General features: G+C 39.0%; 1 protein-coding gene, 1 long non-coding RNA gene and 1 pseudogene across 2 annotated transcripts; 1 reads left to right on the forward strand and 2 right to left on the reverse strand.

Annotated features, from left to right (window-relative positions):
- Positions 1 to 3,657: 3,657 nt before the first annotated feature.
- LOC140694538 (uncharacterized) lies at positions 3,658 to 5,827 on the reverse strand. Its single transcript, XR_012070147.1, has 4 exons — positions 5,686 to 5,827; positions 5,480 to 5,582; positions 4,347 to 4,964; positions 3,658 to 4,243 (listed from the first exon to the last, which is right to left on the reverse strand). It is a non-coding gene; the product is annotated as an uncharacterized lncRNA (long non-coding RNA).
- A 1,541-nt stretch (positions 5,828 to 7,368) lies between these two features.
- LOC116278521 (intermembrane lipid transfer protein VPS13C-like) lies at positions 7,369 to 68,798 on the forward strand. The gene is given in 38 exon segments (XM_072957646.1): positions 7,369 to 7,500; positions 9,886 to 10,055; positions 11,254 to 11,498; positions 12,658 to 12,887; positions 14,227 to 14,319; positions 17,051 to 17,416; positions 17,787 to 17,873; positions 19,161 to 19,316; positions 19,486 to 19,750; positions 20,383 to 20,543; positions 21,622 to 21,743; positions 22,225 to 22,519; positions 23,767 to 24,156; positions 25,658 to 25,762; positions 26,500 to 26,664; positions 28,292 to 28,420; positions 28,701 to 28,834; positions 30,271 to 30,397; positions 34,198 to 34,252; positions 34,255 to 34,411; positions 40,480 to 40,621; positions 41,687 to 41,827; positions 42,619 to 42,700; positions 42,823 to 42,892; positions 43,537 to 43,648; positions 43,759 to 43,872; positions 45,776 to 45,915; positions 47,520 to 47,601; positions 48,583 to 48,696; positions 49,500 to 49,575; positions 49,970 to 50,133; positions 51,379 to 51,424; positions 53,510 to 53,633; positions 54,148 to 54,262; positions 59,256 to 59,344; positions 64,822 to 64,945; positions 66,454 to 66,537; positions 66,849 to 68,798. Coding segments are annotated over 38 exon segments (5,505 nt in total). The 3' UTR covers positions 66,951 to 68,798.
- LOC140694331 (large ribosomal subunit protein eL33 pseudogene) lies at positions 52,934 to 53,257 on the reverse strand (annotated as a pseudogene).
- Positions 68,799 to 144,179: the final 75,381 nt, after the last annotated feature.

The raw sequence follows: 144,179 nt of genomic DNA on the forward strand, positions 1-144,179 counted from the left end.
TAAATGTAGTAATTCTCTCCATTTATGCATGTCTTTGGAAAATTCTCTCAGCCATGTTTGTAGTTTTTAGGGTGGAGGATTTGCACATCTTTTATTAATTTTATTCCTAGGCATTTGATGATTTTATAAATGATATTTTTTATTGTGATACTACATATAATATAAAATATACCATTTTAACCATTTTTGAATGTATTGTTCAGTGGCATTAAGTACATCCACGTTGTTGTACAACCATCACTGCTCTCCAGCTCCAGAACTTTTTTATCATCCTACTCTGGAACTCTGTATCCATTAAATAATAGCTCTCCATTCCCTTGCTTAGCCCTGGAAACTACCATTCTACATTCTATCTGTATGATTTGACTGTTCTAGGCACCTCATATACATGGACTCATACAATATTTGTCCTTCTGCTTCATTTCACTTAGCACAGTGCCTTTAACACCTGTCCATGTTGTAGCATGTGTCATAATTTCATTCCTTTCTCAGACTGTGTAATAATGTTCTACTATATATAATACCAGATTTTGCTTATCCAGTCATGTATAAATGGACATTATTTTCATCTTTTGTTTATTATGAATAATGCTGCCATGAAGATTGGTGTACAGATACTTGTTCAAGTCTCTATTTCCAATCCTTTTGTTTACATATGAGAGGTGGAATTACTGAATCATATGGTAATCCTGTGTTTAATTTTTTGAGGATATAAATGATATTTTAAAATTTTATATTTCAAGTGTTTGTTGTTAGTCTTTAAAAGTAAAATGAATTTTGGGGTGTTGACTTTATACCCTGTGATACTGTTAAATTCACTCACTAGTCCTAACATTTTATAGATTCTTTTGGATTTTCTACAGAGACAGTCATCATCTTTGAATGAAACAGTTTAACTTCATCTTTGATAATATTAATGCCTTTTATTCTTTTTGCCTTATTTCATTAGCTCAGACCTCCAGTGCCATATTGAATAGAAATGGTGAGAGTGGATATCCTTGTTAAATTCTCAGCCTTGGGGGAAGGAATGTTATATTTCACTACTAAATGTTACCTTACCTGTAGAATTTTTTTAAAGCTACCTTTGTCTGATTGAGAGAATACCCTAATATTTCTAGTTTTCTAAGGAGTTTTAAAAATACATGAATGGATATTAAATTCAGTAAATTGTTAGTGGTTTTTGATTATCTGAATATAATAATTGAATGTTATTTGTTCAACAAATATTTATTATCTGCTAGCCAGTATACAGAAGTAAACAAAATGTACAAAATCACTACCCTCTTGGAGCTTATGTTAAAATATAGAGAGACAAGTATAAACAACAACAAAAAATAGATACTATATATTGTACTAGAAGGTGGTAGTTGCTGTAAGGAAAACAATTAAACAAGGAAAGGGGATGGGGTGTCATGGTTAGAGGGAGCAGTTGCAATTTTAAAATAGAGTAGTCAGAGAAGGACGTACTGAGTGAGTATTTGAGCTGAAGGTGGTGAGTGAGGAAGTCCTGCAGATAGCCTGGAAAGGTCTGGATGATATCTGGGGAAAAGGGTGTTCTTGTCAAGGGGAACAGTAAATGCAGAGTGTAAAGGCAGAACTCCACTTTGTGTGTTTGGGGGCAGCAAGAAAGGTGGTGTGGCTGGAGGGGAGCAAGTGGTGGGTGACAAAACAGTGCTGGGAGTAACAGTAGCAGTAATGGAAGTAACGCTAGTGATAACAGAGCCGGATACCCATTGTCTAACAGCTGCCTTCTGCCAGACACTGTCCTAAGTTCATGAAACAGTAGCAGCAAGAGATGAGGTCAGAGAAGTATGTGAGATACATGTGTCAAGTCACTCTTGTTGGCCAGAGTAAGAACTTGGGATTCTGAATGATGTGGAGCCACTTTTAGGTTTTGAGCAGATAAATGTTGATCTAACTTAAGCATTAGTAGAGGTGCTGAGGCTGCTGTGCTGAGTAGACGAGGGTTGAACCAGCAAGGCCAGTGAGGAAGCTGTTGTGATAATCTGCACAGTCCCTTGTGGGTTGGAGGTGGTGAGCAGGTGTTGGAATCTGGATCTGGTTTAAGGAGAGAATGGGCAAGATTCTCTGTTGGATTGGAAGTGGATGAAGGAGAAGGAACATGCAAAAATGACTCTGAGGTTTTGGCTGAGGGGCTAGATGTGGAGTTTGAGGTGGAGTGGAGTAGGTTTATCTGAGTGGGGTGAGAACTAGATTTTGACACGGTAAATCTATTCTTTTGCTAAATTTTCAACTATGCTATGAGAAGGAACCATGGAAAGTTAGAAAAATAGGTTAAAAGTAATGGTGTTTAAATTCAGCACTCTTGAAAAGAAGTCTTTAGATGGATCATTTCTTTAGGAATCCAGGTTTGACCTTAGGATATTGGCTGCAACTCCCCCCCCCCCCCGTGTTTCCTATGGCAGCTGCTTACTATTCTAATATTAAGTTTATAACTTGCATATTCAGAGATCTGAATTTCACAAACAAGTATCCTTTAAAAGGGTTTGGAGATTGATACAAGGCTGTCAATGTTTTATTTTTCGAACTCCTTTTTTACTAAAAGTTTTATTTGATCTTAACCTCATGTCATGAAAGGAAGGTTTTTTGTTTTTTTTTCCCCCACCAAAAACTAAAACACAACAATGAAAGGACAAAGTGTCATATAGCCGTTTAACTTTTGTGACTTCTCTTCAACCATATACGTTCAAAAGTACACACTTTAAAGAGTGTGGGACAGTCTGTCGGCTGTTCTGTTTCCACTTACTGAGCATGTACTCTGGACTGATGAAGGCATGGAAGGTGCGAATCTTCCCTTCTCCTAGCAGGTCTGGGTGTACAGTGAATCTTCTGTTTCCCTGAGTCTGCAGTCCCATGTCCCTCAGCTATGTGTCATTCAGGTCTTTAAGAGGTTTGTTTTTGAAAACATCATGACACGTAAAGGAAGCCCAATTATTTCATCAGATACACTCAACCATAGGATTAGCAATCTATTCCATGCTGTGGGAAAATTAGGCTGTGATTGGCTTGGACTTCATTTTTGTACCTTCATAAGAAATTCTGAAGGATAATTTTGGCTGTATTCAATTTTTCCAATAAGGAATCACTTTGCTCCATCTTAACATATTGTTCCACTGTGGTCTCAGAACAAAGGGTAACCCTTTACATAGACTATTTTAGCCTATGGATAAATGCGTTTTGTTGCCCTTATTTTTCTTATTTTGTTGTAGATGGGTCAAAATTTCATTACAGATATTCCTCAATTCTCAGACCTGCAACTGAAAATCAGTAATTCAAGGAAGTGGGTTAGTTTTCATGAATGAAAACACTTGGGATCTTGATGGAGAGAGTTATTTCCTAACCCAAAGTCACAGATAGTGGAAGTATCGTCTCCAACCTCCCTGCTGTTCTTCAGAAGTAGAATGGAAACCTCTGATGTGTCAGGGCCGGGCCCAGAGCCAGGCACATAGTGGGGGGGAAACAAATGTTAATTCCTTTCTCCAGCTTTATCATCCTTCCCATCTTTATCCCATTTCTAAATGCCAGAGTTGGGATTTGTAGCCCTGACTAGATCAAGAGATCTCAGATGGTAGAGACAGCTGAGTCTTAAGATAAAGCTGAGGTCTTTTTGAGATATCATAGTGGAGGACAGGCAAATTCAATTTCTGGAAGGTGAATTGAGCCGATGTCCTGAGGCATAAAGGCAAAAGGCACGAAAAGTATAAGTGACGGGTGGTTGTTGATATTAGACAACAACTGGCTATCAGGAAACTGTAGGCCCTGCCTGAAGGCTGTAGAGAACAAACCATGGGTTGAACTGATAAACAAGCTGTGAGAAATGTCACATAGCTGGCTGAATGAGATGCCTACTTAATGTGTCCAGCATGGACGGCTGGATAGCCAGTGACGGGTAAGATCCTCAGAGGAGGACAACCTAAGACAGGCACAGCCGGCTGGGCAAGAGATGGCCTACCCAATGTGTCCAGCGTGGACGGCTGGATAGCCAATGACGGGTAAGATCCTCAGAGGAGGACAACCTAAGACAGGCACAGCCGGCTGGGCAAGAGATGGCCTACCCAATGTGTCCAGCATGGACGGCTGGATAGCCAGTGACGGGTAAGATCCTCAGAGGAGGACAACCTAAGACAGGCACAGCCGGCTGGACCGGAGATGGCCTACCCAATGTGTCCAGCATGGACGGCTGGATAGCCAATGACGGGTAAGATCCTCAGAGGAGGACAACCTAAGACAGGCACAGCTGGCTGGGCAAGAGATGGCCTACTCAATGTGTCCAGCATGGACGGCTGGATAGCCAGTGACGGGTAAGATCCTCAGAGGAGGACAACCTAAGACAGGCACAGCCGGCTGGGCAAGAGATGGCCTACTCAATGTGTCCAGCGTGGACGGCTGGATAGCCAGTGACGGGTAAGATCCTCAGAGGAGGACAACCTAAGACAGGCACAGCCGGCTGGGCAAGAGATGGCCTACCCAATGTGTCCAGCGTGGACGGCTGGATAGCCAATGACGGGTAAGATCCTCAGAGGAGGACAACCTAAGACAGGCACAGCCGGCTGGACCGGAGATGGCCTACCCAATGTGTCCAGCATGGACGGCTGGATAGCCAATGACGGGTAAGATCCTCAGAGGAGGACAACCTAAGACAGGCACAGCCGGCTGGGCAAGAGATGGCCTACTCAATGTGTCCAGCATGGACGGCTGGATAGCCAGTGATGGGTAAGATCCTCAGAGGAGGACAACCTAAGACAGGCACAGCCGGCTGGGCAAGAGATGGCCTACCCAATGTGTCCAGCGTGGACGGCTGGATAGCCAATGACGGGTAAGATCCTCAGAGGAGGACAACCTAAGACAGGCACAGCCGGCTGGGCAAGAGATGGCCTACCCAATGTGTCCAGCATGGATGGCTGGATAGCCAGTGACGGGTAAGATCCTCAGAGGAGGACAACCTAAGACAGGCACAGCCGGCTGGACTGGAGATGGCCTGCCCAATGTGTCCAGCATAGACGGCTGGATAGCCAGTGACGGGTAAGATCCTCAGAGGAGGACAACCTAAGACAGGCACAGCCGGCTGGGCAAGAGATGGCCTACTCAATGTGTCCAGCATGGACGGCTGGATAGCCAGTGATGGGTAAGATCCTCAGAGGAGGACAACCTAAGACAGGCACAGCCGGCTGGGCAAGAGATGGCCTACCCAATGTGTCCAGCATAGACGTCTGGATAGCCAGTGACGGGTAAGATCCTCAGAGGAGGACAACCTAAGACAGGCACAGCCGGCTGGACTGGAGATGGCCTGCCCAATGTGTCCAGCATAGACGGCTGGATAGCCAGTGACGGGTAAGATCCTCAGAGGAGGACAACCTAAGACAGGCACAGCCGGCTGGGCAAGAGATGGCCTACTCAATGTGTCCAGCATGGACGGCTGGATAGCCAGTGATGGGTAAGATCCTCAGAGGAGGACAACCTAAGACAGGCACAGCCGGCTGGGCAAGAGATGGCCTACCCAATGTGTCCAGCGTGGACGGCTGGATAGCCAATGACGGGTAAGATCCTCAGAGGAGGACAACCTAAGACAGGCACAGCCGGCTGGGCAAGAGATGGCCTACCCAATGTGTCCAGCATGGATGGCTGGATAGCCAGTGACGGGTAAGATCCTCAGAGGATGACAACCTAAGACAGGCACAGCCGGCTGGACTGGAGATGGCCTACCCAATGTGTCCAGCATGGACGGCTGGATAGCCAGTGACGGGTAAGATCCTCAGAGGAGGACAACCTAAGACAGGCACAGCTGGCTGGAGAAAAGATGGCCTACTCAGTGTGTGCAGTGTGGACTTGGAATTGGAGAGAGAAGGCATCACTCGGTCCTTGAGGCTGTATGAAGTGGCCTTATAAGCTAAGTGAATGAATGACAAAGGAGAGAGAGAGAGAAAGAGAAAAAGAAGGAGGGATGGAAGTGAGGGGAAGGAGGAAGATGTGCTTAACTCATGAGTCTGAAGTCTGAGGTGGCTTGAGTGTTCAAAGCGGGCCACATTAACTTGGGCATTTAGGACAACAAGACAGAAATCACACCACAGGGCAGAGGCTGGCTTGGTGGGCAGTGACGGGCAGCCATACCTTTCTGTGTTGGTATTAAATGCTCCCTTACGATTGGCTTCTCTGTTGGAGGGGGGAGACCCAGCGAACAAGTGCTATTCCTCCTTTGCTGCTCCCTCCCCGCGGGACCAGTCCTGCACTGTTTTGCTTTTTCTTCTTTCTTTTTTCCTTTTCTCCTACCAGGTTTTTGGCATCTTTGTCTTTCGAAGAGGGCGATGTTCTGTCGGAGTTCGACAGGTGCTCTGATTGGCTCAACGGGTCCATAGATGTGAGTTTTAGTGTATCTGTGGGAGAGGGTGAGCTACAAGCGTCCTTCTGCTCCACCATCTTGCTTCTCAGGTGGCTGACTCCTGTGCCTCCTGTTAGTCAGTTACTGGTGGAGGTCACCCTCTTGGCCCCAGGACAGGTTGTAATGAATGTAACCTGGAATGTAAATTATTTTCAGGAAAAGTGAGGGAAAAACCCCAGAGTCTTCCGACTTGGAGAAGCCTTTATGTGGCGGAAGTTCTGCAGTGTTTGCTCTTCCAGTAACTTGTAAGGATAGATTTCCTATAAATGATCGTAGAATCAGTCTTCAAAAGAGATTATAGAATCATTTTGTAAGAGTGATTGAAAGCAATATCTATTCTTTGTCTAAAAAGTTTCTGCCTAAAGATGAGGGAAAAGTCTAAATTACTTCTCAAAGTCTCTTCACCTCAGAATCCCAGAGACCCTGTGTCCCACATTGTATTTGCACTCTCTTTGACTCTGCTTTTAATTTCTATTCTGTTCTGCTTGTAAAGGTAATGGATTGGGTGATAAAGGTAATTTTTTAATTACCTAATTAAGTTACTTAATTAGTGAGGAGTGCATTACACTAGCAGACAGTCTTTTACTGACTAGCTGTCTGTTCTAGGACAAAGTATTTTACTTTTCTGTTGCTCTGATTTCATAATCTCTTGAGAATGGCTTGTAACCAGTTAAGTGACATGCTTTGATAATTATAAACTATAACAAAGTAGTCTTGCTCTGGAAGGGCTTTTAAAAAAACGTTGTCTTGATACTCTTTACAAGGCCCTCTCTTTTTTTTCAATGTAGATAGTTGTTCTGTCACTTTGGTCTGTACTAAATATCAATGGAATACATTGCCATTTTTGTTAATTGCCTTGTAGTGACTTAAAGAATTCTAGGAAGTATGATATAAATTTAGAATAATAAGTTATTATACTGTTTTTTAAAACGTATAAAATTATATACCTACTTAAAAGCTTTTCAATTTTCATGTTTATATTTGAACCATCAGAACAAGATTTGCCAGACTCAAAGCTTTCTTTGGATCAGGATGTCACTCTCCAGTTTGACTTTCACTTTGAATCTCTTTCCATTGTCCTTTATAACAATGATATCACCCAGGTATGTAATTAATTTCTGTATCTAGGAATAAGTCCTTAGTTCTTGATATTCAACTTCAGAATATTGTCATTTTTTGATGTGACTATTCATTTAAAACTCGATATGAATATTATATTCTGTTTGGCCTGCAGTATTACATTGGTCTTGTTTTCTGTCCTCACTTTGTTAGTGTTTCTAATCTTACTAGGCTAAGGGAAAGTTTTTACTTCTTTCCAAGTAATATCAGCACTAACACACTTAGACCTATCTTTATGAGAAGAATTTTATATATGAATAATTAATTACATGTGCAGTTCTTTAATATAGCTAGATATATATGCATATTTAACTGTTTAAGGAAAGTAATTCAGTAGTGGCATTGGAACCTTTGAATTTTAAAATTTATAATTATCCATGATATACAAACATTAATTGTGTTTCTACTGAGTAAATTTTGTATGTAGTAGTTACATATTAAGGGTACTGATTAGTGAATTTAAGAACCAAGGTCTAGTGCCATAATGATTTGAACCACATAATATGTCAATGATGTTTTTAGAAAGCAGTCTTTTTATTATATAGATAGTGTCCTTTAATAAATCATTTTGATTATATCAGTTAATGTTATATCATAATAACTTATAATACACATGTCATATAATACCCATAATATGCACTGATTATGGTATTATATCTGTTTTTAATGTCCATTTGTATGTTATCTTACATTTCATATTGTTTTGTAAAAGTTACACAGTATTCATCCATTGTTACTGTTGAGCCTTGGACTAGAATCTGTCGCTTGTACAATGGATTGCCTTAATTTCTAATGTTTAATGTTAATGAAGAGATCAGAAAATGACCTAATGGAGAATGAACAGTTAACTGTTTTCTTTGCTTCGCTTAAGATGCTGTCATTCTCCTGGTTCCACAGCCTTAGATCTCAGCGTCTTCTTTTACTTCTTCTTTGTTGACCTTCTTCATTCATTCAGACACCGAGTACTGTCAGTTTTTTCTTTGAGTGAACATTTGTTCTTTCCTGGCAATAATCATTGCTGCTTTATTTGAAACGTCTTGGCTCACACTTACAGCACTGCAGTGGCATCCTTGTTAGGTGCACGTTTTCCTTTCATCCGTCCTAGATACTGGCACAAATTCAGTTTCCTCAGTCAGTCTCATGTAGCCATTTACAACTTCTCATTCTACTTAGACAACCTTCAGTGTTATGTGAATTTTAATTAATTAAAAAAAAACCATTCAGTGGCTCCAAGTTGTCTACTTCAGTAACCATACCACAAACACTGTTACATTGTGATCAGTAGATGTGTCACTGGTCATTGCTGTGAATAGTTACAGATCTCGATTTTGTGAGTTATTTATTTACACTTTTATAAATTAAAGGCATTCCAAGTTTTCCAATAATAAATTCATTCTGACCCACTTACATCCAGTGTATTCTTTTGAGTGAGAGAAGATACGGAGTTACAACCAGTGTACTAAGAATTACCCATCACCAGTACTGCTTATATCAATGCCCTGGTCTGTAGTGAGCAATTATGACTAATCATCTTTTACTTCCCTGAAGATTTATATATCTTTTTTAAGTTGGTTGGTTGGGTTTTGTTCTTTTAATACCTGGGAATACCTAAACAATTTGGAGCTATGTGTTATGGTGGAATAAAGACTGAGGTGTTTTTTCCAATACAAAAAGTTTTAATCTTTTAGTTTAGGATTTGAGACTTTGATTAGGCCTCCATATTTCTTTCTAGAACTCATTCCCTACCTTTCTTTTATTGGAATATTTTGGAATATTTAAGCCTAAGATGCCAACGTGTACCTTGTGCCCTGAGAGCATCTTGAATTGTTTGCTCATGTCTTTTCCCCGTTTGGAGTGTCTTTTAACTCCTCTTCGACTGTCTGATTCCACTCAGTGTCTGAGGCTCAGTTAGTTCTCACCTTCTTGATGTTCCCTGTAATGTATTTCTATTTTGCTTTCTCAGTTAGGTTATAAGCTCACTGAGATCACCTACCTTGCCTTATCCTTTCTTATAAGGCCCATGCTTCCTATCACATTGCTTTTTATAGAAGAACTCATTAAATATTTATAGGTTAGAATGATTGATTGCCAATTTCCTGATTATTTGTATTTGCATTGAATTGTAAATCAGAAATTTTTATATGTTAACTATTGTCAAGTATCCACACACACTCTTACGTATTTATTTGTATGTACTTACACAATCACAAACATGTGTATTACTCTTTCCACTTTTGTGTTTTAACACCCATACTTTAAAAATTTGTGGTATGGATTTGCTTTTGATTTCTGAGTTAAGAAATAGGTTTAGAAGCAATTACATAGCACTTGAAGATAATTGATTCTTTTGCTTGTAAAATACACCACAGGAGTCCAAACTTTCATTTCATAATGACAGTTTCCAGCTTGGCGAACTCAGGCTGCACCTTATGGCCTCTGGAGGGAAGATGTTTAAGGATGGCTCAATGAATGTCAACCTTAAGCTTAAGACATGCACCCTTGATGATCTCAGGGAAGGAATTGAGAGAGCAACATCAAGGTTTGTCATCTCTGAACTTGCTGTACATTATGTAAGGCTGGCGTTGCACCTGGCATGGCTGCCAGGCATTGATCGCTGGGCTTGAGATTGTCTGAAGGGGTCTCATGATCATCCTTTCTGGGATCCTGTTCCTTGGGGTTATCAGAAGAGGTCTTTGGTCATATTTCAGTTTGAAGTGCATCATGAAGTATTGCTGTTTCACATTCTGTTGCTTTAAAGTTTGAATTAAAGGGAAGTTTAGTAATAAAATCCTGTCTTAAAAGTGGAAACTAAGAAAATACAAGAATTTTAATAATTAAATCCGCATGGTATGGTTCATTGGTAATATATTTTTCTAAATTGTTCCCAGTAAGCAGAATCTTTTTTCAAAAACCCTTAAAGTTTAATATTTTTCTTTGTCTTATTTATTTTGTCTATATATTTTAAAACAATTCTGTGAAATTTTTTTAAAACTTTCAGTAGAAATGGAATCCCTAATTTTCATGTTATCAACCCATTTTTGAAAGATTAATTTATATCACCTTACTATCAAGTGAGAAATAGAGAAATATGCAACTTCAATAGCCTAATTATATTTTTATTCCTTTCTCACATAATGAGATGCATAATATTTTTGTCCTTGATGTTTTTTGGAGAAAAAGTATGTTGTTACCTAAAGTTGGATTCCATTGAATGTATGCTGGGTATTTCTGAGCCCTTTGTTTTTCTAAGAAGTGAGTAAATGAGGACAGAGTGCTTTCATGCAACCAGCTTTTCTCTTTTGCAAATTGCATGTCCTGGGGTAGCCTTCACCGCTCAATTGTATAGGATGATCTTTGGAGATAAATTCCTTCAGGGATGTTTTATTTTGTAAAATAATGTAAAGAGATTGTCTTTTAAATTTTTGGGGGCTCATTTTGCTAATTGCCAAACTTCCTTTCAGCAGTCATTGATTTGTTTCTCTATATGAAATATTCTGTAATTGCTTATTAACATGAACTTTGCTGTGGAGATTATGGGACCATATTTTGGTTGCTGATTAGCTATTAAACTAATACTGGAGTATTAAGCTAATACTCCACTTAATACTGATCTGTTTTCTGTTCAGATTGGAAGCTGAAAGGTGAAAGAAGAATTATTAAGATGTATAGGAAATTTTTCATCTTTTTAATTGTTTTAGCAGGAATAACATAATGGATGTATATTTATTTTTTTTTAGAATGATTGATAAGAAGAATGGCCAAGATAACAGCTCTATGATTGACATAAATTACAAACAAGGGAAAAATGGAAGTCATATTGATGCTGTTCTTGACAAGCTGTATGTCTGTGCCAGTGTGGAGTTTCTGATGACTGTGGCAGATTTCTTTATCAAAGCTGTACCTCAGAGTCCAGAAAATCTGGCCAAAGAATCACAGATTCCAGTACGACAGACTGTCATGCCAAAAATCAAGATGGAGAAAGGTTAGCAGAATTTATCTGTTGTAGATGACAACTTGTCATGTATTTTAACAGAAATTACACACAGGAAAAAAAAAGAATTGGATAATTTAAGAATATAAAGTTACTCTTTTGAATTTAAATGTATTCAGTAGAATAACTTTAGTAAGGATAGATTTTTAAGAGAGAGGTGGAGTATATATATTGAATCAGGGCCAAGAAACCTCTGCTCTGGTTCCAGCTCTGCCACTAACATTTCTTTACTCATCCAGAAATAGAGGGAGTTAATAATCTGAGCCTGTGGTTGGCAGCCTGTTTTATAGAAAGGGAGTCTTATTCAAAGAAAATACTTGGAAGAATTATAGCATATTGAAGAGCAATTAAACAGATAAAAGCAGAAGGCGAGGGTATTGGAGGACCCAACGTGACAGCCCTGGACATCACCTCAGACTCTTCCAAGTCAGGAGAGGGGTTGCAGATGTCTGGTCTCCATGTATGCTGATGCCACTCCTTGACCCGTAAACCATTTATTCCAGTATTGCCGAATAGACCAATGATTTTCTCTGTTAAATTATAATTGTCTAAGGTCAGGCATTTTTCTCTCTAATGTGCAACTCAGCAAGATTGGAAAACTGCTGTTTACTGGGAAGGTCAGAATTTTATTTTTTCCTTTTACCTTTCTTAAACTGTGATCATGTGATATCTCTGTATTCATATATACATTTAATGTATTTATACTATAGATTGTACAACACGGAGTATATACTTCAGGATGAAATCAAAATAAACAAACAATATTGGTCTGTCTAGTTTATCAGGATCTCCTACCCTCCTCCTGATATTCCCCTCTCATTTCCCCTTCCTTGCTCCTGCAACGTGATGTAATATTCAGATATATATATACATGCACATTGATTCTGACAAAAAGAACTTCAAAACAAGATTATTTTTGTTAGGTCAAAGTGGGAATGATCCTCTTACAACAGGGATCAGATTGCACATAACCAGCATTTGTTAATAACCAGTTATCATTCATATTAACCAGTCAGTTATTAATATTGTTAATTTTACTGTATCCATAATAGGATATTAGATGCAACTTAGCAAATTATAGATAACATGTACACAAGTGACAAGGTTTACTTTACTAGAATGTTTATGGTTCCTATATTTGTTTCTTCAGATGACTCTGTAAGACCAAATATGACTTTAAAGGCCAAGATCACAGATCCAGAAGTGGTATTTGTTGCCAGTCTGACAAAGGCTGATGCTCCTGCTCTGACAGCCTCCTTCCAGTGTAACCTCTCTCTGTCAGCATCCCAACTCGAACAGAAGATGGAAGCCTCTGTGAGAGACCTTAAAGTACTTGCTTGCCCTTTTCTCAGAGAAAAGAGAGGAAAGAACATTACCACAGTAAGAATTACCTTATATCCTGAGCTTGGATTGAAGGATGGCAGAAATGGTTGATTCATAGAATCGAGAATGTGAGAGCTCTGTAGGACTTCAGAGTATTTACTCCAGCTTGAGATTTTATGGAAAAGGATGTTGAATTGCAAAGATGTTAACTGATTTAGCCATGTCTGCTAGTGACAAAACTGTGTACTACCTCCAAACTCATTCTCATTATACCATCTTTCGCCGAACACTATTTGAATTTTAGTACAATACCACATTCCTCTTCAGCTGTTGCTTTTGCTCCCTACAGTACATCCAATGAATGAATGAATGAATGAAAAAATTCATTTGGAGTCATGTGACTGAAAGAGATTGTTTTGCTATATTACAAGTTAACTTCAATTATACTTTCACATTATTGTTGAAAAATATGATTTTAATTACCATACCGATTTTTAATGTTAAATTGGTAATTTTATGTTTAAGAGCATCATTATTTAATGTGACTCTTTTGCAGTGTTATTTTAAATAAAAAGAAATTTGTGGACAGAGTGACTTGCATAAGGAAATGCAGTGCTAAGCTTAGTTTATACTTTATCATGAAACATTCTTTATTGGGATCATCTTCTTTTGACATGTCAGCAGAAAGCTTATGCTAATCATTCTATTTAAAGCACATCCTAATTTTTTTAAAACTGAAAAGTTGTGCAGTACTAATACCCGCATTCAAGAGCGAGGTTACTTTATTTATTTCTTTGATGATATTTAAGTATATAGGCTTTATGGTTTTAATAAATCAAATTTGAAGATTTGAAATTTATTCTGATAAGGACCTTTGAGGAAATTGAAGACTGACATGTTGTTAATCATCTGGAAACTATTCATTTACCTACTTTACTATATAGTCTATTTTTAAAAGGTGTTAACAGAACTATTTGTTTAACAGTTTCGAGTGATTTAGTGATCATAAAAATTATAATGAAATGCCAGTTCCATTTCCTCATTTACCTTTTTGTAAGTGTAAGATCTTACCATAGTCTTTAGCTCATATCTTTTATAGATATCTTAAAGGTGTATTTTACACAGGGCATCATTTAAAAGTAATTTTATTTAGCAAAAGGAAACATTTTAAGCTTCTAATAGTAAATGTGCATCATTACTTAAGAACTTGGCCTAGAGGAATTGATCAGAACTGCTTAAAGTCCTTTAACAGTGGTCATAGACTTAGAGTTTGAAGGAGCCCTCACAAGAGAGTCTCTTATAATTTAATTTGCCTTTTTGATTTTAGTAATAGGTTATAGTTAAAGATCTCAAATTAAGTAAGACATGTTCATAAGTAAATTTTATTTGTTTCTAGATCTTACAGCCCTGTTCTTTATTTATGAAAAAATGTGCATGGACTTCAGGAAAAGAAAATATAGATATTAATGTTGAAGAAGTTATAATTAAGGTTAGTGCCTATCGTATTATTTGGGTGAAAATTATTATTTTTCCTATCTTTTGATGTCTGTCATATCTATAGCATTATGCTACTCACATATTTAGTAATGAATAAATACCTCTAACATTAAGAAACATTCTCATTAATGCAAATGTTTGTTTCTGTTTTCTTTGAAAGAGTGCAGTTGACCCTTGAACGATGTGGGGATTAGGAGTGCGTTTAACTTTGTAGTGAGCCCTCAGAATACTCGGTTCCTCAGTGTCTGCATTTCTCCGTATCTGAGGATCTGCATTTGTGGATCCAAACAACTGCAGATCTTGTAGTACCATTGTATTTACTATTGGAAGAAATCCATACATGAGTGGATCCCTGCAGTTCAAACCCATGTTGTTCAAGGGTGATCTGTACTTTTAAATGTACACAAATGATCAGGATAGCTTTTATCTATTATATTTGCATGTGTGTTGGAGTTTGGGTTTGGAGGGGAGAGCAGACATGAAATGGGAAGGAAGGATGGGAAAATAAGGTTGCTGTTATTTTATTTGCAATAATGTATTTTTAGGTTTTTATTTGAGATAAGATTTGGTTGAATTAATAATTATGTGATTAAATGTTTTACTTGGTTTATAAAATATTTATAATAATAGATATATGCTAGAAATAAATTATTAGGATTTTTTTTTCTGTTACATTTGAAGTATTGAAAAAAACAGTCAGTTCTTCAGTGGCATTCATAGTTTTTAAATATGATCTCATGGCCAATACAGATACAGAATACTTTCCAAAGTCTATTTCTCTCTCTGTCCAAAGGGCACAAAATTGAGGTGATTGAAAGCAATTCTGATAACAGCTTTATTATATAGGTGAATAACCAGTAGTGATGAAATGAAGGCTCGAAATAATGTCATTTGAATTACCATGTAAATAACAGCTTAGGTTTCTCTCAATATTTTAAATAGTAGATAGTCTTAGATTGCATTTTAACAGATTTGCTTTTCTAAAGACTTAAAGTGGTAAATGGGGGGAAGAACTTGAATTTGTATGCACTTTATCTGAGACATGGGTTAAGGTGCTGAGATTGTTCTGTTTCGTTATATGTCACTTTAGTCATTCAACAAACATTTTCTGAGCTTTTGCTGTGTGTAAAAAATGTCCTGTACATTAGGGATACATGTTCCCTGCATTCAAAAAACTTAATGACATATGTGAGAGATAGAAATGTGTCAACTGATTACAGCTTTCAGTGCTAGAGGCATGCACAAGGCGCTGCTGGGAGCACAGGCAGGAGCCTCCTGCTCAGACTAGGACATCAGAGAAAGCTGTAAGGAAGTGGGGCTTCTTGAACTGAGTTTTGAAAATCTGAGGGAGGTTAAATGGAGAAAGAGGGGAAGGGTTATCCAAGCAGAACTGACAACATGCCCAAAGGCAAAGGTTTGAAAAATCCTTTAAGAACTTGAGAGGGTGATCCCTTATGGCTGGAGAGAATGGCGTGGTGGAGTTGTAGGATTCAGAACACTAATTATAGGTGACATTAATAAGGCAAGGAGAAAAAGGATTCAGTTAAGTTTGGGAAGCAGTGCATGCTGGATCCTTCTTTTGGTGATGTAATCGTGTCATTTTAGCATACTAAACGAGGAAGGGTTGTGAGAAGTGAACAATAAAGGAATCCACTTAACTTATTTAACCCAGTATTGCTCAAACTTTGGAAAACCATGGGTAACTAACTGATTGGACATCAGGTCACAAAAAGTTTTGAGTCCTAAGCTGAATAGAGTTTGAATCTTATCCTGAAGGTATGGGAAGTTGTTGAGGATTTTAAGCATAGGAATGACACGCTCAGATTTGAATTTTAGAAAATCATGTGGAGGGTGGGCTGATACAGTGTTGACCAGACATAGAAGAAATCTTTACTGCTGTAGAACTAAGGCACGATGATTGGAATGAAGAAGTGAGCAAAGATAGTATCCAGAGATAATAGGAGGTAGAATTTGCAAATCAGGGTGAAAGGGGGTCCGTGGTGATTCTCAGGTTTCCTGTTTCAGTGAGAAAAATGAAAACCATGTTTGTATATCTTTTTTTACATTTTTTATAAATTTTTTATTGAAGTATTGTTTGTTTGCAATGTTGTGTTAATTTCTGGTGTACAGCAGAGTGGTTCAGTTATACATATGTATATATTCTCTTCATATTCTTTTTCATTATAGGCTATTACAAGGTATTGAATATAATTCCCTGTGCTGTATGTAGTAGGACTTCGCTTTTTATCTATTTTATTTTTTTACTTTTTGTTTTTATTAAAGTGTAGTCAGTTTACAATCTTGTATCAGTTTCTGGTGTACAGCATAATGTTTTAGTCATACATACATACATATATACCGTGTGTGTTATCTTGATGAGGATCACACACTTAGTTTAATGTAGCTGGGTGAAAAATGTAAAATTCAATTACACTTCTACATTCTTCTATTCACGTAACACTGTTTTACTCTGAATTGATTAACTTTAGATTTTGACAGTTGACACATTAGTTACTTAATTCTAGATAACCTGGGCAGAGGTCACTGTTATGAGGTTAGTTGACTTGACACATGATTTTGTGTGTTCTTCTCTTTTGTTTTCCTTAGTTATGAATTTAATGTAATTAAAATTTTAATTAGTTACTTAAAAATTTTTGTAGTATGTATTAATTCTTCTCATCTGGGAAAGAATTCTAAAAATTTTCCTGCTTTCTTTTTTGAAGATTTCACCCATAATTCTTAATACTGTGATGACAATAATGGCTGCTATGTCTCCAAAGGCAAAAGAAGATGAATCCAAAGATGTGTCTAAGGAAACAGAAAATCTCTGGGGCATCAAATCCATTAGTGATTATAACTCTTGGTTTCTTGGTGTTGACATGGCAACAGAAATAACAGAGAATTTCAGAGACATTGAAACTCCATCGATAGAGGAAAATTGTGCTGTTGTTGTGAAGTCAGTTCAAGTTACCTTAGAATGTGGCCTTGGGCATCGAACTGTACCTTTATTATTGGCGGAGTCTAAGTTTTCAGGAACTATTAAGAATTGGACTTCCCTGATGGCTGCTGCTGCTGACATGACACTAGAGGTATGACCACATCATTTAGTACTTGCAGCGGCTCCTTCTCAAAAGTACAATTGAAAAATTGAGAAGTGAGCTTTTTTTGGTTGTATGAACATAGCAAGTATATATAAGAATAGATAGTACATTCTAACAGAATTTGTTGTTATGTAGTATTATTTATTTGGTCATTTTTTAAGGTTCTTTTGCTAAATAATTTGTTTATGGCAGTAAAGTAAGAGAGTAAAAGAATATGCACCCTCTTTACATATATTCTTTGTGTCAAAAGTGTGCTGTTAAATTGTTATTGACATGCAACAACTGCTTAATATTTTCCATGTAGAAATATGTAATTAAATTTGAAAGACTCTCTTATTATAACTCTGTGCCTTTCCAGGTTCATTATTACAATGAGACCCATGCTGTCTGGGAGCCACTGATTGAAAGAGTGGAGGGGAAAAGACCATGGAATTTAAAGCTTGCTGTAAGGAAATCATAAAATATTATTATGTAGGCTGACATTAAGCACATTCATTTATATATTTTCTCTAGTTCAGAGATTCTCAGGATGTGGTCCAGGATCTTTGAGGCCCTTTCAGAGGATCATGGGATCAAAATTATTTTCAGGATAATATTCAGACGTTATCTATCATTTTCATTCTCATTCTCTCATAAGCATACGAAGGCGTTTTCCAGAGACTGTGTCATTTTGCAGTGGAATGAATACAGAAGCAGCAATGAGAGTGCCCCTCTCTTCTCTGAAGGCAGCCACTAAAGAGATTTGTAAATGCTCCTCTCCTCACTGTGTATTTTTAACACTTACTTCTCTTCAAAATATTGTTTTAACATGTAATTACTGTTTTTAAGTGAATATTTAAAATGTTCTCAGTTTAGTTTCTCATAGATACATACTGATAGATATAACCCACGTAAATGAAGCTCTTTGGAATACTCAATCATTTTGAGACATCAAAAAATTCAAGAATTTTTGAATTGAATTCTCTGTGCTATCTCCTTATGGTACTGCAGAATCCTAGAAACCAAAGCACGTCTCTCTAGATTAACAGGAACATAAGTATTATACCCTTTACAAGTTGTAACAGCACACCTGTCTAGGGCAGCCTGACTCAGGTGTGAGAGAGACACTGAAGCTGACTCAGCAGATTCTTATATTAAAGATGAGCAGTCATTTAACCTGTGTCCCAATTTCCTCTCAGTAAAGTGGGGGTGATACTTCTGACCTACCTCTCTGTGGAACGGGCAGGCTAATAAAGAATATTTTATAAGGCTTTTGAAATGCTATTAGAACAAAAGCTAGGATGGAATCTGATGGCTGGCTGAAAGCTTGTATTACTTATTTATCGGTGTTACTGGTAAAAGTAAAAGGAATTGCAGATGTTATTTCCAGCGAGGATCAGTGTAGACTTCAGGGTCATCTTAGCGTGCTCATCAACACATGATGACCGTGAGTCAAGTGACACTGGGAAAGTAGCTTTCTCTGGGGAGCGCCCAGGAGATAAATGTGTTAGCTCACTTGGAGTGGTTTCATGGCACAGTTCTGAACATTTCCCTAGTGTTGATTACACACCAAAAGAAAGAATGCTGATCTGTACTAATTTAAGGTGAAGCACTGCATATTTTTGAAAATGAGACTTTTGAGGAGTCTTAATATAAAATGACTAGGTTAAGAACATTTAACTCTACTGAGAGTATTTTAATTTTATTGTTAATTGGCCAATAAGTTACATTTATTTTGTGTTTATCCCCGTAGGTAAAGAACAATCCAGTCCAGGATAAAAGTTTGATGCCAGGAGATGATTTTATTGTAATTCCTGAGCCACAAACAGAAGTTGGTATTTCTTCAGGAGACACAATGAATATAACAGTATCCAAAAGTTCTCTTACTGTTTTCAACAATTTAGCAAAGGTATGTTTGCTTCTTTCTTTCAGTATTTCAAACAGAATTTTGAATTGAGATGTGTGGATTTTTTTTTGTCCTGAAAATTAGTTTCTAAATAAAGTGTAGTCACAGTGTAATTTTTGAAAAAAATTTGAGCTCTGCAAAAATGTTATTGTGATGTTGTGTTCCTTTTCAGGGTTTTTCACAGGGCGCTGCTTCTACTTTTGACTACTCTTTAAAAGACAGGGCGCCTTTTACAGTAACAAATTCTGTAGGTGTTCCCATTAAGGTACAGCCCCATCATAATCTCAGAGTGATGGGCTCCCCTGAGAAAAGTGGTGTTTGTGATCTTGATGCTGGTCAGAGTTTGGAACTGGAGTATGCCAGCATGGAACCTTCACATCAAGGGAAACTGTCCATACTGAGCCGTCAAGAAAGCTCCCTCTTCACTCTGACCTTTGGTATGCTGCTTTATTTTTAAAGGCACCTTTGGAATTGCTGGTGTCGGCTTATTTCTGATAAAAGTGTGGAAAAATATTTTCCTCCAGATACCTTGAGAGACAACATTTCTAAAGGCTTGAAAGAAATAGTTGATAAACTTTTGTCACCTGTTTTCTTCCTCTAAACTTGAGAAAATTTAACTTGATTAATTTAAGAATTACTTTAGAAAACCAGATTATTTCTTTGTACTTAAATAGTACAGTATTTAGTATGCTTCAGAAAGGATGGGAGCTCAAAGAGAAGAGAAAATAACTGTATTTACAAGTCCTAAAATGTTGGCAGTAATTATCACCATCTCAGAAAAGGGCTTTTTTTTTTTTTTTTTTTTGCTATACAGTTGAGAAGATGAGGAACAAGGTGGATTTCGTTTGTTTTAATACATTTAAAACCCCAAGAGAAATTGTCTTGGTTAAAAAACTTTACAATAATAGTTTCTTTTCTTTGTTAGTTCCTGTGTCTTAGAAAAACGTTTTGTGTGGTCGTCATTTCTAGTCATGAGGCAGAACACTCTGGTATTTTGAGGTACTGCTGGTGATTGTATCTTATAAAAGTATAAGTAAGTTAATATTTGGAATGCTTCTCACTTACTTAGCACCACATGGATATACAGAAGTTGCAAAAGTCCCCGTTGCCAGACCTGGACGGCGGTTGTATAATGTATACAATCCCAGTGCCAGTCATTTTGACTCACTCGTGGTACAAATTGATGCAGCTGAAGGGAATAAAGTAATTACCCTTCGTTCTCCTCTGCAGGTAATGCATAAAGGTGAATTGTGCCCTGTTAGTATATCAAGAAATAGTAAATCATTTGGCTGAATATAGGAATATAGTAAAATTTTATTAGGTCAATGCTGATTATTCAGAAATAAATAATAGATTGAACTGACTGCTCTTTCCTGTATTACAACATACTTTTGTAATATTCTTCATCTTAAGTCGCTGATAAAACACGCTTTGTTTTGTTTTTTTGGGTTTTTTAAATTGAAGTATATTTGGTTTACAGTGTGATAAAACACTCCCATTTTGTTGTCTCCTAGGTTTAAAATTAATGGGAATTTTTGTCTATTCCTTTAAAGATTCAGAACTAAAGAGTATTATAATACTAGCTGGCTGTCAAATAGGATAACACTCCATCTCTTTGTATTGTATTTTTCAAGTATGTGTGAAGGAATATTGGAATGATCTCCCCAGAGGAGGGGAAAAAAAACTTGAGCTTGTTAATCTGTGTAAATATTTTTTTCTACCTTTAAGGCATTGTCCATTTTTCTTTTTTCTGTGCATCATTTTAGATTTCAGTATATGGTCAGCAAAAGAACATTTCTTCCTACCTGTAACATCAGATGAAAATGAAAAGATTTCCAACTTTGACCATTGTTGTCTCATAGTTTGCTATTACACTGTAGTCAAGAAAAGAGAGTTGCACTATATTTATTTACCTCATATTTCCTTTGCTGTCCTTTTCTGTCTAGTCACATGGTACACTGAATCAAGGTTGTAATGAAGATAGTAGTATGGCTGAAATCCTCAAAAATTAATACACATTTGAAAAATAATATAATTAACAATAAATTTCAGTATGTAATATACAAAGCATGTGAATATCCTAATAATTTTCAACTGTCACTTAAACAGTTTCAAGTTTCATATATATTTAGATAGGTAGGTAGATAGATAGCACTTAAATATCTTAACATTTTTCAGCTACCATAAAAATATCTTCCCCTATTGGAGTTGAAAATGTTTAGATTCAAAAGTAATTGTGTGCAACTCACGTTTTTCTTCTGAACTTCTACATCTTTTAAAACAACTTGTATGTCTTTTTATCCAACAGATTAAAAACCATTTCTCTATTTCATTCATCATCTATAAGTATGTTAAGAATGTCAAGCTGTTGGAGCGCATTGGAGTAGCCAGGCCTGAAGAGGAGTTCCACGTCCCTTTAGATTCATATAGGTGGGTACTTCCTTGAATGTACTAAGCTATAGAAGGGTCATAATATATATATTTTAATTCTGTAATTTAAGGGTCCATATTCTAGGAAGAAATAATCTCATGTTCTTAATTATCTGAAGATCTGAAAAAGCCATTTGTAAGACGTAAAGGAATACATTCATATTACTGAGTTTACCAGAATGAAAATTTCTTGTTGTATATTTGATGTTTTGGAATTTTTTGAGACTCATTTTTACTCAATTGCTTTGTATTTGAAATGACTTTTTTTTTTTTTGGTCATTTTTTACAGAGTGTTTTTTTCCCAGAAGGTTCCTACATGAGTTAGCTATGTTTCTTAACCTTTCTTGACCTTGTTTTTCTCACCTATAAAAATAGGAATAATAGTACCTAACTTGTAGAGTTATCAAGAAGATTTAATGAGATTCTTTTTCTTAAGTTCTCAATAAAAACTTCCCCCCCCTTCTGTTTTCTTCTTCTGTAGATGTCAGTTGTTTATTCAGCCAGCTGGTATCTTGGAGAATCAGTACAAAGAATCCACCACCTACATTTCCTGGAAGGAAGAACTTCATAAGAGCAAGGAAGTCAGATGTGTGCTGCAGTGTCCATCAACAGAAGTCAACTTTTTACCTCTCATAGTCAATACAGTTGCTCTGCCTGATGAATTAAGCTATATTTGCACACATGGGGAGGACTGGGATCCAGCTTACATCATTCATCTTTATCCCACTGTTACTTTGTGGAATTTTCTCCCATACGCTCTAACATATTTACTTGAGGTATGTTATTTGACTTTTATTATTGCATGGAGTGAATTCTAAGGGTTTTTTTTTTAGGGTATTTTTAGTTGAGGTCAGGGTTTTACATCACATAATGGTAATGCTTTAATAATATTAATAATAGCAAGAACTAGTATAGCATCTACTCTGTGCCAGCCACTGTTTTGTGTGCTTTGCATATATTAACACATTTAATCCTTTCAGTAACCTCCTGAAGATGAGGAAACTAAGTCATAGAGGGGCTGACAGCCCGAGATCCCAGTAGATTGTAGAGCTGGGATTTGAACCTAAGCAATTTGACCCCTTATTCTCCACCACTGAACTCTGCTGCATCTGCTATAAATTCATACTTATAACAATCTCTTTATTGACTAAGTAAAATTCTATTAGCCAAAGTATGGGAAAAACCAGTGAGAAAATATTTCATCTGAATTTATTATAAAGTTAATTTAAAAATTTTTATTTTAAAGTGATGATTTTTTGGTTCAAGTTTCTTTGGACTTAAAAATAATTACTATCTGTCTTAAATATTAGGGAACATTTTCTAGTCATGAAGTCTGATAAACACCTTTAAATTTCTACATGCTGCAACATTTCAGAATACAAAAATCTGAAAAGTGCTTGGAACCTATGTTAGTTTTTTTTTTTTTTAATCTGATGATAAGCCGTCCCTGAGTTGTGGAGAATAAAGTTAGTTAGATGAACTAAGTAGTATTTATACAAGAGAAGCTTTCAGTAAGGAAGCTTGATTTATTATGCTGCTGTTACTCATTTTTAAGATGGTTCCACCTCAGGTAGCTTGTCAGAATAGTTTGATATCACTTTCCTTATTCTGTTTATATGAGAACCACTAGGCATGGTTTGTGAGTAGAGGAAGAAGCTGAAGCCCAGATAGTTAAGTGGTTTGTTCAAGGATGTAGCTCTCGGTGGAAAACAGCTAGTGTCCCTGAATCCAGCCTTTGATTCTTGGCAGAGGTCCGACTTTTTCTCAGAACTTACAGCCATTGGCCTGCTAGTGGCCAAAAGACAGTTTCTGCCTTTGGCTATGATACAGTGTTTTCCTTTTAGTCCTTAGTAAATGATGGGCATTTATACTATGTCAACATGGTGGTACTATGAACAGTTGTCAGTTAATCTGAATCTGGTAAGTTATTATTGTATGTATAAAGTATGGAAGTTACAAGTTACTGCAAAGGTTTTTTTTTTTAATTAGTAAGCAGATTGAGTTTTTGTCTGTTTGTTTTTAGGGAACAGCAGAAACCCATGAGCTAGCAGAAGGCAGTGCTGCCGATGTTCTGCATTCAAGAATCAGTGGGGAAATAATGGAACTGTTTCTGGTGAAATATCAGGGCAAAAACTGGCGTGGATGTTTCCGCATACATGATACACTTCCTGAATTCTTTCTTGTGTGTTTTTCTTCTGATTCCGCTGAAGCGCTGACCGTCGACCTGTCAGTGCATGTCAAGCGCGTTGGCAGCCAGATGGAGCTGTCCGTCTTTAGTCCTTACTGGCTCATCAACAAGACTTCTCGGGTGCTCCAGTACCGTTCAGAAGATATTCATGTCAAACATCCAGCTGATTTTAGGGATATTATTTTATTCTCCTTCAAGAAGAAGAACATTTTTAGTAAAAATAAGGTGTGTTTTTGTCGATGCAACAAATTACTTATTTATTATTTACCTAATGCCATACTTACCTGTTTGCTAGGTGCCATTGGTATGAATTAGGTCCAAGAGGACTTTTAAGGAGTGTGTCATCGAGTGGGTGTCAGGAACTAAAAACAGTAGCTTCCCGAGGCCGAGTTACCCTTTCCTCCAGGGCCCCTAGAATTACTGCTCTCCTTGAAGTAGTGTCAAGGAGAAAGCTTGATTTTATGTAGTTTACCAGTGATGAAGCAACATTTCAAAAGACAGAGCAGCTGAATTTGGTTTAACTGAGCCTTCCTGTGTGTGAAGCACAGAGACAGGCCTTTGAGAGAGAAACCTAGTGCCTAAGGCCTGATCGTTGGTTCTCTGGTCCCTTCTTTCCTTTCAGACTCCTGTCTCGGAATGGTTAACCACACACTTTCCCAAGTACTTACTTCTAGGCCTCTGTGTAGCTGCGCTCTCTGCCTCCTTCTCTGTGTTTTCCCTGTGTGCCTCATGTTCTCTGGTTGTCTGCTCTTCATCCTCTGTCATTCTGCTCTTTCCTGACACATGTGAAGGATTGTCTGACCAGCAAAAATGGGGCTAGAGATCACATCCATGTTCTCTCAGAGCAGTGCTTCTCAAATTTCAGGGTGCATTAGAATCACCTAGAGGGCTCTGAAAACACATTGCCGGGTTGTGCCACCATAGTTGATGCAGTAGGTCTGGGAAGGGTCTGAGAATCTGCACTTCTCACAGATTGCCAGGTGATGCCAACGATGCTGGTCCCGAGACCACTCTTTGAGGACCCCGTCCGAGAGTGTTGCTGAATGCTTGGTATTGTAATTACCTGTTTATGTGTCTGACCTCTGGTTGGCCTCAGGTTTTTTAGAATCTAGTTGGGTACAAGGAGGTTAATACAGGAGCACAGTTAAATCTCTTCTGTAAAACTTATTTAATCCCATAGGTAGATATAAACTTTTTGATAGCATTTTATACTTCTTATATGGGTGTTATCACATTGAGTCTTGCATAAGTTTTAGTATTTATTTCCTGTCTCTCTGTTTAATCGGAAGCTCGTTGGAGACAGGAACTGTGTCTTCCATTCTGCTTATCACAACACTTTTCATCTGCTGTTTGCTGAATACTGTTAAAAGCACAAATTCTCTATGTGCTGAAACTTTAAGAATTTGTTAGCTCTCTATCAAAAGTCTAACACTGGAAAATATCATTTTATGTTATAATTCCTGTTTAACTAACAGAGGATCTCATTGGTAAACGTCTTTGAATTCACTGTTCTCTTTGCAGAGGTGAATAGGAAGGTCGGAGCTCTGCTTTTATTATATTGGCCCTTAGAGTTTCTGTGGTTGTTACCCATTTGCAATACGACTTTGATTGTTTTCCTGTATCTCATGTACTCAATAAATTTCTAATGGTCTAGCAACTTTCCATCAAATAAAATGAATGTAGTGTTTTAGATTTCTTATGTGATGGTTTGTGTTCTCTGGTGTAGGTACAATTAAAAATTTCAACAAGTTCCTGGTCCAGTTGTTTTTCATTGGATACGGTGGGAAATTATGGGTGTGTGAAGTGTCCTGCCAACAACATGGAATACCTGGTAAGATTTTGCTTGCTTGTTTACCATTGACTTCATTCTCTTTTTCTTCAGTTCAGTAAAGGAGCTGGACCCCAAGGGGTACAGAGATGTGAATTTTGAGTGTTATGTGGAGGACTGTTACGTCTCTCCTCAAATTTCTGTGGCCACTAGTATCAAAGCAAAACCTAAATTTGTCAAAGCTTAAGACAGTGAGTGGCAAGTAAGCAACTTGGTAAATATTCAGAATATACTAGAATCCTCACTCCATACCACTCCCTGCCAAATGTTTCTTAAATTTGACTGAAAATTTGAATAATCGGACGTTAGTTGACTTATTTTATTACAACTTTGAAATTTTTATTTTATTTTTATTGACAGCAGAGATAATAAATTAGCAACACTTGAGCTTCTAAATTAATTGTAAAATAATTTATTTTGGAATGTTAAAAATAACAAATTTTTAAAAATGAAATCTGTTATTGCAAGTCATCATTAGTTAAATAACTGATTGATATTTCTTGAATTGATTTCTGATGGAACCAAACTATGGAACCAAAATTTTTCTTCTTAGTGAGAAGATAATCAGTCATGGACCATGTCTTATAGTAGTTACTTTATTTAAGAAATCTTACTTTAAAATACTGTGAGAAGTCTTTGTGTGAATGGGGTGTGTGTGTGTGTGTGTGTGTGTGTGTGTATTTTAAAGGAGCTGTATAAAGTACTGGGAAATGGTAAGCCTGTTTGTTTCTTTTCCACAGGTTGGTGTTAGCATCAAAATGAGCAGTTTTAATCTTACACGAATAGTTACTTTGACTCCCTTTTATACAATTGAGAACAAGTCATCATTGGAACTGGAAGTTGGTGAAATTGCATCAGACGGCTCAATGCCAACTAATAAGTGGAACTATATTGCTTCTTCAGAGGTAAAATTTTCCTTTCATATAACTGGCTTCTAGAATGTATAAATAAAGACAGACATGTAAATAACAATTACATATATCTCTTTGTCATACTTACTTTGTTACCATATTTGTGTTTTAAAATATAATAGCCAGCTTTAAAACTTTTCTTTCATACTGTAAACATATATTAAAAAAAGAAGGAAATTGTTGATATTATTTACCACTAACCAGTCTAGACTGTTAACACTCATTCTCTAGTTCTTCCTGTATGTATAAACATGGACATGGACTGTAAAAAGTATATAAAGATAATGCACTATGTATTGTCTCAATAGTCAAGATAATGTCTTTGTATTTAAGAAGCTTCTAATCTTGTTGGAGGGTGTAAGACTCATACACATTAGTACATGGAGAAGAAGATAGTATATGGTAAGTTATAGGTGGTTATGGAATCTCTGAATAGATGAGCTGGAAGTTTCCTTGAAAATTTCCAAGAATTCAGGCCCTTCACTTTACAGAGAAGAAAACTGAATCTCATACTGTTCAAAAGTCAGTTAAGTCTTTGCAGCTTGGTATCATTGTGGTGGTCTAGATCAAAAGGGAAAGTTTCATGGTAGAGCTGGCATTTGAACTAAACTTTGCAGACTCAGTAAGATGTAAGGTGAAGACAATGAGGAAAAATTGGGGAGAGGACAGGTGCAAAGACAGGCATTAGCACTTGAATTTGCCCGCGTTTTCAACCAAACCATCTGACTTAAGGATAGAACCATTCTTCTGTACATCTCAAAAAAAAAAGATTCTAAAATTATTTTTAAAAATACTTAGCAGAAAGCTCAAGAGGAGGGATTCCAGTTACAATACAAAGAGCTCTAAGAGGCGTGGGCTTCCCAAGGCACTTGGAATGATCTCCACAGACTTGGCAACAAATGCTCCTTATCTTTTTATCTGTGATGTGAGTTTGACAGCAGTAGTATAGAATAGATAGAATAAATAGAATTTACCCCGTATTCTCTAGCAGACGGGACTTCTGTTTTAGGAACTAAAATCTCAGTTTTACAGATAAGAAAACCAAGGCTTTAAAAGGTGTATGATTTGATCAAGGCCAAACAGGTAGGAGGATAGTGTCAGGACTACAGCAATGTCCTCTGCCTTCAGTTGTCTTTCTGGCTTATCTAGAATGAGATACTCTGTGAAAGAATTCATAGTGCATTAAGGAATTAAAATGAGATACACATAAAAGAAAATGTTATTAAGATAATAATTTTTAAATATTCAAGATATTTGAGACATTTTAATAGCACTTGTTTCTCATATTGTAATTATTTCATAAGTTAGTAAAGACTAATGTATCTATTCTTCTTTGGTTTCATAAACAATTATTAGATTGTCAAAAATCTTGGATGTGGAGGGACTATTTTAAGAAACTTAGTAATAATTGAATCGTGATCAGATTTAGAATTGAAAATTTTATTAGCCACTGTCTCATTTATACCCTAGTATTGTTTTTGTTTTTGTTTTTGTTTTGACTGAACTGCAGTCAGTTACAATGTGTCAATTTCTGGTGTACGGCACAATATCCAGTCATGCGTTTACATACATATATTTGCATAGTATTAAGACTGATTGATATTAACTTCTATATTTTCAGTACCTCCCATTTTGGCCTGAGAAATTTTCGGGCAAACTTTGTGTGAGAGTGGTGGGCTATGAAGGATCCTCCAGGCCATTCTTTTACAACCAGCAGGATAATGGCACTTTATTAAGCTTAGAAGATCTGGTAAGTTTTCATGTTTTAGAATAAAATGTCTTTGATTTTTAAAGTTTGCTTTAAAATATTTTATTAAAACATGCTGTAAAACATACTGATAATTATTTGAAGGAGTTGGATGTCAATATATAATGCCATACATACATTTGTAAGAGATCAGAGCCAGTGTGAATTTCAGTAAGAACTTAAGAAAACAAATGTTTTTAATCTATACAACTGATTGAAATTCCAGATGTAACGTGTGCAGTTTAAACCAATACTTCAACATACTTTTTTTTTTCTACGATAGAATGGGGGTATCTTGGTGGATGTAGATATTGCTCAGCATTCAACTATCATAAGCTTTTCTGATTACCATGAGGGATGTGCACCTGCCCTAATAATAAACCACACACCATGGGACGTCCTCACATACAAACAGAGGTATGGAAAAAAAGGGCTCCTGGAAAATCGGACTTGCTTTTACGGGTCCACAGTGCCTTCTAGGAAATACGTGGAGCTAGATGTGTTTCATATTCCACATGTTTTCAGATTTTAGAAAGGTAATAGGGAACACATGCTATTTATTACTAAAACCCCCAGCAGGTTTTGAGTCAGTCTTTAACCAAACATGTTAATATTTCTGCAGCAAATCTTTGCATATTCATAACAAGTGGAATAAATAAAACTTAATAGTTTCATGTCTGCTCAGATCAAGTTTTGTTGCCAAATGACTTCTGACACCAAACTTAGAGAAGAATATTTGGACTTCTGGAGCTTGTTCAATTTCTGAATTGTGTATAAGGAATTGTGAACCTCTTTAAGCATTATCATTCTTTTGTAAGCTGGTGATGCTCAGTGAACCTCTCCCTATAAATCCATATCTAGATTTTTTTGAGGGAGTAGTAGTAGAAGAAGATTAAGTAAGAGAGCAGAAGATTAAAGAAAATTAAAGTAAGTAAATAGTGTTGAATGTATAGTACAGGTTAATAGAGATTTTGTTCTTGCCTTGCTATCATTTGGCTTGGACGATGCCATTAAATAATGATATAACAGATAGCTTTAAATCCTTAAAATATATGATATGTGTTTGCAAAGAATTATTATCATAAATCTGCAAGGCATTATTTTATACATTTATATGTATAAATAATCATAGAAATAAATATATATATTAAAAATAATGCTTTGCAGATTTACCTATTCTTCACTCTCATGGCTTGAATCTGCTGAGAGATTTAAAAGCATAGATTGGGATTAAAACCTAACTGAGTTATTTTTTATTTTATTGTAGTTATCTGGAAAGTTTTTTGTATTTTTGAAACCAGTACTTGTTAAACTTAAGGATCAATATGAAGATCTCTTGGAAATCTTGTTAAAATGCAGATTCGCATTTAGCAGGTTTTAGCTGGGGCCCCCAATTTTGCCCTTTCTAGCAAGCCTAGAATGCTACAATGGTATGGACCCATTTTTCTTCTCTCCGAGACTCATATTTCTTATGCATTGCATTTGATCAAAAGTCTTAAATTTAAGCTCCAAGTGAAGTTCTTCAGCTACTAAAAAATTTACTATTCACAGCCTTTTCTGTGGGTGATCTCTGATGTACCACTCACTTCACCTTAATGAATTCCATTAGTGTGATCTTGTCTGGATCAGTTCAGGGTATACCTTCAGAAAGGGCAGTATTCTTGTCCCTAAAGCTTCAAAATCATTAGCTTATTGGACATTTTAGGTTACTTATTTTTAGACAGAGTTGTGTTTTGTTAGCAAAGGCAGTTCTATAAGATGTTTGTTTCAATCCCCTCCTCAGTAAGCCACAGGTCCTGTAGGATTCTCGAGGCCAGGGTATTTTAATCTTCCCTCTGTTGCTTGTGTTTCAGGGGGTCGCAGGAAGAAATGGTACTGCTGCCAAGACAGGTTTGACTCTTTGCCTGGGCAGATCCTACTGGTACCAGAAAACTTACATGGACTTACGCAGCAAATACTGGGAAACATGATCTGTTAAAGGTATCATTTGATGTGAACGAGTATTATGCTATGAGGTACCTCATAGCAAAGGGAGTAGACACGTTAGCTTCACAAAGTCATCTCCGTCCTTACTGAACTAAAAAGTGGAAGTAAAATTTCAAAATAAGTTGCTTTTGGGCTTTAGATTGCAGATAGTCCATACCAATATTTTCTCCTAAGAGAAAAATAATTTTCAGTTAAAATAATTTATTTACAATTTAAACAGTAGGCCTGCTTCATCTTTCCCAAGTAAATACCAGTAAAGTGCTTCTTTATTTCCTTTTATTTAAAAGGAAGGAATTTTAAGACTAAGTGAAAAAAAACTTCATGTACATACCACTGCTGGCTGTGAGGTTTTTAGACATGATTTCGCTGTTAAGGCCATGTGTTTTGTTAATTAAAGGAGTCTGACAGTATGCAAATTACCCCATATAAGAAATTTAAGGAAATATTTATTGGAACAATGTTTAGATAGCTGAATTAACTAAATATGTTATTTCTTAGAGTCTTAGACTTCGGAAAGGGCTTAAGAATCCGTCTGCCAGCCTCCCTCTAGTACAGGCATTGCCACTCCGTGAGTGGTAGGTCATCTGGTTTCTGTAGGAATATATCCTGTCATGAAACTATCATGAGAAATTCATACTGTGTCATATTCCATTGTCTGATAATGCCAGTTGTTAAATAGAGCTTTCTTGACTCCTTTCAAATGGTAATTGGCCAACAGTGACTGAACTATCCTCTCCTGTTTCCCTCTGAAATACCCATAAGAGAGACAGACTTACCCACTTTTGAAAAATCAGACTGATAGTTACGGGATTCTTGAAGTGATTTTCACATGGCAGTTTGATGGAGCTCTGTTGCCTGCTTGTGCTTTACTTTTTACAGCAGAAAAGCTCTCAGGGTTTTTAAGTGTTAGATAGAAGCTGAAATTCCCCAATACTCTTAGCCCTCTGGCTCAGAGATACAGTGGCTCTACCAGGGGTCTGTCTGTGCTGACGGTACTTTCGTTCCACTCACATGTAATGCTCCCCAGCAACCACAGCTCCCAGACGGTAGTGTCCAGGCCCTGGAGGGAGAGTGGGGAGACGTGGGAATGGCATCCTGCAGGAGATGGTCAAAGTCTGCATAATGAGGCAGAGTCAGAAAGAACCTGATACTAGTGTATGCACGGGATTGTGGCTTTAAAAGTTTATCTTCTGATTGGTGTTAAGAGAACCAGGCAGTAAGAAGAGTAGATAATCACCCCTCAGTCAGCCGGTAACCTGCCAGATGATGAAACCGAGCTAGAAGCCAACCAGTTGTCCATTTCTTGTCCGCTGGGTTGATCTGAGCAGGGAGTTCTGCTCAGGCCCAGGTGGACATGAGAAGGGCTTTCAAAGAAAATGCATATAGTATTGGAAAACACTTTTCTCAGTAAGTGTGAATAAAGAGGAAGAAAATCATGGGTTTTATGAAAAAAATACTTCCACAGAAAAGTGTAGCATTTCCCTAAATATTCAGACGATGATTATGCTTCTGAAAACTTTTTTACTGCAGGAGGACCAGAGAAAATTTTCAGAATGTATGCCTGGGATCCTCAGCTAAGTTTTAAAGATACGACAACTATGAAATAGAAAAAAGCATGGTGAAATAAAAGACAAAGACAACAAAATAAAGTGAAAGGGGAGCAGGGAAACAATATGTTCTGAATATACTATATTGGCACCATTTAATCCTGAATTTTAATTAAGGAAGTGTAGATCAAAGATTATGTTTTTTTTTAAAGATACCACCTAGTAGAACTAAAATCAATGACAAAAGAATTCTAAAACAATTGAGAAAATGAAAGTAAAGAAAAATTTGCCCTTTATAATAAAAGAAGGAAACCTAAAGAAGTCTGTAGTAAGTGGCAAATGGCTTTCATTGAGTATATATCATGTGTTAATGCTTGTCATATTATTATCACTAAGTCTTATGATTGGAACTTGGAACCGCTGGTTAGAATTTGAAACCAGGTCTGTCTGACTTCGCAATCCATGAACTTTTCCCAGCAAACCATGCTTCTCATCAATTATGTCAGTAAATGAAATGGTTTAAATTTTCCTATTGAAAGACCACATTCAAACTCTTAATTTTTCCCTCCTTCCCACCCCAGTTTCCCCTTTGGTAGCTGTAAGTTTGTTTTCTGTGTCTTTGAGTCTAATTCTGTTTTGTAAGTAAGTTCATTTGTATTATTTTTTTAGATTCCACATATAAGTGATAAGTTAGGAGTTTGGGATTAACACGCACACTACTGTATATAAAATAGGTAAACAACAGTGACCTACTGTACAGCACAGGGAACTATATTCAGTATCTTATAATAACCAATAATGGAAAAGAATCTGAAAAAGAATATACATATTACATATATTATATATTATATACTATATATGTTTATAAATAAATATACTATGTATATTTTTGTATACATAATATATGTAAACTGAACCACTTTGCTGTACACTGGAAACTAACAAACATTGTAAATTAAGTATAATTCAATTAAAAAATGGATGGTTTTACAAAAAGACCACATTCAGATGAAGCTAAAAAATAGTTTCTAACCATATGCTACTTACAGGAGATCTGTTTTAACTGAATTAACACAGAAAGTTAAAAGCATGAGGAGATAGTAAAGATATAACAGGCAAACGAAAGAAATGTTGATGATTTAAATTTCTGAACAGCTGTAACTCAAGACAAAAGTCATTAAATAGAATATGATAATGTGACAGAGAAGACACGATAGCCATAAACCTTCATGGAATGAATAATACTGCATCAAAATGTAAAACTTAAGATGCTGGAAGTCAACTGAAACATGGATTGCGTTAGGATATTTTAAGGTACCTCATTTAATATTTAACAGATCAAATAGATGAAAAACAAATAGGATTAGAGAGTATTTGAATAATAAGTAAGACTGAACAAAGATACATATTAAATTTTGTAGTTTACAAAACATTTTCTTAATAGGTGTCTCCGAAACATTTCCGAAGTTTGATCACATTAGGGTAAAAAAAGTTAGGCAATCTACTTTGACATGTGCTAAAAGCAATAGGTAAATTTTAAACAACAGAAATCAACTAGTCCTATGCTCTTGGTCACATCCTTTATTAATTTGTTTTTTGTTTTTGTTTTTGTTTTACAAGAAAGCATGAGATGAAAGGCACATAATAGTTGTACTGCTTGTTGAACTGTTTTTATATTTATGTTAAATCTAGAATGAAGAAGAATCATTATTTAAATCTCTGAAAACTCTCACCAAATCAAGCCTCATATTTTTAAGTGCTATTTGAGACTGCCAGCCAAGAAGGCTCTTCTTACTGAAACTTAGTAAAAATTGATCATCACAGGTTTGACTGTTTAACAGTGTGATTTATATAGGTATTTGCAATGTTGTAAATTATTAAAACATAAAAATAAAGTAGGTTAGTTTTACCTGAGGTTACTTTTCCAGTAAACTTCTAAACCATTCTGTTGTCCATCTGGGAAGCAAGTAAGCGTCTGATGACTTTGGTGCCTTCGAAGGATACTCTTGTTCCTGCTAAGTGCCCTCCGAGCACTAACCGGGTAACTCAAACTACAGTTTAAAAATTATTAAGCTCTGTTAATCTTTGTTGTTTGAAAAAAAAATGGTGCATATATTTCAAAACAGATTATAACTTGGTGTCATTTTGATAGTTTCCTGTAGCCATGCTTTCTCAGTTACTGTAGTTCAGCTTGACCTGATAAAAACTAACTGTTTGTGGTGTTAACATTGTCTCTCTTTTCCCCAGGATGAATGTGGGCAGTTTCCGTATGATGCCAACATCCAGATACACTGGGTATCATTCTGTTTTTCACTGATGACGTGGCCTTGGTCTCCAGAGCACTGCAGGCGGAGGAAGCGGAGCAAGCCCGTCATGAAGTAACGCTGTCTCTGCATAGCCTTGGGCTTTCGCTGGTGAACAATGAGGACAAGCAGGAAGTCGCATATGTCGGGATAACCAGGTACGGAAGAAGGAAGATGAAGCATCAGAGCTCTTTGAAAGGCACTGAGTGCGTTGTATCAGGTCTAATGAGAGTAAACAAATACCTGTTCTCAATTTGATGTACTTCACGTTCTTTCAACAAAACTTACCAAACACCTGTTTTCATTGCTAGTTGAAAAGTCCCTTAGAAAGATGCTAAGGTAATGGCTTTGCCCTTGCAGTACTCATCAGTTGGTGGGGAAGAAGGACGTGTGTTTCTTTCTTTGTTGTCTATATGTATGTCTAAAAATGAATTATAGAAATGCCAAGAAATGTTGCAAAGAAGTAGATACACATGCAGTGGAAATACAGAAGTAGAAACAACTGACTCGTTTTGCGCTGTAGAGGCTAGAGAAACTGGTGTGGGTCGGGGGAGCCAACAGTGATGGGCCACATAAATTGAAGAAAGCATTCATAATGGAGGCAGCATTTGACATGGGTACATAGTCTTTAATGGGTGTGTTGTTTAGAACTTTTTAATAGTGATGGGACCAGTTATTTTCTCTGGTTCTGCTTATACCTACCTAAGAAAAACATTTGAATTGATCTCTTTTGGTTTTCTCGGTCACACTACCTTTGATAAAAGATTCATTCTTTTTTGGAGGCCGTAGGGGAGAATGGCTACAACCAGCTATAACCAGCATAGGATCTGTCAATAATCATGTGTTTAGTGAGGTATAAACTTAAGTAAATAGAGAGGTCATGTATGTGATGTTCTTTGCACAGCACCGGACAGATTAAGGGTTCAGTAAATGGTATTAAACATACCATTAATATAAATTAATATATTTATGTATTTATGAGTAATATATTCTCTCAGCTGTACGTTTCATTATTGTAGGATATTTTTAACTAAATATGAAAATCTCTTATAAGCCATATAAATCCAACTTTCTCCACTCTCTTGTTCTTTGATGTAACTTATTTTAGTGTTGTATACGGTATTATATTTTGTTAGATTGGCCTTTATTTGTAAGGACATTTTCATCTAAAAGAACTTGATTGCCTTTTGCTGACACACTGCAAATTCAGTACACATTTAGTAAGGATGTGTACTGAGGAAAATAAATCGTCCCAGTTTCCCCTGTTTTTAACATCTTGAAATAATGTACATTTGTTACTATCGATGAGCTAATGTTGATACATTGTTTTCTACAGTGTACTGTGGCTATGATGTTTGTGTTTGCTCTTTGTGCTATGAATTCTGTGGATTCTGACAAATGTATAATAACATGTATCCGCCATTGCAGGATCCTATAGTATAGCTTCACTTCTCTAAAAATCACCCATGCTCCACTTATTCATCCCTCCCTCCCTCCCTCCCCTTGAACGCCTGAAAACCACCCATCTTTCTGCCGTCTCCAAACTTTTGCTTTTTCCAAAATACCTAACATTGGAATTGTACATAGAGCCTTTTCTAATTGGCTTCTTTCACTTAGTAGTGTCCTTTTAAGGTTACTGATGTCTTTTTGTGGCTTGATAACTGATTTTTTTAATCACTGAATAATATTGCATGTGTAGATGTACCACAATTTATTTATCCAGTCACCTGTTAAAGGACATCTTAGTTGTTTCCAAGTTCGAGTAGTTATGAATAAAGCTGCTATAAACAGTCATGTGCAGGTTTTTGGTGTAGACTAAGTTTTCACCACATTTGGGTAAATATCAGCAAACATGATTACTGGATCATACAGCAAGAGTAAGTTTAGTTTTGTGAGAAACTGGTAATCCTACCAGGAAAGCGTGAGACTTTCTTTTGCTCCACATCCTTGTCAGCACTTGGTGCTGTCTGTGTCTGGAGTTTGGCTGTTACAATGGGTGTGTAGTTATACCTCGTTTTAAGGGCAGTTACCTAGTTACGTATGATGCTGAGCCTCTTTTCATATGCTTACTTGTCATTTGAATATCTTCTTTAGTGAGGTACAGATCTTTAGCCCAATTTCAGATTTTCTGTTTTCTTATTGTTGAGTTTTAAGAGTTCTTTGTGTATTTGGGGTATCAGTCTTTTATCCGATGTATGTTTTGCAAATGTTTTCTCCAGCCCGTGCCTTGTCTTTTTATTCTTTTAACAGTGTCTTTCACAGCAGAAACCTTCCATTTCAGTGAAGTCCCACATCAGTGTTTTCTTTCATGGATTGTGTTCTGGTGTTATACCTTAAAAGTCATTGCCAAACCCAAAGTCTCTTAGATTTTCTCCTAAGTAATCTCCCAGTAATTTTGTAGTTCTGTGTTGGATCTTTAGGCAATCCATTCTGAGTTATTTTTTTGTGAAATATGTAAGTTCTTTGTCTAGATTCATTTTTTCGCATATGAATGTCCAGGTGTTCTTGTCACCATTTGGTGAAAAGGCTGATCTTTCTCCATTGAATTGCCTTTGCTCCTTTTCAAAAATCAGTTGACTGTATTTGTGTCAATTTCTGGGCTCTCAGTTCTGTTCTCTTGATCTGTTTGTCTTTTCTTTCATTAATGCCACACTGTCTTGATTCTCTAGTTTTATAGTAATCTTGAAGTTACGTAGTGTCAGTCCAGGTAGTGTCAGTCCTTCATCTTTTTCTTCTTCCATATTGTGTTGGCTATCTTGAGTCTTTTGCTTTTCCATATAAATTTTAGAATCATTTTGTCAACATCCACAAAATAATTAGCTGGGATTTTGATTGGGATTGCATTGAATCTATAGATTGACTTAGGAAGAACCAATATCTTGACAATATTGTGTCACATCCACATACATGGGTATTTTAATTTATTTATTAGATTTTTGGTCTCTTTTATCAAACTTACAGTTTTCCTCAGGTATCTAAGTATTTCATTTCTTTGGTACTAATGTAAATGTTATTGTGTTTTTAATTTCAAATTCTAATTGTTTGTTGTTGGTATATAAGAAAGTAATTGACTTTTTTATATTAACCTTGTGTCTTGAAACTTATTAGTTGCAGTTTTTTGGTTGATTCTTTGGGATTTCCTACATAGACAGACATGTCATCTGAGAGCAAAAACATCCATTCGTTATATCTTCTCAGTCTGTGTACCTTTTATTTTATTCTCTTGTCTTATTACATTATCTAGAATTTCCTGCACAGTGTTGAATAGGAGTGGTGAGAGTGGACCTTTTTGTTTTATTCATTTTTTTAAACATTTTTTATTGATTTATAGTCATTTTACAATGTTATGTCAAATTCCAGTGTTCAGCACAATTTTTCAGTTATACATGAACATATGTATTTGTTTTATTCATGATCTTAGTGAGAAAAATATTTAGTTTCTCGCCACTGAGTCTTGTAATAACTGTAGGCTTTTTGTAGGTGTTCTTTATCAGGTTGAAGAAGTTCCCCTCTCTTCCTAGTTTGCTGAAGTTTTTATCATGAATTGCTATTGAATTTTTATAACTTATAGTAGGTATTTTATTCATTACCTTCATAGACTGTTGTCCCTTAAACACGTTATGTAGTGAGGACATTGTTAACACTATCGTTGACTAATATCAACAAGCTATGTAAATTAAAACATTACGGAGTTAGATTTTATCATTATGCAAACATTCCCTAGTCAGGGATCAGTAAAGTCTGGCCTCAGAGCCAAATCTGGTCTGCTGCCTGTTTTCTATAGCCCTTGATTTAAGGGTATCTTTTTTTTTTTTTTTTTTTACATTTTTAAGTGTTTGAAAAATTTAAAAGAAAAATAGTATTTTGTAACACATGAAAAAGTATATGAAATTCAAAGTTTATTGACCATAAGCAAAATTTTGTTAGAAAACAGCCTTGCTTATTCTTTTGCATGTTTGTGGCTGCTTTTGAAGTGCTGCTCAGTGCACAGCAAGCGACAGTGACATAGTCGTAACTCTAGTGTTTGGTTGCCACACCTGTAGCTATACTGCAACTTTTATTTATTTTTTATTACTGATGCACACTCATCATGTCAAAATAAGAAAAGTGGACTTTGAATGATGTCATGACACTGTGCTGTAGTAAAAGAATACAGTAGATTGACATTTCCAACCTAAGCACTTACCAGAATATATCCAGCTCACAGGAAAGCAATGGCCAGAAAAATTAGAAAATTTAAGACAAAATGTCTAATCGCAGCAGAATTTCTTCACAAGATAAAAAGCCAAAAATGGAGCTGCAACCTAAGTTAGTTTCTGAGTGACTCATTTGTTAGCCACGCAAAGAAAGCCTTTTTACCTAGGGTGAGTTCATTGAATCATGTCTAATTGTAGCAGCTAAAGAAATGTGTCCAGAGAAAATAAACTTAGGACCATTAGCCTTTTGGTGAGAACAGTTGCTTGAAGAATTGAGAACATTCAGAGCAACATCAATAGTTAATGAAAAAAGAAGGCAAATAGTTCTGGGCGGTTTTCCTTGGCTCTTGATGAGTGAACAGATGTTACCATCTCCACTCAGTTGTGTATTTGAGAAACCAGTGCTGCGTTTGAAAGTGAATGAAGAATTAGCCTCTGTGAATAGTCGACACAGAACAACTACAGGTGAGACTATTTTCAAACACGTTGAAGAAGTAATTATTCAGTACATGAAACAGAATCTTCTAAGATATGTTACAACTAATGATGGGGAAAATACGCCTGAAGCAGAAAAAGGCATAGTTGGACAAATTCACAGAATGTAGTGTTGAAAGCCTATAGTTTCATTATGTTGTTTGTCAGCAGGTACTGTGTAGAAAGTTTGCATCAGTTATGTGTTATCAAACCAGTGGTGTTCAGTAAGGAACTTCATTCACTCTTATGGATTTAACCATCATTAGTTCAGTGAATTTTTGTCAGGAATGGAAGCTGAATGTCTTGACTTAACACAGAGCAATTTGACTGTGTAACAGTGATATACATTGTACTCTTTTGAGTTCCAGGCCAAGGTTAAATTTTTTCTAAATGACAGGAATCACCCTCAGCCACTATTATTGAAGACTGAATGGCTTTGGAAATTAGCTTTTGCTGCAGCATTGATATTGAATTCAACCTAAAAGCAGAAGGCAACATAGCAAAGTCATTTTGATGACAACCAACAATGCAAATACAAAGAAAAGCTCCACATTTTAAGATTCATTTAACTGTTAATGGAAGAGCTTCAGTTTAACTTTCAGTTGGAAGTGATTGATCTGTAATACTTTCAGATGATAAAAGGCAACTATCAAGAGAAGAATCTAATAGAGTAGGAAACAGAATTTAGAATTAGATTTAGAATTTTCTCATATAGAATAGAATTTTACAAATACATTACAGGTGATACGTATACTTAATTAAATACTATTCTTTGATTGATAGCAGTGTTTGACAGTAGCTGTCTGTGTAAAAGGATGTTTTTAAAGGTGTTTATTACAGATCAGCATTAACAAATGAACATTGCAATCAATTTTAATAATGAGGAACACTGACTTTGAGCCCTAATTTGGTGAAAAGTTGTCACCCCACAGAAGAACTGTGAAAAACATTTTTTGTGTGACTATGAATGGCGACGAATGTTAACTATTATTGTGATCATTTTACAATGTATGCAGATATCAAACCATTATGTTATACATCTGAAAGTAAATAATGTTATATGTCAGTTATACCACTGAAGGAAAGAAAGAAAGAGAGAGGAGAAGAAGGAAGGAAGGAAGGATGGAAGGAAAGGAATTTTTCTCATTAATAGACTTCATGTTTCTAAAAATTGTACCCAGTTGTTATTTTTACATTTTGATAGGAAATTGGTGCAAGTGTTTTTTCTCTCTTGTTATTTGAGTGGCTACATAATAGCTTTCATTTTGTCTCAACCCACAAAGCCTAAAATATTTGCTACATATGGCCCCTTACGAAAAAATTTTGCTATTAGTCCCTTAGTTTATTGATGTCATCCTGTGATAGAAAACCACGCTCTCCTGCCTCTTTTCCATATGCACTTTTATAACACAGATATATTTTGGTGTTTAAAAAAATCTCATATACATGTGATTTTCATAGGAGGTTGACAGTGGCGATAATTTGGAGTTTAATGACAATTCCACAACCAAAATATGTGTTTAATTTAATTAATTTCCTTTGTGAATTATTTTTAGTTCTGGTGTTGTTTGGGAGATGAAATCAAAATGGAAATGGAAGCCTTTTAGTCAAAAGCAGATAATTTTATTGGAAAAGTCCTATCAGAAATACCAAGAATCAAGAGACCATGGCTGGATTAAACTAGATGATAATTTTGAGGTATACCAAAATTCTTTTGTTTTGTTTCTTATATGTGTATTTTGTTGTTGCTAGTGGTAGTAAGTAGAATTTTACTATCCAAGTAAAAATGTATATGTAGAAACTAATTTATTAGTAGAATTGGCATGACTAATAACGTTGATTAGTACATTTTTAATTAAGGTATATTGTTGTTAAATTATATATTATGAAACATTAATTAAATATGTTTCTCATCTGTGTTTTTAGAAGTCCCTCTATTTACAAAGCAGATAGTTTCATGGAATTTGTTTTTAGGAAGATTGTGGAGAAATTAAGATTGCTTATTGAAACTTTTCCTCCTCTTATATTTTGAATGATACCAAAATATATTGCTAAATGAGGGCTGTGCAATACTGTTTATCTCAGTGATGAAAACTCTAAAGAAAACCTGCTTGATTAAATTCATTAAATGTGAATGATTGTTGGACCTGAGTAAGTGTCCACAAATAAAGGGGCAGTCTACACAGGTTCCTAAACTGCTGAAACTGGGAGTCATTTTTCCTCCAAGAAAACCGCAGAAGCTTGACCGCAGGTTCAGTCATACAGTTTGGGTTTCTCGTCTTTGCTGTCTGATGGTTGAGTTTGCATTGTCACCAGATATGCTCCCCACCGCCACCCTCATCCTTATAAATGTTGGTTGTGTGCAAATGAAAAAAAAAAGAAAACACTATACAATTAGTGTCAGACATAAATAAGCTATTAACTATTCGTTGTTTAGCTTGTTAAAACAAAGTTTGAGGATTATCTAGAATTACCCATTATTACTGAGGTTTTTTAAAAAATATAAAGCATGACTTACCTTCTTTAAGAATAGTTTATGTTATTGAAATGTTCTTCAGTTGTTTTCTTGTTTTCCTCATAACTTTGGTAGAAAAGTGATGATTCTGCTTCAGATATCTCAACTGTAGATCATTTTAAGGTAGATCTTCTGGTGAGACCCAGAGATTAAGACATTCTTCCTTTCAGTTTGTGAGTTAATGGATATTTTAAATGGGCTCCATTGCCATAACCAGTTCATCACGGATACATACGCTTTTTCCTCAGGTGAATTTTGGTAAAGACCCAATGGAAATGCGCCTCCCTGCTCGGTGCCCTATAAAAAGAGATTTTTTATCAGGAATTCAGGTGGAATTTAAGCAATCTCCTCACCAAAGAAGTTTAAGGGCCAGGCTGTATTGGCTTCAGGTAACACTGTCGTCCTGTTCGATAGGTAGATCTGATCACTTTGGGAATCTTGGGTATGAATTTTTTTTAACAAGTTTTTATCATGCATCATAATTGGTATCCTTTTGTTTGTATGTTTCTTCTCCTCCCACGTAGCCTATGGATTCAGCATACTTACCATCCACGTCTAAAGACCCCGTGCCTTTTGAGACTTTAACTTGACCAGTTAGCCTGCCAGAGTGTTTTCTTATGCTGTGACTATTATTTATATACTCCTTTGAATGTCATGGAATCCCTAAATAGGATTTCCCTTTGTCTTTCTGTGTGGGAACGAGCAGGGCTTTGTTGCATGTTGTTTTGGCTGCGTGTTTGCCTGCTCCCTTCCTGCCTTCCTCCCTCTCTTCCTTTTAACTACCGATTAGTACTTTTTAGGACATTTTTAGTCTTTTTTTTTCTTAGTACATAACCTCTAATTTCATATCCAGGCTCCATTTGCATTTTATTTAAATTACAGAGAGTTGAAATCTCATGTGATCCATAGGTACAAAAATTTCCATTAATGATGTTCATGCTGCACAGTATTAATGCAGCCATGAAGATATTTATATATTCCTTTATATAAAAGCTTGCCCTTGGTGAGATATATAAGAAATTTAGATTTAAAGTGAAACTTCTAATAGCAGCACGTATACATTCAGATACATAATTACGATGAAATTAGTAGCATCTTCTATGATATTTTCTCTGAAACCAAAGTTTAAATTATTCTAAGTCCTGCTGAGTTAGTTTTTTCTTTTTTCTTTTTTTTTCAGGTTGATAGTCAGTTACTGGGTACAGTGTTCCCTGTTGTCTTTCACCCTGTGGCCCCTCCAAAATCTATTGCTTTGGATTCAGGTAAAAAAAAAAGGAAAAAATTGTGTTGAGATATACTCTACGTATAAGAGTTAAGCAGACATTATTTTGACCTACTGGAAAGCTTGATTGCCTTTTTTGTGTATTTTTTTCCTTCCTTTTAGAGCCCAAACCTTTCATTGATGTCAGTGTCATCACAAGATTTAATGAGTACAGCAAAGTCTTACAGTTCAAGTAAGTAAAGAGTCGCCTGTTTATCAAAAGGAATTTAAAATAAGAGTCTACTTTGAACATAAATTTTACTCTTTTGTAAGTGGCTTTTGTATAAAAATTATTTTCCACCTGAACATTTCAGTCCACTTTTGGTCAAGTGATTTTCTATGTTGAAACTTATTTTAATAATATCTTCTGCAGATTTTTCAGTGTAAAATTCATTTCACCACTTTCTCTCTTTTGTAGCTCCCGTTAGAACGTAAAACAGTCATTGAAATGTGAATGATCAGTGTGTTTGTGAAGTGTGTTCTTTAAATCAATTGCTGCGGACTTCAAAAATTAGATAAAACATGCTACATCATCTAGTTGTTTTTGTCTCTTCTGTAATATGATAAATGTGGAATTTGCCACTTTAAATGCTATGTGTTAATACAGCAGTATTCCCTCTAGTGAAACCTTCACTTTAATGAAAAAAAAAAAAAAAACTCAGTGTAAGTAGATTTTGATCTTGTTAACGTAACACCTTTTTAGAGATCAAGGAACAAGATCTTGCTGTGGCTTTTGGCCAAAATGAAGTTTTAGCGTGGAAGATTACAAGGTTTGATAGAAAGCCTTTTCCATCTTTAAAAAATCCTTTTCCACTTAAAAAATTTTTTTTCCCTTAGGTATTTTATGGTCCTCATTCAGGAAATGGCCTTAAAAGTTGATCAGGGGTTTTTAGGAGTTATTGCTGCACTGTTTCCTCCAACAACTGACCCTGAAGCCAAAAGAAGACGGGTAATAATTTTTATTTCTTGGGAAAATTATTTAAAAACTTAAATCATTCTTTGCACTAATTATGGTAGGAAAAAACTTAAAATAGAAAATCTTGATTAATTTTTTTTCAGACAGAGTTAATTCAGGAAGATTCTGCTGCTCTAAACACAGAATTAGTGGAGCCCTCGGTGACTGATAATTCTGTTCTTAGTTTCTTCGAACTTTTCCATATTTCTCCTATTAAGGTTTGTTATAATTATTATTTTGAAAATTTGACAGACTTATTGTAGAACTTTTAAATAGTCTGTGTACAAACGTGGGTTTTAATTTGTTGCATCAAATATTTGGTGGGGATTTTGTTTGATTAATTGAATTAAGACCATTCTCTGTAACATATGTACAACCATGATTCCCACAGAGAAGTCACCCGAGCGTGATCTCTAGTCTTGAATTAATAACCCCTTTATTCAAGGAAGAAGCTGACAAAAGCATTTCTTAATGAAGCGAAGAAGAGCTCCCCAACGTGTAATGTTTTGGTTGCACTTTGTAACTACTCTGACTGTCTGAATAGAAGGCTGTAATGGGTGCCCTAACCACAATGTGAAAACACTGAAGTAGGTGTTACACTGTGGATGTGGTGTTTTTCACCCTTCCAAAATTTGCTTGTAATTAAAGGAGTGGAAAATTGGATACCTTTCACTTGCCTGATTTTGTACTTTATGAACCCATTTCCTTATCTCCTTTTGTTGTTCTTTTTAGCTTTTATAGGGAAAGGTGACTGCTTAATGAATTCACAAATGCTGTCAACCATAAAGCTCTAAACTTGTGTAATGGGCCAGATTTACAATTAAGTAACTTTAAAATATTGATGATCCTTTACATTCTCAAAAACTTTACAGCACATTATTTTCAATTGCATTCACCAATCCGTTCAGCTAAATGAATGGATTTATAAAATGCAATTATTATTTTATATTGATATGTTAGTTTAGTATCAGACACACCCATAGTGTTAAGTTTAAAAGTGATACTGTTTTATGTGGTGTACACAGTTTCTTTTTCATTATTAAGTGAAAATCAGTTATTTGAGATTGAAGAATATCTTCAACAAATATTTACTGAATGCCTGCTATCAACGTTGCTGTGGTAGGTATAGAATGACTTCATGGAGTTCATAATCAAAGAGGTGTTAAAGACGAATTATTTACCTATACGTAATTTTAGGCACACTAGGAATTGTGCCTTGAATTTAAATACTTAAGATCATGAACCACAATCATTTTCTTATTCCATGATGACTTCACCCCAGGAAAAGGCTAGATCTCTTCACTAAGGCTTCCTTTCCTGGATCCCAGCACTCTGACTCTACGGATGAATGAAAGTTTTACATCAAAGAAAAACCCAGCAACCAGGCTTTCCTGGCCTTTCCCATGTCCCCTCTGTTGAGCTCTCTGTAGGTTAGGGAAAACGCCTAGAGAATGGCAGCATGGGGAGGACAGTCACCTGCTTTACTTACACGTTTGGGTTACCTGCCCCCTGTGTGCTCTGGCGCTGTTGCATTAATGATGATGCAGCACAAAGTGGAAGCAGTGAAGTGGGAATGTGCAAAACCTCCTGTTTAAGGGCTGAGTGAAGGGTCTGTGGAAGTCGAAAACTTTCCAACTCTTTTAAGAACTGGCTAACTATTGCCATAATTGTCATGTTATTGTTACTTGTTATTAATGTATAATTATAATTGTTATTGTTAGTTGTTACCATAAGTTATTTCTCTTATTGGGTGAAGATAAATGATTATCCATTATTTGGAGCAGTAGACTATGGGGAGCCAGTTGATATGTTTTTTTCTTGAAGTGATTATGCTATTTTTACAAAGTGTTTTGGGCTCCTCCATATAAATACTTTATACACGTTGAATAAAATTATAGTTTGAGCTTTGGAACTGACTAATTTGTATTTCATCAAAAAGTAAATAGGAGAATCAGGTCTAAGTGAGCTATTCTGTGTAACGTATAGTGTAAAAAATGATAGCTTTCTTTAGGACTCAAATTCAAAAATATAGCGTTTGTATCTGGACTATCTGGTTTCTGTGTATGTGAATTTTTTGTTTTGTTTTTAGCTTTCATTTACTGAGCATCATTTTTCTTTCAGTTGCACTTGAGTCTGTCTTTGGGCTCTGGTGGTGGAGAGTCAGACAAAGAAAAACAGGAAATCATTCCAATTTATTCTGTCAATCTGCTGTTGAAAAGTATCGGTGCTACTCTGACTGACGTGGACGACCTCATATTCAAGTAAGAGCCACGCCGCAGGGCGTGGGAGGGTTCCATGCCAGGGCGGTGTTTCTGGGTACTCGCTCTCTCCATTTGGGCCAGAATGTTAGCTTAGAAAAATGGTAATTCTTACCACTGATACTTGAAAAGATGGGTCCCTTTCTAATTTGCTCTTTAGGTACACTTATTTTACTCATAAAGATAAGGTGAAGACTCTAATATTTTCTTCAGTTGTCCATACCTAGGTAATTACATGAATGTAGAGTATTATTGAATTTTTCAGTTGTATATTATAAGTTGACCATGTTTTAAACAGAATTATATTTAGAAATATATAGCAATAGGGTGAGATTTCAAATAATCATATGGCAAACTCCTTGCTCCATCTAATATAAGAATATTTATGTGTCAGACACATATAAATTCAGTGACTGTTTATTGAATTGAATATTCAGCACTGGTGTAGAGATAAGTAGTTACCTTGGAGAAAAAAAATTCATTTATATTATTTTCGCCTCACCTGTGACACATCAAACTTCAGAGGAATTGAAGCCTTAAACATAAAATTCAAATAGAAAGACAAAGACCAAGGAAAAGAGAAGTTAATTGCTATCAAATCTCTGAATAAAGGAAGTCTTTCTAAGTTTGAAAGCAATGGGAAAAATCCAATGGAAAACACAAAATTGATTTGACTACATAAAGATTAGACACAACAAAATCAGTGGAAACAATTTAAAAACAAAGAACCAGAACTATATAATGACAAGTATAACAAAAGATTGATAGTCTTAATTTTTAACCTAAAAATTCCAGTGTCATAATTGCCAGGGGACAGTATGAGATTACTCACAAAAATAGATATGAGATATGTTTAGCTTTATTATTTATCAAAGGATATATGTAAATTGAAACAAATTATCACAGATTTCAAAATATGAGAACTCTAGTACTAGAGGAAGTGGAGCTAAGAAACAGGCTTTTTTTTTTCTATTTGTGTTAGTAAAAAGGGGATCTATGTCAAGAGCCTTAAATGTTTTTCTTGTCTTTCATCCATTAATTTTGGGGGGAACTAAGACCAAAAATCAATCTTGAAATACAACCAAAATTATATTCAGGATACACATGGCAACATTCGATTATTATGTCAAAATTTAGAAATGACTGACCGTGGAAGAATTGTTTGTCATGACACTTCCACATGATGGAATGCTATGCATCTGTTAAAAATGGCAACATAGAATTTTGAAGACGTAGAGGAATACTTATCCACGATGTTGAGTATAAAAATGCATACAAAGTGTTTTAATAGTTTTCAATTGCACAGAAAAGAAAGAATTCAAAGTGGAGAATAAGAAGAAGAAAAAAACTTAAAAATCTACTTTGTGGTGGGATTATGGTCAACTTTTGTAAACCTTTTTACTCTTTATGTATTTATGAAAGACTTGCATGAGAATGCACTATTTTTACAATAGTTTTGTTATCCTAATATTTAAGATCTCAAGTGTAAATTATATGTGACAGATGTACAAACCTAATTGTGAATTAGCAATGATTATCATTGAAATTTTGTCTCTCTTTTTTTTTTCAAAAACTGATCTTAGTTCCTTTGACTCTTTCTCCTCCAGACTTGCTTATTATGAAATTCGCTGTCAGTTTTACAACAGAGATCAGCTGATATGGAGCGTTGTTAGACATTACAGTGAACAGGTAATTTCCTATCATAGTTAACTCATGAGGAATATCCTTCATGAAATATCAAAGCAAAACATTTGAATGTGATTGCAAAGTGTGTGCTATTTACCTAATTTACTGCAGTTCTCAATCTTATTACTTAGTAGTTTTTCTTGAATGATTAATCCCTATTTCTTTAGTTCTTTCCCCCCTTTATAAACCTTTTTAAAAGTTTCCTTTAGTGTTTCTTCCCTTTGCAAGTATACTTCCACCTCTTTGGGAAAAAAACAGTGATTTAGGAGTCATTACATTTTATTCCTTCGGTGACTACAGTTTGTAAGCATAGTCTAGTAGAATTGAGAGGAAGCCAGGTTCTCCCCTGTTCCTGTTACTTCATGGTTCGAGTTCTATGCACAGAGGAGTGGTTGTTTTGGGGCACCAGGGTACCATTGCTATACTGTGGAACTCCAGGGTGACAGTCCCCTTTCCTTCCTCTGCTGGAAGGTCCTTTCTCTTATGGTGTGTATATAGACAACCCGTGTTTTACATGTTCAGATAAGGATGTATTTTCATTTGGTTTTTGTTTTGGTTATTAATTATTAGACACCTAGCTTCATGGCAATAGTGATAATAAGTAACAATAATAAGTAATGATCTTTGAAATATGAATTCATTTAATATGCATACTCAGCCATGCAAGGAAAATATAATAGACCTCCCATTTTACAGATAAGAAGATCGAGGCCTGTGGACTCAGTGACTTGTCTGAGGTTACATGACTGCTACATGGCAGACTTTGTCTCAAATCTAGTTCTGTCCAGTTTGAAAGGCCCATGTAAAGTACTAGCATAATGCCTGGCGTATAGCAGAAGATCACTTGATGATCATAATGGTGGTTATTCTGCATAGGTTTCCTTTAACAACCTAATTTAGTCAGCATTACATTTTTTTCTTATTGCATCATGATGTTGTTTCTTGCAACAGTTGCAAAGGACTTCGTTTTTTTTTCCCTTGTAGTTCTTGAAACAGATGTATGTCCTTGTATTGGGCTTAGATGTGCTTGGAAACCCATTTGGATTGATTAGAGGTCTGTCTGAAGGATTTGAAGCTTTATTCTATGAACCCTTCCAGGTATTGATCTTTTATTTATTTTAAGTATAGTATAGAAACATGGACGTTCTGTTTTTTCATGACAAAATATTTGTGTTTTAGTCGTATCTGGGAACTCAGTAATGTTCAAATACTGAATATATTAATTTTTATTTTTATTTAAAATTACTTGAGATGACATTAGAAGATTGTTTTAGAGTTAACTGAGCACGCCCTAGTGTTTGGGTGCTAACGCAGGCCCGTGTTTTGTAGGATTCCATGCAGTGATAAGGAAGAGTGCTAGGGAGGCTGAGGCCATTTCCAGGCTGTTTCATCACTGTGGACAGGCACTTTAATGGGGCATTAAAAGCTGACTTTGTTTCATAGTCAAGCTTTCCTCTAGCCTGTTCACCGCCGCTTAAAGGATCCAGGGGCCCAGCGTCGTGAGGGTTTTAAAAGGACAAAGCGAAGAGAGTAAGTGGGAGGACAGGAGAGCCAAACCTGTGCGGGCTCTCGGGCCTGTTGTCAGTGTGGCTTGCTTCAGCAGTCTCATGGAACTCGGCACAGGAGGCCACCTTCAGACTGTGCTTGCAGCCATGGTTTCCTCCTCTCCGACTCTGTCATCTTGAGGGTTTGCTTACAACTGGGTTGTAAGTATCTTCATACACAGTAGGTGCCCCATCAGTGGGATCTAGAGAGTGAAAACTGTGCCACCACAAAGTTTATGGATTCTTACAGATTCTGTATCTTCATGGAAACTCTGAAATACTAGATTGAAAGTCTTCAAATTTCTTTAAATTTTAAGTAGCAAACTTTAATTTTATTTACTTATTTATTTTGGCCAGGGTGCTGTTCAAGGCCCTGAAAAATTTGCTGAGGGATTAGTAATTGGAGTAAGAAGTCTCTTTGGACATACAGTAGGTACGTACATGTATTTGTCTGTGTATATATTTTTTTCATTACAGTTACTATAAAATGCATTGTTTATGAAAAACCAATGATTATGTTCAACAAACAAGGGATCATTTTTCTAACAATCCCTTTAAAAGATGTGTTCCCTTGTTCTTAAGTGTAAAATAATTTGACACTGACCTGCTGGGTTTTTTTTTTAATGTCTTTGTAGTGTTGAATCATTGTGCTTTAAATAGTTTTATTCCTCTTCTTGCAAAGCAGAAAATGGGAAAAATAAATTTGTGCGTTTTTGTATATGAGACAGAATTGTAACTAACCTGTTAGTTCAAGCAACTGCATGTGTGTATTGTGGTAATGCTCTTTAAAGAAGCAATGTGACTGACTTCTCTGGGCCTTTTGATAGGTGGTGCAGCAGGAGTTGTATCTCGAATCACCGGTTCTGTTGGAAAAGGTTTGGCAGCAATTACAATGGATAAAGAATATCAGCAAAAAAGAAGAGAAGAGATGGGTCGACAACCTAAAGATTTTGGCGACAGCCTGGCCAGAGGGGGAAAGGGCTTCCTGCGTGTAAGTGTCCCGCTGAATCTTCAAGAAACGCCAACTTCCATATACACTTTGAAATATGTACTGGCTGTTTGAAACTTGAAATACTGCCTGTGAGTCAAGGCCTGTCAGAGTAGCCATGGTGGTACATTGTGGACTTTGTTTCCTTTTTTGTTCTCCTCCCCCTTTGTCACCATCAGATCTATCCCCCAAATCCCAGACTTAGTTTGACCCTCGGGCTGGAATGAGAACTCTGTAACGATGGCAGGTTAGCATCACTGTGGAAGGGGAGGAAGTAAAGCAGAGAAGTGTGGTAAATGGTGGTAACTAGAAGGGGAAGGGGGTCTTCAGGTCCCTTCTATAGAAGGGAGGTGTACAATCATGTTATAAGCCAGAAACTGCCCTTCATTCCTGTTCAGGACTTTAAAAATTATATAGGTATTATATGAATACTATTTAATTATACAGTAATGTATGATTATTCTCCTTATAAATAATCATAAGAACTTACAAGTTTTTTTTTAATAAGTGATGGAAACGTAGGTAAGGCTGTAAAGTACTCTCTGGTTAACCCTCACCTCTTCTGAGCGGTATTTAATCTTTTCAGTGTAGTATATATCCTGCAGTTCTTTTTCTATGTTTTTATATATGCAGGTGGTTTTAGTTATAACCGTTACTTGACTGTTATTTAAAGAAGGTGCAAACATGTTATTTTTAAAATTTTGGTCATTACTTCAGGAGACTGTCCCTGCTGTGTTGGTGTGAGTGACTTGGCATGTTGTCTGTTGTCTCCTCTGAAGTGCTTTATCTATCAGGTTATTTGCTATCCTTCAGAGACCCCTTCGTGTTCAGTTTTCTGCTTTCACTAAATTGCAAAGTAATCTCATTAGAATTTATAATTAGATCTGTAATTTTCTAACTCATTTCACTGATATGGGAACTGAGGCTTAAAGAGATTGGATCCTCTGCTGCTTGGTGTCAGAATCAGATGTAGAAAATTTTTCACCTGCTTTACTGTTCTTTCCACTATAAAAGTTTGCTTCTACAGGGTGCTTTCTTTAAAATTTGCTACGATAAAATGTTTTTAAAATCATAGTGCTCACTTACGTGTGCATGTTGTTCTCTATCAAGTTAAGCAAGCCCTTATAAAAGAAAAAAGTTGTTTTAAAAAAAAGATACTTCTGGCATGTCTGTAGAGACCTCTAGTGGTTGGTTTAAAATTAAACAGCTTCCACTGGGGCTTGACTTTATGATTGATTTCTCTCCCAGGGAGTTGTTGGTGGAGTGACTGGAATAATAACAAAACCTGTGGAAGGTAGGTTGAGAACATTTCCTTCCTGTGTAAAGTCTGAAGAGTTGATACCTGGTATACATAACAGGTGTAATTGCTACTAGGTATTTGAGAGAAGTTCTGACTAATTTTATGTTCATAGTCTTAAATTGTTACTTAAGACTCCGAAGGTGGAGAGGTTAAGTAGCAGACTCTATTTCAGACTCTGAATGCTATCTTCAGCAGGGCCGTAGTTACACCAGATTCCTTGGGACCCTCAGTAGCAATTGTCTCATTTAAAAAATCTTATTAAAAACACATTATTTAGTGCAATCCCTATCAAAATACCAGTTAGCTTTTTTTGCTGAAATTGGCAAGCTGATTCTAAAATTTTTATGGGAATTCGGGGTACCCCAAATAGCCAAAACAATCTTAGGAAAAAAGAGCAAAGTTGAAGGGCTTACACTTCCAACTTAAAAACTTATTATCAAGTAGCTAAGACAGGTGGGACTGCAGTACAGACAGACATGTATATCAATGGAATGGAACTGAGATTTCAGAAACACATTTTTTACATTTATAGTCAATTGATCTTTGACAAGGGTGCTAAAATAATTCCATAAAGAAAGAATAGCCTTTTCAACAATGGCACTGGGACAGCTGGACATAAACATAGAGCCTATATGGCCCAGGAGTTCCATGCCTACGTATATGTATCTCCTGGGGAATTGACAACATATATTGGCTGAAAAATGTGTACATAAGTGTTTATAGAAACATTATTCATAATAGCCAGAATGTAATAGCAACCCAAATGTCCATCACCTAGTGCATGGATAAACAAAATGTGGTATGGCCACTCGACGGGATAGTATCCAGTTATAAGAAGAAGTCGAGTATTGCTATGAGTGCAAGATGGACGATCCTTGAAAACACGATTCTAAGTGAAAAAAGCCAGTCACAGAAGACCACATATTATACAATCCCATTTGTAGGAAATGACCAGAATAGGCAAATTCATACAGATAGAAAGTAGATTAGTGGTTGCCTAGGTCTGCAAGGTGGGAAGAAAGAGGTAAATTGCATAGGGTTGAGAGGAGGGTTGAGAGGGGGAAGGGGGGAATGAGCACTATTAGGCATGGGGCTTCTATTTGAGATGATTCAGATTTTTAAAATTAATTGTGGTAGTGGTTGCACAACTCTGAATGTACTGAAAAACATTTGATTTGTATACTTTAGTGGGTGGATTATATGGTATGTGAATTATATTTCAATAAAGTTCTTATATTTTAAAAAAAGCATACTACTTGAAGAATCTGCTAATGGTTGGCAAAAAAAAAGAAAATATTCTCTGGTCAGTTCTTAGACCTTCCAGTCACAGATACTGACTGAACTTCTGGATCAGTAGCTGTAAAGCTTGAGTGTGCCTTGGGGTTACCTTGGGGGCTTATTAAGACACAGATTGCTGGCTGGGAGTGGGGCCTAATAACTTGCTTTTTGTTTTTAAACAAATCCACACTTTTATTTATTTATTTTTCAATACTCTTAAGTCCTTCAGAGGTACAGCATCACACGGATTCTGTGTCCAGTGGCTTTGGCAGGAAGGTTGCTTCAGACTATGGCACAAACCACGCCACTGTCTCCATGAGCATGAGTTACCTTTCCCCAGATGACTCTGGTTTTATTTGGTTTTCCACCAGGAGTTATTAAGTTGTTCTTTGCTTTGTGCACAGAAGCACATCTCTTCCGTAGATGGAATTCAGTTTCATCTCAGGCATAAATACCTTCAGTTTTAGGAAGAGCTGTGTGCTCCCTCTGGTTCCAGAGACCCCACTTTTAGCCAGCAAATATGGCCTTGGACCACAGCCTCCTAGACATTTTGTTGTTTTAAAAATCCTATATCCAGCAGGCCTCCACAGGCTCCAGGATGCCTGAAAGAATAACTTGCATTTTTAACACACTTTGAGAACCACTGTGTTATCACGTTGGGATTAAATTTAACTTCTTTAGAAAGCCAAATTCTAGAAGCTTCCTGGGTAAATCAGTTCAGAGATTGGCTGAGGCTTTTGTTGAGTTCAAATTTGCTTATTTTAAAATCTTTATATTTCCACTGTCTTTGGTTTCATGAAGGTGCCAAAAAGGAAGGAGCTGCTGGATTCTTCAAAGGAATTGGAAAAGGGCTTGTGGGTGCGGTGGCTCGTCCAACTGGTGGAATCATTGATATGGCCAGCAGCACCTTCCAAGGAATTCAGAGGTAATTAAGTACACAAGATATGTGTCTGTGTGCTAACTGTTGCTTCAAATACATAACTAGGTTAAATACTTTGCCTGCTTTTAATGACCTTAAAGTCTAATTGAAACTTTTGACAAGTTCTCAAGGTAAAGCGCCTCCAGAAAGGAGTGATAAGCGACCTTCTTTTTTTTTTTTTATAGCTTGGTTTCTCTTTGATTCAACAGATGTTTATTGGTTTTTGCTATGTGCTGGGCACTGTGCTAGACACCCCGGATCCAAAGCGTGGATCACCTACTCCCTGCCTTTATTACTTTGACATTTTCTATTCTTTATGAAAAGGTGGGAAAATTTGGAGTCATACAGACTTGATTTGAACACTTGTCACGTTATTTTTGGCAAGTTACTTGAAATTACTCTACCAAATACTGATATACTATGTTATGTAGTTCAGGGTTTAATCAATGTATATATTTGTATTATTTTGAAAGCTTCTCATGTGTTTTCTTACGTGTGCTTATTCTGCTGCCTTACACAGGGTGGCAGAATCAACCGAGGAAGTGTCCAGGCTCCGTTCTCCCCGCCTGATCCACGAAGACGGCATCATTCGTCCTTACAACAGGCAGGAATCTGAGGGCTATGATTTATTTGAGGTATAAATTCTACTCTTCACGGTCATGAGTGAAATTTACTTTTAAAGATTTCTAGGATCAGGATTTCATGCGTAGTTCCTAAGGTTCCTGATTCATGAACTTTTTAAAGATTAGGGAACGTGGTTTGTAGAGTAGAATTTTGTAGTTGTTTGTTTTATTATATTAGCATAATGTGTTAAATGGGAAAAGCTGGTCGTTTTTTTTTTTTTTCGAAACAGGATCAAAGCTTTTAGTGCAGAAAGGGTAATGTTAGAAGAAGTCATAGTCTTTACTACCATTTGCATGGTAGCTCATTTAGTTCACATTGTTAACTTCGGTCCCCTGCTTTGTAGCCAATCGCTGGAATTTCACTGCTTCTTTTTCTCCCAGCCAAATTAATTTATCTGGATTACATTGTAAACCTAGATTTATTTAGGTAAACAGAAGCTGGAGGAGAGAAAAAAAGATTATGTACAAATACAGTCTTTTTAAACATTAAAAATTGCCTTAAGAATATGTTTGGCTTTTATTTTAGTTTTAATTTTACTGTATTTAAATAATACACACATGTATAAATTGCTACTCTCCCATGACTAGCTTTCCTCTAAAATAAACTTATTAATACTTTCCTACTTGGACTTTAAAATAAAATGACTCCTCATTGTTCTTAGCCTTCGGTTTTTATAGTATGTGATTACGTTTTTATCTTTCCGCATGCTTCTAACCTGATTTTCTTTCTTTTTCTGCCTGCACAGCAAGAACTGGAAATACAAGAGTAAATGTTTCCTATACTGCTACTTGATTTCATCCTTAAAAGTCAGAACAAACTGTGGTACTAATTGACTGTCCAGGTTTATTTAGAATGAGAGTCCATTTTAGCGAAGTTTTCTTTACATCTCTCACGCCTGTCTGAACTTTTTTTTGGTAGTGGCTTCACTACAGATAAAAAATGGTAGTATTCCTGGTGATACTGTGCAGGAATAAGAGATAAATAAAAAAAAAGAAAGGATGCAGGAAATGAGCTCTTTCCCATTTGATTGGTGGGACACTTTATGTCCTCACAAGTGGACACTTACTATCATTTTGAAAATTTCATCTTTTCTTATGGTATTCACGTGCATTTCCAGTAAAGTTGGAAAAAAAGAACAATGCTGAAGTCCAGTCTATTGTGTGTTCTTTATGTATGTGAGTACAGATGATAGGATTATATAACTGTGTTTCACAAAATCACCCTCAGTTTACTCAAGTTACAGGACGGTGGGACAAATGTTCTAATATTGCTCTGGGTCTGTCCCTAAACCTCAAATAAGGGTTGGCACATGAATTTTGAGAACATGGTCTTAATCTTGTTTTCTTTTTCAACTTGCTACTCCTTCTAGATAAATGACAATCATTTCTCTTTTTTAAAAATTATTTTTTGAGGGGAGGTAATTCGTTTCATTTATTTATTTTTATTTCTTAATGGAGTTACTGGGGGTTGAACCCAGGACCTCATGCACGCTAAGTATGCACTCTACCTCTTGAGCTATACCCTCCCTCCCATTTTCTAATTATTTTCTAATTATTAGTAATTTCTAAATATATTCTTAGCCTTTAGCATTTCTACTTTATAAAACTTAACTCTCCTTGTTGATTATACTTATTTCATAATTATTAGTTTCAATTAATGTAAGTAGAAGTTGAATATGTAATTAAGCAGGTTACTTATGTGCCATTTGAATTTATAGATGTCTTTATTTTTAAAAACCAATCCTTTTTGCTTTTAAGCCCCATAGAGTGGATTCATTATCTTAATGAAAGCAAAAAAATTGTAAATTATTATTTTGAAATTAGTAGCCCCATAGTTAATTTTCAAAATAAGTTATATTTTGATTTCTCTTTTTTTACTAAAGATAGAAATGTTTTGACTCAGCCGTGTCTTGTCTAGCAACTTTCATGCTTCCTCCCAAAATTGAAACCAAAGTGTAAACTTACAGAATGAAGCTGTTAATATCCAACTGTTTAGTTGGACTATAGATTGTTTAAACTATAGTTTCCAAAAGAATAAATTGAATGCTTCATATTTAAAACAAGCACTTTAAAAAAGAAAGAATGACATCCAAAGACCAGCCTGAAACTATAGCTGACAAACTTTTCTTGTGCCTAGATAATTGAGGGTTGGCAAAAATGTCACAGCATGTACAGTTTCTGTGAGAATCAAGCACAGTAGCTCATTCCAGATGCCGTCTTTAAATCGTCACTAATAATTATTCTTCCTTCTTAGGTAAAAGTAAGGATTTCTGATTTTCCTGGGTACATTGCAATTTTAGTGAGACTTGACTTTTGGAAACTCTTAAAACTTGTTAAAGGTTGTTTCTTTACTTATTGTTTACTTTTTGTTTGTTTAGCTCTTTATGTTATTAATCTTTTCCTTGTGATTTCTCTTTTTTACAACTGCATGTCAGTAAGCACAAAACTTCAAGACACTTTATTATTTTAGCTAAATATAATCATCTTGTCTGATTTATTAGTTTTTGTTAAGATTTCAGAACTGAAAGAAATAGAATGATTGTACATTAACAAGAGGACTTGGCAATTCTTCCCCATGGGTAGCGAGGGTAGGCCTGAGTAATTAAGACATTTAGGCTGTTTCATCCCTTGTACATCTTGCTGTAATCAGTTAGTTGGGTACAAAGTATTTGATTATCTAGACTGTGCTGGATACACAAAAGAAATGAGGCTTCTGCCCTTAAGGGACAAAGTGTAACAAAAGTGTGTAAATATTAAGGAGCATTAGAGGGTAAGATTGTGTCCTCCTAGTGCTTATTGTAATGTAGATACATTCTAAATAATTTATTTGGGAATCTTTTGATTTATCTTATTTTCTTTTTCTCTTGAGTATAACTTTATATTCTTTAATTTAATACTTTACTTTGAAAGTTACTAAATCATATACCATGTTTTCATAGGATATATTCTGCTTATCCTCTGTTCTCCTAGGATAATTACCGTTTATGCACACATATATATGATATTTATATATATGTATATAACCAGTTTTTATTTAATATTCATCTTGGTTCACATAGTTATGATTACATGATATTTAAAATGGTGTTCCTGCTTTTTCATTTTAATTATATTTTTCCATGTCCTTAGAAATGCTTCGTTCTTTTTTTTTTTTTTAGAAGAAATGCTTCATTCTTAATTTTTGCCTTACTATCTGTTGAGGGAACCTTACGTTGTATATTTGACCATTCTCAGTTCTTGACATTAAAGTTGTTTCTGTTATTTTACTAACAGTAATAATGCTGTGATAAACGTCGTTATATGTATTGATTTTCAAACCTTGTATTATTTCTTTAGCATTTACTTGAAAAAATTGAGTGCTTTTGCTAAATATTGTAAATTCTTCAAGTTGCATTTTTGGAAAGAGAGTGAATATTTCATCAACTAATCTACCACAGTGACCAAATATCTTAATCTGGATCTCAGAATGTAGTGAATTTTAGAAGTACTGAAAACATGGTTTCTATAATGTATTATGGTGATAAATTATACTTTAAAAGTCTCAAATTACTTAAAGCACAAATCCTGATAACTAATGAAAATCTGTATAAGATGGAAAGTGGGTAGTTTCTTGTATATTGCTTCTCAAAACTAAATATTTTAACCTATTTAAATTTCAAAGCTGAAAATAAACGTGCTAAATTATTATATTCATTTCCCGTATTCTCTTTAAAGGGATTAAGGTATAAATGTTAAAAGATTTAGCTATTTACATGTCAAAATGTGGAGCAAGTGACTGTTAAACTCCACTCCTCTCTGAGGTTCATTCTGAAGATGAGACCCCATCCTTTGGGGATGTATCTTCCTTGTTCATGGCTTTTCCTAATTGTGAAGGAATGACTGGGAATCAAGGATCTTTAACATAAAAAAAATGTATATTTTAGTACTGAAATAATAACAAGTGTACTTTCTCTGCTTGTGATTATTATTTGACTATATTATCCTTTTGATAATGTTAGTGTTGTATTCTTGTTTATAAAATGTTAATATCATATTTATTAGGTATGCTTATGTTCTATATTTTTGTATTTAATCTCATCTGATTTTAAATTGTATATTATAAATAATGTTAATAATATTTCATTAGCATTAATTAGAAAAAATAACTTACTGATTTTTATTGTGTATTGACTGAAGTCACAATAGTTTTGAGATAGTTGGAAAAAATAAATGTATTTTAATGTGCTGCTATTTATACTTGAATTATTTTATGCTTGTAATTGTCTTTAGGAATAAATTGTATCGTCTATTTGAAATCTTAGAAATCCTTTGTGTTTGCGTTAAGATTGTCATTACATTTTCTTTTCTACCAGCAATGTGATTCAGTATATACTTGTAGTTCTCCTGCGTGTTTAATGTATGAGACCAAATATTCAAAAATATTAAATATCAGTTATCTTGGAATTTTATTATGTGTATATCGACCTCTCTGTAAATTGGTGACTCTTAACCTTTGAGAAGGATCACAGACCCCTTAAAAAAATCTGGTGAAAAGTGTGAACTGTCTTTTGAAAAAAGTTCAGAAGCACATTTTCAAAGTATAAAACTTTGTTTTATGGTAGTTCATAGACCTCTCAAAGTCCGTTCATGGACCCCAGGCTAAGGACCCCTGTAATGTTAATGTCCAATTTTATATTAATGTACATTCATATTAATGAAAATGTGTGATTATTTCTGGCAGATAATTTTGAATTGCTGTGTTATCACACAACAGGATGTATTTTATTAGACGATCACTTAGTAAGCATTTAATACTTATTTGTCTTTTAAGGCACAGTGGAAGTTAATTTATAAATATACTATGAATATTTTTCCAGCTTCATGTGCCAGTGTGTAGAACTACGCTTTTGTTTCTAATAATTTTTATCCTAACTGGCACTGTTATTCTAATTAGCTAATATAGAATTTTGGAAGTACTATATGGATGCATGTACAACCCAAATCTTGAATCTTGTTTTCTTTTCAGAGTCATATCAAAAAGTTAGAAGGAGAAACTTACCGATACCACTGTGCTGTTCCCGGAAGCAGGAAGACAAGCCTTATGGTTACAAATAGGTATTGACTTTAAGTGACATTTTTTCAAGTGCTAACTATATAGATTATAAGAATTTTAAAGATTAAAATGGCAGAGGATTTATAAAATTATGCTTCAGCTACAAAATTTTCATTGTCTTGGAATCATAAAAATACAGAACTAGATAGATCTTTTGAGATCATCTCTTCTGACCCTCTCATATGAAAATGAGACTCAGCGTAGTTCAGGGGCTTAACCACATTACACAACTTTGAGAGACAGAGTCTAAAATGGCCTTTGTAAGTGCAGTGGCATTACCATTATATGTGAATTATAACAGTGAATTCATGAATCATTTTTTCTCACGGCTTTATTTTGGGTGATTAGCATACGTTTTTAAAAGGGTGGTATTATTTCTGTGTGCTTCACTTTTTTCCAAGTATCTTGGGAGTGGTAGATAATTTTTCCCAATAAAAGAACTTATTCTAACTTTATTTTATTAGGTTTATTTTCCTGATATTTACCTTACGTCACTTATTCTAAAATGGCAATTACAGATTATTTTTTAAATATTTTAATTTATGCATTTTTGTAGGACTAAAGCAAGCCCTTTCAGCAGGCAAAATCTGCATTAAATGCCTTACTACTGCACTTAAATATATTTAGATGGGAATGAGAGAAAAGAAGGTTAAAATGATAGGATTCAGGCTTAAACCTACAAGCTTTTTCAAAGAGAGAATTATTTAGTCCTCTGATTTGTTCATTAATTAAGAAGTAAAAATAATCACAAAACAATTAGTGTAAAATGTGGTTTTTACAGATTTGACAAGCAATCACTTATTTCTATGTCCATAATTTTATGTTGTCTCCATTGGATTAGACCAAAAACAGTGTTTATCTGTATTGTGTATTGTAGTTAGCTTCAATGGCAGTGTATTAGTTCATTTTAAAATTGTATGCCTTTTATGTGATTCAACACTCGGCAGTGGAAGCCAGTTAGGTTTTTTTGGGGGGATGGTAATCTTTAACACTTTAGTACTTGTTTGATTTAGGCATTTTGTAGGAATATTAATGTGTACGTTATACATCTGGTTTTCTTCAAGTAAACTGAAAAGTCGTAGTAATTTGAAATCTAATCACTTAACAGAGTTTTTTCAGGAGGCAGTTAGAAAAATAACATTCCTGACCTGCACAGTGACTTAGTCCCCTTGTAGCTGTAGTGGGCGCTGACTGGATTGCTTTTTGGTTACGAGGTAGTTACCATTATGCTGATCTGGTTGACCTTTAATGATTACATAAATATAGCATTTCTTCTAAAATCAGTATTTTAAAAAACAACTCGAATCTTGTATTGCTAACGTTAGGCTTATTCATCACATATACTGTAGGTAAGGAGTCAAGAGAACGTTAAAGGGCCACATAGTAAATGTTCAGGCTTGCAGGGCCATTCTTTGTTTCCTGACTACTTCCCTTGGCTCTTTGAGTGGGAAGGTAGCTGTGAACAGTATGCGAGTGAATGGGGGTGGCTGTCTCCCTGCAAATTTTATTTACCAGCACAGGTCATGGCCTTGATTTGTCTGCAGGCCGTAGTTTGCCCACCCTTGATACAGATAATAATTGAAAAGATGAAAATAGTTGGTCCCAGTATTTTTTTTAAAATCATTTTTTAGAAGCGAAATGCAAACTCTCATGAACTAAATTTGTTAAACTGTGGCTCCACTAGTTAGTCCTCCCTCCTACATGACATTTTATTGTAGTAACCTTCATCAGGAAATTGTTCCCTGAGCAGGCTTTTTTTTTTTTTAAACCATCTGTCTTAGTCTGTTTGGGCTGCTCTAACAGGGTACCATAGACAGGTGGCTTACACAACAGACATTAATTTCTCACAGTTCTGGATTCCAGGATCAAGGTGCTGGCAGATTGTGTCTGGTGAGGGCACATTTCCTGATTCATGAATGGCTGTCTTCTAGCTGCGTACTCACATGGCAGAGGGGCAAGGGAATGTTCTCTGGCCTCTTTTATAAGGCCACTAATCCCATTCATGAGGGCTCTACGTAATCACTTCCCAAAAGCCCCACCTCCATTACCATCACTTTGGGGTCAGGATTCAATATACAAATATGAGGGGGATGTAAACATTCAGTGCACTGCACCGTCAGATGTACGACAGGTACAGGGACACAGAGCTGAAAGTTACGTCTTCTGTCCCCTCCCCATGTAATGGGGAGACCTGCCAATTATCAATGACATCCCAGTGTGATAATGTTATAATGATGTACGGACTCTGAAGACAGGGGAAAAACTCAGTCTAGTGAGGTGGCAACCAAGGTCAGGGGAAAGTGTTAGCTAAGGAGGCTTTCTAGCTGAGGAGGTTCTTGAGCTGAGTCTTACAGTGAATGGAAATGTCCTTGGTAAATAAAAGGCACGATGAGGCATAAAATGGCACTTTGAAGAGTAAGAGTAGTTTGGAATGGTTGGATAGTAGAATGTTAGTGAGGACGTGTTGGGAGATGAGTCAAGAGTCATAGGTGTCTCCTCATGGCATCTGAAGAGTTTAGGTTTTATCATTAATGTGATGGAAGATCACTAATTTTTTTTTTGAAGTATGGACTGTTATTTTGCTATTCAGTATTGCAGCTTTTCACTCGGGGGTATATGCACACCATACACACATACATCTCTCTTTTTCCTTTCCCAGGTTTGCAAACAAGAAGTAATATGATGAGGTTTGTAGTTTAGAAAGATCTCTGGAGGCAGTTTGATTGGAGGAGGCTCAGAATGGAGGCAGGGGAGCCAGTCAGAGACCATATTAGTTTTCTCTTGCTGCACAACAAATTACCATAAAATTAGCAGCTTAAAGCAATAGACTTATTATCTGTGTGGGTCCGGAGTCAGGTAACAGCGTGGCTGGGTCCTCTGTTCAGGGTCTCACAAGGCTGAAATCAAGATGTCAGCTTCCTTCTGAAAGATCTTGGGAAGAATCCCCTCCCAAGCTCATTTCATGTTGTCGGCAGAATTCAGTTCGTTGTGGCTGTAGGACCGAGATCCGCTTCCTTGATCTGTCAGCTGGGCGGCTGCCCTCTGTTCCTAGAGCCACTCACGTTCCTGGTCATGTGTCTCTCTCCATCTTCAAACGAGCAGCTGCACTCTGAACTCTGGTGTAGGTCTCTGACCAACAAGATTAGGTCAGGCCCACCCAGATAAACTTTCTTCTTAAAGTCACGTGTGGCTTATAACAAAACCTAATCTTGGATGTGAAGTCTATCATATTCGTAGTCCTGGGGATTATATGGGGCTATATACCAGAGGGCGGGCGATCTTGGGGACCATCTTAGAATTTGTCTACCACGGAGACAGGCAGTTACCCTGGTAGCAGTGGTGAGGGCCTAAATGAAAAATGAGGGCAGATATAAGGGGGTAGAGACCAGCGGCTGGTGGGTGATTTAATATGGAAGAGAAGGGACTACAAGATGACTTTCTGGTTTTTAACCTGAGTATTTCAGGGGAAAGATGATTTGTTTTGTTTTTGTTTTGAACTTAGTTTGTCATAGCTTTGAGATATCAGAGTAGAGATGCCTCACTATTCAGGGAGACATACAGGTACAGACAGGTATAGGTGTAGATAATTGGGGTTTGGATAAAGACCTGGAGCTGAGACCTTAGACACCACCCTGAGAGAGTATGTTGAACAGAAGACCAAGATTTGAGCTCTGGCAAACACGGTGCAGGAGGAAGAAAATGAAGGAGATGTAAGGTGGCAGGAGAACAATAATGCTGTTAGAACAATCAAGAGTAGAGTTTTACCTTTAATGAAAAAGAATATGAAAACGAATATATGCATGTACATGCATGACTGGGACATTGTGCTGTACACCAGAAACTGACACATTGTAACTGACTGTACTTCAATTTAAAAAAAAAAAAGAACAGAGTTTTAAGACAGTCTGAATGGTGAATTGCCTTTGACAAGTGATTTGTAATAGTTACCTTCAACTCGCAGCTCTGCCATCTGATTCTCTACCAGGCAGGAGGTGGGGGGAGTGGAGTCCACATCCTGGAGGCTGTTTGGAAGGTGTAAGGGTGCAAGTATGTAGTCTGGGGATGGGGACGCTGAACTTCCTACAGGGCACAGCACAGCCCCAAACATGCCCAAAGTTTCAGCAGCAGGGTGCAGATAAATAGAGTGCCAGACGTCTGTATCAGCCCCCACACCCCACTGGTCCCAAGTTCATTCAAGTCTACCTTCCAAACATCTAGAATCTAGCTCTTCTTTTCACAGCCGCTGCCTTAATTGAGGCTCTCACTGTTTCCTGATTGGACTGTTACAGTCACTTCCTACCTTGAATTGTCTATGCCCATCACTCCTCCATTGGCCACAGCTCACTTTATCCTGTCATCTTCCATTGTCTGTAGATTAGGTTAATGTCAAAATTTTTTAAAAGCTCCCCATTCCCCTGCAAAAAAAAAAAAAAGGCAAGCCTTTAAAGATCTGATACTAAGCTAATTTTCTCACCTCTGTATATATTTGGTACTCCAGCCATAGACTTCCACATTCCTGAAATAAATCTTCCCCCTTTATAACCCTATATACGTTAATGCACTGTTCCCTTTGTCTGGACTGTTACTTCCCTTTCCCACCTAGAGACCTTGTTCCTTTCAAGAATCAATTCTTAAGCCACCTACTTCAGCAGCACAGTCAGCCCCTCTCTCCTGGGCTGCAAAAGAGTTTCCTGCACACACTGCCATGGTGCTTACCTGACTGCAGCAGCATTGATCTACAAGTTTGTCCCCCTTCCAGCCTGTGAGCACCTCTCAAGCAGAGACCCTGTTTCTTTGTTTCTTATGAAAAATTCTCCTTTCCTAGTTTTGTTTTCTGTAATAGAAACTTTGGAATGAAGTCTAGTTACATCAGTAACTAATCTGGATCCCACACTGGAAAATCAATGTGGATGCCCTTTAAGGGTTCTGTGATTTTTTTTTAATTGCTATTGAGTAAAATGGGATACTCTGTGATACAGTGTTACAGTGTTCAGACCTGATATTTGTTAGTGAGTCTGACGTGACATTTGAGGTCTGTGACATTTCCTGCACACTCTTTCTTGATTAGAAGGTGTACATGTTTGACAGTAAAGAGCAATTAATAATTTTCCAAGTAAACATTTTCAGGGGTTACTGCCTTTACTGCTTTCAAGGTGAGAGTACAGCCTGTTCCTTATGTGTTTTAAAGAAAATGATTTCAGTTTTCTGGTCAGTTTAAAAAGAAAACATGACACTTCTCTGAATTTTGCAAGACTGGCAGAAGAGGAGTCTTTGGCAGTCTCTTTGTTAGTTGGTAGGTGCCATGTTTGCTCTTTATTTGACTTATCTAGGCTTTTTTTTTTAATTTATGTGAAGCATACTCTTTGTTAGTGCTAGGTTACATTGCTTACCGAGCAATACCTATGTCGTCCAGCAGAGAGAAATAATTAGAATAATTAACTCCCTGTCACAACCTGCATGTTTTTGTTTTGTAAAATAGGCGAGTGTTGTGCATAAAGGAAGTTGAAATCCTAGGCCACACGTCCGTAGACTGGCAATACCCATTTGAGGATTTTGTGCGTTCTCCTAGTGTCGATGGAAATCTGCTCAAAATTTCAGTTGAGGTAAGAAAACGTGGCTCACATCTTTAGAGCCAAGAATTTGTTAAATGAATGGAAATGAATACCTTATGACTCTGTTGTACACTTAACTCTACAAAATATTTGAAGGATTATTATTATTATTATATGCTGCAATGTAAGAAAAGATATTTGTTTGTGTACTTTATTTTCTGACAGTCTTTGTGTTGAGTGAAATATCAACTCTGTCCACTGATGCTTCCTTTTTGGTAGAACAAAGCATTAGTAAATAGAAGGGTTTCTAAATTTTCATATGGATACTATTTTGCTATAATCTTAGATACTTCTAAAAAGATTCCCTTTTTTAGACTTTTAAAGAGGCTATTATAAATATTATGTCTGAAACATTCATGTTTAATAATATTTGGCATTTATAGAATTCTTTTACATTCTATAATATATAATATGTTTTCATGTCTTTCCTCTCCATCATTTTCTAAGGAAGAACTTTTTAATTACATAAAAAGTAATTAGCAAAAATGATATCCCATCTTTTGCTTGGTTCTCAGACTCATTTTTCTTTGAAATGTGTAGTTTTTATTATATATAACATAAATTAAATTTCTCCCCTTTAAAAAATGTAATTATTCCAAAGATGATAATTTCCATAATACATTTCTTCCTAAACAATAATGACGTTATCTCTAACATTGAAAACTGTCTGAAAAACATTTATCATAAAAAACAACAAGTTCATACTGTAGAGCACAGGGAACTATATTCAATATCTTGCAGTAATTATGGTTTAAAAGAGTATGAAAATGAATATATGTACATTCCGATATCACTGAAGCATTGTGCTGTACACCAGAAACCGACACAACATTGTAAACGTCATTAAAAATAAATTTAAAAATGAAAATTAATAGTTAGAGATGTAACTACTATTGTCCTTTAACTTACATTTACTTTTATTTTTATGTAAGTTTACAAATAAAAGCAACTATGATGAAACTATGTCATCTTGCATTTCAGCCTTGCCTCCTTGTAGAGCATCAAAATTTAAAGAGTGCCTCGGTGTGGGAAACACAGTTTTCAGACTATGAAAGACTGTGTCACTGTGCATATGTATTACAGATTCCTCAGTTATCACTTTTCTTTCACATCAGTGGTGAGAGTTGACTCCATGTATTTTACATTATGTAAGAATTTTATCTATCAGCCAAGGAAATGAAGGAAGGGTTTTTTGATTTGTCAGATGTGATGAGTTATCAAGTGGTATTTCTGTAGGCTGTTTATCATCTCCTGCAGAAAGCCATTATTTTATGCAGATAGATATATACTCATCCAATTTCATAAATTTTAACAGCTCGCACATGGAACCACTATCCTTGTACCAAAATGATATATTTCTTATCTTATCTGAGTATGTGTATTTGGTTAGTCTGCTGGTTATAAAATAGAGTTGACATTTAAGCATTCAATTAAAGGTTATAATTTTTTTTTCTTCCCAGTGATAATTTTTTTTTCTCTCACTGTTTCTTTTGAAACAGAAACAGGGTCTGTTCCACAAAAAAGACAGTGCCAATCAAGGCTATGTTCAGAAAATTTACCTGCAGGATACCATCACGGCAGAGGTAAACAATTTACTTTAAAGAACGTCCCCTCAGTTGTTTAGCTGAAAGATGAAAAAAAAAAATCTGACATAATTAATAAAACCCATTATTTTTCCAAAAGACCTTCCACTTAGAACTTTGGATGGATATCTAAGCTTAAACTAATAGGCCGTGGGCTTAAATCGGGCAGAAGGGTCTTAGCATGACATGTATTGACTGTGTATTCTCTGGACCTGTGTGCAGCGCTCACGTTCTTGACTTTGTACCTTTCTCTTCCTGTACATGAGCCTGTCCTTGTCGTTACCGTTCATGGCAAACATTTTGTTTTCCAGAGAGCGTGTCATGCCATTGAGGATGCGCAGTCAATGAGACAGCAGCAAAAACTGATGAAGCGGTCATCACTGAAACCTCTCAGGCCCCAGATGCCATCTTAATCACGGGTCCCAGGGGGCTGCTGCTGGGCGTGAAACCCATCACGGTCTTGTCTGTAAACCACTCTTCTTTATCTTGCTATCTTCAGCTAAAGAGAATTTTTCAAGGAATCCTTTAGTTTTAGAGTTCTTTTCCAGAGTAGTTAGTGTTGGATTTTCTTTATTCCCCTTTAGTTTTGACTCTGATTTTGTAGCTGTGTGTATGTGAGCAGTCCCCTTTGATCCTGCTACCGGGATAGGTCAGACTCTTAAAGAAGTACCACTTCAAACTCAGAGTGAAACTTCGATTAATGTCAAAATCGCAAAACAAAGGCAGTAGGCTTCTTTTTAATTACAGTCCTTACTGAAGAATAAGAAAGGAGCTTAGAAGACGAGTGTTTCCTGAGACGTTTCAGACCAGTCTTTGGGCAAATGTTGGCTATTTTGTTTAAGGGTAACTTGTTCGGTAATTGAAATGATATAACATTTTTGGTAAACCAGGTAATTGACCTAAGAGAAACCACTGAAGGGAGAAATGACATGTTTCCTGTTTTCTTTTCATGAAAACATTATTTCCTCCTGATAAAAACATGTTTTGCTTAGGTACTTATTTTTCCTCCTTCAAGATGTGGAAAATCAAACCTTAAAATATCTACGCTCTGTCCTCTCGAAGTTTTGGAACTTGTTTACTTGCTCTTTTGAGATGAACTTACATGGCACAATTATAATGTGCTGATGCATGAAAATGTTGCACTTTTAAGTTTTTCAAGACTCAGAAATATGAAAGGTTCAATATTTTTTTATTTCCAGAAGTTGTTTTTAATAAGATGAAAGATTTTTAAGGGCATCGTAAGCCAAGACTTAATTTTAGCGTATAGCTACAAATGTATTTTAAATACTTAGCAGGAACAATGAAAAAAACCTCTAGTTGCTTTATATATAAATAAAATAAGGCATCTACCAACACTGTGGAACGTAATTGGTAGCTGTGTCCTCTGAGGGCAGGCCTCTGAGAATCAGTTCAGGACACTTACTTTTGACCTTTTCTGCGTCTCATTTATTCTGGTCAGAGATATACTGCCTATTAAAGTTTTTGGGGGAAAGTGCTCAAAAATACTTAATTTCTTTGGCTGAATCTTTAAATTTGCTCATGGTTTTTAACATGGTATTTACCTCAAATCACCAAATTAATGATGAAATGAAATTATAGATGCACTTGGTTTTGCTCTATTTTTGTTGATGTGTGGTTATGTTTCTACTATCTTTATTCATATTTTTTTAAGACTGGCCTTAAAACTTAAAAATATTTTTCTAGTTATTATTTACTGTTGACTCCAAAAAAGAAAGTGGAGTAGCTAATGCCCCAAATATTTGATACCGTACGGTGGTCTTTACCTTTTCAAAATCACTTTGTTTTTCTCTGAAGAAAAGTATCATATACAAAACTTCTAATTTAAGCAGAACTTCTGTGTCGGTGGTTAATTGAAGTTTATTCAAGTGTAGTAATATTTTGTGGCTTTAAAAACTGATCTAATCAGGAATTTAAGGCATCTGATTATATTTTTCATATGAATCACAGCTATTGACAAGGTCCTTAATTTTTAAGAAATTTTATTATACTGATGGCATGTACAAAACATTGAACTAAATAAATTAATTCATAGAAACCTATAAATTCATTATCTCAGTTGGCTTAGAAATAAACTTCCAAATATTTGTGCTATTTTCGTTTGATTTAATCCCCTGGGACAGAAGGAATTCATTAGTAAAGTATAATAATGTCTTCTGTGTTATTTAAAAATGCTTTGAGAGTCAATTGCTTGCATATGAGCTACTGAGAGAAATAAAACATTTGGTGTATTGTTTACAGGTGTGAAAACTTTGTGGGCTTGTGTTAAATACTCAATAACATTTGCTTTGACTTTTTTTTTTTCAGATGCTTTTACGTTTTATGTGTTTTGTGTTTCTTCTTCCATCCCGTAACAGTGAGACCTTAGATTAATAGCTATGGAGAGCTCTAAAAGGTAATAGGCAGGAGACAGCTTTCCTGGGCATGTGGGCCCCTTTACCACACTGGAGGTCTGTGGCACAGATCTGCGGCACTGGGAGGACACAGAGAACAGATGTGACCCTGGGCCCAGCTGCCACACTGTGAAATTACCACTGCGTTTGCACTGAGGCTGTGCCTCCCATGCTTTCTATCAGTCAGCGACCTATGGCAGGAATGCTGGGTCAGGCCCACTCCTGGGAGACAGGGAGCTCCTCTGACAGCTGACTGGCTCCGAGACTCTTCGGTAGCTGTGCAGAACCTTTCTCAAACTGCACCACAGCCTGGGAGGCTTCCGCCCAACCTGACTCTGTCTCTGTCTGCCCAGTTTTGTTTCCCACCCTGCGTGCTCCCCCTGGAAGCTCGACCACAAATCTGAAGGCTCTCCCAGTACTGGGTTATCCAGTAGGAAGAGCAGGCTCACGGTGAGGAAAATAGCGAAATAAAAAACGATCGAAAGATTGAAGGAAGAGTACACCAAAGATCCTCAAGAAAAATCTGATCCAGGGTGGACTTCTTTGCGTGTATTTCACGGTTTGGTATTGTTTTTATTTTGAGTTATGTATAACAGAGGACGCGGTCTCCTTTTCAGTGCTCTGGGCCTCTAAGTGCATTGATCTGGTGCTGCGTGGATATCTGCGTTTTTAACAGGGCTCCACGTGTATTTCTAAGGTGCAGCTTGGACTGAAAAATTAATGCTCTGGCTTTAAAGTAGTCAGACTCTTGAAGAGCTCTGAAATATCAATGCCAGTTAAATTACAGAGTTCCGGTTACTGCCAGCGCTGGGAGAATCATCTTTTTACTGAAGATATTTAAGGGGTAGGAGATTACCTTTATCAAAATGATCTACTCTTGAGGGACAAGGCCTTTTGACTGAGAATCACGGGGAGAAGGATGGCTAATCCTCATGAAAGCGGGTTCTGTGCTGTGTGTATGTTGACTTTGAAAAGAAATTGAGACTCCCTGCAACAGAGGGGGCGCGTTTCTCTTAGTGATTGTGCCTATGGTAGAATTTAGACTTATTGTTTGTGAATTTGTGTTTCAGTTACAAGACTGTATCGTTCAAATACTCAACATCAAGGGTCTCTTTGAACTGAAAAAGCCTTCAGAAGAACTCTTTGTTTTGTTTTTACATATTGCAGGCCTTAGTCCCTTACTAAAATTCAAAAATTCAAAATGCTCAGAAAACCAAAAGGTTTTTTATAGGTTTGAAGCAAAGACATTTAACAGCAAAATCTGAACTGAACTGACATGAGGCTATTTGTGGTTTTTATTCTATTTGTGTAAACGAGTTTGGCTGTAGCAGAATTAATATCTTTGATCATAAGATGCTGCTCCAGACTTTACTGGAGGTGTACCAGCCATGTGGTATATGAACCGTATTGCCTTTCTAAAGTTTGAAAAATTCTGTATGCCTGGACCCAGGGTTTCAGATAAGAAATTGTAGATCTGTCTATCCTCAAAATTATCAATTTATTAAGTTGCCTCTGAATTTTAGAAACATCATAAACTGTCAGAGAAGCCATGAAGAACAACAGAATTTCCTTCCCTCTTCAGACTGTGCCACTGTTTCACTTCAGTTATGCTGACAAATCGTTTTGATAATGTTTTCAAAGTAATTGACATCAACACATCAGAGACTGAAATGTTGCTGTATGATGGTGCATCATAGAGATTTATGACAACTCCAGAGAAAAATTGATTTCTGTCCCCTTGTATTTTGATTGAGTAAATATCTGGTGGGTGGAAAGTTTTTAGAATTGACCTCCAGTGTGAAAATAATTAGAATGGTAATGAAATAAGCCAGCGTGATTTTCTAGGTTGATAGTATCCACTCAAACAATAGTGAACACTTTCCAAAGAGGATTTACTTCTTTAGTATTATTTTTAACTTGAAGAATGACCAAGTGACTTTTCCAGAGATTGGCTATAATGCTCGAAGTTTCCTAGTGGTGGTTTAAATTCCATGATAAATAATTTTCATCAAAATAGATTTCACATCTTGGTTTCTGAGTTTTATTGTGTGTGTTGTAGAACACATTTACCTTATACCAGCTTTTCTGCCAGACAAACTGCTCTGCTCCTTCGGCACCTTCTTTTAAGCCTTCCTTTTTTATAGATTGTCTTTTTTATCTTTTCTTTTTAATGGCACCTCTCTAAATATTTTTGAATTCTCTGTAAGTAGATACTGTGCCACGTTGGGCACACTGCAGCTTATGCACCAGATAATTTGTTCTTACAAATAAAGTTTTATGGGTACACAGCTACACCCACTCAGCTGCATCGGCAGTGCCGCTCTCACCCTGCAGTGGCAGAGATGGGCAGTGCTGACAGAGGCAGGAATGGCCAGCAAAGCCTAAAGTTTTTGCTCTCTGAACCTTTACAGAACAAGTTCATCAACCTCTATATTACACTATATAATTAATCTCACAGATGGGACCAAACAAGACACTAAATGATTTGCCCAAGATCCTGTGGTGAGGTGGGATCAGCAATTAGAATCTGACACTTACGAGCTTCTCTTTCTTGTCTGTACATCCTCTTCTTCTTTCTTCCTAGAAACAATAGTTATTTTGAATGCACACGGCCAGCGTTGGCTTCTTGGATTTCTTTTAGAACCTTATACCCTTATCCTCAAATGATCTATGTATTTTCTCCTCCTCTATGTTTTAGGTCTGACAGTGGCACAATCACTTCCCATAGGAACACTTGACATCTAAGTGTCTCAGGCCGTTGGCCTCAATTTTTTTTTTCTCTAGAGAATTCTTACATATGATCTAATGTTATTGTCAGTTTGCTAGCAACCATAGCTTCTGAGGTGTAGAAATCAAGAAATAAAATTTTGGGGTAGGACATAAAACTTTTCTCTATTTCTAATGCACAACCAGAACAAAGAATCAAATACACGATTGTGGTGTTCTACCATAATCAAGTCATTAGAAAGTTCTACTGATGTGAGAACTATGAAAAATAAAATGCCCAAGGTACATACTGTATCACATCTAGCTAGGGCTCACCAGAAGAAATTATATTTCTTCAGCCCAGTAGGTCATATTGTAGACTAATAATGTAACAAATGAGCAGTGTTCAAAGACCACAATTTGAGTGGAAGCTGTAACATTTAGGCTTCAGCAGAGGGAGCTGCTGCAAATGAGCTAGGCAAGGACTTATTGGTGCCTTAAACTGAGAAGCCACACTTGAGCAGGGCCCCCTCCCTTTCCTGTGGAGTGCTGTCAGATTCTTAACCTACTATGACATTTCTCATCAAATCTTCCTTACTTCATTCAATTCAGGGTGATTCACACTTTCCAAAGTAGTGGGGGGAGAAAGGGAGGAGGGGGCATGAACTAGAGGATTAACAGAGTTAACTTTTTCCTTAAAGACTTTCTGGACTCTGCCTGCCATTTGTTGATCAGTAGCCACATAATGGAAGTAGTAGTTTTTGTTTGTTTGTTTTGTTTTGTTTTGCCTCTTAAAGCCCAAATAAGGAAATCATATACCTGAGAGATTCTGGGATAGTTGTAATGTCAGTGTGACATTTTAATATATCTGGAATTATTGACTGTAAATACTTTGCAGGAAACAACTACTTGCCCATGTAAAAGCCTCCTGCGGTTAAAGTTTAGAGACCTAGAAAATGCTCCTTTGGAGCTGACCCCAAATGAACAGGGTGGGAATCTTGCCTGACTCTTACCGCAGTCCAGATGGTGAATGGGTACTATTGAAAACATTGTTTTGTAAGGGCCATAAAGACTGATTATCCATGACTTAGACTGGTGCATAAGAATATATTGCCCATTCTATTTGAAGTTAATGACTCAGTCAATGAATGTTGAATTATAAAGCAGCTCTTTTGGAAGCACCAATAATGCTTACTTTTATGTAAAATGGATTAATTTTCAGTTAGAGTTGTCACTCAGTTTTTGGAGAAAATAATTCACTTGGGCTCCTTGGTTTTAGTTGTACTTAAATTCGTAGAATTGTAATAGACTATGGTTGGAAGATCCTTATATTAAGCATAAATCTATTGAACTCAGTCCCAATCCTTTGGGCCGTCAGAATAAGAATGACTTTATATATGGATAAAGCCCAGTTATGACTGCTCTTTCCTTTCCTGGCTGTTATCCTTGTGAGACGCACCCCCCGCAGCAGCACGCATGTGTTCACAGTTCAGGGAGGAGAAGCACAGGTTTTGTTTTCCAGGAGAAAATGCCTGTTAAACTGGGAACTTTTGCTTTTCCAGTTGAAGACTTGCAAATGATTTAACGCTCTCTAGTCACGCATAAATAGGTGAAACCCTTCAATTGTGTAAATGAAAGCCCTCATTCTAGCTATAAATCCAGTGGCTTTAATTTAAATACTGGATACCGAGTCTACCCAGTAACTTAGTTTATATGTTAAGAGAATTTGGAAGTCCCTTCTGTCACAGATAGTGTAAGCCTTTTGTGATGGAATCATGGAGTCTAGAAGAAATTACATATACCATCTTCTTGACCTTGAATAAAGCCATCCAACCTTTAATAAATGATTCTCTTAAAATAACGACTTTATGTCAGTGAGAGCCCGTATATGGAAGCACCAAGCAGTAGAATTGAAGGCTGGCCTCAGGTCCTGCCATTTATCCAATAAAGCATGTAAGTCTTTATGTTCTCATCTTTTTCTGCCTAAACCATCCCTGATTAGACATATAAGTTCAGGTCATCCTATAATCTTGGCCCTTCCCTTAAGTGCAACCGTTCATCCATGCCTCTTCCAGATGTGGTACCTGATCTGGATGAATGTGGCCAGAGACAACTTAGGGAGAAGGGGCCACTTGGGCAATCCCATATTTTCTACTTCCTTTCTAATAGTGGTAAGTATCCCAACCTATTAATTACTTTTATAAAATAAAATATCCCCATTATTGTGCTACTGTTCCTCATGATTATAATGTATTGATCTTGTCACTTTTACTTACCCAAGAATATTGTTGAGTTAGCCCTTTTATCACTTTTACAAAAAGTAAGAGGGAATTTGTGTGGTACTGTAAAAATCAAGACTCTGGGGAAAAAAAAATCCCTTTACCTCTCTCAGCCTCAGTTTCTTCATTGGAAAGTAAGACCTCTGGACCAGATCTGCCTTTTTGTGACCCGTATGAATTTTACAGATACTGACCAAGTGGTGGATTTTATCATTAGTGTGATGTGTGAGATGTGTTACTTGAAGGAATTCTTATTCCCTCTTTCCCACAATATCCCCATAGACATTAAGTATACATTTTTAATGACTAATGAAGGTTTGATTTGGTTTGGTTTTAAACCACAAAGCCTTTATTAGAAGAAGAAGAGGAAGGGTGAGGTGGTGTTTCTAGCCCGTGGAGAGTGCTGAAAGGGAGCCTTCGGATGGCCTGTGAAGAGCAGTGGCCTCATGTGGAGCCAGGCTGTGCTGTGAAAATGGAGTCCTGAGTTTACTTCTCAGATGCACCCCCTTAGCAGTGCCTTTTATTGTCTGGGGATCCAGGCTGCGTGATGCAGTCACTGCTCACACCAGGCCAACCTAGGCTCTCCATAAGGTACCACTGCACTGGACTGAACGTTTATGTTCCATCTCCAAAATTCAGATGTTAAAATTGTACTCCCCAAGGTAATGGTAGTAGGGGTTGGGGCCTTTGGAAGGTAATTATGAGCTTGGGGTCTTCATGAATGAGACTAGTGACCTTATGAAAGAGACTCCAAGAGATCCCTTGCCCTCTTCCACCAGGTGAGGACACAGTGAGGGATGCCATCTTGTCTGTTAAGAAGTGGGCGTTCACCAGACAGCAGATCTACTGACCCCATGGCCTTGGACTTCCCAGACTCCAGAACTATGAGAAATAGTTTGTTGCTTGTAAGTTTATGGTATTTTTGTTTTAGCAACCCAGATGGACTAAGACAGCCACCCATTCAGAAGAGTACCCTGCTGGTCAGCCCTGTCATCTGAAACTTTGCTGGAGTCCTTGCTTTGGATAAAGGATTGCAAATACTACCCATGTGGATTGATTTGCATGGGTTAATTTACCAAATCACCAAACCGGTAGGATAAAATTACTAAGAAATCAGGAAAAAAAATCCAAAAAAAATCAGTGGATATGCTTAAAAAGGATTAGAAAACAAGATACTATTAAAAAAAAAAAAGCGAAAAGGCAAATTAGAGTGAGCACCAAATAGATCTTCTAGAAATGACAAGTATCATTGAAAAAAAGTCATTGGACAGCCACAACAGTAAATTAAACAAAGCTAAAGTAAGAATAGGTGAACTGGAAAACAGAACTGACTCAATACAATTCCTAGAACGCAGCAGAGAAAAAGAGACGGAAAATATAAAACAGAAGTTAAGCAAGACAGAGGACAGACTGAGAAAATCCAATATTTCTCATCTAAGTCCTAGAAGGAGAGACTAGAGAAATGGTTGATGTTTTCAGAATTTAAGAAAGATTTGATTTGATGAATGCAGGAAACAAAGTGAGCCCAGCGCAGGACGAATAAAAGTAAATTCAAACCTGCACACATTGGCTGGAGACTGTAGCAGTGCAAATACAGAGAGAAACACCGGAAAACAACCAGAAAAAAAACAGATTACTGACAAAGGATCAACGATTATCAGAACTCCCAACAGTAGTACTCCGGGGTCAACGGCATGTCTGCAAGTTGTTGAGAGAAAACCAACTGTCTGCCTAGTCAATCAGCTAAAGTATTGTTCAAGAGTGAAGGCTAAATAACCCCATTTTCAGGTGGAAAAAAGTTTTCTACTTTCAGAATCTTTTCTGTAAATACTTCTGAAGGATGACCTTCAGGAAAAAGGAAGTTGAACCCAGAAAGAAGGAATAAAATATAAGAAGCAGTGGGAACAAAGAAATTGGCAGACTTTAAATACCATTTTAAATAACGAAAATGCATAAAAATAAGCCTATCAAAACTTTGCAGGACATTTATGGAAAAAAATGATAAAACTCTACTGAAAGTTTAAGTTTTCTTAAATGGAAAGTTGTACAATGTTTATGGATAGTTGAGACTCATTAAAGAGTAACGTTCAAACTCATCTATATAAATCCATTGCAGTTATAATCAAGATTCCATTAATTTTTGTGTGCAACTTGAAATGCGGTTCCAGAACATCCACACGGAAGAGCCAAAGGCTAAGGATTATCAAATCAATTTGAGGAATAAGATAAAGTAGAAGCCGTGTTTTGTTCTTTCAGATTTTAAAGCTTACTAAAAAACCATAGTAATTAAAAGAATGTAATATTTTTGGAGAAAGAGATAAATAAATGAAGCAAAATAGGCTAATAACAGACCTATGCGTATGTGGAAATATGTAATATATTGATAAGAATAGTAAATAAAACCTGTATGGTTCTTACTATTTAAGTTCCAGGCACTGTTCTAGGTGTTTTACATGTTCTAATTCGGTCATCCTCAAAGGCGGCATTAAAGTTCAGTCAAGCACAGCAGCATTGCTCATCACAGCCAAGGGTGGAAACAACCCAAGTGTCTATCAGGGGCTGAATGGACAAACACATTGCGGTGTACGCATACAGTGAAGTATGTGCAGCCGCAAAAAGGAACGCAGTACTGATACACGCTGTGAGATGGAGTAAGTGACCGAAGCCAGACACAGGAGGTCACATACATTCTGTATTTTTCCTTTTATGTGAAATATCCAGAACAGGCACATCCACAGAGACAGAAGGCAGATCAGTGGCTGCTAGGGGAGGGGGAAATGGGGTGATTACTGGGGTGCGGGGTGTTGTTCTGCGGTGATAAGAAAAGCTGTGAAACTAGAGAGGTTGTGCTTGTGTTATCCAAAAACTGGGTTCGCCTCTTGTTGGGTGTCAAGCCAAAGGACACAACCAAGCCAAAAGTCAGAAGGAAGGATTTATTACTTGCAGCAAGTAAGAACATCGGCGATACCTTCCGAAGCATTATCTCCCAAACAGCAAAACTGAGTAAGTTTTAACTAAAGACACATGCGTATTCGTGAAGGGGCTTGGGCAGAGGAGAGTTCAGCATGGAGCTGGGGCAAAGGTTGACAGAATCCGAGCTTTAGTTGGAGTCAGTCCTGAGAGTCAGCAAAGGTCAGAACCATCATCCCGCAAGCTCTAGCTGCTCTGGTGTTTGAGTGCTGGAGGGGGGTTTAAATTCTGCAAAAGAGCTCAAGAAACAGAACTGGGAGTCTTTACAACTGCTTTGTTACCTTTGCTATTGTTACTTCCATTGCCTGATAACAGGCATTTGTTCTTTTGTTCCCTTCAGATCACTATTCCAGAGACCTGTTCAAGGTCAAGCATTGTGGCCAAATCCCCAAATGCTTTAGGCAAAAATGGCTTCCCTTAATGGCAAAAAGCTCTATCTGGTTCTTTTCCTCCCAGGAACTCCTGCCCTGTCTGCTTACACTGTCTGCTTACAGTTGTGCAACTTCGTGAACTTCTAAATGCCACTGGATTGCACATTTTAAAATGGTTGTTAATGTGAATTTCACTTCAAAATCCTTCTCAATCAGCAAAAATAGATCAATAAATATTGCTTGGGAGGTTGATTTATTCATACGGCAAAAAACAAAATTGGACTTCTTCTTCAAGCCACATACTAAAATAAATACCAGGTATAGTAAAGAGCTAAACACAAAGCAGTGCTTTAAAACTTAGGGACAAAAATACAGGAGAACATCTTTATGGTCTTTGAGAACCAGGAGTTTTCTGTGAGAGAGAAATGACCATCAAAAAGTTAAATGACAAGACACAAACCAGGAGGGAATATTTGCAACCAGCATAACTGACTGGGGGTTATCACTGAGAATCGATGATGAATTCTTTCACCTCACTAAGAAAAAGAAAACAAGCCACTAGAAAAATGGGCAAAGGTCATGCACAGACAGTTCACAGGGAAGTAAATCTGAACAGTAATCAGGAACATGCAAATTGAAACAATGAGATGCCCTTTCACATCGGACAGATTGGCCAAAAAAAAAAAAAGTTTGAGAACTGATGTCTCCCGGGATACGGAGACATGTGCCGAGGGCAACCTTACTGACGGGATGTAAAATCACTTTAGAGAGCAGTTTGGCAGTGGCCACCACGGGCGAACACGTGGATACAAAACAAAACAGGAGTTCCACTCGCGAGATCCAGCCTAGAGACACTCTGGGACAAGAAAAGAGAAAAGAAGGAAATATACTAGGACGTCCACTGCAACACTTAACAACAAAAGTGGGGAAAACAGCTCTCAGCAGTAGACTGAACACACGCAGAAGGAATAGTAAACTAGCAGCGTTGAAAAATGAACCCTTGCTCTCTGTATACATACACACATAACCTAAAAAAAAAATAGTGAAAAGAACAAGCTACAAGAAATTCAAGGCACATGAAAATGGCACATGTCAGCTTCAGGGCAGGGATTCTCTCTGGCAAGGGGGAGAGAAGGAATGGGGCAGGAGAGGAATGGGCTTCAGGTGCAGCTGAGTGATTTGTTCACCACAAGTGGAAGAGAAGCATTGTTAGGAGAAAGGCCAAATGATATTTGTTCAACCCAGGTGGTAAGGATGTAAGTGTTTTTAAGATTATTTTTCACACTCTATGTATACAAAACATTCCACATTCAAAAGAAGGGAAGGGAGGGAGGGAGGAGGGAAGGAGAGAGAAGAAAAGCGTGGCCTGGTGGCCGTGGTGTTATTTGGACTGAAGAACCGTGTTAGCACAGCTGGGGAAGGTGGATGCCCTCATCCCTGGCTGAAGTGAGCCCTAATGCGGAAGGGCTTTTGGGCCAGAGCCCCACACACTCTCCGACGAAAGGACTGACGTGCAAGGAGGGCTCCTGGTGAGAGAGGAGGCTGTGGGGGAGACAGCGGATGTTGAAGGAAGCCTGGGTCTTGGCAGATGTCCAGGAGGGAAAGCAGGGGGGAGGGGGGAGGGTCAAATACACGGCGGGTCCCACGCTGGGGCTGTCTGCTTAGCAAAGCAAGACGGAACCACAAGTGTGTCTGCCCTCCCGCCTCTCCCACCCAGACAACAGCAAAGGAAAGAAGAAGGCACAGACCTCCAAGGGGAGGACAGCGATGGAGATACGACAAATTGGACCCTAATCAGCTGAGCAAACTGGTTAGAGCTGACACTTAGATGGTCTGGTAGGGGTTGAGGAGATGCCAGAATGTAGCTGATTTTGCTGAGAGGAACACGGGGCAGCCTTAGAGAGTGAAGAAGGCCATGTTTGGGCTGGAACTGAACAAGGGAGAATTCACTGAACGTCTCAGAAGGAATAATTGGATCCCCACCTCTCCTCCCTAGCCCCTCGCAGCCAGCTAACCTCCTTTCTCTGGACTTTAAAGGAGGCAGGTGGGAGGAAGGAGGGGTGTGATGGGTGAGACAGTGCTCAGGAGAAACTGACCCTGAGAGTTTCTGACACCTGGACCAGCGATAGTGGACCCCCACCCCTGACACCCCTACCCCCGCTTCCTCTTCCTCCCTCAGGCTCCCCAAACCCTGGCAGTCGGGCTCACAACCCCAGACGGGAAAAACGAATGTTCTTTTTCTCTGGAGAAACTGATTTGCCTAGGAGATTTCTGCCATTTTGAGATTTTGACATTAGAGACTTCTGATGTTTGAGGGTCTCCCAGCAACGTGGCTGGTCTGATGTGGGAACCATGACCCTGGGAGATGAGGCCTCTCCTCTTCTTACAGAGCAGTGAACGCAGGCCCAGGGGAGGCAGAGCCACCCAGGAGAGCATGGAAAGGAAGTCAGAGGCCCTGCTACCACACCCAAGGCAGGCGTTTGTTCCCTTGAAGACAGAAATGCTATCAAGTGTAGTAAAAATAAACAAAGTCAGACTACGAGGAAGGGAATTGTGAAGGAAAGTCAGTTCCTTTACTTTCAGGTACAGATGGCCCAGTCACTTAAACTAGGCTAGCAAAGTGCGGTGTGGCCAGGGCTCTGGGGGGCCCCGCTGTAATGAATTAGATGAAGTTGATTCATATCTCATAGACCGAGTGATTGTCAATTGCTGCTGCTAAGGTAATTGAGACCACTTGAAAGATAATTTACATGATATTTTTACACTCTTAATTAGCTCTGCCTAACTTTTTAATTTCATTGATAGAGCAGAAGCCTGGCTTGAATTACTTCAGCAATCCAGGCTAAGGTGGTTTTCTGGGTAAGAAAAGGTGTCTGGGTCTAGGACAGCCCAACGGGAATCTGGTTCGAATTCAGAAAGCTCCTGCCCGCGTGCGGGCACTCGTTTGGCATGTGTGTTGGCAGCCCAGCCCTGAGCGAATCTCATTTAGCCTCCGATGAAATGTTTCTGTTGGAAATCTCTCTCTCCTAAAGCAGAACCCACATATTTGAAACAGACATATCTTGGGGCTGATCTGATTAATTAATTAAGAAACCAGGGCTCTGGGCCATCAGCTTGTTGCTTCAAGAAACATTTGCTTTTGATTCAACTTCTTCGTCAACACAGAGATGAACACGGATAATGTGGCCTCCTGGAGACAGCTAATCTTCCCCTCATTTGCTCTCTGAGGAAGCTCGCTTTGTCTTCTACTCTTCCTGTGATGGCAGTGTGTGGAGTACTTTAGCATCATCCAGAGATGCTGTGTGTCCACTGTTTCCAGAATGCTCTTGTCTTCACGGGGCTAACAATCCAACGGGAGCTCCAACACTGCACAGGTGGCTCCGACAAATCTCCACGAGCTGCATTTGATTCCACTTTTTGATTTTCACTTCTCTTCCCTCGAATTCCCTATTTCATTTGCCCCCTGTCCTAGCTCTCAGCTGCCAAGGAGAAGAGCCTCTGCACTCACCGACCTTCACACCAATCAAGCAAGGCCCGTCTCCCTGCTGGTTGTGTTTGCCCAGACTACCCTGCCCGGAGAGTGCGACGGCTGGCCGGCCGTGGTGGACGGGGAGGAGAGACTGGGATTTACCTCGAAGATGCTGCTCTTTCATGATGTGATCACCCCCTGCGGCCCCAGCTGCACAGAGATGAGCACCGGTTTGCAGTGGGAAGGCCCCAGTAGGGGTCTCAGGGCTGCCCTCGCCTCTCTGAGCCTGTCTGTTCCCTGGGAACTGAACAGGTTGGTTCTAACAGCCCTGCTAGCCCGCTAGTGGGTTGAGTGGTTTGACCCAGGAGGAAGCAGCCGTGGTTGAAATAAGCTTGGAGTTCTTCCAAAGAATGGCAGGTACGTTTGTCGCTGGTGACGTTTAGAGACCTTTTTAGGGATCACATCAGCAACCCAGATGTTGTTAGCATAGACCAGTTAAACAATCAGTGAGCACCTACCGTGCGTCAAACACTGGGTGGGCTGGAGATGCAGGAGTGACCGGTCTCTGCTTATCTGGGCCGTGTGACCTAGGGAGGCACCAAGGTAAGGAAGAAACCATCAGGTCTAATGAAACTTTATAATTTTCATTGCTCTTAAAATTTTGAGAATAAACTTTCCCGCTTTTAACTCTGTTGCCATAAACTTATGTATTAATATATGCATAATTATTATTAATTGAAACACACTTGAATTGTATACTTCAGAATTAAATTAGGAAGCACAGTCTTATTAATGCAAAGAGAAAATGGACAGGCATGCTGACGGATTTAGTTACCTTTTATAAATGCTGAATTGGCTTCTTGAATTAAAACAGTCGTATGTGTCTCTTGTAAAGATATTTACACTGACAGTTTATAAATGCTAACTAAATTCCTTCCAGACCAAGCAGCCAGGCCCTTAGACTGGAGGCACTTAATTTTAGGAAAGGTGAAATTTAAGATTAATTAATCATTTTAAGTTATTTTTTACATTACTTATAATGGTTTAGCAAGTGCTCCAAAGAGAAGCCAAAGTGTCCTATTTTGCAAGGAGCATCTGTTTGTGTTTTCAGATCCATTATTCGAAGGCTGTGCTGTCAGTAAACCTGGATGCTGTGTCCTCCTGGGAATACGTACCACTGTTTTGTGCGCAGTTTGATTTTGGTCTTCAAGGTTCCAAGCGTATTCACGTAATTTGGATTGGAGACACTATTTAGGACGTTTCTTTTCTAAAGACTTCTTTGTATGAAAACTTTTTGCCGAGTGTTTCTATTACATCCTTTTAAGCGTTTACTTTAATCTGAATTTCCTGATTTGAAATTCTGTTTGTCTTAAAAAATATTTTTAATTCAGCCAGCTTTCTCTGGTTTGCTTTGGAAGTAGGTTGTCCGCACCAGCATTGGTGGCATTTACACAGGAGACAGCAAAGCAGAGTGGAGAGATTCTAAGCTCTTCCACCAGATAAGTGTGAGTCCCAAACAGCCATTTAGTGGCTCTGTTTAGTGTCCTTAACAATGAAATGGAGGTCGTACTACCTGCTCCATGGAGGTGTTTTTAAGATTAAACAAGATTATGTCTATAACGCGTCTGGCATGGTGCTCGATGCTGGGAGGAATCAAGTAAAAGATAGATAATAATTAAATGCTAGTGATCTTTGATTTTGTAAGTTGACCCAATATTCCTCCTGTTAAACGTCCATATTCAAATACCCTTATTCCATTTAGTAGGTTGCATCAGTATTGAAAACCATGCCAAAATTAACTGCAAAAGCATATCATAAAGAAAGATTATAACCTTTATATACTGCTCAATGATTCCATTTTAATGACACTTTTCAGTTTACATGAAAACGTAGGCCCACCTCTGTGCAGGCTCGCAGAGCAGGAAGACTGAGTCTGCTTGAAGCATTACTGGAACCTATTTCACAGCAATGGGTGTGCGCTGCAGAGTGGGTTTTGTGCTTTAAAGAGACTAATAAAAAGACCAAAATGCTTTGCGAATGAAATGATGCGTTTTAAAAAAGAACAGCCACTATTTGTCTCGGTTTTCAGACCTCCTATTTGAAAGGGTTGATCCTGGATTTGATGCCCAGACTTGAAAGTTCCCTAAACCAGGAGAACCATGTGTGAAACACATCAAGGGAGTCAGGCTTCCCCAAAACCCAACTTCATTGTTTTTCTTGGAGGTGGAAAGAGCTGCTGTTCAGAAAAATTTCCAAGGTTTCTGTGATTTGTTATGAATTGAAGGTCGTCCCCTGGACTGGATTGCAGGAGGCAGCGGAGTCTGCCCGCCCGTCAACGTGGAAGCAGATGTGTGCTGGAAATTCCGTAGCAGAGGAAAGAAAATCCGGGAGAAAAACTCCCTTGGCTTGCCTTCATTTTGCATCTCTCCAGCCTGTCTTTCCCTTGGCTTCCACTAGAGGGCGCGCGGGTACCAGTTGTGCTGGTGCTCCCAACTAAGGTTCTTTTCTGATGCCGGTCCCAGGAGACCAAGGGGGCCAGCTACAGACTGGCGCGGATTCTGGGTCCAGCCTGTGGTTCAGGGATCCTCTCAAAAGGTGATCCTCCGATTCTCAGGAGAGGGTAGGGACTGTGAGAGCCGTACACTTCAGGACTGGGATTTCAGAAACCCCAATGAAGAGTTTTTCATTTTCCATCTTGTCAGTCTCTGCTTCAAAAGGGCACTGCAGGGATGAATTATGACAGACCCCAGGGCTTTGGGGACTGTATTTCCTGCACCCCAGTTGCCAGGACCCTCCAAACACATATGTCCTTATGGGAGCAATAGACTGGAATACTTGAAAGCAGCACTCCAGAAAATCCAGAACATATGTTTTCCCTGATCAGGGCAAGCTCTCTGTCCCAGAGCCCCTGGGTCTCCCTGCCCCCTGTCAGTGTTGCCCCCGCCTTATCATTTTATGGCTGAAGGTGATTATTCCTGACTTAAAACTCTAATTAGCAGGTCGCTGGTTCACAGGTGCCCCCCCCAACCCAGGATGCTCTGTACGCAGGATATGCAGAATGTCTAGCCCACTCTGTTTCTTCCGGCTCTGTGTTTGAGGACCTCATCTGGAGCAACCTGCCCCTGGACGAACCATTTCTGCCACTTTGAAACATTTGATGAGAAGGACCAGGAGCCTCATTTCCCCTGCGCTTTGTGCTTCACAACGCACTTCTGCACGCATGTCCTCTGATACTTCTGCACCCATCAGGCGTGACTGTCATCCCTCGCCCTTCACAGATGAGAAGAACAAGGCTCAGGGCGGGCAAGTCAGGGCTGACACTCCGACTTGAACTTGCATAATCTGATTCAAAAGGGATTGTTCACATTCGGGTTTGACTTCAGAGGAAACCTCTGGCTCCCTGGCTGAACTTCACGTGGGTGTGTGTTATGAGGAGATTGTGACATCCCCTCCAGATACTCTTCAGAAAGTGGCAGTGATGTCTTTTTCCTGGACAGGTTGAAGGGCGTCCTTCCTTGACGCAGGAGAATGAACTGGACAAACCCTGGAGGTGGCTTCTAACTAGACCATTCTGCAGAACAAAGCACTCAGGAATAGACGAACCGGTCCCTTTGAACACAAGAATATTTATGGAAAATTGTAAGGAAACAGGCAATTTCCAGCCCAATTAATAACTACCGTGGGGACTTTTAGGAGGTGCTCATCTCTGATACATCAAAAAATTGTTTTCAGCTTTGAGACTTCGTTGTTCTGGAGGCGGCTTCTGACCCATGTGGAAAATGCAGTTCTCCTGGTGGCCACAGGGTGGCGGAGTGACTTAAGCTTCTTGCCTTTCTGTCTCAGGACGGGAATCTCGGCTCCAGTCCCAGGAAGCAAAATGGAGCAGCTGGGAGTTTGTTCGGAGCGACATGGACTTCACATTTATAAATCTCCTAAAAAGGGAGCAGAAAGATCTCTGCTTCCAGAACGCAGGTGTTGGAGGTAGTGAGGAGAAGGGTGCTTGATTCTGAAGCAGTAGAAGGGGCCCTTGGAAGGAGCTCCGAGTGGCCGAGTCAGACCCACCCCCCCCCCCGCTGGCCCGTGACCTGGAGGAGGCTGAGCGCGCTGTCCCTGGGCACCTCTGGGAATTCCAAAACTGCTGCCTTCCCCCTCCGTCGGAACTTTCTGCCCTGGGCTCTGCTTTTGTACATTGCCTGTCCCCATTTTAAAACTCATTATTTATTAAAGGGATGGCTTAAGTATGTATGAATTGGTGGGGGATAATGCACAGTCCAGTGGGGCAACAATCCATTTCTGAACCCCACATTTGGACCATTGTTCCTGACATGCCGGGCCGTGTATAGGGGAACGGTGAGAGGATATTTAAATGTGGACTGATTTGGACTCCCTGGGACGTGCGGGCACTGCACACACGCACAATGGGGGCATAGAGGCTTCTAGACCTGAACGGGCATTTACTGCGCACCTGCTGTGAGCGTCGCAGAGCAGGGATGAGCCACGGTCTGGGCGCCGAGGGCCTTACCAAGCTCCCACAGGCAGGTGGAGCGGGCGGGAGCCTGACAGATGCCATGAACGTCCCCAAAGAAGCTGTGAGCTTTCGCCTCCTGCCGTCCTGCCGAGCCCTGGATGCCGCGGTACAAAGACTGCGGAGGGTCGGCGCCCTAAGCTCTCGTCCCCTTAGCAAGCTTAGCAGAAGCAATGTTGCATTTCAACGCGGGAACGTGTTTCAAGGACAACTGGAGGGACGGGGGCGCCTCTAACATTTTTCGTGGACGTGGTTAATATTCATTTTCTCAAATTTGAGATCGCAGACGTGTGTGCATGCTTGTGTGTGTTTGTGCATGAGACACACACGTGTAAAACACACACACAGCAAGAAACGGGGCAGGTGTTGCTGCTGAAGTTTCAGAATAGGGACGGGATATATTTAGCCTCTTTCCTGCTCCAGGATTTGCTTTCGTGTTTATGTCATTCATTTATTAATCTTTTATAGATTTTTCAAAGGACACCTACTGTGTGCCAGGCAAATTAAAATGAATCAGAGTCGGGTTTATTTTTAGCAAAAGTCAGACCCCAGGGAATCCATCCTTGATTTGGTGGGGAAAGCAGGGCCGTGGGGTGCGGCCAAGCCTGGGAGCCGGGGCTGGGCTGCCTGGCTGTGAATCCCGGCCCGGGCTCTTCCATGTGTGTGTCGGCCCCGCGGCTCGCTCATCCCGATACGTGGATAACAGCAGTGCATCGGTAAGTTGTTGTCGGGACAAATGAGCTGGTGTCAAGGGCTTCTCACCACGCACGTGGGAGGGACTCGGGGACACCTTGCCTTTCCTGTTCTTCCTTCCCCTTTGTCGACTGAAACTTCCCGTGGCCCCTTTAACAGGCATCCTCACATGCCTGTGGACCAGCTAAGGTGGGGACGAGAGGCGAACGGGACACAGAGCTTCCGTTCGGGGCGCTGGGAGGGCTGAGGAGACATGGTATGTGGTGACAGATGAGCTCAGAGATGAACCCATCGCTCTGGCCAACTGGGCAAGGGGTGAGGGTGAGGGACACAGGCTGGGGCCCTGGCCTCTGGTTGGGCGGCCTGACGGGGACCCTGCGTCCTCCTGAGGCCTGGCTTCTGTGTCAGAATCTGCAGTCCCTTAAAGGGGGGTGTGACCTTCAGAGACACAGAAGGACCCTTCCTTTGTCAACAGGGTTGGAGAGTGTCGGGAGCCGTCTAAGCTCCTCTTTCTGGGAGAGCCCCAGGTCAGGTAATCAGGACACAGGTCCACGCTGGTGCCCTTGGGCAAAGGCGCCCCCGAGAGGGCGCTGTCTGCGCTGGTGAGCCGGAGTTTCCCGGAGCCGCGCCTGCCCCGGGTGCTTCCGCCTCTGTTGCTGAAGCTGTGTGGGAGGAGCCTGAGTTCCCTGGGTCCGGAGTAGGGGGCCCCAGGCTTTTGGCAGAGGGTGGGACAGCTCCCATCAGGGCGGCTCCAAAGGACTATGAGCCAAGATCCACTGGAATTCCTGCTGCCCTAAGCTCAGCCTGCGGCAGCTGATGGGCACTGGGTGACCCTGTGGGCAGGGGTGCCAGGCACCAGCGGGCAGCTGGTGAGAGGTGGGCAGGGGGTGAGGAGACTGAGGCCCAGGGGCCCAGGGAGACCCCGCAGGAGGACCAGGTCCAGGACCCCAGGCCTGAGGTCCTGCTTACTCCGGTGGCCAGGCGGCCTCAGCAGATTATCTCACCCTGCAGGGCCTCAGTCTTCGAGTCTGTAAAACAGGGAGAAAAACAGCCCTGCCGCCTCCTGCACTGGGCTTGGCCGGCGTCCGTGAGTCCAGCTGGTGTGTCCGGCCTGCCGGGATCCTTGAAGCAAGGCTTCTCCCGGGGGCCTGGCCCGTCTGCAGTGCCCCGCCAGGCCCTCCCGCCGCCTCCTGCCTGCCTCCGTCTCTGAGCGTCCCCAGGTGAGAGCGCTCGGCCGTGTCCGAGTTCTCCATCCTCATCCCTCAGCCAGGGCACGTGTTTCAGGAGCCAAGTCCAGGTCAGCTGTGAGGTTGCCCCGCTCTGGTCTCAGCGAACTTCTCCCTCCCACAGGCTGCCTCCCCCGCCCCCCTCCCTCCATGTCCTGCTCCCTCACTCTGGGGGCCCTGTGGGGCCTTGCCTTCCTGGACGCCCTTCCCTCCAACCAAACCCATAGGCTCCTCAGTTTCCCGCGCTGGCCTCTAGGTAACGGGGCAGCATTGGCATGGTGGGGAGAAGCCCCTTAGCATGGGGCCTGTCCCACCCACGCCCAGCCCAAGTCACATTTTCTACAGCGCCTGCAACTCAAGGTCTGCGTGAAGGGAAATGGGTGGGTCTCACGGCAAGGCCAAGGGGGCCTGAAATTCCTCTGACCCCTCTGCCCCGCCGTTGGCTGTGCTGCCTGCGGTTCCATCAGTCCCCTCCCTCCGAGCTCGCGGTGAGGACCCCAGCCGCGTCCCTTGCCCTGGATTTCTCCCCAACCCCCGTGTCCTGCAGGTCCCCTGACATGGGCTGATGCTGGTCCGGCTGGGTGTAGGGGAAGCAGTCATGACCGAGATGCGTCACTGAGTTACAAGGCACACACAGGGTGACTGGGGGAGAGAGAGCTTTACGTCTGGCCTGGTTTTCACATCTGTAAAAGGGGATTCTCTGGGCCCCTCAGGTAAGCAACCCAGCCATCCCTGTGTTCCTCAGATTTGCTGATGCCGGGCCACCATTCGCCACTGTGGACGAGTATGTCCTTGCATGTCCTCTGTTTCCTGTGCTGGGCTGGGGGCTGGGGAACTGGAGTGAACGAGGCCAATTCTCCACGGAGCTTCTAGTCTAGTGGGGACACAGAGGAAACCTAAAACTATATACATGATTTGAGTGGTAATAATTCTGTCCCGGGCTCTGCCGGGTTCGTCTTCTGTGGATGAGCCCCGTTTGCTCATTTGGTGGTTCTCCAGCAGCCCTTCTCCACCGGGGTTCCTCGTGGGAACCACAGAACACAGAAAATGGTCTGAGTGACAGTTTTCTCAGTCTGCCCAGGATCGTTCACAGCTAGGACTATCCCGGGGGCAGAGGAGAGAAGTGAATTCACTCCGTGCAGCGGATGCCTCAGGGCGCTGGGCTTTATTTTTTTCTTTTGCTTTGCTTCTTTGTGACACGTTCTTCCATTTCTTAAACTCTCAACATTGGTTTCGCTCACTTCCTGCCTCTTCTGAACCTTTTATTTTTTAATCTCCCTTCTTGCATTATTTTTTCTATCCTTTATCTTCCTGAGCACGGAGGGAGAAACAGATACACAGGGCAGGGGGGGGTACTTTCATTAGCGATGGGTTTGAAAGTCTGCACACAGAGGGGGTGGGAGCTAAGATAAAACACACGTTGCCATCTGTAAGCCAACCAGGAGTTTTTCCCAGGTTAACCATTAAGAAAAAGATAAAATTCAGCAGATCTCTGCACTCCTGCTCCTCCCCCACAGTGGGTAGCCCACGATTTGTAATAGATCACGGTTCTTCGTCCCATATCCCTTAAAGGCACCTTCGCCATCCTTCCTTTAGAGTGTTTGAAATTCAGCTCTTTTGACAGGTAATATGTGCACATGGCGAGATGCAGAAGGGCATGGTGGGAAGAAGGTCTTCCGACCTCCTGGCTTCCCAAGCCACCTGGTTCCCCTCCCCCAGGAAGTCACCAGCACCAAGTTCTTCTGAAGGCTTTGTCGATTCAGTTCTCTAGGCAACTGTGATTGATGGATCAGAACTTGACAGGTGAGGTGAAATGAATGGGCCATCCTGGGGTTTGGGGAAGCCAGGGCAAAACGGCGGCTGGGCAGAGTGAGGCGTTCTGGCTGATGATGCTGGGTTCGAAGACTGACTGCAGGAAAAAGAGGCTCTGGTCATGGGCAGCAGCCCCTGGGGCCATTGCTGTGCCTCTTTCTCCTGCCTCCCTGGGTGCCCACCCCCCATTTCTGCAGGGGCTGGACCCTGCGCCGTGTGGACCAAGTCTGTGGTCTGTAATCACTGTGACCGGGGAGCTCTCTGCCCCTGGGCAGGGTGCTGGCTGGGAGGACAAGGAGATAAGCAGGATTTTCTTCCCAAAATGCTCGACCGCGCTCTGGCTTTGGTGCTGAAAGGGGGCTCTGCAGGTGGAAGACAGTGATTTGTTGTTGTTATTGTTTAATATTTATCAGGTGCTTGTAATGTGTTGGCGACATTGAAAAAGCTTCGTGGCTGGTGAAATTAAGCTGAGCTCAGAACTGGCCTGGTGCCTCCAGGGCTCTGGCAGGCCAAGGTCTGGCTTCTTCTCTTTGTCCATGAGAATGACCTCGCACACCAGAAATGAGAAGCCCCCGCAAACACAGCCCTGTTGGTAGTGTTCCTTACAACCAGAGAGGGAAGGTGACCCGAAAGGTGACAAAGCAAATCAGTGCCAGTGACATCCTTGAGCCAAACCTGTGACATCAGCAAAGCTGGGCTCCAGTCCTTCCCTCCCCTTTTCCCTGGTTGGGACGCTCTGTCCCCAAGACACACAGGTTCCTCACTCTCCTGCCCCTTTCCAGGCCACCTGCTGGGAAGCCACCTGCTGGAAACACCGACTCATACTAAGGAGTAAGTGCTGAGTAAGGCAGGTGCTGTGTTAGGTATTTTTGCCTCCATTATTTCATTTAATACGCCCAGCCACCCTTCGTGGCAAATGCTGGCATTCACCACATTTTACAGAGGAGGAGACACAGCATTCAAAGTCGTCTAGTTAACAGGCAGGAGGAGCCAAGGTGCATCCTGCTGCCCTGCAGCATTACAGGTACCACACCTGGGCGGCTTGGCCTTTAACAAAGCAGAACAGCTTTAGGCCAGTGAGTTCGGCCCTGGTTGAACATTAAAATCACCTGGGGGGCTTTGCAACCATACCGAAACCTGAGCCCCTTTCCCGAGATTTGGATTTAATTGGTCTGGTCGGGAGGGTGAGGAGTGTTGGTGTATTTAAAATACTCGCCGTGTGACTGACTGCACGGGCACCCAGGGTTGAGAACCCCTGCTAATGAGTGGGGGAGGGGGAGGGGCAGCAAACACAGGGGAAGAGGTGAAGGGTGCGTTGGGAAGACTGCCTCCAAGGGGTGATGGTGCCTACTAAAGGAAGTCTTGAGCCCTGGGAGGTGATGCAAATGAATTAATTGTGCTTCCAGGGAGAGAGTAGGGTGTGGTTCGGCCAGCTGAGATTCTGGAGCCCAGGGACCAATTTACCAAGGCATCGTCCCTAGGGTGGCCCTCAAAGGGACTGAGTTCAGAAGAGACCTAGAAATGTGGGACTATTGCAGTGACCCCTGGGGCCCGGTCCTTTTTTTTTTTCCCCTAACAGGCTGGCTTGGCTGGAGGAGCTGTTCTCCAAGGTCCGCGAGGTGCCATTGGAAGAAGGTCCTGGGAGCTGAGCCAGCAAGAGAAAGAGGTAATGGTGGGAGGGAGGCAAGACCATGGCACAGGAGAGACCAGGGCAAGAGAATCTGAGCTTTGGAATTGTGCCACCAGCACAAGAACCTTCCCGTGGCATGGCGAACGTAAGTTCAGATTTAGAGGCTAACCACAGAGTTAGCCTCTCTGTGGTTTCTCTCCAGGGCACGTCCCGTGTGCCTCCACTGGGTGAATCCCATCAGGGCAGGGGGGTTGTTCACCAGACTGTCCTCATTTGCACAGTCAGGGGACCTGGCAGTTTGGGATTGTTCATCTTTGTAGCCACCTCCCATGCGTAGCACGGAGCCAGATGTAACCAGTGTCCCAAAGGATGGCCACACATATCGAGGTTTGCAGGGATGGAAGCGGCGCCCCAGTTGGGGAACTTCAGAGCTAAAAGGGGGAAAGTCTTGGGCAGACTGGAATGTGTTGGTCACTGTGCTGCTCAATGATGCTTGGAAGCAAGAGCCCAGAGTGGTGGGTGGTTGGCTGCCCGAAGGTGAGGAGTGGCGGCGTGGTCTGGAGTTCAGCTGTCTTCCTAAGACTGTCCCCCGCACAGCAGGAAGACCCTACCAGAGTCATTGATCCCAACAGTTGTTTCCCATTTCTTCTGATACGTGGACTCCAACTCTAAGGGTGGTGGGGGATGGAGACAGGGAAGTAAAGTTGTAAGTCAGAGACTGAGCATCTTTGGGGAGAGATGGGAAATTCACCTCTGCTTCCGAGAAGAGAAGAGTGTTTAGAAAGGAGCAACTGGCCATGTGAATGTGCAGAAGAATGAAGTCAGCACAGTATGTCAAAATAATGGCCACTCTCTTTTGAACACCTGCTTTGTATCAAGTAGTGTGGTAAGATTTTTTTAACATTTATTTGAAAAATACAGAAAAACACAAAGATTGAAAATGTCCTGTAATCCCCAGCTATTCTGGGGCAGTGGGTATGATTCTGGGAAGTTAAGATAGGAGAGTTCCTCTGCTTCACCTGCGCCATCCAGTCTCATGGTCCAAAGGGACCACAGGTAGTGGTTTGGGACTCATCCTTCCAGACTTACCCCACGTCATGCAGATGCGTTTATGTCAGTAACAGACATGTCTTTACCAGCATCCATTTGGTCTGCAACTGTTTTTGTTTGGTTTTGTTCTGCTTTTAGCATATATAGACATCTTTCCAGATCGTTGGATATTGATCTGTTTGGTTCTTTAACTTCTGTTTAGCATTCCAGTGTGTGAATGCAACACAATGTTTTTACCTGTCTCTTATCGGTAATGTAGTTGTTTCTGGTATTATTATTATTGTCATTTTGCTATTACAATGCCTCATTAAACACGTTTTACATATCTTTATATATGTGTGCAAATCTTTTTGTTGAGTACATTCTTATAAGTGGGGGTGTCTGGACCAGAATTCATCTACATTTTGATCTTCATAAATACTGCAAAGTAACATCTGAAAAATGGTACCAATTTATATTTCCAATTCTGTTTCTCCATGACCATGCCATTACTGGATGTTATCATTTGCAAGAAGAAATTTTGCTTGACTTATGAGTGAAAAGTGGTATTTTGTAGAATATGCATTTCAGTGATCATCTTTTTTTGAACTGAAATGTAGTTGATTTACAATATTGTCTTAGAGGGTGGGAAGGGATCAGTTGGGAGTTCGAGATTTGCAGTTGCTAACTACTGTATATAAAATAGGTAAACAACAAGTTCATACTGTATAGCACAGGGAACTATATTCAAAATCTTGTAGTTAGAATATGAAAACGAATATATGTACGTTCCTATATGACTGAAGCATTGTGCTGTACACCAGAAATTGACACAACCTTGTAAACTGACTATACTCCAACAAAAATATATTTAAAAAATGGTATTGTGTTAGTTTCAGGTGTACAGCCAAGTGATTCATATATATGTATATATATGTTCAGACTGTTTTCCATTATAGGTTATTATAAGATATTGATTATAGTTCCTTATGCTAGTCAGTCTTTGTTGTTTATCTATTTTATGTGTACTAGTTTGTGTCTGTTAATCCCATACTCCTAATTTACCCCTCCCTCTGTCCCTTTAGTAATTGTAAGTTTGTTTTCTATGTCTGTGAGTCTATTTCAGTTTTGTATATAGATTCATCTGTATTATTTTTTAGATTCCACGTATAAGTGATATCACATATTTGTCTTTCTCTGTCTGACTTACTTCACTAAGCAGAATATTCTCTACGTCCATCCGTGTTGCTGCAAATGGCACTATTATTTTTTTTACAGTTGAATGATATCCCATTATATACATATATATGCATATAATCTCACATCCTCTTAAGGCAATTGTCTGTTGATGGACACTTGGGTTGTTTCCATGTCTTGGCTATTGTAAATAGTGCTGCTATGAACATTGGGGTGCATATATCTTTTCAAATGAGAGTGTTCATCTTTTCCTGGTATATGCCCAGGAGTGGGATTTCTGGATCATATGGCAATTCTACTTTTAGTTTTTTAAGGAACCTCCATACTGTTTTTGATCATCTTTTTGATATGAATTCAAGCATTTTCTCACTTGTCTATTGGCCATTTAAATTTCCTTTTCTATTCATATCATCTACCAAATTTCTATCAAGTACTTTCATTATAAATTTATTACAGATCTTATTGTATAAGACATATAAATATTTTGAACATTATAATTTATTTTACTATATTTTTTACTTTTTAAGTGAAGTTTTCATTTTGATTTGGTAAAATCTGTTAATTTGTTTCAGTTTTCTCTCTTTCTTAGATTTTTCTATGATGGTACCATCTTTGCTAAATCCTTTGCCCAGATTCTTAAATTTAAATTAATGCTGCAGAAAAGGAGGAAAAAATCTGTAGGACCTCAGAGATACCAGTAAATACGGACTGAGTGACAAAGTGAAAAAAATGTAACAAAGGAGGAACGTAAATTTCATAGGCGTTGCCAAGTAGAAGTTGGCCAGATTTTGTTATGGGGGAAGTTCATGCAAAAAACCCTCCATTCTTTTCTTATCTTCTCTATTCAACCTTCAGTTTGAAAAGATTAATTTTGGAAAATGAGGCTTGACTGTTCCAGCTGTGAGCACCCCGTCTGCCCTCCTCCCAGGCTGTGCCACTGTTGTCCAGCCCTGGTCAGAAAAAGCCATTTGAAAAAAAGGGGGGAATGGGCTCTGTAGGGTGGGAGGGAGTGAGTTTCTAGTTGCTGAAGGTGCTCAACCTCTTGATGGGGTTTTTATCAAGAAGATGGGATCTTGGGGTCTGGTGACTGTGATCCTCCTTCTAACCCTAAAGTTCTCTGATCCTGGGACTCAGCGATGGATTATATTCCTGAGAAAGAACATCATATAGTGTGTTTAGCAATGATAGAACCAGAGATCATTGAGGCGGGGTGGGAATATAGCAAATTTTCACTGGAGTGCGAATCCCTCCCTGGGAGGGTGCTGGGGGACAGGGCACCAGGGGTCCTATCTTAGAAGCTCACAGATAATACTTTTTTTTTAAAAGGTCTAACACAAAGCTGTCACGGAGGCAGGATCCAGGAGTGAAGGAAGACTTCAACCATCTGGGCATCAGCCGGAGTTTCAGGCAGCTAAAAACAGATAACGTCTTGTCTTGCCTTGCTGAAAATTTCATCTCCAAAGGGAGAGAAAGCAAAGAGGAAAACTGGTAATTGGGACCAGAAGGAATCTATTTGGAGCAGGAGAAGAACCCAGGAGACTGTGGTCCCAGCCTAGGAGGGAAGAGAGGCCAAGAACAGAGTGGGGCACGTCATCCATGCGCAAGCAGGACCCAGTGCAAAGGGGTCAGAGAGAGGAGGGTGAGTCTTCCCCCCAGACCTTAACAGACAATCCTGGTGATGAGGACGGGAGACTTTTCAGTGCCATTCTGCCTGTGCAGCCATGTGACCCAGGAAGGAAGGTGGAGAGGTGGAGCAGGCTCATGAAGACACCAGAACAGCCACCCAAAAGAGGCAGCGGGGTGTATTAGTCAGGGTTCCCCAAGCAGGACAGACGGGGTGCACGCAGACACACGTAATTCTTTCAGGAAATGGGTTCACGTGATTGTGGAGGCTTGGAAGTCTGAAATCCACGGGGCAAGTCGGCAGATTGGAAGTTCAGTAAGGAGTTGATTTTGCAGTCTTGAGTCCAAACTCTGCAGGGCAGCAGGCTGGAACCTCAGGCAGGGTCCCTATGTTGCAGTTTTGAGGAGAATTCCTTCCACTGTGGGAAACCTCAGTCTTTGCCCTTGGGGTTTTCAGCTCATTAGTTGAGGCCCACATGCATTATGGAGGGGAGTCTGCTTTACTCAGAGTTTACTGATGTAAATATTACTCTAAAAATGCTTTTCCAGCAACATCCAGACTGGTGTTCGACCCAACAGCGGGGCACCACAGCCTAGCCCCTGACACAAGAGCAACCATCGCGAGGAACGGACAGCCAAGCGCCAATCCGAGAACACCGCCAAGCCACAGGGTGAATCCTAGGAAGACTACTGTGGGAAATGGCTGAAGGGCCTCCTCGATACCACGTGGGGACACTGAAAAGTGGTGTAGTGGGCACCAACTATAGTGGGGTGCGGGTCACTAGTCTTCTTTCTTTACCGAGGAGACGTATCTCCAACCTGGAGTAGGTAAAGCTTAAGTGTATAAGAGAGATCAGAGGCCGAAGATAGAAGAGACCCACGCACCCTGAAACCTACCAGTCTGGAGGCGGAGACCAGTCCCAGCTCAGGGTGCCGGGACTTCCTGGAGATGTGATGGGTGACTCCTGCTGGGAATTCAGAGCGACCTCAGGGAGCCAGAGGGGATGAGGAGGGTGCAGACTGGTACTTGGTTTTTCACTCAGGGAACATACTGGATATAAATTGCTGGCCAATTTATAAAAGGAATTACAACGCAAGATGCTCAGACTCTAACTTCAGAGCATTTAGAAATAAAAGGTTGCAGAGGGAGGAGCCAGCCTGGGGTCTTAGGTTTGAGAGCTGTTAGGTGCCTGTGTACATGTACCCACACTTTAACCCTGGGTGCCAGGTTGCCTTCATTCCTTCCCTTCCGCATCCTTCCTGGGAGCTGAGCACAGTCAGAGGGCAAGGGCGCAGTCAGAGCCCGAGTCCCCCCAGCTGGAAATAGTGGCCCCAGGACATTGGTACAGCTCGTGCTCTCGCTTACTCCACAGCAGGGCTGGCCAACCACAGCCATGTGCTGAGTCCAGCACCACCACCCCCAGCTATTTTTGCATGTTCTGGGAGCTAAGAATGGATTTTTTAAATAGTTGGGAAAAACAAAAAAATTTTTATATTTTGCAACATGTGAAAAGGATATGAAATTCAAATTTTGGTGCCCATAAATAAAGTTTTGTTGGCACACAGCCATGCCCTTTGTTTCTACATTGTCTATGGCTGCTTTTGGGCCAGACAAGCAGAACTGAGGGGTTGTGACAGACTGTGTGACCCTCAGAGCTGAAAATATTGACTATCGGGCCCTTTACAGAAGAAGTGGGCTGGCCGCTGTTCTCCAGCCTCCTGGTCAGTTCTTCTGGGACTCCTGTGTTAACAGTTACTGTCCTACCAGAGGACATTTGTGAAAACATGTAAGAACCTGGGGACCCAAATCTAGAAAGTGTTTTTGAGATTGGCGTAGCTTGAGGGAGGTGAAGCCATGGGGCGTGGGGCGAGCAGTGGGGACAGGACAAGGGGCATGGTGGGACATTCTGGGATTTAGTCTTCTTGGCTCTGCACCTGGCTTTCAGTAGGACCTTTGCAAAGTCTCTTGTGACATCCTAATAATGGCTCTAATAGTGAAAATGTGAACTTGATGGTAAAAATCAGATAAATGCGTCGCGGGCTGATCACCTGTCCCCGCGGGAATTTGATGAATGCATCGCCACCGTCCTGTGGGGCCGTGCCTTTGAGCCGGTCCCAGCTGACATTTACATCACATCTTTGCGTAAAGACATAGAGAGAGAGCATGGTTATCCAGTCCAAAGCGAAATAAGGCCGGGTGCATTAGCAGGTCAGGTCAGAAGGCTGGGAGTTCCACGTCAACAAGGAGGAGATTAAAACCATGAGTGTGATATCAGGAAAGACAGAAGACATGTGTGTGCCCAGACCAAGAGAAACCCCAGGACTTGCACTGCACTGGGCCAATGTGTTGTGAGCATCGTGTCCCATCCAAGATTTGCACTGTAGGAGAGAATTTAGCAAGTGAAATGACGAGAGAGAAGCTATGGCAGGGTGGCTGTAGGTCTGGGAATGACATCACATGAGGAACAGAAGGTGTGGCAGATATTTGGCTTGAGGAAGAGAACTTAAATAGAGCATCATCTTAGTTGGGTTCCCTGGGAACAGACGGTGAGACAAGGATCAGGTCCATGTGCTTTATCTGGGAAGTACAAAAACCTGGGAAGGGCAGTGGGGAAGGAAGACAGTGATGGGAAGGCCGCCAGTAGAGGGTGTTATCCAGCCAGCTTCCCCTGTGGGTACCCAGGGCTTACTGCTGCAGAGAAACTCTGGGAGATGGCACAGAGGACACAGCTCAGTGATGCCCTCAAGGGGTGAGGGCTCCAGGGGATCTGTCGTTGACCGAGGGCTGCGCCCAGGGCTTCAGAGAGAGCCCCTCACAGAGATGGGACACCAGTAGTGGGAAGGCTCTATGGGAGTGGTACCAACACATGTGGGACAGGCCGCAGAACTGCCCTCCAATGTTTGAAGGGCTGGGATGTGGGTGAGAATGACAGGAAGCCCATCTGTGCCTTTCTAACAGGTGTAGCTCCGTGAGTTGGTGACATCACAAGACAGCGCAACCCCAGCAGCAAGCCCCGAGGGGCCAGATCTGGGAAGTGCGGTGGAGGCGTGCTGGCTCCCAGTGGAGTGGGGAGAAGAATGGCATGCTGTCCCCTTCCAGGTCCAAGGTGCTCTAATCTTATGAATGAAATTCTAATGGCCCATGGATCTCCAGGTAGTGGGTGAGGAGCCTGGCTGGTGGCGACAGAGAAGGTTGGAGGTGTGTGACATCACCCTGCACACACTGTCCCCCATGCTCCCTGGGCGGGGCCAGCCCTGGATAAGAGGCAGGGGAACTGCAGGCCAGGGCTTTGATCACTGATTGATTCCCAGTATCAGCGCTGGGGAGTGAAATTGAAGCACAATCGAGGAGTTCAAAATCAGCCCCTTGGGCAAAAAACATTAATGCAGGAGGCAGCGGAGGGATGGGGGCGGGGTGGGGGTGGGCATCCTGCATGCCCACCAGCCCAGTGGCCCCTCAGCTTTGTTTTGGAGGCCTCGGGGTCCCGAGGCTCCGTACCCCTCAAGCCTTCCCTCCCAGGACCTCCGAGCTAGAGCTGAGCTGCTCACGACAGAGGCAGCTCATTATTTTGCTGCAGTTGACTTGAAATCTGAAATCAATCGGATATCAAATATGCAGGCCTCAGTTTGATACCAGTTTTCAAAGGTGCAGTAACGTTCAGAAATGACACTGCATTTCCTAATTATGAAATTCTGTCGTCGCCGCTCAGTCTAGGATGACTTGGCTGCAGGGTTTTCTCTTTCTTTCTTCCTTTTCTTTTTTTTAGGGTTTCACATACACAATGATTATTTTAAAATTGCTTTGGAAGAATATATTTCATCAGTGAACTACGAGCGTGCTTATTACCGAAGTTTGGAGGCAATTGGGGAGGAAAGATAAATTAGCCGACTCTGGAGGCCTCGGAAAGCACGCCCTTCCTGCTCCCCATGGCGGGCTTCTTACCGCAGCTAATAAAACCTTCCACTGTCAGCGCCTCCGGACCCTCCCGCCCACCTCACTCATGGGGTCAAGATCATGCACTGTTTGGGGATTGGAAGGAGCCGCGGGGAAATCCCTGCTCCACGTCAGCCAGGGGCAAGGATGGAGAAGAGGCAGGAAGTTAAGGGACCCCCGAAAACTGGGGCCCCTAGGACCCCCAGGAGCCAGAAGAACTGCCGCTGCCATCCCGGAGCTCCTGGGCAGCCCAGGCTTTGTTGGCTTGGGAACACGGGTGCCTCTGTGGGCAGTGGGACGGTTGCCTGAGCTCCCAACATTTAGAAAGGGGTCCAGAGCGGATCGCTGACACGCCGCGGCACGGTGAATCTGCGGAACGTCGTGGTGAGGGAGAGAAGCCAAGCAAAGGGCACAGGCGACAAGATTCCACTGGCATCACTGCTCTAGAACATGCAAAACGCATCCCCGGGGAAAGAAATCACAGCGGGGGTGCCTCTGGAGAGGAGGAGGCTGACGGAAAAGTGGCACGAGGGGACCGTCTGGGCTGATGGAACCTTCTCCATCCTAACTGGGGCATTGTTACGTGAATGTATAGATTTGCCCCAATTCACTGAACTGTATGCTTAAAAAGAGTATCTTGCGGTGACTTAATACTACTTGGACAATGTAGATAGAGGCTTACAGGCAGTTGTAACCCCAGATGCCTGCTGGATATGCCACTCTCTTAGGAGGGCGTGGCTTCATGGGTTTACACTCTGCTAAGAAATAGTCACAGAGTCGATCCATTCTTGCTCAGGGGTTGTTCAAGCCATGAGCCAAATACCCAAATACTGCCCCGCGCTCGGGAGAAGCAGCCTTGCTTTCTGAGTAATGTATTCACCCTGCAGCCCACACCATGCCTGTCTTGGCAAGGAAGTGCCTGGCAGGACTAGCACAAAGTCAAATGCTAGAGGACAGACGGTGATAACATGCGGGCGCCCCGGGGGGCTGGGGTGAGGGGGCCACCTCCTTCGTATGAGATGGTACTTCCCAAGGAACTTTTTCTTTCCTTTTCTTTTCTCTTTTTTTCTTTCTTTTTCTTTTTTTTTTTTTTTTTTGGTAACGAAGACCTCTTCACACTGGCGAATTATGAATATGCAGAAAGGATGGTATGAGACCAGTCCGTGTCTCTGAACTGAGGCCAGTTTAATTCCTAGGGCTCTAGTCACTGGTACTTTTCCTGCATTTTCAGCAGCACCTGAAATAGATTTCACTTCATATGAAATGCAAAACACTGCAGCGTAGAAAGCTCACCCTGGTCTGTGATCCAGGCGAGTGTTCTCAAGCCTGGTGTTCATTTTTTTTCTCCCTTTTCTTCAAAATACTGCCTTGCTAAGCCCACAGATGGGAATCATAGGATAAGTAGATGCATAATATATTACCCAAAATAGTCCATCAGGCATCTTCTCTTACAGGTCAGGAGGACTTGCAAATGGAGTCTTCTAGGTCACCGCATTTCCATCCGAGAGAAATTCTCTCTCATAATTAAGATTATCTCAGCATTTCCATTACAGAACCCGGTGGTAAAATCCACTCTGAAGTGGAGCTTGGTTTTTAAAGCTCTTGGTCTTGGGAGAAAACTCTCTCTCTCTGACAATGGTCAGATAGCACTTCTCCCCTTAGAAACTGGAGAAAGAAAAATGCACAGTAAGTCAGGAGCAGTGGGGCTGGCTGGCTGTTGGTCACGGGGTTGGGTGAAGGAGGTCCCCCTAGGCACGATGGTCATTGGGACGGTGGGACGTGCAGTGGGAGAAGTCTGAGTCCAAGCAAGTGCTCCCCAGAGCACTTGCAGCAGTGTCCTCTGCTGTCCCCCTCTAGCAAAATCACCAGGGCAGTACCAGGTCTAAGTAAGTGCAGATCCTTGCCCTCCTATGACACAGCCAACCTGCCCCACCCAGTCAGAATCTCCAGGACGGGGCCTGGGAATCTGAGGAATCTGCCTCTTGTACCTAGAGGTACCCAGATGATTCCTTTTCCAGGAAAGCTGACACCTCCTAATCTAGGTTTTGCTATTTTGTTGCTGGTGACCTTGACGAAATAGCTTCACCTCATGGTGCCTTGTATCCTTATTTGTAAATAATGGTTAATATTTACCAAGGATTTAGTATGTGGCAAGTGTGTTTTAAGAGTCTCATGACTGAGCTCCTCTAATTTTTACAGCAGCCCTACAAGGTTGGCATTATAACTAGTTCCATATTTAGGATAAGGAGTAGGAGACACAGAGAGGGTAAGTAAGTTGCCCCAGTAACACAGCTTGCTGAGTGGCAGAGCTGGGCTTTGAGCCCCAGCCTGGGTCTGCCACGTTGTGCTGCCCTTGGAGGATGATTATAACTCTCACTGTCCTGGATTGTGAGGGGCACATGAGGTACAGAATGTCAAACTGCCCTGTGGCCTGTGTGATTATGTTTAGGGTATTTTGACCTCACATTCTTGCAACCCTGGGTCCCTGCCTTCTCCCAGTTCTCGATTTAGGATTGTCCTGGCTCTTCCCAGTCTCCCATCATCCTCCCTCTCTCTTGCTGGTCCTCCTTGAATCTTTGATTTGTGAACAGCTAATCTCACCAGCTAATTTACACTCAACTGTTAATAAATGATGATAGCCTAATGCATTAGCTTTTCTCAGATAACACACTTGCATTTTAGCTGTAGCTTGAACTCAGATTTCCCTAATCTGCCGACACTAGGGATCCCCCTCCCTATCTTTCTCTTTACCAGCACCCCCGTTCTATGAGGTGTTTTGGCAAGAAGCAAGTTGTAGGACTTGGTTCCACATGCACATGCATCTTTCCACTTTATAAGACAAAAGAGAATTTGTGGGTATTATTTCTCTCTGTTTTTTGAGATCTTGCAAATGTCACAAGAAATCCTCCTCCTTGCTATCTGAATGGGTCACCTCATGTCTGGAGACCCCTTGTAGGAACCCTTGTCTCTCCCCAAGGGCCATGGAGCTTGGCGGCATGGCGTCTGTGTGTGTGTGTGTGTGTGTGTGTGTGTGTCGGGGGGGGGTCATCACTGACTTCTCTTTTTCCTTTATCCCCCCAAATTCAGTAAACCATCAGGTCTTATTAATTTTACTTCCAAAACATTTCTCAAATATGTCACATCTCCTCTGTACCAATAACCATTCTTTCCCCTTCTCCCCATTCAGGCTCACTCCAGCAGCCTCCTGACAGAGTCCTTGCCTCTGGGCTTGTCCCCTCAAACCCGTCCTCCACACAGTTGTCACTCTCTCCCCACTGAACACCGATCATGCACCAGGCACAGGTACTAGGGATGCAATGGTGAAAAAGACGAAGACCCTCTCTTTACACATCAGCGGGATCCACATCAATAATAAATCACACTGGTCCTCTCTGGCTTACAACCTTCTAACTTGCTTCAACCCTTAACCCAGTTACCCTTTGCACGTTTTTGGTCATGAATCCCTTTAAAAATCTGATGAAAGCTGAATCCATGCAGAAAACTGTACTGACAGCTTCAGGGGGACAGGATGGTGGACCTTTCTGAAGACCAGGCTCCCAGAATCCTTGACCTGCACAATCAAGTTTAAGCCTTTTTGAACAAAACACATGGCCCTCCATGGCCTGATCTGTGACCCCCCCCATCCTGGCAATACCTGTACTCATGTCTTTGGTGTCACAACAGCATGGACCTTCCTAGAGTTCCTCACAGACATCATCCATTCATCTGGTGACCATTTACAGAGAACCTTTTCCCTTAGATTGTGAGTCACCAACAGTGCAGTGATGAAAAAGAATGTGCTGTGGACTTTACATTCTGACTCTGTGCCTTTCTCTTGCTTAGGCTGCACCGTCTTGTGGTGCCCCTCTGGTCCTTCCCTGTGACCTTTCAAATTCAACTTGGGCATCTTTCTTCCTGGAAGACTCTCCTATCTGTAACCTCCCTCTTCAGATTGGATTCCTTTTCTAGGTTCACGTAGCTGCAAGTATCTGTTTCCCTGCCGTTAATACATTAGATGGTAATTTTTGTGTGTATGTGGCTGTTTCTTATACTAAGTTAGGAGCTTTTGAAGGACAGGAAGTGTTTTGTTCTTGATGACTTTATCCTTGGTGCCTGGTTCAATTTGGTACTTAGGAGATATGGGCGGAATAACCAAATGCATGAATGAGCGAATAGAAGCATGCAAAACACAAGAAAGGCTGCGTCAAGCTGCACCAAAGGAGACCCCTGAATGCTGGCTTGGGCATTGTGTTCTTTACTGAGTAGCTCATGGGAGAGCCGTTGGAAGTGGTGGGCAGAGGATGAGAGGGTAAAAGCTAGTCTTTGTGAAGGCAAATCTGGCAGTGGTTTCCAGGTGGGTGGAGGGGAATAGGCTTCTGCCAAAGGCGGGATCTAAGCACCAAAGAGGCAACCTGGTGAAGGGGAGGAGGCCTGGTGGCGAGGCTGGGCTGGGGGCTCAGGCACGAGCTGGGCCACCCTATAGCTGTGTGATGTTTACTCCGTCCCTCCCTCTCCCAGCCCTGGTTTCTTCACCTGTTAATGTAGGAGGTTTAATTGGATGTGCCCTGGGCTCCTGCTTTATGTTGCTGGGTCTCTCCTGCTCGATGACGCCTCTCTGCTGCACACCCAAGCCTGCAGCGTCTCTAGGCGTCCGGGATTTCCAGGGCGCTTGCTAGAAGCGGCCCCCGGAGGCCACCGTAGCCCCCTCGGGCCGCGCTTAATTTGGCCGCCTGGAGAGAGAACGCAAACCCGGAAGGCCTCGGAGGGCAGTGCAGGGTTGACAGGGACCTGAGAGGTCGCCAGGGCTTTGACTGCTGGATAAGTGGGCCCCGAGCGACGGCTGGCTACCTTCCCCAGCCCCTGTGTCCCGAGTCAGCTCGGCTCTGGCGCCCTCGCCGTCTCCCCTCGCCGAGAGGGGCGGCTGCTGCCTGCGAGCCTCCCGCCGGCGCCCGCCCCTTGGCGGAGCCGCCCCGGGGCCGCCCCGTGCAGGTGAGCGCGGCCGCCGGCTGCCCCCTCGCGCCTCGCGCAGGCCGGGGCTCGCGGCTGCTGCTGGGAACGCACCCCGGGTCCCCCTGAGCACCCCGACCCTGCGCCCTCGGGCGGGGGCTGTCATCTCAGGGCTTCGCAACGACCCCGGCAGGTGGCGGCTCTGCCTCCCTTGAGAAATGAGGGACTCCCGCCCAAGGAGGCTCAGGAACTTCCCCGGGACCCAGAGTCAGGATGCACACCCGGGCTCTTGACCCTGGAGCCTGTCTGGAGTCTGACCGCACAGGTGTGGGGCATCGGCCCTGCCACGCCGCAGGGCGCCCACTCGGGGACCTTTTACTACGGCGGCAAAATCCAGGAAACTTGGAGCCCAAGATGTGGGTTGGAGTCGTGGCTCTGCCATTTGCTGGGTGGCACTGGGAAGTGACTCCACCTGTGAGCTTCAGGCGCGTCATTTATCAAATGGAGCTGATTCCACTTACTGTACAAACTTGTGAGGAAGAATTAGGGTAGCACCTGTGGGCCCCAGGCCTCCCTGGAAGTGGCAGGACCACTGCGGGGGGGGGGGGAGAGGGGAGGGGCATCTCCAGGGCATTCTTTCGCCCTGCCCCTGTGGGGCACCTCTGCTGTTTCCTGAAGGAGAATGGAAAGGCCTCAGGGGCTGGGGTGGGGTTGGGAGCCACGTGCTGGAGACAGTGGCTGGAGATTGATGCCCAGTGCCAGCACTTGCTGGCTGTCATGTCAGACTTTGTGCAGTTAACTCAACCTCTCTCAGTCCCAGTCTCTGCACCTGTGACTCTTGGTGTACCCCACAGGTTGTTACACAGAATTAAGAAAGAAGGGAGGCTGAAGGGTGAATAAAAATGCCCAGGCCATACAGTTTTTAAAAAATCAGGTCTGAAGCTTTTGTTTGGATTATGAATTCAGAGTGTCAGCTGAGACTGTTGCTTGACTCTAGCCTGTTTGAACAGAAATAATTTTTAGGGAGGCATTTTTTCCTTTAAATTTATTATGAACTTTTTGTTAAAAAAAAAACTCAACGTTTTTGAATTTTCAAAAAAAATCATAGTTTTAATTCATCTTTATTTGTTTTCCTTCCCTTTTGTTTTCTTGGATTTCCACTCTCCTCATAGAACATCCCAGACATTGTTTTAGAAATACTGAAGCAAATAGTTGTTTTTCCTTTTAGTCAATCTGAAAATTAACGATGGATACAGGAAGAAAATAGAAATTAGGATTTTATTTTGATAAAGATATTCTGAATTCCATTAGGAAGACTGTAGCAATCTTGAGAAGCTGACATAAATGATTCGTATTCACTAAATAGCAGTGGAAAAGTTTAATGTGGAATCTCACCACAGCTAATTATATGTGTTAGCTATGTTGAGTAGTTTGCTAGCTCAGATAACCTTTAAACTTTGGCTGTAATGGTAATTTACTTAATGGAGGGGCTTAATAGAAATATTGAAACAAATGTACCTCCTTAGATTTACCGAGATTGGATTGGGAAGTTAGAAGACATGAATGTGCTGTGCACACATACTGACAGAAAACCATGTCATTCTAATGATTCATAATTTCTAATTAGCCATGATTATTCTGAGTGGTTGTGGATATACATTTTAATTGTATCACATACCGTAATTTCCAATTTCCGCGGAGTTGCTGATGAAGTGAAAGTCGTACTGCAAAGTCATCATTTAAATATTTGAGAAATGGAAGGCTTTAACAGGGATAAATATCCACAGCTCAATTATCATTTCTATTGATCTCAGAAGTCAATTTTGTCTCTGTAATATGGATGGCTGTCTCTTTTCTCTTCCCTAGCTCAACATCATGGAGGGGATTTGGAACTGTGATGCCTTGTTCTCAGTGATTGGAGAGAATGCTGTACTCCATCACATACTCAGCTTTTCCAAAGACAAAAAAGTAGTCAGAGGAGTAGAGGCAGGGGAGGTGGAGCAACTGAACAGAATGTCATTGTTGTATCAGAAGAGTTTAGTTTGAGTTAGAACTGAGTGATAAAGGTGGAAAGGTCTCACCATGACATTCATATTTCATATTAATTAAAAGAATTATTTGGAGGATACTTAATCAGATTTATCTTGTATTTAAAGTCCAAAGTAAAAGAATTGGTAGGTCTGCAAGCAAAAGATAATTGTCTGAGCAAATTATGTCTCCCAGTAGCTTCTGATGTGAAAAGAGGAAATAAAGCAAGTTAGCAGATTTGAATTTCCATGATGACTGAAACAACTGAAAGCTGTTTGTTGGCTTTTTCTGGATACAAGGACATTCTATGCGTCATCTAGGTCTTGAATTATAAGGTACAGAAAAGCTGAAATAAGCATATCTAAGACAACCTTCTTGGAAGTGTTACTCACCTTTATTAATTTGGGGCCCAGAAACTGAATGCAAAAATTAAGAAGAGTATGTCCCATTTCAATATCCATTTGTAATTACACGCAGAGCATGTCTTAACTTGAGATTTCATGAAGACAACTGGGAGACTGGTTATGAACAAATATACCTACATTTAGATTGAGAAATGAGTATCATTTATGGTAGAGTTAACCAAAGCAAAAAATTATTCATCTAAACTATATAAATGATAGTTATCTGGGGATTTGATTAATCTTTCAACTTCTCACCAATAAAATGGTGATGCTGTATAGCAAGATATGACCAAGGGAATAATCTCTGCCTTAGATTAATCAGATCTGGATTTCTTTTCTTGCATTCTACTTGACTTAATGTATGTTTCATGTTTGTTTCATTCTATAGTGTCCATATATGTATCCCCATTACTAATTGCAGAAAATTGCTTTAAGTTGATTTAAATTACTATAGCATTACTAAGTAAAGTTTTTATAAATTTTTAAATATGCATTAATATATTTAATCAAAAAATGTATTAATACTTAGATCCTCTATGTGGAAATTACTTCAGATTACCAAAACATTGTCATGCCTACTGCAATGAAAGGAGATATACATAAGAATATACTTAATACAGTGCTTGGCACATACTTAGAATTTTTTTTATTATCACTAATAAAAGTATATATCCCCTAATAAGAATTATAACTGGGATCATGCTTACATTACAATGATATATGTGATCCTTATCTCCTTGAAACTTATAGTTTAATAGGAAAGTCAGACAATTAAACAATAAAACCAATAAAGGTTAATAAATATTGTGATAAACTAAGTACATTGTTATGAAAATACATAACAAGAGCAAGTTATCCAACCTAATAGCTACTCTTCTTTTTGTACTGAAGCTCTTGTTTGTACATAGCTTAAGTGCTTAATAAATACATTTTTTAATTGAAGGAATGGTTTAATCTGAGCTCTCTGTCCAATTTCCAAATTGTTTCCAATTTTCTCCACATTTAATAATTGACCACATATTTCATATTCTAATCTTTCCAAAGAAAAAAGGCCTTTCATTTTGAGTTGGCGGTGAAAACTGACACCCCAGTTAGGCAAGCATATATGCTCCCTGACAACTATTTTTAAAACATAATTATATTCTTTAAGTACCACAACTTAAAGATTTAACTGTTTTGCCATTTTACACCCAATCTTAAATAAATAATTTTCTGTCTGTGTATAGTATTCTATCACTTTATATAGATCATGAGTAAAGAAACAATAAATATATATAGAAAAAAAATAAAGTTAACTTTCCCCCAAAAAAGCACAAAGACAACTATATTGAGAGTTTATCCCTAGACTCACCAGTGATCAATGATCACTGTACAAGAGAAGTTAAAGTTATCAAAAAAGAATGATTCAATTGCAATCACAACTTAAAAGGATATTCCCCAATTCCTCTAGAGTGAAGATGCTTAACTCCAAGTTCATGGCCCTCAAGGGTTCCATCACCGGGCATGGTGAGAAGTGGGAGTGGTGTCTCTAAGTTTTGCAACAACTTTTGCTCTCTCTCTCTATTATGCATCTTTCTGGAGAAAGGATCTGTACTTTTAATCTGTTTCCCAGAGTCACAACTGTAAAATGGAAAGAAACCTTATTCTCGAGGGTGTGGCAAGTCAACTTAAATCTATAAGAATGACAGGAGGAGTAGCAGCACGTAGCCTCTTCCAGTTGGAACTAGATTGACTATTGGTAAGCCCCTGCTTAATTTTCTTTCAAAACCCAACAAGACTGATCACAAGTCATTTTTCAGTGTGCTAAAAACAGCCATAAAGTCCCCATGACAGTTTCCTTAAAGGTTAGCTGGTTGATTTGTGATTTGAAGTCTTTTCTTCCAGCATGTGATTTTTCTCAAAGAAAAGTTTGTGCAGAAAGATCATGAGAGGAAGGAGGATCTTTACAACATGACAAGCAGTCTGTGTGTGGTGATCTTGCTGTCTAGAAAGGATGGATGAGGCTGGGCATCAGGTTATATCTAGTAGCCTAATATCCTGAGGATGCCTTGAGGACACCCAGCCCCAGTGGAGTGTCACCTTTTTGTATAGGTGTCAGAACTGTTCCATTACCTTTGTGTGATACTGAATAATCTCATGAGAGGCAGCATTTGTAGTTGTCAAAGCTCAGACCTGGAGCTGTTTTTCCTGGGTTCAAATCCTGGCCCTCTCACATGGTTGCTCTGTTACTCTGGGCAACTTTCTGAATTCTCTCTGCCTTATTTGTAAAGTAAGGATGGTAGTAATGTTACCTTCTGCATGAGCTTGTTCTTAGAATTGAATGTTATTATTTGTTAACTACTTCGAAGAGTGTCCTCCAATAGTAAGCACTACTTAAAAAGAATAAAATCAAGTTCTAAAAGTCTATGTTGATTGATGGGTAATATCTAAATTGTGGGAGTCTTAGAAATCAACACAACATTGTAAACTGACCTTACTTCAACAAAAAGAAAAAAGAATTAATTCAAAAAACCAAACCAAAACAAAACAAATTATGGGAGTCTTAGTTTCCACTCATTTGACTTCCTGCTACCACTGCCCTCCATTAAGTCTTTATCGGCCCTAGTGCTCACTGCTTTGGTTTAGATGAGAAGAAAGTGTCCCCAGGTGCCACCAGTGTGGTCCTGGCCACTAGAGCAGTTGTTATAAAGACATGTTTGAGAGATGCCACTGCTTGTTTGTGCATTGGTAAATATTTAAGTTCAAGTTGTTGGGGTTTGGGGCGGGTTTGCAGTAAGGAGTGAGAAAGTGCTAGAGAAAGAAAAAAACACCAGTGGTAGGAATATGGGCTTTGGGGAGCTTATCGATGTCAGCAATTTGCGTAAATTCTGATCCAGCTCAAAAAATCTTGGGTATTTCAAATATGTATTGCCTTAAGATTATCTGGGGAGGGAAGGTGGGTATACAAGCAGTGATGATATAACCTGAATCCAACTCAAGAGACAGCTTTAATATATTCTTTTAATTCAGAAGTAACACTTTCCTCTGAAACATCGAGATATACGCATAAACAGGGATACCATATCTTATTCTTTCATCTTAAACCTCTTGGGTTAAAAAAATACTTCATGTCTAAACCTCTTAATCTAACTCGAGCCAAAAGATACCAGGGCATTTTTCAGCACCACATTCTAATTAATCTCTTTAAATGAAAGTTGTCAAAAGTTTATCTGTATATTGTCATGCAATTCTTGTCTCAATACTGAGCTGATGCAACTATAATTCACAGCTGTAATCACTCACCATACTGGAGACTTCTAGTTGCTAAAGATTTTAAATTAAAGTGTTCCCAGCGGATAATAGAGTAATATCATAGATTCCACTGAAACTCATTCTCAGTAAGGTCTATCACTGGAGTAAATTTTCTAGGTAAATCAAGTCCACAAATGCCACTATTGATGAAATAGATTCTGCAAAGACTGTCTGCATATGTAAAAGTTATCCTCCTAATTTATTTTGTCTCTGTGTACAGGGTAAGACAATGATGTATGAAGTAGTGTTTCCCAAATTTGGCTCATCCAGAGAATTACATAGGGAATTGATCTGTGGTGGGCTTGGAAATCTTTATTTTGCACAAATGTCCCAAGTGATTTTAGAATCGGGGAAACATATTGATGTAAAGTGAATTCTAAAATGGTTCAGACTTACTAGGATATTTGGGGGAGAGTGGACAGTTTTTTGAGACTTAGAATTATTCTCTTCTGGTTTTTATAATCATTGCTTTTATAAATTAGAGAAATTAGAGGCAGGAAGCAGGAATAAAAATAGAAAACTAGAGGATTCAAGCTTTACAAACCACTTCTATTCAGCAAAACTGACACGTTTTTACATAATGAAAACAAAAACATAATTGCAAAAAAAATTATAGCTTTAATTCAAATCTCAAAACAATAATCATGTAGCCTTACTTAAAATCTCAAAATTTTAAAAGAATTGTGTAGGATTGATAACACAAGAGAGAAATGATGTATTTGCTCAAATAACAGAAACTTACAAGAAGCATGGAGACTAATACAGCTTTAAATACCAGCTGGGATTCTTCCATGATAGTCGGTTAAATCAGACACATCAATTTATTGGGGCTGGAAAAGAACATGGAATAAGACAAAATTCTTTTTATTTTTCAACTTGGAGGCAAGAAGATAAATTATGAACATACAATTTAATCTCCAAATAAACCAAAGCTCTTTATTGATAATAAAATCAGTGAATAAGAAGCTACCCATACTTGAACTCCAATGTTAAACTCTTCCAGTATACCATCTGGTGTCTGAATGTAGTCCATAGCTCTGAGTGTTCCGAAACTGGAATCTTAGTTGACATCCTGCCTTCCCAAAACACTGATCTGCACTTTTTTATAGTTTCATCACTGAGATTTCTAAGTTATTTCATCCTTTTGAGTCTCAACCTGTCCTTGGACAGTTTCCTAGGACTTCATTTCCCTAACATCAAAATGTCTTGTAAACTTAGAGTTATACATAGATGCCAAAGATGATCTTTATACAGATATTTTCCTGACTCTTAACAGTTAATCTATTAACCAGTAATCCACAACTTCCTTTATCTCTCATTTCATAAATCTACTCCTACTTTTGCATCCATCACCACCAATAGCTCTTGTAACTTTAGCCTTTTTGTCATGATCATAAACTCAAACTACACTGGAAACATAACAGAACTATTTTCTTTTCATTTCTGCTTTTTTTGCCCCCAGCACTTAACGTGCTTGTAATGAGAGTCATCTTCATTAAGGAGAATTAAGGACAGTATTTGTGCTCATATCTTTCTGTAGCTCTAAAGGTTTAGGAGAGAACAGCTGGTCAGGGAGAAGTGGATGTTTCCATTTGTGCAAGCTGTTGTTCATTTTTATTATTTTGGCCAGATTTTGTTTCAGATCAGATCATCTTTATTTCTCACTCTAGGACATGACTGACTAGGCATCCATGCCAGCAATACAAGTGTGGCAACTTTGAAATTTTCTCACTCACTTGTGTTTGCTGGAGTATCATATGACCTGGCTTTGTTGCAGGCAACTGAACACTTGCATACCTTTGTCTCTGTTCAAGAATCCAACACTCAGGGCTGAAACTTTTAAACGCATGCCTGCTTTTGGCACTGTTACAGATTCATGCCCTTATCACCTCTCTTTTACATACTAAGCAGCCCTGAAAGTAAATAATCTAGTCATTTAAGTATCAATAGGTCAAACTGCACTAAAAGCAAAGAAGAAAATGCAGAGGCCATTCCCAAACCCTCTTGCCTGTCAACACAGCATGCAGGTCTGGCTAACACACAAACCAGTGGTCCTTCCCCTACAATGAACTGCCTCTTGCCTATGGGTTGAGCTTAATTTTACTTCTCTTTTCCTTTTGTTTTAAAACTACCAGGAAGTAAGTAACAAAAATCCAATTATGATTTAACTTATTGATACGAAATACTAGAAGAAAAAAATCCTCTTTATTATAGTTAATTTACTTAACTATAAATTATGTTAATTGATTAAATAAAGCAATTCCATTGTACATCATTTTAAAATTAGCACTCTAGAAATTAGTAATAGAAATGACATTAAAATTCCTGTAGAAATTAATCTACATAATCTGCTTTGTTGAGTGAAAGAAATTTTAAAAGATAAAATAAAATCTACAGATTAACCTGTTTTTTCAAGTATGGGAGTCTTTACCATTCACTAATATAATTTATTTAAATTAGAATACTTCATACTTTTTGACTGAAAAACTATCTATGTGCAGGTGACAGGAAGAAAAAGTAACACCGTAAGACATGGGAAATATCTTTTAACATCAAACACTTAATCAAAGCTTTTTGGATACATCAAGAATTAATTGTATGTTTGTAGCAGTATAACAAAAAATACTCTGAATATTGTCAAGAAAGAATAAATAGAAAATTACAACAACCAATAGGATCTGATTATCCTTGAAAATACAGAATTTTCATCCTTGATAAAACTCAGTTGTCCAAGTCACCCTCCCGCTGTTACTTGGGTGTTTTTCCGATGTCAATTTAACATTGTAAAAACTCTGAATGAGACTGATTTAACAATATTCAAATTCCCAGAAATGGTATAAAATCATGTCTCTAATTATAGTAACATCTCTAAAGTTTAGTGATACTCTTTGAGAGCCTATATTCTTTCACAGATACTGTAACGTATTCTGAACAAGTAAGTTCATCAGTGTCCATTTCTGTAATTCTCCCCACCTAGTCCAGGAAAGGAGCTTTGTATTGTTCACGCATATGATTTTAGGTGGGAGCTTTTGTGTTAGAGGATTATTCAGATTAATCCTTATCTTTCCATTCCTGTTCCCCAGAACACTGAAGATTCTGCTTTAGCCTTTCCAGGCCATTGCATGTGGGCAAAGGGTTTATCTCCTCCCTGGTCTCCTATTCTTACCCCTATTTCAAGATCCAGCCTACTTCCTGTGGTTTTTCCCTGGCCTCTTTTCATGGATTCTCATCATTGCCACATAACCTACTGTCAGTAATGAGATATTCTTTTATTTGAGGCAGCAGGAGTGAAAGGTTTTGGAAGAGGGGAGATAGAAAAGGAACATCTATACTTGTCTGTACATGACTCTGTTAACAAGTTGATTCCACATTTTGGATATTTTGTCAACAAACTATGATTCATAGCCTCAGCCCTATTCCGAAACATGCCCGGTTTCCCAAGGAATATATCCTTGCCAAATTAATTTACAAAAAAAAAAAGTTCCAACCTTCTTTCTCAATGTAACCCTAATGTAATACCCAGTTACAGCTTTTTTATTCATAACCCATTAAGTACTTTTTCTAATGAATATAAACTACCTTTGCACACTTTAGCTAACTGCCACATTTTTTTAGGATTAAAAAACATTAAACTGGCTCTGTCAAAAGATTCATTACATAGCTGGAAACTCACACACAAGCACATGTACCTGTACCACTAGCCTTTTCACTGTATGACATTTGTATGCAAATGAGATTGTGTATCAAGAAGATGTGGCTTTAGTCCAGGTCCTGCCACACTAATGGTGTGACTGTGGACAAGTCCTAGGCAGATTACTGTGAAACTAATTACGGTCAAGTGTCCACACCCATCACTTGCATAGGCTTCTTTCATGTTACTGCAAGACACCTTATTGATGTGGTCATATGATTGTGTATGCCTTTGTAAGATTTGCAATAGATATTTTAATGATAAATGACTAATGATACAGTTTCTTTCCACTCTACATTTCCTTATATTAGACTTTCTCTCTTACTAGGTGGTGCCCTGGTTGTATAAAAACAGTTTTGGATCTGGCAAGAGGAAGTTGAGTTGAGGACAGAATGAGTTTGGGTAATATGGGATATATTTATGGGATTTGCAGTCATTTTTGTAAATAGTGAGGTAGGTAGCCCAGGATGGAATGACTTTCAGAAAAACTCTTCCCACCACTGTGTTGACACATCTGAGATGGTGGCACAGAGCTGCCAGTGTGTCAGCCAATTAACTACATAACATTATTTTACTTTTCTGACTTTCCCAATATTTGCAGTATTTAAAATTTCCAATTTCCCACATTTTTTCTCATTCTTCATAGGTACTTAATGTTGTATTCATAACGTTATTTTTCTTCTCTTAAAGAAATCTCTCCTTGTATAAGCCTCAGATACCACAAGACCCTACTCTACCTTTGAACAAGTTAGTTATCTTTTCTAGGTCTCCGTTTCAAAATTATAAATAAAGATTTGGATATCATTTTTGTCTAATAAATCTGAGAAATAGACAAGAGGGTGTAGGAAAAAATTAAAAATAGTATTTCTTTTAAAAAGCAGGTCAACATCCTAAACTCTGACCAAAATGAAATTTCCTCCATTCTGCAAATATGGCGTGCCCTTTCTTAACATACTCATTTTGTGCCTTCACATAATATTTACTCACCTCTTTTCATTGTATGAGCAACTACAACTTATCCTTCCAAATGGAGCATGAGGTAAATTCTTTCATATTAGATTTCTACTACTGTGTAACAAATTGCCACAAATTTCACATCTTCACACAGGACACATTTATCATCTCACAGGTTCTTCAGGTAAGAAATCTCATTACAACTTAGCTGTGTCCTATGCTCAGTCTCACAAAGATGCAATCAGATGTGGGCTGAGACTTACATCTCACTGGAGGCTTGTCCAGTAAACAGTCCATCTCCACACTCCTTCAGGGCTTGGCATAGGTCGTCTTTCTAGATGTGCTGTGGACGTCCCTGCTCTCTTGCTGCCTATCTGCTGAGTCTGTTCTTAGCTCCCAGTTGCTGCCCACTGTTTTTGCCACATGGCCCTTTATATAGATCCTCTCTCAACATGGCAGCTTACTTCTTCAAAACTAGCAATGCAGTCTCTGATCCTCCTGTAAAGTCCTCTGCCTGATGAAGTCAGCCCCACCCAGCTGGTATTCTCCCTTTAGAATTACTCAAAACCCTACTGATTTGGGACTTTAAATACATCTGCAAAGTGTCCTTTGTCATATAAAGTAACCAAATGAAAGGAGTCATATTCCATCATATATAGTTAGAAGCTAGTCATAGGTTTTACCCAACTTCTGTGTAGGAAATTACACAAAGGTGTGAACAACAAAGAGGCCAGAAATCATTGTGGGGGTGGGGGATCACCTTGGAGTCTGTCCACCATACCTTTCTCAATTCCAATTTTTTTTTCCTGAAGTCTATTTGTCAGGATGCATTTGGTTAAAACTCAAATTGAACAAGCTTAAACACAAAGTGTAGGTACTGTTCCATGAAATCCACAGAAACATTGAGAAAAGATTATTGGGAGACATGGATGCTGCTATAACACAGAAATGGTGAAAATCAGTAGTCTCCAAGACCATTTCTTGGCTTTCCTTCCCTCTGTAGGACAACCTCATTTGGATTGGTTGCCTACCTCTGAAATAACCATATATGGTCAGGGTATTGGGTACTGTCCTTGGTCTAGTTTAGATCAAGCACTCCCTTTGGACTAATCAACTCTGGTTAGGTATACCATTTTAAGAACTTCATAACTCCTAGGGAAGTGGGAGTGGCAGTTTCTAAAAAATGATTGTTAACTCCCGACAGTATCATGTATATATTGCAGCCTCTCTAAGCAATGTTTATTTTTTTTTTGTCGCCATAATAATCACAGGATTTGTTTACTTGCAATAATGCTATATTGCACTGTATCTTACCTGCTAATACTTTTACATCTAGCCCACATACTCCAGACAAAAAACTTCTGAGTAGTGTATGTCCCATTCATTCCTATAATTTCAGGATCTAGCAATTTCAGGGCCTGATGTATGACAGGCCTGCAACAAATGATTGTTCAATAAAGTACTCCCTTACTGAAAATTGTAATATAATCCATTAAAAAGTCAGCAAATTAAAACTCAAGTATTGCTGTAAGAATGGATGATTTTACACTCAGTCTTGTTCCAAAATAGAAATTAAAGGTGGTACATTGACATTGTTTTATTTAGTAAAGGGAATGGTAAAGGATGAAGGTTAACAAAAGAAAGAAAGAAACAGAAAGATAATCATACCAATCACCCTAAGAAATAAATTAGAAAAGGATCAGGTTATCATTAGGGTCCTGTTTTCAGATCCTTGTTCAGCACTTTGTATTCCTCACTGATACACTCCCAAGTTTTGATCCCTAACTTTCTTATATGCTTCCATGCTTTATTTTATTTTTCTATCTGTATCTATTTATCTATCTAATTACCTATCTTAATCAAGAAAAATGGACCTCATTAGTGAAAGTAATTTTCTGCTTTAGGATTGCAGGTAACAAAAGCTTTTCATAGATTATAGATAAACCAAGACACTGAATAATTACATCTCCATTCATTACATTTATAAGTAGCTCAGAAATGAGCAGAAGTAAGATTTAGTCCAATAGCTTATGTATTCTAGCCCTTAGTTAAAATATATTGCTTACTGGGTCGGCAGACACCCCCAGGTTTCTGATTCCTCTACTTCTAATGATGCAGCAGCAGGGTTAGTGAAAGATTGTGGGTTTTCTAGTCATTCAATTAGTAACTGTTTACTGAGTGGCAATTATGTTCCAGCTACTAAGCTAAGCATTATTAATACATCAGTAAATAAGACTGAAGACGTTTTGACTACGTGAAATTTATGTTCCATTGGAAGGAAATAGCAAATATGTACAAAAAGATAAATTAATGACAGATTGTGATAAAAGGAAGGAAGTAAAACAGAATAGTTTTGGTAAAGTATAACAATCCGTGCTACTTTATGTAGGATGGTCAGGGAAGACTTCTTTGAGAAGACATTTTTTGGTACCCAGTCTTGAGAAATGAGAATAATTAGGCTGAAAAGAGCTGTGGGGAGATACCTGAAAGAGGTTCGTGCAAAGACCTAGAGTTGAAAATATATTTTTGGTATTAAAAGAATCAAAAGAATGTTCATGGAAATATAGCACAGAGAAAGAGAAGAGTGTTTGTGATGAGGGAAGAAGCTAGATCATGCAGATTTAAAGGCTTAATTAAACTTGGATTTTAAAGAAGAATGGAAAAATCACTTTAAGCAGAGAAGTGCTATCAGTTGATTTATACTTTTTAACTGTTTTGCTAAAAACTACTTATTGTAAGACTAAACGGAGGGAGACTAATTAGAATGCAAAAGTTCTGGATAAATGTTGTGATATCTTGGTTTCTAGGGAGAAATGTGAACATGGAAACAGTTAGATATGAGATATTTATTTTGAAGGTAAAACCGATCAGACTTCCTGGTTAATTAGATATGCTTAGTAAGATTAAAAGAAAGGCAAGATTCACATGTCGATCTCTAAGTAGAAATAGGGGTTGAAGAAAGAGTGTGGTATTAAGAGATTCACTTTTGTAGCTATATGAATTTTGAGATTCCCATCAGACATCCAAACAAAGATGTCAGACAGGCAGTGAATACATAAGTCTGCTAAATCAGGGCAGAGCCTGGGATAGAGAAACACAGTAGAAAAGATCAGTGTGGAGATGCTGTTGGCCAAACTTGGTTTTGGATTCCATTTATCAGTAATAGATAACACTGCCCTGTCTCGGTTCCATCTTCTATTGGGGTGGGAACAATGATCGATGTTAATAATTAAGTCTCTGGAAAATAGCATATAGAAAAGTATATTCAGTAAGTGGTGGCTTAATATGAATGACTGTATCATATAAACAGTGACTTCTTTAGAATTCTAACAGGTATAAATGGGAAGAGAGGATAACAAAACTAACCATCTAAAGGAGAGAAAAGGTACCATATTCCAAATTCCAGAATTTTACAAGTGGGAAACTTAAGGCTAATTCATCCAAATCAGCAACTGGTGTTGCTCCCTGTCCTGCCAGGAGAGACCTGTGTTTGTTAATTTCAGTGTGAATCAAACAGACGTGTTTGATTTGGGGCACTGTTTCTTAATTGAACTAGACTGAGCTTGTAAGGCAGTTCAGGGGAGTGTGTGGTTTGAACTTGGTTCTTTCACAGCAGTTTCATGTTATAACTTTCTGGAGCCAAAGTAAACACTGAGGAGGGAATTTCCAGTTTCCTACTTATTAGCAAAGGCTGCCTGGGGTTAATGGCAGCCCAGGGTTGTGTCAGCCACTTCAAATCCTTTGCCAAATTCAAAAAATGAAGAGAAGAAGTGTGGAGGGAAGCTAAAGTTAAGAACAAGAAGTATGCAGTAATAATCTGGAGAAAAAAATGGAGACAGGGACTGAGCAGTTGTGTCAGTGTATATTAAACTATGAGCAGTGTTTTTCTATTTTAGAAAGTTTAATTCTAATCAGGATTTAGCAACTCTTTCCCACTTCTTTTTTCTTCCTCCTTTCTTAAAGTTTCTCCACATTTTCAAACGTCCCTTTCATAGAAACATATATCCTTCTCAAGCTTCAGTCTCATGTTTGGAAAAGTATGTGAAATAAATGCTGGAGATTTTATTTGTATAAGCTGCATATCAGAAAACTCCTTTCTACTCCCAGCTCTGCCATCTCCTTTTTGGCTGTAGTAACCTTTATAGATAATTTCCCTATCTAGAAAATGAGCAAGTGGAACTGGTATATAAGGAAATTTCCAGCTCTGGCATTTTGTGATCTGATTCCTCTCTTATGTTAATACAGCAGGAAACACCTGGTCACAGCATCTGCCTTCACAATCAATTGTTTAATCTTTCTTTTTTCCAAAATGGGGTGAGAAGGGACAGGGGAGGAAGGAAAAACAAGTTTCACATGGTAAGACACTTGTAGTCTTTTCATCGCAACATCCATTGTTTAGACTGTGGGTGCATTTGTGCGTGCGTATGTGTGTGCATTTGTATATGTTCAATTCAATAATATTTTTCCAGGAAATGCGAGTGATTTTATAGATGGAAGTATTAAAGAAGAGAAATTAAAGAACAGGAAAAAATGTGTTTGATTTTTAAGTTAGTTATCTAATGAGGGTAGGGGCAATCCTCAATCTGTATATCAGAGATATACAAAATATCACTGTAAAAATTTAAAGTTTCAGAATTAAATGTTATTGCCATAGTGATGGTGGGAATAAAATTTGTCAACTTTTGTATAGTTTATTCTTAAATCTTTTTAGATAAAACTGTACATGTACATACATGTTAAAAATTCTGTAGGATCTGAAGGGAGTATATGAAAATATGATTGACTTGCTCTTTGTTACTCATTCAATAGTTCTCTGTTTCCATTTTATTATTTTTTTAATCCCTTTTTTTCAAAATATTTAAGAGGATGGCAATTTATCTAATTTGAAACAGGAAGCATTTAAAGAAGAGGCATCTGTCTCCTGTTGCCTGGTCATTTCATTCCTGGCTAAGGAATCTGGACAAGTCTGGACACAACTGGAGGCAGGAAGGTGGCCAAAGAGGGACACGAGAAGGTGACAGAGAAACTGTTTCCCTACTTCTTTAGGGGATGCTGCAATTCCCCGTATGCTTTTTTAAGAAAAAGTGAACAACACGAGCCGTTGGATTTTGGTGCTAGTCATTTTAAGATTTTGTTGAAATGGAAAAATATCGATGGATTCTTACCTTGATCTTCACCTCAGCAAAAATCAATGTTTGTTTACTATAATCTCGGTAAGCCATATGCATCTCCAGCTAATAACATACCTTCTGATGTCAATATTATTTTGAGTTCTGAATAGAAGCAAGGGTTAAGAAATTATCATTAAGTTTACATGAATATTAGAATTAACTCATCTCAGTTTTATTTCAAACATTTAGTACAATGTGGAATTATTAAATATTTAAGTAAATATTAGGCTGCTTTACAAGAAGCCCACAAATTTAACTCTGTCCTTTTGCCCTTCTTCCTCTCATTACTATTTCTCTTCTTTGTCTGAATTTGTTTCCAATGTGGCATCAAGTTCCAGATCTATAAAATAGAGGTCATGTTTTCCCCAAGAGAGAACTGTGAAACTTTGACTAACCACAAAAATCACTTCCAGCCTTTTCAATGCTCCAGTTTTGTCAGCTTACTAATTTTAGCTTTCTTTCATTTGATCAGGAAATTCAGGAAGATCCCGCATACAAATGCAAAAGCACTTTTTAGAAAATGGCTTGGTATTAAGGAAAAGTAAGATAATAAAAGCACAAATCTTTACCAGTAGGTTCTCTAAAGATAAGGCTATGGATTCCTGGCGGTCCACCAGCCTGGCATCCGTGTTCATCTCAGCTTCCGACTTGGACGTGTAACAAAGGAAGAGGAGAAACAAGATCACTAGGCATCTTGTTAATATATGCTGCCTGTGTGTGTTGAAAAATGAAAGGGTTAAGAGGCAGTGAGAGGTAGCTATCAAATCGTTACAAGGTGGGCATTTCTAGCCTGTTTCAGCCTGAAACTCATCAAGCAGCTCCACAGAATTATTCACTTCTGGTGGGAGAGGGAAGTAGAGGGGCCAATGCTGACAGGAATCAAATCACGGACAATGTGGCTTATCTGGAGGAGAAATATCAGAAATCTAAGAAGGCAGAGAGGCTCAGCAATAAGCAAAGATGGGGTCTGAAAGCGGATTTTACTGCCACCTGGTAGAGAGCACGTGTGATGTATGCTAAGCTTTCACATCTGTCTGCAAGCATAGCTGCTTTTAAAAGTGAACAGCCATTCAGTACTTTTTATTGATTTAAAATTTCTAATGAGCAGTTGCTAATAATTTGCTTTATCCTGAGCTATCATTCTTAACATTATTTCTAAGTGGTCTCTAAAAAAGGTGACAAAAAGGCACGTTTCCTCAAACCCTGGTTGATTTGACTCCTTTTTCAACTCTACCTTTTTTCCTTCTCTTATGAACGTATAATACTTGATGGGTCCGTTTTACCACACCATAGTTGCCATAGTCTTACAACATTCCGCATCTTCTCTCTAATTCTCAATAGGCAAGTGGTACTTTCTTGAATGTGTTTCGACATCTTATTGGGTTCTGAATTTCCCCAGTCTCTTTCAGATACACTCTCTAGTTCTATTGTGTCTTCTATCATAGGTAAGTTGCTTACTCCTATTTGCAACCTCATGTGAAGCACCAAAGTGATCATATTTCTCCATTATGCAGCCCACCATCCGCAGTCAGTGTGAAATGTCCTTGTGCCTAATTTATTTAATTGATAACTTTCTTTACTCTTTGCCTACTGTCAAACTCCTTCCTCTCCCCTGTGGTCAAATAAATTAAATGAGCCTGGTATGTAGCCTCAAATTTGCCTATATCTTCCCCTGGTTTTCTAGTGTAGGTGTACGTGTTTGATTTATATAAATGTCATTGTGCCAACAACATCATTATCTTATTTCTTTCTCCAGTTAGAATTTAGTTTGATTGTCTGCTTTTCTGTGCATATTCTAGCTCCTTGCTTCTAAGTGCCGCATAATATTCCACACAAAACCTACAGAATATTTTGCTTCTCCAAAAATCCTCTTGAAATGGACACCTAACTTGACTACCTGCTACCACACGGAAGCACTGACTTTTTTTTGAAAGTTATTGGCATTGTTTACAGATATTCCTGGTTCTTACATGGGAGGAGAATTGTACTGAATACATGGGAGATTTGTACGCTCTGATCATTTTCATATGTAATTCTGGCCGATAAGTATGGACAGGTGTGACAGCTATCCCTCCGAGCCTAGACTACTGAATTGCTGACGCGGGATCTCCAGAGTTCATCTTTCCCTCTTCCCAGTGGCCGACAGTGTTTGAGATGAGTGGCTACATCCTCGGTCTGCGTGAGTGCCACGAGTAGAGGTAGGTAGCCTGCCAATCTGTGACGGACTTGCAGCGTGAACCAAAATAAGCCTACGTTACTGCAAGTCAGGGGCTTGGGGCTTGGAGCTTACCACAGCGTAATCCATCTAATCTCTCCTGACTGATACAGTCATCCTAGAGACCCTTCCTAGTCCTGTGTGAGAATATCTGGGGGCTGTGTAACCAGAAATAGGAACATTGGGACCTAGGATGTATGCCGTTTTAAGTCTGAATAAGCATTGCTGGAGTGCTCTTGAGCAAGATTAAGCTCATCTGGTTTCTCCACATCCCCCCTAATAGTTACCACTATTCAGCTTTCTAGTTTCTGCCAATCAGATGGCTGTAAAGCGGTAAATTGTTTTACTTTAATTTGCATTTCTCTGATTACAAGTGAGCTTGAGGGTCTCTTCATATACTTGATAGCTATTTGTGCTTAACTGTTTATCATCTGTTCATATCATTTGCCCATGTTAGCTTCTTCTCACTGAATGTATGGCTAATATGGTGTGGTATATTTACTCATACAGTACATATAGCATATTTTAATATACATACATTTTTTTCTCCTAAAAGGTGAAAGGTATATTTCCAGAACCTTTTCTTTACAAGGTCACTCATTATTTCTGATCAAATTCAGGGGGCTTTTCTCATACACATTCACCCTTGATATCACTGTGAAGTCTGAGGTCACTGATGCCCGAGTACTGCTTGGGATGTTTTCTTCTTTGAGTCCCTTGTGCATTCGACATTCTTCATATATTCTATTCTCATTGCTACCTTTCTGTTCCTTTCATGACAGCTTCAAGGTTTGTGCTCAGCCTTTTGGTCCTCTTTCATTCCAGCCCTTCCCCACAAGGACTCACCCATCCAGCTACTACCTTTATACTCATGATAATGAAACAAGCAAATCTCTCACCTTAAGTTTTGCTGTTAAGCCTACAGCTCTGACTGCAAAGACAGCACCTCCACCTGATTGTCTTATTATCACCCCAAACTTAGCCTGTTAAGATGGAAATTAAAATATCATCTGAAAAAGCATGTCACCTTCCTGTATAAACCATTCATTTCAGTTGTAAATCATCACAACTGTCAAGACGAAAACCTTGAAGTTACCTTTGATATTTAATTCTCTTTTATCTGCTAGGCTGTGTGACTTATTTGGATTTTTTTCCCCACTCCAAATGTGTTTTGGTTTTGCACCCTTTTCTCTGATATCCTGTCCCTTTATCCATTGCTGCCTTCCTACCAAGAAGTGTACCACCTCAGACTCAGAGCAATGGAAAATCCACTGACTAGTCTCTGTGATTGGCTTTTACATTGTATAACAAAGATACCACATTCTTATTATACTGTTGTTGTTTTCTATATTTCCAGACATTATTTTACTCTTTTCAAATAGCACAAATGATAAGGAGTGATAGTCTATGTTATTAGAATAAATAATATAGAATTATGTGGGATAAAATATAACATTATACCTTTATGTTCACTCCCCCCAAATCAGTCTTCCTGTCTTTTTTTCCCCAGAGATAATCACTGCTGAACATTTGATGTTTCCAAATACTTACAAGGTTCTGTTATCCATTTATATGCATGCATACTTACATATAGATTGTTCCCTTTCTTATTACTCATTAGTGGGCTGATGCATTTTTCTTTTCATATAATGTGATGATTTTTGTTTAACATTCTATGTCAACAGGTATAACTGAATCGATTAATTATGAATTAATTTCTGTTTAATATAGATGGGAGGATGGGTGGAGGAGAGGGTGACTGGTGGCAAGAGACCTGTAAGATGCTTTCAAAATAGTCCACTTAAAAGGTGATACAAATTTGCTCTCAGCAAATGTAAACTGAAATACAAGAGCTAGACACAAGTAAGGCTGATTTAGGAGACCGAATTACTAGGACTTGTCAATCACATATTTGCAGGATGTGTGGTAGATGACGGAGATCACTTTCCAGTTTCCAGTATGAGAGACCAGAGTGTAAGTGTGTAAGTGGGAGTAATAACTGAAATATAGAACTCAGAAAGAAAAGCAGACAGAAGGTGGAAGGGATATTGCTTTGCAGAATTTGAAAAACAGGCACTTTGATTTGTGTAGACTTTAACTTGTGAGGAATAGTAAGTTCAGAATTTAAGTTTTACCTAAAATTCTGGGAATTTGATAATGGGAGGAGAAGACTTGTACTCAAGTTTAGCATACCTTCTTAGTGTTGGCAATTTATTATTGGAGTTTTGGTATTCCTTTTATTATGGAAGTATTATTGTTTCGGAAACGACAGGCCAGCCAAGAAACAAGCACCACTCGGAGGGTTGAAGTACTCAGATTTATTACGCCAGCGGGCTCAGAGGGGCTTCTGCTCTGAAGCTCTGAGCACCTCCAAGACGTGTGCATGAGGTTTTATAGGGTTAATTACAAGCTTGGGGTATTCGGACAATAGGCATGGTACAGCTTTAGCAGCATCATTATCACAAAAGTAGAGGCAGGGAGGCAGCAAACCAACATTTCAAGGCCAGATATGTCTCTCTGAAAATCCAGCTGGCTAGCAAAAAACATGAGCAGGGAATCAGCAAACCGACACTTATTAACTTAGATTTACCAGTTAGCCCAGCCCGGCTTTTCCTTCACATTATAACGTGTCTTTAATTGCATTGTTTATGGAAGCTCAGATAAGCTGTAACAGTGAACTTGGTTTGAAACTTTTGGATGAGAAATAGTGTGGGAACTGGAAGTACTGCTTTGGTTACAGAGTGGATTTGGAGTTACTTTTATTTATATACTGTCCTGAAGTATTTTAGGGCCTTCTAGGTGCAACCATCCCAAGAGAAACCAGAAGGGATCAGTGGCTTGTATTCAGGGAAGCTGAAGACAAGGCTGCCAGCGGTCTGATGCTCTCCCTGAAGAGATCATTGTAACTTGCCTTGACTTACTGTTTAAGGCCAGAGGGTTAAGATAATCAAAATATTGGGGACGAGTGGGTGGAACATCTATTTACCAGTCCTTTCATTTCCACAAGAAGAAAACACAAATGGCCTCTCTCTACCGACTATGATTACTTCTCTGAAGAGCAAGATTTATTAACCTGACTGGTGAGGTGTTTTTTTGGTTTTGTTTTTTTGGATTTTTTTGTTTGTTTGTTTAGATTTTTATTTTATTTATTTGTTTTTATTGAAGTACAGCCAGTTATAATGTGTCAATTTCTGGTGTACAGCACAATGTCCCAGTCATGCGTATACATGGATATATTCATTTTCATATTCTTTTTCATTAAAGATTATTATGAGATATTGAATATAGTTCCCTGTGCTATACAGAAGAAACTTGGTTTTTTTCAATCTATTTTTATATATAGTGGCTAACATTTGCAAATCTCAAACTCCCAAATTTTTCCCTTCCCAACCCCTTTCCCCAGTAACCATAAGATTGTTTACTGTGTCTGCGAGTCTGTTTCTGTTTTGTGAATGAGTTCATAGTCTGACTGGTGGCTTTGTCGTAAGAAACTCCTCTAACTCCTCCTATCTTTCTCTTCAGGAGGTAAATGCCTGTAGAGAATATGTACCCTGTTCTGTCCTATGTCATCTGGTGAAAAGAGCCTGCCCCACACACAGGAGCTCAGTACTTCTTTTGATTTAATAAGTGAATCTTTCTATAATGATAGTCACTATTAAGAGGTCCCTTAGCCCACATATATAAAACTTGCTTTCCAATATTAGCTTAATTAGTTAGTAGAGCTATATATGTATATATATATTTTTTGAGTGAAGGTAGATTTATTCAGAGAGATACATTGAAAGGCAAGAGAAAAGCCACGAAGTGTGGGGATTGGGTGCTGAGATTAAAAGTAGGTACACACTCCACAGACAGAATGTGGGCTGTCTCCAGAGGGAGAGAGAGGGGTAGCCACTAGGCTCCGTTTTGCTGGTTTTTATGGGCTTGGTGGCTTCACATGCTAATAAGTAGAAGGACCAGTCTAAGGGGAAAGGGCTGGGATTCCCAAGAAGTTGGCCATTTCCCATCCTTTGACCTTTTGTGGCTAGGCTTGGGACTGCCACGGTGCCTGTGGGCGTGTTATTCACCATGTTAATATTACAGTGGGCATATAATGAAGCTCAAGATGTGCTAGAAGTTAAATCTCTTCATCCTGAGCCTCAAGGCCTACTGGGGTTTGAATCTTTCACCATTTTGATGTTAATTGCTGTGGCATTCCTTGAATGGCTGTGCCTTGCCCCATTCCATCCTGTCTCATTCCCCCCTCAGAGATTTTACTCCCATAATCTTATGGGGTTACAGAGGGGCAAAGGTCTATCTTCTGAAACTGCTTCCAGGCTGAGTAGGGGCGTTGACCCTGCCTATCAGGGAGTAAAAATCTCTCAGTGCCTAATCTAGGGGCCCCAGAGGCAGGACAGCCTTTTGTTTTTGCATCCAAGGGCTGAGGGTGTGGGGCTGCTGTAACCCACTGTTTCCATGGACTTCGGATGAATTTTCTTAAAGATGAAGCACCTTCGAAACAACAGTTTGGCAGTCTGTAATGACAAAAAGACTTAAAAGGCATGGTTAAACATTTGTAATCACCACGACATGATATCATTTTTTTTTTTTTTAAACGGGTACCTGAGGTCTTGTATTGCCTCGCAAGCATAGATCTCTCCTGGCTCCTGTTGGGTAGAGCTATATTTTTATGTCCTTTAATTTACTCTTTTTAACTTGCCTAGAACTTGAGGGAGAAATTGGTCCTACTTCTTGGTAAGCAACTCAAACCACAACTTCTTACCTACTCAACTTTAGCATCAGAGCAGGAACACAGCCATGGACAATATATAATCAAAGAACTGTGTTGCTGTGTTCCCAAAAAAAACCCTTTATTTATGAAGACTGAAATTTCAACTTCATAAATTTTCATATCACTAAATATTCTTTTTCTTTTTAAGAACTATTTAAAACTACATAAAAATGTCTTAGCTTGAGAAGGCCAGATTAGGCCCATAGACTGTGGTTTGAAGAATTCACTTGTAATGCCAAATACAATACTTTGGTTATCTTCTCTCTTTCTCAGGAATTTTTAAAATCTTCATTCTGCCTATTTAAGTCCATAGTTCTACAACTAGTTTTCAGGTACTCTGTAACCTGGCCATCCATACCTACTCAACAACAAAAAAGCATATTTTCCCATTAGAGTTCCTAGCACCTCGTTGTTACTCAATAAATATTTGTCTTTTTAAAAAAGCACTAATTAACTTAAAAAATAAATAGTATGGGCTTTCTGCCCTAGAAGACCTGCTTCTTCAGTATGCTACCTTACTTTTTTATTCTCTTAATTTAAATATTATCTGTTCTAAAACTTTCTTGTCAACCACTTTTATTCCATCAAATTCCTACTTTATGCTGAGAAATACATTATGAAGGGATAAAAATTGCAAATGTTTGCCCATTTCTATATGATATCGTGGTTTTGATAGAGGAGAGAGAAGGAATAAATGCAAAAAGCAAGCTCCAGATGCAGGAAATGTGGCACTGACATTTAGGAATTTATTCCTTTTCAGGTCTTATCTTGTCATGTTTTTTATCCAGGAAGATAGTGGCAAATGCAGTGGTTTCGTACATTTCTGTGGACAGAGCAGAAGAAGCATGGGAGATATCATTTATTTGGACTATTGACTAAGCTTATATTTCCACCACAGAAATTCAGTCCAATTTAGATTTGGGCTAGCCAGTTCAGAGGAGGCTAGGGGACAATACAGTTTAAAAGAAAATAGAGTTCAGAAGGAAGAGATGCCTCTTTATTCATTCTTCCCGATAGCCTATGGCGAGCTAGTCCTTCCCTGGCCTCTCTCTTTTGTCTGCAAAAGACAAAGCACATTCTGTGTGGTAATGGTCTTCTATAGTTTTTACAGGGGAAGATGCATTGTAGTAAAAGGGGAAATTTTTAAAGGAATGCTTATTTTTCTCTGCATCCCTTTTGGGCAGCTAGGAAGCCTGGTGATATTTTTAATACTCTAGATGAATCATGACTGCAGTCAGACTTGTCATCTCAAAGATGAAAATATTGTGTTGGGGAGAAAATTACTTTGTGAAAATATTTTGGATGGTTTTCTTTTTTGCAAAATAAAAAATGCTCAGCTTTACGTCTCCCAATACCTATTGCCAAATGATCTTCCGAAAATGTACCAGTTTAGATTTTCCATCAATTGTGCATCCAGATAACACACAACCTTCTTTAAAGAACCTTTGAAACCTCACTTTCACTATTGTTGATCTCAGTTTGCTCTCCCTCACTCCCCAACCTCAATCTCAAGTTGAACGACTATGTCCAACATTAGACCATTCCCATTTTATTTCAGATTTAGAATCAGTGTTCCTTTTTCCAATTTTTGAATTTTTGATGTTTAATTAGTTCTTTCTAAAATCTAGGAAAATTATCAGTAACACTTTGGGGGAAAAATATGATAGTCTCATTTGTACCTTCATTTCCTTATATCTATCTGATATAATTAATTACCTGAAACATTTACTATATGTATAAATATGTATCATCTCTCTTCCTTACAAATATTGACATAATTATTTTCAATAGTCCAGTAATTTAATATTGCACCTTTATTTTATTTTATTTCTTATATTTCTTCTCAGAATTTAATACTTGGCCCCTTCCTTATTCAATGTTTTCAGACAATGTTGACTTTTTTTTCAGTAACACTATCCAAATTAAAAACATACACACACACACACATACACACAATGAAATACTACTCAGTCATGAAAAAGAATAAAATAATGCCATTTGCAGCAATATGGATGGACCTGGAGATCATCATACTAAGTGAAGTAAGCCAGAAAGAGAAAGAAAAATATAGTATATCACTTACATGTGAAATCTAAAGAAAAAAGGACACAAATAAACTTAGTTATGAAACAGAGACAGTCTCACATAGAAAATAAACTTATGGTTACCAGAGGTGAAAGCAGGGGAGGGATAAATTGGGAGTCTGGGATTTGCAGATACTAAGTACTCTATATAAAACACAGAAACAACAAAGTCCTACTGTGTAGCACAGGGAACTTGCTACCTTGTAATGGCCTGTAATGAAAATGAGTATGAAAAGGAATATACATATTATATATAATTGAATCACTGTGCTATACACCAGAAATTAACACAACATTGTAAATGGACTATACTGCAATTTGAAAAGTACTTTCTAAATAATTAGCTTTGATATGGTAAGGCTAACTCTTTTCTAATATCTTAAAAAAAAATAAAAACCTGAAGTAACAAATGCTAAAGTAAAATATCTTAGTACTGACGTTCATCACATGTCCTGCTCTCTCTGTATATCAGCTCTCAGTCCTGGTGCATGGGATACATTTTCTCTTGTCAACAACGCCTGTAAACACAGCTGTGAGCTGCTGCTCTGGGCCAGGATGTCCTTGATTTGGTCAAGGAACCAAAAGAAATTTGAAAAGGACAGATGCTCCATAAGGAAATAAGCTGGTGCACCTTTGTTGGCCAAAATTGAGCATTTAATGAAAATATTTTTTTTCACATAAGCATTCCTGAGGCTAACTTAACAGTTGTGCTGGAGTCTTTGTATTGCTCACAAGGCTAATGTGGAAGTAGTTTGCTTCAGACATCAAAACAGGGCTGCCAGTTTAATTCAAAACATGTATCCTAAAGCTACTTTTAGATGAGGATGTATTTACAGTGGAACTACATCTAGTCCCACTATATTACCTTGTTTGTTGTGCAGGTGGGAAAAAAATAAGACTAAAAAAGTAAGATTAACTATGCTATTAGGAATATTTTCCTGATGTAAACACAGGCCTGGCTAAATATCTGTATGTTTGGAAATTAAAGATACATGATGTACATGCCATTTTCTTGTGGATATGTTAGTTTTTAAGTGGTCATGTTTAAGTAATTTCTCCATGTGCTTTTGTGCTTTTACATTTTCATATACTTATATATTTTAATCATGAAAACAGAATTGAAAATATATTTTTTAATTCTTGACTTTATGGAGGTAAAAGAATAATGATCTAATGATTCAGAAACACTGACCGAAAAGTGCTATGAATAAAACACAGTATCTGAATTTAAAACAAACTCATAAAAATATTTTTTCAAGGCTTTTTAAATTATTTTTTCTGAACTTCTTTCTAGTTTGCTTTTTTTGTAAAGTAATTCCTACATTTTCCTTCTTGGTTCTCTCTCTCATTTGCTGCATAAGTGAAAATAAAGGTAACACTTGAAAATGACTGGAATCAGATCCTATTTTTCTCGCAAGTTTTAAATGATAGGAACAACCCACATGATGGTTTTAGTTGATACTTAGCGAAAAGCGCTTTCATGCAGGGATGAGCAGTTAGCAAAAGTAGAATGAGAAGACTAAGGGCGACATGGACGTTTAGGAAAGAGTCAGTGACACAGATAAAGGCTGGTAATTGTGAGAAATCTAAGGGCTGAGACAGATCAGATTATTGAATGTCTGAAAACCAAGTAAATATTAAAAATATGCACCTAAAATAAAATCCAAACTACATAGACACTAAAGAAATTTGGTGAAAAAGGTTGAAGTCTTTGACCTTTTGGAACTTACATTCAAGTGTAGAGTTAGATCAAACTTGAGGAAATAAATGAAAATATTAAAAATATGCACCTAAAATAAAATCCAAACTACATAGACACTAAAGAAATTTGGTGAAAAAGGTTGAAGTCTTTGACCTTTTGGAACTTACATTCAAGTGTAGAGTTAGATCAAACATGAGGAAATAAATGAAAGAGATCATTTTAGTGAAAAAAATATCAAAAATAACATGTTTGGGGGGAGGGTATAGCTCAGTGGTAGAGTGCCTGCTCAGTATGCACGAGGTCGTGGGTTCAACCTCCAATACCTCCATCAAAAAAGTGAATAAATAAATAAACCTAATTACCCCCCCCAAAAAAATTATTTAAAAAAAAAGAGAAATTTTAAAACAACATTTTTATGTGATGGAGATTACCACGTTAGGGCTATGTTAGGATCTTCAGAAAAGATCTCACAGAGGAATTGGTTTATTAACCTGAAGTTTCAAATACTTGTTAGATACACATGTGGAAAAATCAAGTCGTTAGTAGAATGTATCAGTCTGGAGATGGTGGGAAGTGTCTGGGTTAGAGGTACAGATGTGGGAGCTGTCGGTGCATCAGTGTTATTTAAAGCTATGGGATTGGGTGAGAGCATCGAGGGGAGTAGGGAAATAGGCAAGAAGGAGGCCCAAGACTGAAGCCAGAGGGTCCCCAGCCCTTAGTGACCAAGCAGAGCAGCAGAATTGAGCAAGAGGAGACTTAGAAGGGGTGCCATGGAGGCAGGGGGATGCCTCAGAGGCCAGGAGAAGAAAAGTTACAAGAAAGGAGTAGTGGTAAGCTGGGTTGAGTGAGGCTGAGATTTCAGCTAAGAAAAAGCAAAATAGTGACCACAGAATTTTGGTTGCTTATTGGTCACCTTAACAGGAGCCATCTCTGCAGAGTGGAGAAAAGGAGGCCTGAATGGACTGGGTTAAGGCAAGTGTGTACAATAAGCAAGTAGAGGAATTATAGACCACTCTCCAACACGTTCACTATTAATAGTCATTGAAAAATGTGTGGCAGGGAAATACTAGATCATAAATAAGGATGATTTTGGATCTTTCAAGTCTTATATGAGTGGTTCAGGAGAAGGAGATAAATTTCTGATGTAAGAGAGAGGGGGAGGGTGTGCACAGTGGGGTCCTGGCCTTTGATGGGAGGAAGGAAAATTCACCAGTAATAACAGTAATAAGAGAGAATGGGAAAAATGCTGTTCAGCTGGATTTTGTGATGGGAGGATAGAGGAGTTTCCTCCTGTTTGTGTGTTTTTTTTCCTCACCAGGTGACAGTGAGGAGCTGGAGGGGGATGGAGTGTTTGAGGTGAGCAAGAGAAAGAATAATGATTTGCACAGAGTGCAAAATTGAGCATGCTAAGGAAGAGAGTATGTTCATGCATCGTTGATTCAATTCTATTGAAACTTGTAACTTTGAATTCAAGGTTAGCTCAGTCAGCAGATTTGTTCCCCACCCCCACTCCCACCCTGGTATTAAGTGTTTAGGTAAAGACATGCAGTAGGCAGACAGATTTAATAGCCTAATAAAGATTGCACTTGATTGAAACATATAACAAAAGAAGAAATAACCAAAGTAAGCATCGCCATTCAGGAAGGGCAGGAAAGGGAGACATACTGCAGGCAGTAACAGCAGCAATTTTGATGTCCCGAGGGTGAGATATGACGGGCCCCATCCTCTGGATGGAGAATACCTTGAGTCAGCCCCGAGTCCACTCCTAGTCATGCTCCCTTTGTCTGGGCTTCTCCACAGCTCTTTGCTTTACCTACTAGGACACTGCCTTTTCCACCATCTTCCTGGCTGTAACCGAAATAGGCATTAAGGAATGTGCCCATCCTGGGTCCTGAGCTATTTCTCAGCCCACTCCTTCCTGGTCATTGGATGGGGCCCCACAGGCCACTTTAATGTGTAAATAATCAGTCTCTTTTTGTCCAGGCTGGTTCTTTTGGCATGACAACTCTCCCACAACCTTTCCAATATTCTTACCTAGTTGATTCCGGTGACCTTCATGTGTCAAAATCCATGCTAACAGTTCTTCTATCAGCAGCATTCTTTTCTAGATGTTAATCTTAATTTGTGATGTCTCTTTGCTTTCTTAACCCTGTCATCTCTCCCTAGACTTACTAAAGGGTACCTCGAACCTGGCGTTTTTCAGAGGGAAAACCAAGTACTTTGTCAATGTTCTTAGAGCATTTTTTTTCTTTTCTAATTGAAAGTATTTGCTCAATATCTCATCCTGCAATCTTTTTCTGGGATATCATAACCAAAACAGAAGATTTACCAGTAACTAAGTATATTGGCCTTTCCCTTGATTTAATTCATGTGCAATGCTGAATTCTAACAGGCCTTTTTTGGTCAATATTCTCATTTTTGTTCACTTGAGAAGCCGTTGCCTCCTTCAATCCTGAAAGATCCTGACTTCATGGACTCTTTATGTTTCTTTAATTCCTTCTCAAGCTGATCAAATCTTTTCCATGCTTCTCTTTCTTTGAACCTATTGTGAAATGCAGGTATTCTATTTTCAGACTTATTCTAGAACTACAAGCTTCTGAAATAGGTTGGTCTCCTGATCTTTCTAGGTTATAGTCGAAGACAGCTTTATCAAATCTTTTATTATTTCAAAACACTGATCTTCCGTTTTCTACCTTCATATATATATACACACACTCACACACATATCTTTTTTCTCACCAATTGAGCATTATGAACAATGCCATACATTTTAGGTTTTTGTTACATTAGCACTGCACCTCAAAGTACAAAATTCTGTATTTTTAATAATAAATAGCTCCAGACTCTCAAGTTTACCATTTAGTCAGACCACAAACCCAACCCAGGTCTCACTTGACCTAGGCAGAATTAGGCTTTATCTTTGCACCTGCTTCTGTGATCGTTGTGGCAGGAAGAAGAAACTTGGAGGGGACTTGCTGCCTGGCTCTTCAAGTATCTTTCTGGAAATGAGATGGATCACTTTTGCTCACATTTCATTAGCAAAAGCAAATCATATAGCCTCACCTAACTTCAAAATGGTCAGAGCAGTGCAATTCCACCATACCTAGCAGGAGAATAATATCAGAATATTTTTGAAAACTCATAACAATTATCACATAGGCCATTAACAATATTTGTTAACTGAAAGAATGAGAAGATGCTTTAATGAAGTGAATAAGAATAACAAAGTAAAACAAAACATATGGGTACTTTATATATTTATTTTTGTATAAGAGGCAATGGCAGGGTACCTAAGGGTTTGGGTAACAGAGATAAGAGGGAAACTATTGTCTTGGGTGATAGTAAGTGATAACCTGCATATGACCTGGTCAAGAAATAAACATGAATTCAGGGGATGTCTAACAGTGATCAAGTAGACCAACATCCGATTAGCTAAAAACCCCTGGCTGAGAGGGAAAACACTGTATCAAATAGCATTCTTCCATATAGCCTCTGGTCACAGAAGTGTTTGGTCATAAACCATTCCATAATTCACTTTTTGTTTTCTCCTTCAAAGAGAATATTTTCCTTGTATAGGCAGAAGCCGAGGCAGGTAATGCAATGGAAAGATTTCTGGACCGGAATCATGAGATCTCTGCCAACTTCTAACTGTATGAGCATCAATGTGCCACAGAGGAATGTCTTTCAACCTCAAGTTGTTCTTGTGGTTTAGTTTTTTGGAAAATATTACATTCTCAATCCATAGCAATCTGACTTCTGCTTCCATTACCTGATCAAGAATGTCCACTGTAAATTCTTCTCCCGTTCACATCACCTCTTCTGTATCATACTCTTGGCACATATCACTAATTGGTAGGTTGATTGCCTACCAATTAGTCTTTTTCTTGCTAGCCCCCCCACCACAAATGTACTCTCCACAGGGCTTCAAGCATGATCTAAGATGTAGTAGCTGCTCATTAGTAGTTTAATTGAAATTGACGTTCTTGAATGATGTTCTCTCATCATCAAGGGAGGGAGCGTCTAGGGAGGGGACAAATCTACTCTTTCTTTGGTAGATTTACACTTATTTTCTCAAAAGATGAGAACTTCTCAGCTATACTCCTTTTCTTCACCTTCAGGACTAAGTTCTAAGTGTTTTTATAAACATAATTTCATCCAGTGATGTGCTCCCAGGTAGCAGGCCCCAGCAAATGCATTTTTCTTTATCCCTGTCAATAAGGCTCACCAGAGGCAGTTTGCTTCCAGCAATTCTGGCAATTCACCTTTGTTATCCTACCTCAGGGATATATCAGCTCCCCAGCCCAACATCTTAATTTAGTTCACGGGCATCTTGACTGCCTTTTCCTTCTGCAAGATACCACACTGGCTTACTACATTGATGCCATGCTTATGACACTTCGGGAGATGAAATATTAGCTATTCTAGACTTACTGTAAGAAATTTGCACGTCAGAGTTGGGGAAATGAATCCCACATAAACTCAGGGGCTTTCTGTCTCAGTAAACTTCCTAGGGGTTCAGTGGTGTGAAGGATGTATGTTGATAAAGGATAAGCTGTTGCATTTAGCCCTTTCTACAACCAAAAAAGAACCACAGTGCCTAGTGAGCCCCTTTGGATGTTGAAGGCAACATACTCCTTTGGGTGTTTTACCCCAACTCGTTTACCAAGTGACCCAAAAAGCTGCTCATTTTAAGTGGGGCTTAGAGTAGAAGAAGGGTCTGCAACAGGCTCAGGCTGCTCTGTGAGCAGGTCTGCTCCTTGGTCCCCGGGATCCAGCAGATCAGTGGTGCCTGCAGTGTCAGTGTCAGATAAGAATGCTGTTTGGAGCTTTTGGGAAGCCCCTATATATGGATCACAGTGCAGGCCCTTAGGATTTTAAAGCAAAACCCGGCCATCACTGTAGTTAACTACTCCCTTTGAGAAACAGCTCTTGGCCTACTACTGGGCCATAGAAGAGAATGAACATTTAACCATGAGCCACCAAGTTACCATGTGACCTGAGATGCCCAGCAGAACCAAGTGTGATCTGATCCCCCAAGCTAGATAAAGTCGTGTGTGCACAGCTACCCTCCATCAGAAAGTGGAAGTGGATCTTGATTGGGCTGAACAGGCCCTAAAGGCACAAGTTAGTTACATGAAGAAGTGGCCCAAATGCCCAGAGTTGTAACTCCTGCTACATTGCCTTCTCTCTCCCAGCCTGCACTTTTGGCCTTGTGGGGAATTCCCTATAATTAAATGACAGAGAAAGAGAGGGCTCAGGCCTGGTTTACAGATGGTTCTACACCAAATGCTGGTACCACCTAAAAGAGGACCTCTTTATGCTACAGCCTCTGTCTGGTCCCCTGAAGGACCACGGTGAAGGGAAATTCTTCCAACTGGCAGAACTTCAAGCAATGCACCTGGTTGCTCACTTTGCTTGGAAAGAGAATTAACCAGATGTGCAATTATGTACCAATTGATGGACTGTGGCCAATGCTTTGGCTGGATGGTCAGGGACTTGGAAGGAACACAAGTGGAAAACTGGTGATGAGGAAATTTGGGAAAGAGGTATGTTGATAGACATCTCTGTGTGGGAAAAAATGTAAAAATAGTTGCATACATATAAATGTTTTAGCAAAGGGTGATCTCAGCTTAGTCAGACTTTAATAATCAAGTGGATAGAATAACCCATTTTGTGGGTACTAGTCAGCATCTCTTTCTAGTCCCCCTGTCACTGCCCAGGTGGCTCATGAGCAAAGTGGCCATGGTGGCAGGGATAAAAATTGTATATGGGCTCAGTGACATGGACAAGTAACTCACCAAAGCTGACCTGGTTTTATAGCCACTGTTGAATATCCAGTTGGCTAGCAGTAGAGACCAACACACAGTCCCCAATATGGCACCATTCCCAAGGTGATCAACAAGCTACCTGGTGGTAGATTGATTACACTGGACCCCTTCCATCATGGAAGGCACAGATTTTTGTTCTTACAGGAATACACTCTGAATATGGATTTTCCTCCTCTGTACTCAATGTTTCTGCCAAAATCTACCAAATATGGGTATACAGAATGCTTATTCACTGTCATAGTATTCCACACAACATTGCTTCTGATCAAGAAACTTATTTTACAGCAAAAGAAATGTGGCAAAGGGCTGATGCTCATGGAATTTCTTGGTCTTACTATGTTCCACACCATCCTGAAGAAGCTGGCTTTTTCAGAGTGTTGGAATAGTCTTATGGAGAAAAATACCATATGATATCATTTATATGTGGAATCTGAAAAAAAAAAGGCAAACTTATTTACAAATCAGAAACAGACTCACAGACATAGAAAACAAACTTATGGTTACCAGGGGAAAAGACAGTAAGAAGGGATAAATTGGGAGTTTGAAATTTGCAGATACTAACTACTGTATATAAAATACATGAACAAGTTCATACTGTATAGCACAGGGGACTATATTCAATATCTTGTAGTAACTTATGGTGAAAAAGAATATGAAAACAAATATATGTGTTCATGTATGACTGAAGCATTATGCTGTGCACCAGAAATTAACACAACACTGTAAACTGACTATAGTTCAATAAAAAAAATGCATTAAGAAAAGACTCAGTTACAGCACCAGTTAAGTGGTAATATCTTGCAAGTCATGAGCAAGGTTCTCCAGAAGGCTGTATGTGTTCTGAATCAGCATCCAATATATGATCCTGTCTGTCCTATAGCCAAGGTTCACTGGTCCAGGAATCAAGGAGTGGAAATGGGAGTGACATCACTCACTTTTACCCCTAATGACCCCCTAGCAAAATTTTTGCTTCTAGGTCCTACAATCTTATGCTCTGCTGACCCAGTGGTCTTAATTCCCCGGAGAGAAATACTTCCCTAAGGAGACACACAATGATGCCATTGAACTGGAAATGAAGACTGCCAGCTGGCCACTTTGGACTCTGCATGCCACTGAATAATTAGGCAAAAAAGGTAGTTACTGTGCTGGCTGTACTGATCGATCCTGACCAGCAAGTGGAAATTGGACTGCTACTCTCCAGTGAAGCAGGGGAAAATAAGATATCCCTTAGGTGTCTCTTAGTGTTACCACGCCCTGTGATTAAGGTCAAAAGAAAACTAAAATAACCCTGTCCAAGCAGGACTACTAATTGTCCAGGCTCTTCGAGAATGAAAGTTTAGATCAATCCACCAGATTAAGAACCAGGACCAGCGAGTTGCTTGCTGCATGCAAAGGGAATACACGGCAGTGGAAGAAGGTAGTTATAAATACCAGCTACAACCATGTAACCAGTTACAGAAATAAGGACTGTAACTTCAATAAGTATTTTCTCTTTATTTTGTTATAAATATGTATGTGTATATATCTATGAATATATATAAAATACATATCTATATACTTAAATGCACATAGACAGTAAGAAAGTATCTTTGTTTTCTTCTCTCTCTTATTCCCTTATCATGTAACATAAGTTTCATTGACTTTAAATCATAGTATTTTTAATTTTACATCATAGTATTTTAATTACATAATATCATGGAAAAGGGTAAACATCATGCAAGGACTTTACTTTCTCTTCTGGGGAAGGGGTTAGTGTGTTTTCAGTTGTATGCATGATAGTTGTATCATTTTAGGTAAAATTATGACCCTGCTGTTACTTTTATGTGGAGATTAAATCTGGTTTAAGGAGATGCATATGGATGCCAAGTTGACAAAAGGGGGAACTGTAATGGCCAATTTTATGTATAACCTGACTAGGCCACAGGATGCCTTGAAATTTGGTTACATTATTCTGAGTGTATCTATTGAGATGTTTCTAGAAGAGATTAACATTTGATTTGGTAGACGGAGGAAAGCAGATTGCTCTACCCAGGTAGGTGGCTCTCATACAAACACTAGAGGCATAAGTAGAGCAAAAAGCCTGAGTAATGCAGAATTTGCTTTCTCTCTGCCTTACTGTCTTCCAGCTGGGATTCTCTTCTCCTGCCTTGGACTCAAACTCAGAAGTGAATCAAAACTGCACCAGTGGCTCTCCTGAGTCTCTAGCTTGCTGACTGCAGATCATGGGACTTCTCAGCCTCGGTGAGCGAGCCAGCTCCCTGTAAGTCTAATGTAATTCTTTGCTCATCTATAGAAAAGGTTTTTTTCCCCTCTGGCTTCTTTCAAGATTTTTCTTTGATCTTCTGCAGTTTGAATATGATACACCTACGAATATTTTTTTGAGGGGGTGGATGTTTATCTTGCTTCATGTTCTCTGAATTTTCTGGATGTGTGGTTTGGTATCTGATATTAATTTAGGTGAAATTCTCAGTCATTATTGCTTCAAATATTGTTTCAATTCCTTTCCTCTATGTCAAAATATATGTCAAAATGGCTAATTCCCCCTTACCCTGACTGGAAGCATGAGGAGACTTCTCTCCAACATTTATTCTAAGGACATGGTAGAGATTCTGGAAGTAAAGCTCCCCAAATCATGGGATCCCCCCCTGTGACTGGGTGTTTCTGGGGTTTCCTCCCAGAAACCTCCTAGACCGAGCCTTCAGCATTCAGCAGTCACAGTTCAGGTTTTCCTAGTGAGGTACCAGTTCCTACAAAGTCTTCTGCTCGTACGTGTTTACTCTGGTAAGTTCTGATTCTTTGTATCTGCCTGTCTCTTTAATTTTTGACATCACTTTTTTTAAGGAACCAAAAAGACTTGTTGATTTTTCAGGTTTTTCAGTTTTTTACTTCTGTTAGTGTGGAATAGCAGCTTCTAAGCAACTTATGTGCTGAACCAGAAACTGGAAATCCTACATTTGTCTTAAAGAAATTTGCATATACTTAAGATGTCTAAATTCAAACATTCTTGCTAATTAATAATGATATAGTTAGCTACACAGGTTTTTTAAAAAATTCATTACAATTAAGGCCATATGGTATATTTCCTATTAGGTAGATCCAAGACAAATGGTAATTGTTAATGCACACATTTCTTTAGAGCTCTGTTCTGTAATTTAACTTTATATGTGCTCTAGGCCATTTCTCAAAGAAATGAGAAGCTTAATTTGATGTATGAACATTTAAGTATTGGCATGCACGTTCATATTAAAGCTAAAGATTTTTTTCCTCTTAATATATCTCATAATAACTATTATCCTGAATGGGCAGTCAGAAACTTTTTTGGCAGCACCCACTTTGCTTTAAAATGTTTCACTCTTGACATGAAATATTAGAGCACAGAAGATTAAAGCATGAGGCAGATACAAGAAGATCCTCACTCCTGGCTTTACAAAAGTAGGCTGTATATATAAAATTGAAAAGTAAGAAAATGCTCAGAACAAAACCCCTTGCTCCATCACTTTCATTGTAAGAAGAAGAATTTTCTGTCTTTGATTTTGGTTCCCCTGTTCCTCGTTCAAATACATAACTGCATTCTATTCCATAGTAGGAAAAAAAAGCAATTAAAGAATTTTTACTAGCAGAATCATAATCTCTACCATTTAATTCTTATATAATGACTGAAACAGATCTGATTTCATAACCAGTCTGCTTATTATTTAGGGATAGAATCCTAATTTGATCCACCTCAGAATTAGAATATGTGTCGTCAATAAATGGTTAAATTAAAACATTTTAATAGCAGAAATTCAGGGAACGTGGCAAAGCTTGGTGTTAATTGCTGTGTGGTTTTGGTAGAGGGATGGCCTATTATACAGAATCAGCATGCCGTGGAGCAGTATTTCTATTTGTAAGCTTATCACAGAAACTTAATTCACAAAACCATATCAGGTCTTTATTGAATACCTTTATATAGTTTGTAGAGCTGTGATTGACTATCATTAATATGATGTAATTAAAAGTATGTCTATAAACAAAACTAACATACAGTTTGAAATGGCTCAGCAAAAATATTTTTCTCAAAGGAGAGAAGAAAATGTGTTTGACTAAGTTTTTATATAGAATAATAGAGTTTGATGATAGAGCACTGTCTTCACCTCCTTTTTAAAAAAATCATCACAAGGCACAGAAGAGCAGTACTGTTGATAAGAAAAGCCCTTATTTTGAACTGTCAGGACTTGGATGCTTGTTAGCAAGATCTAAGAGCTTGAGTGAAAGAAAACTTGATTTGTGAATTGAATTTTCTCTAATTTAGCCTCTGTTAAACCATATTCTGCTGGGCAAATTTCTTTAATGTAAATCATAGAGTTTCAAAAAACCCCTTGGCAAATACTCTAAATCAACTAGCATTTAACTCTCTTTCTTGAACAGAGAAACAATCCTAGGAAGCTTGAATGTATTTATTTTCTTCAGAAGGGGAAGCATGTGTTTGTAGTGTCATCTCTTTTATTATGACAATCATGATTTTATAAGGAAAATCTATATTAAAAATTTTTGTTTAATGTAACGTAACCCTCACAGAATGGTATTTTCAGTTTTTAATTCTCAACAGGACATTTAGGCAGTAAATATCAAGAAACATCAAGGAAAAATAATTTGTAACATCTATTTAAAAACCGTTTTTTCTTATTATTTTATAAACTTGAGATAGTCTGGAAAAGGTTGCAGTGACATTTTTACAGTTCATCCAGAAGCAATAGTGTTGAGTAAAACTGCTCCCTGAGTGGCTTGTTCTACTTAGAATAATATAATTCATATTGATGCCATAGGAATAATTTGTTTACTAGGGTTAGGGAATTGTATACACACACACACACACACACACACACACACACACACACACACACATATATATATGCAATGATTTACTGCATTGTTTGCTTATGTAAAAATTTTATATGATTCTCAGAATCCACTAGAAAACTCAAATAGGATTAGAAATGGCAGCAAAAAGTATTTCTTAGTTTACATGTCTGCAAATTATCAAAACCAGACTTTAGAAAGCTCTACACAAAAGGGCAAATTTTGTCATTTCTGCAACTAAGGCATGGAAGGCATTGAGTTCTAAATGTGTGTTTTAGGATGTGAATGCCACAAAATTCATTCTCTCTTTAAAAGTTTTCCCACTTTCTCCCCTAAGGATAAATTGTTAAATTAAAAAAAAAAAGGCAAAAGAAAAAAATATATATATATAAAGAAAGCATGCATATATCTGTTTTTCACAGGAAAATATAAGAAAGATGAACCAGAAAACTATGAAATTATTACAGGCCAGGTATGAGTGGAAAGGAGAAGGGAAAAAAGAAGGAGTTCCACTTTATGAGTGTACCTTTTCACATAGTTTTGACTCTTGGAAGCATGTTAATGTTTTACACGTTCAAAAATTTAAAATAAGTCAACAACAGTGAGAATAAAAAAACTAAAACTGAAACAAATGAACTCAACTATTTCAATATTGCATCAAAGAGATAAAAAGCCGAACAAAACAAAATTTAATCACAGCAACCTAGAACACAGTATGTGACTTTATACCCTCAGTCCAGGGGTGGGATATGGAGATTTGGAGAGAAATGCAAAGAAATCTTGAGCTCTTTATGTAGAATTCCTTTTTTGTAGTAGTATGGATGAAACAATTCTCAGGTTATTACAGAGGATTTATAGGTTTAAGAAAATAAGTATATTAATATTGCTGGGAGCCAAGGTCCTCATTATAGATGAAGGAATATATAAAATGGCAGCAAGGCATGAGGGAAGGAAGAATAGCGTTGAGATGGATTACAGTTGGATGTATCAGTATGAATTTATGTTATAAATACTACTACTCTCTGTTACAAGCGTCAATAAGAAACTTCAGTGGCAATGAGCGTATGTAGAACCCACACATCTCTGTTAACGCTCTCCATGAAAAATTGAACAGGAATCCTCAGGTAATTTACCAATTCATGGTCCAGAACCGGGTAAGTTGAGTCTGGACTAATTTTTTTATGCCAGAAAGTAAAAATATGTAAAAAGAAATGATGACTTGTTAAAAGGACACCATCATCTGAAGGAGATGCCGCTAACCAAGACTGGAACAAGATAATTAAACAGGGAGAGTAATGAATTATAAAACATTGAGGGACAGACAGACATATGTGAACTTCTTAATATGGTACCTTAAATAGGGCATGGTATGTTTTATATAGCAATGAGAGCCAGGATATGTATCTAAATGTGAAACTAATGTGAGGAAATTTGACAAACCCCTTAAAACACATTACGAAAAAGAAAAAGAGAGGGTCTGTAATCTTCCAAACTGTTTCTGTCATGAAAGTTAACAGCTGAAGAGTGTTCCAGATTCAGAAGGAAACTACACACAATGTGTGATTTTGGACTGGATCTTGGACTGTAGAGGGAAAAGTTGCCATAAAGAATGTTATTGACAAAATTGGAATATGTAGAGCAGAAAACATAGTGAATCAATATAAAAATCTCTAAAATTTTAACTATACAGTGGTCATGAAAGAATATTCTTATTCTTAGGAAATACTCCCAGAAGCATTTAAAAGTAAAAGGGAAAAAAAGTATGTGTAGATGTGCAGACTTCACGTGTGCAAAATGTAGCACAGTTTCATAAAATAATAAGAAACTAGACTGATACTTATTTGAATAAAACAGCAAGACAGAAAATAGAAATAATACAATTACGGAAAATATTTTTGAGGAGGTTACTAAAAATATGCTACATGTTAGGGAAGCATACATCAATATTACAATGACATTTTCCAATGTTTCCCAAGCACACAAGCCTAGATTAGACGTTTTAAAGAAACATACAAATTTAACTCTTCAAAAGCTGTCACTCTGAGTCTCCACTTGCCTTGACCCTAAAACCCCAAACTTACTAATGAAAGCAGATTTTTATCCTGATTTCACAAAGCAGGAAATATTATAAACTTCAAGATATACAAATTCTGCAATCATGCTTGTGTTACTGATAATATAAAGAGAGTTGTAGCATTCTTACTTGGGTACTAAATTTAGTTTATGGCAGGTTAAGATTGATATCCATTAGGGAGGGTAAATTATAAGGAAATAAACATTTACTGGTATGTCATTTTCCTTTTATTGTCAGTTACATTGTTTATCTAAATAATGTAGCAATGTTTAACTGATCCCTATTCTGAAAAGTTTTCTTTTCTCTTCTCAACTTCCTCCACCAACTTCAAAATGAGTTCTGGTAGATTATCTGCTTTCAAATGTGAATGAATGGATATTTGGTCTTATTAAAAAAACAAGCTAACTACTTTATTGCAAATATGTTATCATTATTTATAAATTACAAACAAAAGAGCCATATTGATAATCACTTGGATATGACAATTTTTGAAATTAGTATGCAATCTGAATTGCATTGTCAACCTTTGATAATGTCTGAAAAAAAATCGTGTTTCTTTAATTGAAGTTTTCAGATAAATTTTCTTGCATTTTGTTGTGGCCTTGCTGCTTTTGTCCTGTATCTGGAAAGGAGGTTTGGCCAACAACTGGAGAGATTTTTCATATTTTAAATAATGATGTTCTGCCTCCAGGTTTCACACTAGGTGTTCAGGTAGCCTTTGGGGACCTAAAAATTAAGAGAAGAGGAAAATGCCTACTGTAATTCTATGCACCGCCTCAATCTGTTAATTTGAAAAATGTTGGGTTAGCTAGGTTGGAAAAGGTTAGTCTCAGGGATCTGGCTTGCAAAACCTGTGTGAACTCTGGTGAATGATTTTTGGGTAGAGGAGAAAAAATAACTATGTAAACAAATATTTATTACTGAAAGAAATTAAAGGAAATTCCTAGGAATATCATGGGCATAAATATTTTACAAAATAAATGTAAACATGCCCTGAAAACCTGTCCTGAAGCAGAGCATAATAGAATGATACTGATGACACTGTGAGCTCTATTGCTGTTTATGTGGGAAGAGTGGGAACTAACATTCATTGAGCATCTATTGTGTGCTGGAACAGTGACAAAAATTTTAATATTTTCTTCATTTCTCACAACCAAACTGTGAGGTGTTTTTTCCTTCATTTTTAACATGAACACATTTTAAGGGTTGAATTAATGTGTGAATTCATGCACTTCAGGAGGTTGCAAAACCAGAATGTATTTTTTGTTCAATTACTGTGCAGTTGTATGTGAACATGATTTATCTCTTTTGATGACCTAGTATGTTTCCTATGCGACTAATGGAACTCACAGTTGTTCCACTTTAGTCTTTGGAGTGTCAGGGAAGCTGGGACTCAGTTTTACACGTGGTTGAGCCTCTCCGAGACCAGGTACAGCAGTCCGTCCCAGTATTTTCAAAATCAGAGGTTGAACTCATCTCGATCCAGTTCCAAATTCCATGCATGTTATGTTGGTAACTGTTACATACAGGGAAGGGGTCAGCGAAGACCCCTTACTTGGATTAAGCCTTGTGTGGGATCCTCTGTCCGAGACAAGTGGTGGCATCAACATTCCAGGACATGAATCCATGAGGAAATGTGGTTATCACTTGCTCACTGGAGTCCAGATTGGGTCATCTGGAAGGAGGAATCATATAACAACTGAAATAATCATCTGGTTATCTCAGCCAATGACTCATTCAACAAAAGGGACTATCCAATGAGGGAGAA

The sequence above is a fragment of the Vicugna pacos genome, unplaced genomic scaffold (genome assembly GCF_048564905.1).
Source record: "Vicugna pacos unplaced genomic scaffold, VicPac4 scaffold_21, whole genome shotgun sequence".
In the NCBI taxonomy this organism is placed as follows: Eukaryota; Metazoa; Chordata; class Mammalia; order Artiodactyla; family Camelidae; genus Vicugna; species Vicugna pacos.